This window comes from Leopardus geoffroyi, chromosome D4 (assembly GCF_018350155.1).
Source record: "Leopardus geoffroyi isolate Oge1 chromosome D4, O.geoffroyi_Oge1_pat1.0, whole genome shotgun sequence".
NCBI classification, from domain to species: Eukaryota; Metazoa; Chordata; class Mammalia; order Carnivora; family Felidae; genus Leopardus; species Leopardus geoffroyi.
In genome coordinates this window covers 38,296,343-38,440,521 of record NC_059342.1, presented here as the reverse complement: position 1 = coordinate 38,440,521, position 144,179 = coordinate 38,296,343, and the positions used below count along the sequence as shown (strand labels likewise).

Sequence of the window (144,179 nt, the reverse complement as noted above, 5' to 3'; positions counted from 1 at the left end):
GGCAATGGGATTTGACCCAGGCTTAAAGAGTTAGGTCTGAATGGGCCTAGACAGTAGGAATATATTCCAGGTGAGAAACATGTTTGGAAGAGGAACAGAGCATGTTGTGGAAGCAGGAAGGATATTTGTCATTTCACCAGGAGGCAATCCCATGAAGATTTACTGGGTGTTGTGTTAATTTTATTCCTTTCAAATTGCAAACAATGGAGACATACCCAGACAAGTCTCCTGTAATGGGGTTTGTTTTTGTTTTAAGCAAGTTGTTCTGCTGTAGAATTCCTTTGGTGTCACTGTTCTCTCTCTACATATTTATCTCTGTCTCTGCTCTTATTGTCTCCTCCATCCATGCCCATCTTGGAAGGCGGGGATGAGGGTGGCTGAGGGCGCAGCAGAGAGATAGATAAAATATTGATGACGTGTGTCTATGACCTTGAGGAGTTGACAGTCTCCTAGGAAGGAAAGATGCAGAAAACCCACTTTGATATATGCTAAAATGGAAAAACAGCAGAGGGTGCTATGGGATCAACAAGAAGGGCCCATGGCTCAGTCTGAAGAGTTTAGGGAGGGTTCATGGGTAGCTTTCTGGAGGAGTTATCAATGAACCAAGTCTTAAGTATGGGGCAGCAAGGTCAAGGTTTGTAAGATTGAAGGTAGAGGACATATCATGGGCAGCAGCATGCTTGATCCATCATGAGGTGCACTGAAGAACTATAGTAATCTGGTATTTCTAGATTATAAACTAAAAGATGGAGAAGATAAACAGCAACCAAATAATAGTTGAGCTTGTGTGCCCTGCAATGGATTTGTACTTGTCTCACAGGCGATGTGTTTCCACTGGAAGATTTTCAGCAACAGAAAGAAAATAGAATTGCATTTAGAATTATATTTTTGGCTTGGGGGAGGCTGTGTATGAGATAGGGAAAGATGAAGGACTGAGTAAAGTAAACCACCATGAAATATTTCTTAATACTGCAGAGTTTATACTATTTTTCCTTGTATAGCCTATGTCCTTGTAATCATTTGCCAGCACTGAGGAAATAGAGTGAAGAAAAGTATTGTCAGAGAAAAGAGCAAGATAAAGCTATGGGACAGAGAAAAATCTGTTTTCTCTTGACCCCTGGGTGATGCACTACAGAGTGAGCTAGGTATCTTTCGGTGACAGGCTTATGTATCAGATTAGTTTTTCAGCACAGTGTCCCCACTCCTGAAGAAAGCTAGAGTCAACGCCCCTACATTATGGAAAAGGATGAGCTTCCTGTGTACCTGGTGCAAAATGCACAATTTAGTTTCACTTGTATGTCGTGGCATGTATCATCACAGAATACCAAACTCAGCAATACCACCTAGATCTCAATGCTAACATCTTGTCATATGCTGCAGTCGAAGATAGACAAATACCCAATGATTATCCCAGACAAATTGTGTAAAAATCCCCTTTACAATTGCTCAATTGAGTTGCAGCATTTTAGAGGAGTTGCAGCATTTTGCCTCCACTAGGCAAATGCTAATAAAAGAATCTTTAGCAATCCTGGAAGGGTTTGCGAAATCTCACATTTCCTGTGTACTATTTCTCACCTTGCTTGCAACCATTTTAAGGAGGTTGAACTTGTTTGGGTTTACGAATTAGAAGAATGTAAGAGTAGGCCATTCATTAAAATAACTCCAAAATGACTTTACCAACACAGGAAAACAGACTCTAGTAAATTTTAGTCTTCATAATAGAAATACAACTCAACACAATTGCATTTTGATATACTCTGATCATGATACAAGAGATGTGAGGATAATATAATCAAATCACGTGATAATGAGAGAGAAGAGTGGTGATGGAATTTATTTTTATTTGAATTATTCAGGTGGTTCATTTTCTTTTTTTTTAAGTTTATTTATTTCGAGAGATAGAGCATGCCCAAGCAGGGGAGGGGCAGAGAGAGAGAGAGAGAGAGAGAGAGAATCCCAAGTAGGTTCTGCACTGTCAGAGCAGAGCCTGATGCTGGGCTCGATCTCATGAACCATAAGATTTTGACCTGAGCCAAGATCAAGAGTCAGATGCTTAACTGACTGAGCCACCCAGAAGCCCTTTGTGTTGTTTGTTTTCTTAAAATGAATTTATTAGATAACTTTGGAACATTCCACTCAACTTTGCTTTTCACTGGTTACTTAAGATAGTGCAGTAAATGCCATAGGCTTTCAAATATCATTAGACAAAAATGAAGAAAAGGATTATCTAATTACTAGTGCAGACAGACATAGGAGGACAGTCAGTAATGCTGATTCAAGACACCGGTTTTGATCCCCTAAACAGGATGCTAATGCACATTCCTTAAGGCTGCATATTAGAATGTTTTTATTATCTGTATCTTTTCCAAGGAGAAAGCTGAGATTATTCTATGAGAGGATGTCTCCTTTGCCAGCATTTACTATTCCACAGAGAAAGTGTGGGCTGACATTGTATAAAACTCCACAAGCTTCCACTCCAGCTCTGGTATCATTTCCATATTGAACTCCAAACAGCTACTTCCTGAGTGCAGCTGATGATACTACGAGAGGCTTTGCAAAACTGCAGGGTGAAGGACCAGAGTGTGGGATTTGGAGAAATGGAGCCCTTCACCTCGTCGCAAACAGTGATGCATTCCAGTTCATAGCACTAATTAGAGTTGATGTATTATTTTCATGTCAAAGTAGCAGCAGACTGGGTCTCCATGAAGAGAAAGAGGCCAAATCAATAGTATTTGCCTTGCTTCTGTTTTGAGTTTTTTTCTTTTCAACCATACATTTAGATCAACCAGAGGACTCACACTCTCATTATCTGGGTCACTTTTAGTAGAATTCTCCACATTCTTTTCTCTGCTTCATTGCACAAAGAATACCTTCCTCAGAAATCTGTATTTGGCCTCTGAATCTTAAACATCAAAAGTCATAGTGAATTAAGACATCGCTTTTAGAACATGTGTTTTTCACCCTTGGTCCCATTTGTTACTTTTTTTCATTAAAAATTTTAAATGTTCATTCATATTTGAGGGAGCGAGAGAGACAGTGTGTGAGTGGGGGAGGGGCAGAGAGAGAGAGAGAGACAGAGACAGAATCTGAAGCAGGCTGTAGGCTCAGAGCTGTCCTCACAGAGCCTGACGTGGGGCTCAAACTCAGGAGCTGTGAGATCATGACCTTAGCTGAAGTCAGATACTCAACCGCCTCCCAGGTGCCCTGATTGGTTACATTTTTTTTTTGTACTTAAAACAATGCATATCACACTCACATACATTGATGTGTATTGCACATATGTGTATATAAATATATATTGACACTTATAATTCTTTCCAGCACATGTCTGAAACATAATAGATGCTGAATAATTAATCATTTGGTTAATAAGACAGGAAACATTTAAAGAGATTATCACTATAACGAAAACTAAATAATCTTTCTTTGAATCTTACATGTAATTTGCTTAAGTTTTTTAGTGTGTATCCGATCCACACATATGTTTCTGAAAAAATAAATATATTTTTGTGCTTATTAAGCTTTACAAAAGGGAATGCTTCTTTTCTTGAAAACTTAAATGCTTACAGTGACTCTTGGAGAATAATACTGAAAGAAAACATATATTATTAAAAAAGAAACTTTAGTTTTTTTCTGGTTTAACATTCTCATTTTTTAGCAGGAGCTTTGTCTTAATCTTTTATGCTTGCCTGCATTGTTTACTTAAGCACACATGGTTTGCCTGGAGTAGATTTATTTTGGTTTGGGTCATTGAATGGGTGGGGTTTAAAATATTCATAGGGAAGGAAATAAGGGATGGTAATATTACAATAAGGAACAAAAGTGCCAGATTTCATTTTTAATAGTCACAGATGTGTGGCCACTTGGTAAAAATGATCCCCAAAGTTTTATTAGAGGACTGTTATCATGTGCTTTTTTTTTTTTCTCTGTATTTTCACACACAAGGGGGAAAAAAGGCCACCAAAATCTTCTGGATTGATCTGTTTCTTCTTGGCTGCGGAAACTGACATTAAATATTATCAACAGGCAGCCAAATACCAAAAAGCTATTACCTTTCAGGACTTGGTTCAGGGTTTCAGGGTGGTTCTGCTGCCGGCAAGATTTCTCCAAGTCTAGTTACCATTTGCAGATTTTATGCAACTTTTATCACATTGTTTCAATAAAAACAAGATGATCATGTTAGTGAACGTGTGCAAGAGAAGGGCAGCCTCAGAAAATTCAGCCGCAATCCTTCTAGATACAGTCTCCAGCTGGGCCTGACTCACGTACCCTATCAGGAGGGAAGATAGCAGTTGCACTTAGGATGGTTTTGTTCGAGTCAAACGATCAGGCTTCTCCTGTTTTATCTTAAACTTGCAGAGACGGTTTATGTTTCTGATGAGGGCAGCCAAATAATGCACTGGTAACCCAAGCCTATTTATCCCCTGGCTATGGGGTATGTTACATTATACTTTACCTTTCAACCCAGGAGATGATCTAAGTTAGAAGGTGTTATGTGCGTTCCCTGAGCAGAGGTCCATCTTTCAGATTAACATTGGAAACCTCACTTCTGAAATCAGTCTTCCACATAGTGTCGGGAGGAGGTGAGTTTGCGGTAGGGTTCAGTGAGTTATCATAGACACTTTCCTTGTCCTTCTGTTGTTTTGGTTTCATTTTTGTTTTTCATTGTTTTAGTGCATAGTATCGACACTATTGAGCTCATTATATTCCTCTTCAAGCATGTTACCCCTTCTGTAGGCTATATCTTGGTGCCATGAATTTCCATTAACTTATCAAAACTGGGAACCATTGATTCTTCCCACACACTAAGAGTTTCAAACTCTACGTTCATTTTTCTTCTCTGACTCTGTTCCTATCAATTGTTTCCATTAGTTTGTTCAATATAAAATTTATGAGAAGAGAATTAAGATTTCTCTGAAAGAAGAGAAGATTTCTATAAGCTATTTCCCATATAAAAGAAGAAAAAAATTAAAAGAAAAGGGAAAGGGACCTCAAATCTTCCCAAGCATTTGTCTAATAAGTTACAACATTGCAAAAATTACATCTTTTTCAAGATGATTAAAAAAGGATATTTTAAAACCATGAGTTATAGTTCAGTATGTTTTTTCTAATTTTTTTTAATTTTTTTTTAACATTTATTTATTTTTGAGACAGAGAGAGACAGAGAATGAACGGGGGAGGGGCAGAGAGAGAGGGAGACACAGAATCGGAAGCAGGCTCCAGGCTCTGGGCCATCAGCCCAGAGCCTGACGCGGGGCTCGAACTCACGGACTGCAACATCGTGATCTGAGCCGAAGTTGGACACTCAACCGACTGAGCCACCCAGGTGCCCCTCTAATTTTTTTTTTTTTTTGATTTATAATACACACTTCCTTCCTTTACCAAAAAAAAAAAAAAAAAATGCCGTATATTGTAATGGCAGTGCATTCATTATAGGCAATTCTAAAAAAGACCAAAAATAAATAATTTTAAAGAAAATACAGAAACCAGGGAAGGAACTTAATTTTTTACCTTTTTTCAAAAGGCTAACTTATTTATTTATTTTTAAAGTTTATCTTTTTAATTTTTTTTTGAAAGAGAGAGCAAGTATGAGCAAGGGGGGTACAGAGAAGAGGGAGAGAGAGAATCCCAAGCAGGCTCTACAATGACAGTGTGGATCCTGATGCAGGGCTCAAACCCACGGACCATGAGATCATGCCCAGAGCCGAAATCAACAAGCAGACACTTAACCAACTACATCACTCAAGCACCCCTAATTTTACCTTTAATCTGATGTAAAAAAAAAAAACAGACACAATTAAAAAGTAGATTATATTGAGTTTCCTGGTAGCAAAAAGATGACAGAAAGAAGGGTATCATTTTTCAAAAAATATATTCTTAGATCTATTCTTGTAACTTATCACAGGTAGACAAGCCTCAGAGATTTAAGAAAGACTCTCCTAAATTCTTTGTGGTTGTGGAATCTGAAACCCTTTATTTTTCTGAAACACCTCTCTCCCATGGTTCTACCCCTTCCCTGAATCACATAGTTAAGCGATCCTGCAGTTAAACTCTTGAATCCTTCTAAAAATTCATCAGAATGATGACATTGAATTTATTTGTTGACCACTTTTTTTCTGGAGCTTAAAAACCTTTTCTAGCTATGAGTTCTTTTAGAAATCGTAGTAACTCCCTCAGGAAACTAAGGCACAATTAACTAAATTAATATATTTGTGTAGCAAATGAGATAATGGAATAAAAGTGATACCAATGATCATCAGAGACTTAGCATAACCATCTGACTATGAAATTAAATAGCATTAGCTATGGAGATTTTAAGTTACAGAATTTTTAGGTTTTAAATTTAAAACATTATAAATGAGTTTCCACTATGGCAGGGAAAATTCACATAAGCATCTCTAACAGGAAATGTCTGATCCTGCAAAAAGGGAAATCAAAATTGTGGAAAACAAGGGTAAGAAAGTTTGTCCTTCTTCATTCTTGACTTACACATTTCCTCTACAGCCTGACTTGTGATCTAGTTCAGATAACTACTGTATTCCCTTAACAGTTAAAATCTTAGCAATTTATTTTACACTGAGCCCTTTCGGTGGCTTGGCACACAGTTCTTTGAGGCTTATCCTTTAATTGAGCCAGTGATAAGCAAAGAAAAACATACACTTTTTTGCTCCAGTATTTCTGAAAAAATGTGGCACTCCCTATCCAGATCAGCAGTTAGGGCTGAGATTACCCTGAAAGAAATCAATTGGCCATTCTATAAAGAAACACAGAATGTATATGTCGACCAGCCTCGTCTTTCCCAGCCTTCAAAATCTCTGTGAACAGATTCTTTAGGACAGGGAATATCTCGACCTTGTAGGTGAATGGGACACAAATATACAGGCTGCAAAAGAACATAAGTGGGCCAAAGTTCACAACAGTTAGATGAATATACAAAGGTCACAAAAGCTGGAAATACAGGCAATCTTATCAGGCTTCGTATTTCTGCTGAGTCAAGTCTAACAAAGACAAAGGTTAGGTGTCAGTAACCAAACATGGTGTTCTTTTTTGTTTTTTCTTTAGTTGTTGCTGTTTGGGTTTAATGTAAGTCAACTATATATCGTGAAAGGTACCTTTTGTGATGGCATCTGTGATTCAGTGAATACCAAAGATTGCAACCAAAGAGAGAAAAATAATGCTTTAGCTCACTTCCATTTGGTGACATTCAATTTAACTGAGTCTCCCGGCACCTGAGTGGCTCAGTGGGTTGAGGGTGTGACTTTGGCTCCGGTCATCATCTTGCAGTTTCTGAGTTTGAGCCCCACGTTGGGCTAGCTGCTGTCAGCCTGTCAGCCAGTCAGTGCAAAGCCCGCTTGAGGTCCTCTGTCCTTCTCTTGCTGCCCCTCCCTCCCCCACTTGCACTCTCCCCAAAATAAATAAATCTAAAAAAAAATTAACTGAGTCTCTGTGCTAGATACAGAGACAAGCAAGGGGTTAAGAATATAGTTGGAGGATATAGTGTAATTCACTTATATGTAGAATATTAACTCAAATGTGACCCGTATTGTAAGATAGAAAAAAAAATGCTGTGAAAAAGGAACAGCGATTAATTTTGCTTGACAAAGTCAAATACATGGCCTGGAATTTAACGGATGGGAACAATTTTCACATGCATTGATCTATACAGTTGATGCACAATTAGCAACGTCTTTTGTTGTTGCTTTTCAGTCCTTACATTTAGTTGGGATTGCAGCGAAGATGGCATTAATTCTGGCTAAGTCTCTACTATGTTTCTTAACTCGGAGCTTAGAATTTTGTAATGTTTCACAGTCTGATTTAGCACATGTTCTCTCTTACCCCCCGACCTGTGTCCTACACTCCAGATCTTCTGAACATTTTACAAATTCCCTAATTAGCCAGATTTGTTCATGTGCTGCTTCCTCTACCTCGAGTGTTCTTCTTGTACTCTGTATGTATCATTCCTTTAAAACTCCATATACAAGACTATATGTATATGTATATGGAGTATATGGTTTTACAAGAGGTGCCAGTTGCTTTAATCTTGGTGTACCCATAGCCACTTATATTTGCTTCTTTTTCCATCTATCCCATTATATGTGGTCTGGCTACTGATTAGACTGTGAACCTACGTTCACCTCCTTTGGTGGTGCGAGTAATTCCTAAATGTATCTGATGCGTGAATAAATGAAGGCCAATATCATGCATATAGTCTTTCCCAACTATTTCTCTCAGTAATGAGGCTACCTTCTTTGAATCACTGGTGAACTTCTAGCTTTATAGAGTTCTGAAAATCAGCCTTGCAGATGAATTCTAAAAGATTCGCTAGCCTGTAACATTTAGAAAATTTTAATAGATTTGTCCTTTACAAATGCTTAAATGCATTTATTCAACAAGTATTTGTTAAATGTCTTCTGTGCTTAAATCCTGCACTTTATGAGGTAATACGAGAGACACAGAGAATATTCTCAGAGTGTTCAATCAATAGTTATAAAATGACTATAAATGGGTTTATCTGTCATTCTAACTTTAGGCCTTTTTTTTTTCTAGTTAATTGAAGTGTAAAGTTAGGTTGTTCAAGAGATATCTTTTTAACAGACAGATGTGTGATGCTGTGAGTTTCCCTCTTAGTAATCTTGTGGCATGCCATAAGTTTGGTATGCTGTGTTTTATTTGATTTGTCTCAAGATAATTTCTAAATTTTATTTTTATTTCTTCTTTGACACATCCTAATTTTCACATTGATTTCTACTTTTGACCCATGGACCCAAGAGTATGTTTTTAATTTTCACATAATTGTGAATTTTCCAGTTATTTTTTTCTACTGTTGATTTCTAGTTTCATTCCATTCTGGTTGGAAAAGATATTTGGTAGGATTTCAATCTTCTCATATGTGGTATGACTTATTTTGTGACCTAACACGTAAACTATCCTGGAGAATATTTCATGTGCCTTGAGAAGAATGTGTGTTTTGTTGCTTCTGGGTAGAATGTTCTGTACATGCCCGTTAGATACATTTAATCTGTACTGTTTCCTAATTGATCTGTTCTCTATTATTCAAAGTAGAGTATTGAAATCTCCTGCTACTATTGTGTTGCTTTCTACTTTTCACTTCTGTCAATGTTTGCTTCATATATTTATGTGCTTTGATGGTGGGTGCATATATATTTATCACTGCAACATCCTCCTGATGAATTGATCATTTTTTTCATTATATAACTTTTTCCCTTGTCTTGTGACAATTTTTGATATAAAGTTTATCTTGTCTGATATAGCCCGATATATATAGTCTAATGTAAGTTATGGCCACTTCTGCCCTGTTTTAGTTACTAATTGCATGCAATATCTTTTCTTGTCTTTTCACTTTCAGCCTATATCTGTCTTTAAATCAAAAGCGAGTCTTTTGTAGAGAGCATATAGTTGGATGTTGGTTTTTGTGGGTTGTGTTTTGGTGTTTGTTTTTATTTTTATTTTATTTTTAATTTTTTTTAATGTTTATTTATTTTTGACAGAGAGAGAGAGAGAGACAGAGCATGAGTGGGGGAGGGGCAGAGAGAGAGGGAGACCCAGAATCCAAAGCAGGCTCCAGGCTCTGAGCTGTCAGCACAGAGCCCGATGTGGGGCTCGAACTTATGGACCTTGAGATCATGACCTGAGCGGCTTAACCGACTGAGCCACCCAGGTGCAACCCCCCCTTTTTTTTTTTAATTTTTTAAAATTAATTAATTATTATTTTTTTTAAAGGTGTTTGTTTTTAATTATATTCAGTCATTCTGTATCTTTTGTTTGGGGAGTTTAATCAACTTAAACTTAATTACTGATTTAAAAGGACTTATTATGCCATTGTGTTGACTATTTTGTGTCTTCTAGTTCTTTCATTTATCTTTTCTTCTCACTGTCTTCCTTTGGGTTTCCCTGGTTTTGTTTGTTTTAGGGATATGTTTTGATTCCTTCCTCATTTTCTTTTGTGTATCTTCTATGGATTTTTTTGTGTGATAACCATGGGGCTCACATAACACACTTTATAGTTATAATCACCTATTTTAAGATGATAACTACTTAACTTCAGTCCCATACATAGGTTTTATTTATTTATTTTTTTTTAAAGACTTTTGTCTTTTGACTTGTATAACTGAATTAAAAGTGACCTATGCACCACCAGTACAGTATTATGGGTTTCTGGCTTCGTCAGAATGCATTAATACATTTCCCTGTACTGTATATATTTACCAATATATTGACTATATTATTAAGTATATACTAAATATGCTAAATATATTTATATGTCACAATATGTACAAAACATAGTATTACCTGAAAACTTAGTGCTTTCATATACATTATGCTGCTGCTTAGTGTTTTTTGTTTGTTTTTGTTTGCTTGTTTGTTTCAACTTGAAGGACTCCCTTTAGCAGTTCATGTAGGGCAGATCTTGTTGTGATAAACTTCCTTCACTTTTAGTAATCTGAGAAAGTCCAGTTCTCCTTCATTTTTGAAGGAGAGTTTTGTTGCATATAGTACTGATAGTTGGCAGTTTTTTTTTTTTAACTTCAGCAACTTCAAGTATATCATCTCAGTATCTCTTTAGCTGAAAAGTTACTGCTGAGAAATACATTGATAAGCTTATGCGGCCCCTTAGTATGTGCTGCTCCCTCGCTGCTTTTTTTTTTTAAATTTTTTAATGTTTATTTATTTTTGACAGAGAGAGAGCATGAGTGGGGGAGGGGCAGAGAGAGAGGGAGGCAGAAGCAGGTTCCAGAATCCAAAGCAGGCTCCAGGCTCTGAGCTGTCAACACAGCCTGACGCAGGGCTCGAACTCACTGACTGTGAGATCATGACCTGAGCTGAAGCCGGATGCTCAACCGACTGAGCCACCCAGGTGCCCCTCTCTTGCTGCTTTTATAATTCTCTTTGTCTTTAATTTCTGACAAATTGATAATAATGTGCCTTGATGTAGATTTCCTTGGGATCAGCCCATTTGAGATTTGTTGGGGTACTCATGTCTGTATGTCCATATCCTTCTTTAGATTTGGGAAGTTTTTAGCCACTATTTCTGTAAATAAGATTTCTGCCCCTTTCTCTCTCTTTTCTCTTTCTGAGACTCCAGATGGTCCATATGATAGCATCCCATTACTCTCTTAGCCTTTCTTCACTCTTTGGCATTCTTTTTATTGTCCTCCTCTTACTAGATAATTTCAAATGACTTATCTTCAAGTTAACTGATTTGTTTTTCTGCTCGATCCTGTCTACCGTTGATCAGTTTTTCAGTTCATATATTGTATTCTTTCAACTTCGAATTTTCTGTTTGATTCTTAAAAAGCATATTTTCTCTTTCTTTGTTGAAATTCTCATTTTGTCCATGCATCATTTCCCAGAGCTCACTGAACACATTTGTGACAATGACGTTTGTGACAGTTATTTTTAATTCCTTCCACGGTGATTCATATACCTCAATTCCTTTGGTTGGTTTCTGGAGATTTATTTTGTGCCTTTGATTGAGCTATTTTTACTTGGTGTTGTGTGTGTGTGTGTGTGTGTTCCTTGTCATTTGGGATTGGTATCCACACATGTGATAAAAACAGTCACCTCTCTCTGTCTTTATGGACAGGCTTCATACAAGGTAAAAAACATTATGCCCACCTGTTGAATCTAGGACCTCTCAAACCTTTTCTTTTTTTAAAATTTTTTTTTTTTCAACGTTTATTTATTTTTGGGACAGAGAGAGACAGAGCATGAACGGGGGAGGGGCAGAGAGAGAGAGGGAGACACAGAATCGGAAACAGGCTCCAGGCTCTGAGCCATCAGCCCAGAGCCTGACGCGGGGCTCGAACTCACGGACCGCGAGATCGTGACCTGGCTGAAGTCGGACGCCTAACCGACTGCGCCACCCAGGCGCCCCTCAAACCTTTTCTATGGATATGTCTTTTCTGCACAGGTGCAGGTAGATTCCCACTTAGAGGGATTTTCCGGTTTTGGGGGGCGTGTGTGTGTTTCCAGGATCTTAAAATCCTTTGTTCCCTCAGTGTCTGCCTGCTGTACTTGTACCAGCCAGTTCTTTTGTGTTCTCAGTGTGTCCCAACGCATCTAGAATCCCGTCAGCACTCCAGTACTGGTGTCCTAAAAAGCCAGAACCTTGGGCACATGCTCCGTTGTCTCCTCTTTCCTCCAGAAGGACAGGCTGCTGAGCAATGCACGTCCAATGCAAGCAAGAGCTTGCCACTCAGCTCTTTTTTTTTGTCCTCAGCAGCCCAGAGGCATTGGGAGTATGCAGGGCTCCAGCAGCACTCTGAGGCAGGTGGGTCAGAAACCAGTCTCTCTGGTAGCCCTTTCTGAATCGCCAGAATGTTGGAAGGACTATCGAGTTTTTCTTTCCTTCCCCAGGAGGAAGGTGCGAGCTGGCACTGTGCCAGGGGCTGGAGGGAGCCATGTGAGAACATGTCCTAAAATTTCCTATTGGCTCTGAGGTGCCTGAGTTTCTACTTGCCTAGGATACCAGAGCTTCTTAACTGGTTTCTGGGCTTTTCGTAAAGAGAACCGGTTCGTGTCTTGTTGTTGAACTGGCATCTCCATGGGAGGAAGGAGGATCCGGGGTTTCTTATTCTACCATGTTGCTTAGGTCATTTGGAGCAACATCAATCTTTTCAATGAGTTTTGGATTCAGGAAAAAAAACTTTGAACTGTGAAATCATTTTATCATTGTTACTCATCAGTTTATAAGCAAGTGACTTATCTTTCCCGAGTTTCAGTGTGTTCTTCTTTGTAAAATGGAGATAACGTCAAGTCGCTCCAAGAACTGTTGTGAGGAAAGTCCTTTTAAAAATCCTTCTCCATAAATAAATGTCTAGAAGGATATAGGTCAAAATATTAAAGAAATCTCTAACTCTGAATGAGTTATATAGATCGCTGTATATGACTCTATATTTCTTTCTATCTTATCTTCCTACAGTGACAACATATTGTATGTGTTATGAGAAATTTTCACGTGTTTCCTGATGTTTAGGTGCCTTTCTGATTTGTAACTTCCTTTCTGGTCTTCTCCAACCCATGCACCGATTCCCCTCAATTACTTTACATGCATTTCTAAAGTGAATGGAAACCAAGAGGTCTTCTCAGAATCAAAGGGTAAAGGGTAAACTCTACAGTAAAGGACTTCTGGCTCTTGTGTCTCATTTTCATCATTGATAAAGACAATAGGCATTTTTATTTTTAGCAGTAAGTAAATTACCAAGGCACATCAATATCAACATTTCACTGAGCGATCGTATCAGAGGCTGTTTGGAACAGGTCACATTGAAAAGAACATTGATTTTAGCCCCAGAACGTAAAGTACATCAGAGCTACTATATAGCTGACAGCCACAGAATAACTAATCCTATTTATTTTTGTCACCCTGATACTATTTCATGTTGTGCATATTTTTATATTTATAAATATCTTTTACGCTAATTGTTACACAAAGCCAGTTTTCTGCTAGCCTGGATCTTTGTCCAGGTGGTTTTAGCTATCACAGAATCCTTCTCTGTCCCCTAATGTGTCTGGACCTTTCTAGTATATGGAGCTTTTCTTTATCCTATTGGTTCCTGCTGTAAACCAGTAAGGTACTCAGGACTATGAATGACCCAATTTGGGGAGTGAAGAAATATTATAATTATACAGTAGTTCACAATTAAATGTAGTAGGAATGGGATCTAGTCATTTTATTCCCATAGATTCCAAATCTGGTGTTCCTTATCAATGTCCATATGATCATCCTGTCCATTTACCGTGGTTCTATCACGTCAATAATCATCACCTGGGGAGGAGGGGCACCTGGGTGGCTCAGTCGGTTAAGCGTCCGACTTTAGCTCAGGTCATGATCTCACAGTCTGTGAGTTCGAGCCCCACGTTGGGCTCTGTGCTGACAGCTCAAAGCCTGGAGCCTGCTTCGGATTCTGTGTCTCCCTCTCTCTCTGCCCCTCCCTTGCTTGTGCTCTGTCTTCCTCTGTCTCAAAAATAAAAACATTTAAAAAATTAAAAAAAATCATCACCCAGGGGCACCTGGGTGGCTCAGTTGGTTGAGCATCTGACTCTTGATTTCAGATCAGGTTATGATCTCATGGTTCATGGAATCAAGCCCCACATCGGGCTCTGTGCTCTCTCCTTCTCTCTCTGCCCCTTCCCTGCTCATGTGCACACATGTGCTCTCTCTCTCCCTCTCAAAATAAATAAATAAACATTAAAAAAATAATCATCACTCTCACAAAATCAAATCATGGAATCCAGGCCCATATCCTACCTGTCCATATACCTGGTCCTTACTGTATAGACTCATACAGATTCTATTTCACCCCTTACCCAAAGAGATCATCAGCTGGGACATAGCTTATAGGAAGGAATGAAAAAAATGTGTTCTATCAGTATCTGGCATTCATATAAACATAGTCCCCATATTTACTTCCTTTTTACCTTATTCTTTTCTTCAAAGGCTATCATTGAGGTTCAAATTAGACTGGCTTAACCTGGCAGGAGAACAGAACTTAGAGACAGAACATTATTATTCCTGCATAAACTCAATTTAGTATTGCTCTGCATGGAACAGAGCAACACTCCCAGGTCTTGGGAGACCATCCAGTCTGTGAAAGATCCAGAAGTTTCCCAGATCTCTGGTATCTTATCAGGATAGAAGGGAACCTAAGTTCTAAGAGTACTCCCACAACCACGTTTTTGTCCTTTTTACCCAATTCAACATATTAGGAATATTTTTATGATAGTTGTCTAGAGCAACTTTTTTTTTCCATAATTGCTCTGACTTTATCTCCTTTGGAAACTGAAGTTATGGACCTGTATTTTTATATGGAATGTAAATTAAGAGTGAAGTCTCTTTGAAAAGTATAATAGTATTTTTATCATGACAGTATTATTGTATTAAATTATAGTAATAGTGTATACTTACTAAGCACCAATTTGGCTTACCACGACTTATTTTTTATATTATTACCCGCCACTAAAAAATGAGAAAACTTTTCTTGAAAAATGGTGTCTCAAATGTGAACATTCATTATGACAAAGCACTTTTACATACACTATCTCATTTACTCACATGATATAAGCCACACTCCATTGGCCAGGACTTCCTCACTGGCCCCACGTACCTGTGAGGAACAGGGAAATGTTGTCTAGCTGTGTACCATGCAGAAAAGGACGTGATTCATGGATCACACATCACCGTGACTGCCACAGCATTGTGCTTTGTGCTAAAGAAATAATTTCAATATCTGAGAATATAAAGACAGAAATATCCTTTTCTCCCTATTCATCTTTTAAAGCTAGCATACCAAACATCAATGCCAAAACACGCAAGGAGAGTATGAGTAAGAAAAAGTTCATGACAAATTTTCTAATAAACATAAAGGTAAAACGCATAAATGAAATATTAACAAACTGAAGCCAGCATTGTAGAATGAAGGTAATAATACTTTATGACAAAGTTGTATTTTCCCTGAGTACAAAATTTATTGGGATGCCTGGGTGGCTCAGTGGATTGGGCATCTGACTCTTGGTTTCAGCTCAGGTCATGATCCCAGGGTCATGGGATCAAGCTCCACATCGGGCTCAGTGCTGAGCATGGGGCCTGCTTAAGATTCTCTCTCTCTCTCTCTCTCTCTCTCTCTCTCTCAAAAAATACAAAATGTATTTAAAATTAAGAAATAAAAATAGATTAAATATAAAAATATGTAAGATATTATGTTAACATAAGCCCCTCAAAGTCTTTCATATACAGTTCAATGTGTATTCATAGGCAAACTTTATATTCAATAGTACCAAAACCCTTCTTTTTAGGACCCGAAAAAGACGAAGATGCCTTTACCACTATTTCTATTTAATATCGCACTGGAGGTCTGAGCCAGTTCTATAAGGCAAGGGAAAAAAATAAGAGGTGTTGGGGCCCCTGGGTGGCGCAGTCGGTTAAGCGTCCGACTTCAGCCAGGTCATGATCTCGCGGTCCGTGAGTTCGAGCCCCGCGTCGGGCTCTGGGCTGATGGCTCAGAGCCTGGAGCCTGTTTCCGATTCTGTGTCTCCCTCTCTCTCTGCCCCTCCCCCGTTCATGCTCTGTCTCTCTCTGTCCCAAAAATAAATAAACCTTGAAAAAAAAAAAAATAAGAGGTGTAAACATTTTACAAAGAAGAAACAGGGGCAGCTGGGTGGCTCAGTGGGTTAAACTTCCGACTTCAGCTCAGGTCATGATTTCCCAGTTTGTGAGTTCAAGCCCACATCAGGCTCTGTGCTAACAGCTCGGAGCCTGGAGCCTGCTTTGGATTCTGTGTCTCCCTCTCTCTTTGCCCCTCCCCTGCTTGTGCTCTGTCTCTTTCTGTCACAAATGAATAAATGTAAAAAATTTTTTTTTAATTAAAAAAAAAGAAGAAACAGAGTTATCATTAATTGCCGAAGAAACATAAACCCCCCCACAGAATAAGTTGTTAGAGATAAATGTTCACATGTATAGATAGAAAATCAATGTACAGTAATCTGTTTTACTTCTTTAAAAAAAAATTTTTTTTCAACGTTTATTTATTTTGGGGACAGAGAGAGACAGAGCATGAACGGGGGAGGGGCAGAGAGAGAGAGGGAGACATAGAATCGGAAACAGGCTCCAGGCTCTGAGCCATCAGCCCAGAGCCCGACGCGGGGCTCGAACTCACGGACCGCGAGATCGTGACCTGGCTGAAGTCGGACGCTTAACCGACTGCGCCACCCAGGTGCCCCATGTTTTACTTCTGATATAGTAGCAAGAGAGTAAAAGTGAGTATTTTTCAAAAGATACTAGGGGCCCCATGTTTTACTTCTGATATAGTAGCAAGAGAGTAAAAGTGAGTATTTTTCAAAAGATACTAGGGGCCCCATGTTTTACTTCTGATTTAGTAGCAAGAGAGTAAAAGTGAGTATTTTTCAAAAGATACTAGGGGCGCCTGGGTGGCGCAGTCGGTTAAGCGTCCGACGTCAGCCAGGTCACGATCTCGCGGTCCGTGAGTTCGAGCCCCGCGTCGGGCTCTGGGCTGATGGCTCAGAGCCTGGAGCCTGTTTCCGATTCTATGTCTCCCTCTCTCTCTCTGCCCCTCCCCCGTTCATGCTCTGTCTCTCTCTGTCCCAAAAAAAAAAAAAAAAAAAAAAAAAAAAGATACTATTTATAGTAGCATGAAAGCATAAACTTCCTGGAAATAAATCTAACAAAAACATTTCTAAGTTCTGTGTGGAAAGCCTTGCAGCACTCCACCGAAATACAGTTTTAGAAAATAAATAGATATATAATGCTCATGGCATGGGAGACCCAGCATTGTGTCAGTTTTCTCCTAATCGTTCTATAGAGCCAATGCATTTAAAATTTTTTATCCTTTTCATGGGATCTGGCAAAATAAACGAAACACTTGTACAGAACTGCAAAGGGCGGAAGCCATCAGGAGACTCTTGAATAGCAAGTTGGAAAACTGAGTCCCGCAGACACAAGGACTTAAAAAAAGCTCTAGTAATTAGGACAGGGCGTGTTGGTGCAGGGATATAAAAATTGTCAAACGCACACAAATTGCACCCAGTGCAAGTCAGATGCCAAAGAGACATTTGGAGCTTCACTGAGCAGGTATTACAGATCAGTGGAGAAAATCTGGACTTTTCAATAAGCGGAACGGGGACCATCGGTTATATGCATAGGAAAAAATGTAATTAGATCCCTGCCTTACAAAAAATACATTCCAGGTGACTTTCCATAATAAATGTGAAAAGCAAAAGTAAATATTTTAGAAGTTATTAGAGCAGGATATTTTTATATCCTCATGATTTCTGAAACAAAATCCGGAGACTATAAAGGAAAGACCAATATATTTAATTACATTAACATTAAGAATTTCTCTTCACCAGAGAAGCCATAAAGAAACTGGAAATAGGAGTCACAGAGTAAGAGTAATGCAGACGTATATAATTAACAGATTGAATTATTGAAACATAGAGAAGAACTTGTATAAAGAGATAAGAAGCAGGCAAACAGCCCAACAGAAAATCAATCAAAAGATAGAGTCAAGTACTTTGCCAAAGTTAATGGCTAGTAAACTAAGGAAATGGCATTCACTTCAGTTACTAATCAGGGAAACGCAAATCAAAATCACTATAGTGTACAACTACTTACCATAGAGCTGGCAAAATTTAAACGTCCAGTAACTGCCATCAGATAAAGCATGGCCTTGTGGTTTAGATCAAAGGTTTGCGTCGTTATTCTGACAGTAAGGGCATCCATTGAAGACTTGAAAGCAAGGATGTGATCCAACTAAAGTTCTGAAAAGATTCGCTAACTGCAGTATGCAGCCAAATAATAGTTGACCATATCTAATATTGTCATCCACTGCAGCGCCGATTTGGAAAAGTGGTTTGGCATTTTCCAGCATATTCGAAGATGTGCATTCCTTATGATCTTGGAATTCCATTCTTGATCCACACTTTAGAGGAATTCTTATTCACATTTATCTGGAAACTTAGGCAGAAATTTTCAGAGCAACTCCAATACAATAGCCTTAAACAGAATCAACCCAGATGTTCATCTAATATAGGTTGGATGAATAAATCATGGTGTATACATATTTTATGATGTTGTATCACAAGGAAAATGAAGGAATTACAACTACACACATCAACTTAGAAGAATTCTATCAACATAATGTTGAGTGAGATAAGTAGACACAGAATATACACAAAGTGATTCTACTTTAAGTTCCAAACAGGCAAAACTGAACAATGTGTTATTTAAATATACATGCATAGAAGGAAGGAAAGGAAACAGCACCAGAGATAGGATTCCGATTGCTCCTATAGGAGGGAAGGAAATTCAGTTGTGCACAAAGGAGGCTTCTAATATACTAGCAGTGTTCTGTTACTTAAGCTTGACGATGGCCATGGGGTGATTTCTTTATTTTTATTCTGCAAACTTATATATTCTTTTTTTTTAATGTTTATTTATTTTGGAGAGAAACAGAGACAGAAATCAAGTGGGTTAGGGGCAGAGCGAGGGAGACACAGAATCTGAAGCAGGCTCCAGGCTCTGAGCTGTCAGCGCAGAGCCTGACACGGGGCTCGAACTCACAAACTGTGAGATCATGACACAAGCTGAAGTCAGACGCTCAACTGACTGAGTCACCCAGGCGCCCCTGCAAACTTATATATTCTTATATATACTTCCATGTGTATGGTATATTTTACAAGGAAATAAAAGGAAGACTTGTAGGTCTATTTTTTTTGATGGATTATATCCAATATTTTCTTTTTTTACTGTCTGAAATAAAAAAAAATAAGATTCTGTTATCTAGATTTAGTTATATTCTCATTGAAAATTTAAAACCATGAAACATATAATGTAAAATACAGAAATGACTAATGCATGAGTTGTGAGTTATTTATATTTTTATACAAACTAACACATATGCGTCCATATGAATGTTTCTGTTATAATTTTGAGATTATTTGTGCCAGAATAGAATAGTTTTTTGTTGGTACTATTCATAAGACTGGGTCCCACAAGAATATAATAATTAAATAAATATTTATCTGCATGTAAGGTAATTATAGCAGTTTAAAAAAAGTCTCCCCATCACTACCCCGGAAGATTGATTTAAGTGAACTTTTTAAATTTGATCCTTGTAATTTGTTTTTTAAACTATCATACAGCAAATGATAACAAAACCAATCGTCCACTTGAATGTTGCTAAGAGAGTACGTCTTAAACGTTCCCACCACAAAAAAATAAGTGGAGTCTATGTGATAGGATGAAGGTGATAGCTAATGCCATGGTAGTAATTATGTTGCAATTCATAAATGTATCAAATCAATGCATTGCACACCTTAAACTTACACAATGTTATATGTCAAGTATATCTCAATAAAGCCAAGGAGAAAGAGAAATTAAGTAACTTCCCTAAGATACCTAAGAACCAATACTTTCAGGGAGTTTGAAACTCTTTTTAGGCTGTCTGAAACCAGAACCCATTCTTTTATTAATGCAGGGGCTGCAGAGTATTATGTTGGAACGGTCAGAGACTTATGTGTGTGTGTGTGTTTTTTTTTTCCTCTGGCACAGTCTTAGCAATTTTTTTAGAAGTGAAATGAAACACTTTTGTGAGTGTACTTGCTCATCCCAAATCCAACAGAGCCCCCCCCCCTCCCATCTTGATAATCAATTTCAGTGACCTCCCAAATGCCCCCAAATGTTAGCATTTTCCTCTCCTACACCAGCTTTTTTTCTCTTAACAGCTGATCTTTGGAATGATTCTCTAAGGTAGGAAAAAAACACCCAAATTTCCCAGGTGGGGAAACCAATTTTCAATGATGTTATGTGGGCAGAGTAAAAAAATATATATATACACATTTTTCAATTGAAATTGCTTTATTTTTAAATGCAAAAAATACTCAAATTATAGGGAAATCCAATCAAAAAAACAATCTGACCCCCCCACCTCTAAGAATTAGAATTAATTTATCAGATTTCTTTATCTGCTCAAGGAGAAAATAAATGAATAAACTTCACTGCTGTCACAGGCATCCTGCCTTTGCTTTGTTATTAATTAGTGGATCTTTTGCCCTCTCTGGAAAAAGAAACTTAACACCATCCCAAAGGAAGGGATTTTTCCTCTCTAGATTTCCTGATGTGAAATCCATTCCTCTAATGTTTTCCATCACTGTAAGGGCGTGACACGTCTATATAACTTTTGTTCTCCCACCACTCAAACAAAGAAAAAAGGATGACTTTTATCTTAGATCACTGAGAACGATGACTTTATTACTATTAATTTTTATCTCAGATAATGGAAACAAAATATTCCCCTGTCTGCAAAGGATCTATAATGATTTTCTGTGTGCTTTTGAGAAAGGGGGTGGGTGGGAGGAGGGACTGAGTGGCAAGGAAAGAAGGTTTAGTTGAGAAAAGTGATGGAAAAAGCAAAGTATCAAAGCATAAAATTCTAAAGGATAAAGCATAAAGAGCCTCGCATAATTTTAGGGAAAACATTGAGACATTCTCTGTTCCTCTAACCTGTAGATCATGATTTCAGCTTTTAAGCTTTATGTAAGACATAAAAATATCCAGTGCTGGCACAAAGCTCTGCCTAGCTGCACAAACATAAGGTTTCTCTGTGCTTAGAAAACTAAGAAGTGCAACCCTCAGCAAGATCAAAGAACTGCTCTCCTATCAGCCTGAGAAAATGCAGGAAAAAATTACTGATAGGTCATTTTCCCAGGGGACTCATTTGAAAACACTTGGCAAACTTACAAAGAAACTGGAAACAGCATATGAAGGCAAACATGCTAAGCAGGTGCCATCGAGTATTTTAATATTAACAGTGTCTCTTAGAATAGCCAAATGACTGATTCAAACTGATTTAGCCGCAGTTAATTATTATGAACCAGGTCCTGGATTTCAGTTTGAACCAGTGGCTTAGAGGAGCTAATACGGATTTACAGGCCGGTGAAACCAAATACTTCCTTTAAGAGAATGACATTTTCTTGCAATTAGATTCACACAAGTACCAGAAGTTCATCACAGTATGGTAACAATTTTCATCAAGGCAGCTTGCCAACTTTCGTGGTTATGGAAGGGTTCCGCTTCACTGAATTTTCCCAAAGAAACTTCTAAGAGAAAAGAGCTGAGATGCTTTTAAAAGTGTATCGAACAGAGGGTTGCAGGGGTGGGTGGGTGGCTAACTGGGTGATGGGCTTTAAGGAGGGCACTTGTCGGGATGAGCACTGGGTGCTGTTTGTAAGCAATGAATCACTGGGTTCTACTCCTGACACCAATACTACACTGTGTGGTAACTCACTTGAATTTAAATAAACTAAACTAAAAAAAAAAAAAAAAAAAAAAAAAAAAAAAAAGTGTATCGAGTCACCAACATCAATAAGGCAGAAAAGGACTTATTTATTTATTTGAGTCACTCTAGTCTTTCCTAACGTGCCTTCATGGCAAGCTGGCTGATAAATGCAAACTTTACAAGGCACTATGTTGGGAATACAGACGGATATGCTGAGCTCACCCCGCAATCTTCCAAATGGCATGCTATTTATTCTGAAGGGGGTGGGTTACCCTCTGGTTCTGATTGCGATATTTTGTCTTACATTCAATATATTGGATTCATGTATAGGTTTTTGAAACATCTCCAAATGTTATGCTTTTGGAATGGCTTCTATAAGACACCAAAAATACTAATCCCAAATTTAAGGTAATGGTTTCGATCACGTGCGTTTCAAACTTCAAAACCAAAGACCCACAGGCAAAACTTGAAGTCAAACAGCAGAGGTGAGTCAAGACTACATAAATTCATATAACGGATAAGGTATCGCAGCCGGAGTTCAGACTGATGAACAAAAAGAAGTCCGGCAGTAGGTAAAAAGATCAAAGGATATGGGCGGCCACTTGACAGAAGAGGAAACTAAGTGGTCAATAGACGTGTGAAGTGATACTCAGCTTGGCTGGTAGTGACAGGCACACAAATAAAATAATGGAAGATAATTTCTGACTCCTTAGTTTTATGAAACTTTATAAGAAACACAGAAATCCCAGGTATTGGAGAAGGCGTGAAGAACTGTATCTCTCTCATCCTGATAGAAGTATAAATGGGTACAGACACTTTGGAGAGCAATTTGGCTTTATTTACTGTGCACATCCAAGAGAAATCAGTTAACGCTGACACGCACGTCGATGATGACAAATATAAAGAATGTTCCGTGTACAGCTAATAGCAGTAGCAAACATAATGAAATAATTTAAAGTTCCATCACTAGGGGGATGGATAAATTGTGGGGAAATCATATAATGAACCTTAGACAAGTATCCCTTTAAAAGGCCGTCTGTTCTGATCCATTGGTCTATTTGTTTATATCCATAGGTGTAATTTACATACTTCCTCCGAACTCGTCCTCCAAACTTTCTTACATTTTTGGTTTCTGTACTCTTCCAAATGATTTCAAGGTTAACTTTTTACATTCTGTGAACGATTCTATTGAGAAGGTGATTGGTATTGTTTTAAATTTGGACTAATTAAATTCATAGAATAATAACATCATTAATATTTTCTAGTGCCTTGGCACTTCCATAGGTCCTCTTTTGCACGCTTTGGTAAAATCTAACAACTTTTGGGGGCGCCTGGGTGGCTCAGTCGGTTGGGCACCAACTGCAGCTCAGGTCATGATCTCACGGGTTCGGGAGTTCGAGCCGCATGTTGGGCTCTGTGCTGACAGCTCGGACCCTGGAGCCTGCTTAGGTTTCTGTGTCTCCCCCTCTCTCTGCCCCTCCCATGCTAGCATTATGTCCCTCTCTTTCTCTCTCTCTCAAAAATGAATACATGTTAAAAAAAATTAAATTTTTTTACAACTTTCTACATATCTTCCACTCACGATACCTTCCACTCATTTTTCTTGCGATATCCCTAAGTAGTTTAATTTTAAAATTTAAAATTTCATATAAAATATGTATTTAATTGCTTTTCCGATTGGTTCTTGCTGGCGTATAGAACCACACACACAGAAACATGGAGTGTTTTTATTTATTAAGTGAATGTTTTGGATTGTGTATGTGGCTTAGCATATTGCCTGCAAATAAAGACAAATGTTTTGTTTTTGTTTTTCAATGTTTGAGCTTCTTCATACTTTTAATTTTCGTGTTATTCTACTTAGAGTCTCTAAATGATAAAACAGAATTGAGAGTTCTTATTTTGATCCTGACTTCACATTCTTTGAATGGGTCTGCTCTTTTACAATTAAGACTGTAAGCCAGTGACTCTCAGTGCACGGTCAGTGTTGTGGACCACTGATCAACATCACCTGGGCACTTGTTAGAAACTCAAATTCTTTTTCTTTAAATTGATTTACCAATTTTGAGAGAGAGAGAGAGAGAGAGAGAGGGAGGAGTGGGGAGGGGGAAGAGAGAGAGGGAGACAGAATCCCAAGCAGGCTCCACATTGATTGCACAGAGCCCGGCGTGGGGCTCTGTCTCACGAAACTTGAGATCGTGACCTGACAGCCAAAATCCAGAGTCTGATGTTTAACCTACTGAGCCACTCAGTCACCCTGGAAATTCAGATTATTGAGCCCCACCCCAGACCTACTGAATCAGAAACTCTGAGGGAAAGAGGATGATCCCAGAAATCTGTGTTTCAATAATGTCCCCCAGATTATTCATTCGTAGGCAAACTAAAGTTTGAGAACTACTATTCTAGGTATGCCTTTCATTAGGATAAGAGAAGTCATTTATTGAAATGTAGCTGAGTTTATATTACAAAAGGATCATATATTTTATAGGGGCACCAGGGTGGCTCAAGTCAGTTGGGCATCCGACTTCAGCTTGGGTCATGATCTCACAGTTTGTGAGTTTGAGCCTCGTGTTGGGCTGTGCTGACAACTCAGAGCCTGGAGCCTGCTTCGGATTCTGTGACTCCCTCTGTCTCTACCCCTCTCCCACTCACACTCTGTCTCTTTCAAAAATAAACAAACATTAAAAAAAATTAGAAAAAGAGATGATATATTTTATGGATTCTTTTCTGAGTCTATTAAGACCATATGCTGTTTTGTTTTTAAACATCAATATGATGGATTATATTGATGACTTTTTACAAATAATTTAAAAATATCATCCTATTTACGAGACAGTCTCTACTCATTTGTGACACACCTTTTGTGGTTGTGAACAATGTTAATTATCTTTAAAAAGTTAATATGCAAATTGGAAAACTACAAGGACTGGGCATCTGAAGTTGTAACAAAGTGTCTCTCAGCACCTTATTTGCCTTTGTCAAATTGCCAGTCTGCAATTATTTGTTTATTGCAGTCTGTTTTGCTCTTAGTATTTGCGTGACAAGGGCACTTAGCACTTCTGACATTCCTACCTTGGTCTGATTGCCCTTGTGTCAACACAGTGCCTCACAGAAAGCTAGTACTTAGCAACTGTGCTGGGGGAATGAACTCTCTCAAATGGTCTGCGCTAGGAGGCAGGCCCCATACCTGCTGGATTCTCCTCTGGTTTTACGGCAGATTCTCTAAACTCTGTACCTTATCCCGATAAGTTCCCTTCCTTAAGAAGAACAAGTCCGTATTCTATCCACGTAGACTCAACATTGTGCGATGTCTGAGCAGGGCTTAGGTTCCTGTATTTTCAGTGCATGTCTATTTTGATGAGCCACAAAACCTGTCCCAAGAATATTCTGAAATCGCGTGTGGTGAGAGGTGGTTGCTTGAGAGGAGACACAACTGATTTCAGAAACATACTGGCTGGGTCCCTTTGGGCAAGTGACTTCATGCTTCACCTCGTGGAGCACTGTGTCCTCATTTGTGGAGTGGGACAACAATACCTACCTTGTAAGATACTATGATATATGTAGAGACTACATGAAAAATTAAATGGCCAATATTTATTGAGTGCTTATTCAATCAACATAGTGTTTAGAACTTTGTATGTATAGCCTCATTTAATCAGTAAGTTCATGTGAATGTGGTGCCTAATACACACACACACAAAAAAAAAACTAATAAATAAGAGTAGATTTTTTAAAAAGTTGGTCAATAAGAAAATAGGCTGTAGGGGCACCTGGGGGGCTCAGTCGGTTAACTTTGTGGCTTCCACTCAGGTTATGATCTTGCGGTTCCTGAGTTCGAGCCCGGCGACAGGCTCTGTGCTGACAGCTCAGAGCCTGGAACCTGTTTCAGATTCTGTGTCTCCCTTTCTCTCTGCTCCTCCCTCGCTCATACTCTGTCTCTCTCTCTTGCAAAAGTAAATAAACATTTAAAAAAATTTTAAAAAGAAAGTGGGCTGTAGATAGGAAATGAATGGGCATCAGGCACATTAAAAATGAATATAAATAATTCACAGATGTCTAAGATGTAGTTCATGTCTTTAGGAGCAGCCAGTACATGTAAAAACAACCTATTTGTTAATAGGTTAATTTATTAATGACTTATTCATTACATAAATGATTAAAATATATTATGATTTGTATACAGATCTTACTGTGAAAGGAATACCAGTTAACAAAATAAATATTTTAAATTATATTGTGTTCACTTAGAAAGAGGAAGATTAGCTAGTTAAAACAAGGAATTCTTATTTGGATGTTTATAAAGTCTGAAAGCAAACAATAATTGAAATCGGGTTCAAGGGGTGCCTGGGTGGCTGAGTCGGTTAAGCATCCGACTTTGGTTCAGGTCATGATCTCACAGTTCGTGCACAGCTCGTAGGTTCGAGCCCTGCTTCTGGCTCTGTACTGACAGCTCAGGGCCTGGAGGCTTCAGATTCTGTGTCTTCCTCTCTCTCTGGCCCTCCCCTACTCATGCTCTGTCTCTGTCTCTCAAAAATAAATAAATGTTGGGGCGCCTGGGTGGCTCAGACGGTTAAGCGTCCGACTTCGACTCAGGTCACTATCTCGCGGTCCCTGAGTTGGAGCCCCTGAGTCAGGCTCTGGGCTGATGGCTCGGAGCCTGGAGCCTGCTTCCGATTCTGTGTCTCCCTCTCTTTCTGCCCCTCCCCCGTTCATGCTCTGTCTCTCTCTGTCTCAAAAACAAATAAACGTTACAAAAATAATAAATGTTAAAAAAAATTAAAATCGGGTTCTATTTTTTTTTCTTTCAATTGTAAAGACTGAAGTCACTCAGAAAATGCATGCTGTGGGTGAGGCAATTCCTTAGTGGAGACAATGGAAACACAGAAAAGAAAAGGGGGCAAGCCTTTGTGTTAAGCCTTAAGTTTCTGTCCAAGGGAAACAATTCAGCAGAGTGATTTAAGAATTATGCAATACCAACACTCTCTGTCTTGGGTCAGTGGTCAGTGTATGTTAGACTGAAAGAAAATAAAAGAAAAACATTTCTATCGGAGCCTTAACCACTCACAAGCAATGCACGATGCGGTTTACTCAAAGGTAAATGGATTTACTGTGAGTGAGCTGGTTTATATGAAGGATGACCCATTACTTAGACTTGCAGTGCATCTATGCAGGTGATACAACTTTTGACATTGTAGACTTCCTTAATGTATGGGCTGTGAAAAACCTGCTGGACCCTGAAGACTGTGTTCTGAACAGGAATGATTCAAGCTGTTGCAGACCTTAGTACTTGACTAATGGTAACTTTCACACTATTTCTTGAATTTATTTCTACCCGTACTTGTTAGTGACTACAACCTGCTCACTGTTTGAAGGTTTGCTTCTAACATGATCCTTTGGGCTTTGGGCTTTTTAAACTAACTGAGAACACATCCTTCAATTATTCACTCATCCAGTACATATTTACTGAGCATCTACTATGTGCCTGGGACTATCCTAGGTGGGAAGGTACAACAGGGAACAAAAGAAAAGCAAAGGTTCTCTGCTCTGGCATTTTGGCCTCATGTTATTTGCATGTAACTTTGCTATACTGGCCATGTACCTGAATTGAGAGAGAGAGAGAGGGGAGTGGGGAGGGGCAGAGGAAGAAGGAGAGAGAATCTTTTTTTTAAGTTTATTTTGAGAGAGAGAGTGAGAGAAAGAGAGAGAGAGAGCACACATGTTCATGCAGGAGTGGGGGCAGAGCACAGAGAGAGAGGGAGAGAGAGAGAGCACACATGTTCATGCAGGAGTGGGGGCAGGACAGAGAGAGAGAGAGAGAGAGAGAATCCCAAGCAGGCTCCAGGCACTCAGCTTGGAGCCTGACATGGGGCTCGACCCCACAAACCACGAGATCATGACCTGAGCTAAATCAAGAGTTGGTTGCTTAACTAACTGAGCCACTCAGGTGCCCTGGGAGAGAGAGAATCTTAAGCAAGTTCCACACTCGATGCAGAGCTCGAAGGGGGGGGGGGGGGCTCGATCTCACAACCCTGAGATCACGACCTGATCTGAAATCAAGAGTTAATTGCTTAACTGACTGTGTCACCCAGGTGCCCCATGAAATGCTTCCTTAATTCCTTCACTTCATGCTTGACTAACCCCTATTCATTTAACTTAAATGCTACTTGTTTAGGAAGGGTCCAATTTCCCTCCCTCATACTAGATTGGGCTTCTAATATGTAAATTTTTGTAACTCATTATATATTCTTCGAAGCACTTACAACAATTTGAATTGGGTAGTTACTTGCATAAGTAGCCTATCTTTGGACTGGCACTATGATCTGTCTTATTTACCACCAAATTCCCAGAATCTGTAACAGTCCTGGGCACAAAAGAAAATCCTATAATATAATCCAGTTTTTTGGAAAAATTTGCATGAGATAGATTCATGTCAGGTTGGGTATTTGACATTTTAATGTACCAGCCTTATGTAATATAAAAACACTTTAACGTTTTGTCTGTTTTACCCCCTCCCCTGTACTCTTTCTGGTCACTGATTGCATCATATTATAGATGCCCCAGGTCTCGTTCTTTGACAGATGAAGTATTGAAACCTTCTGCCCCCTCCCCCTTTTACACATACACCTGTACTTGTCCAGCTTCAGTGTTCACATTTATTCCCCTTCTTGCTTTTGTGTACTGGTTTACAATTTTCTCTATGCCATGGGCTCTAGAAAAACTGGGAGGGTGTCACGGATAAACTTCCCATCCCGCACCATTCAATATTGTGTCACGTGTCCACCAAATCCACCTGCATTGTAAAATCCATTTCGGGGCGCCTGGGTGGCTCAGTCGGTTGGACGTCCGACTTCGGCTCAGGTCATGATCTCGCGGTCTGTGAGTTCGAGCCCCGCGTCGTCGGCTCTGTGCCGACAGCTCAGAGCCTGGAGCCTGTTTCGGATTCTGTGTCTCCCTCTCTCTCTGACCTTCCCCCGTTCATGCTCTGTCTCTGTCTGTCTCAAAAATGAATAAATGTTAAAAAAAAATTTAAAAAAATCCATTTCATTTCCAGTTTCTTTATTCTTTTAATTTTTTTAAAATTGTTTTTTAATGTTTATTTATTTTTGAGAGAGAGAGGGAGAGAGAGAGGCAGAGCGTGAGTGGGGGAGGGGCAGAGAGAAACGGAGACAGCAGAGTCCTAAGCAGGCTCCAGGCTCTGAGCTGACAGTTCAGACAGGGGTGAAATCATGACCTGAGCTGAAGCCAGCCAGGTGCTCCCAATCTCTTTATTCTTAACTAGAGCAAAATAATTTTTTATGTCTCTTTCTTTCCATTCCAACTTTTCTGCTTTATCTCTCTGCCCCAGGACCAGCTGAATCACTTGTACATATTTGCACAAAGCACCTGGCTTAGTGCAAATGAAAGCGGGAACCCTTTGTTACAGAATTAAAAATGTTAAGACACCTGACAGCAGGGCATTAAACCCAACTTGGAATCTTTCGAAGTGCAAGGCCTGGCCACTGTACAATGCTCAAGTCCAGGGATCTAGCCTTGTCCCTCTTTAATTTTATTCTGCCCCTTCTTTTCCTCAGTCTCCTTCTATCTATCTACCCCTATTTCTTTCTCTCCCTTGACAGACATGACCAAGTCTCTTTCCTTCCCCCATGAATATTTCCATTTCCTGTGTTAGGCAAATTGGGATCAATCACTGAAAGTTAAAAATGCAAATGAAAACGTTTGTGGGCGGAAAAAAAAAGAGAAGAGAGAGCCAAGCCATATGAGACTCTTAAAAACAGAATAAACCGAGGTTTGATGGGGGAGGTGGGAGGGAGGGGAGAGTGGGTGAGGGGCGTTGAGGAGGGCACCTGTTGGGATGAGCACCGGGTGTTGTGTGGAAACCAATTTGACAATAAATTTCATATTAAAAGAAAAAAAAAAGTTTGTGGTCTTGTCTGATTTTGTGGGTAAAATCAACATCAATTTCACTGAATACTTGCTATTCATTTTTAAAACTGTATTTTGAATGAACTTCCAAGTTTTAATGACCAGCCTAACACCATTTGCAGTTGCTAGGTTTATTTATTTATTTATTTTTTATTTTTTTTTTCAACGTTTATTTATTTTTGGGACAGAGAGAGACAGAGCATGAACGGGGGAGGGGCAGAGAGAGAGGGAGACACAGAATCAGAAACAGGCTCCAGGCTCTGAGCCATCAGCCCAGAGCCTGACGCGGGGCTCGAACTCACGGACCGTGAGATCGTGACCTGGCTGAAGTCGGACGCTTAACCGACTGCGCCACCCAGGCGCCCCGCTAGGTTTATTTTTTAAAATAAATTGCAGCTGGAAATTCTTCGAGGATGGCTACTGTACATTTCTGGCTTTGCTCTACAAACCTGGCAGATAATAATGTAATGGGGAGCAGAAAAGGAATACATGTGTGGAAAAGCCCTTGAAAGTATACTGTTATCCCCACCATGTGAAGTGAAAATGATCGCTACCTGGGTATTCCAGCTCCAAAATCAGGGCCTGAAAGTCTTCTTTCAGGACCAGTTTAAATGTCTTACCATGGTTCCTCCAGAAGCAGAGCTTGAGGCCAAGTGCTGTGTGCTCCTATTTTCCATTAGGCGATGCAATTCCGGGGAGCAGGAATAAAGAAAAAAGGTAGTGAGGCAGGTTAAACCAATATAAAGTTTGCAGCTTGGTCTTGTGGAAACATTCGCCAAGATGGCTTAGGCATTACATTATAGGACCGTTAATCATGTGGGAGAAAAGGGAAAGAATCTAGCCACCAGTGACTCCTTCCCACAGGTCCATAGTTTGTCGACAGGATATGAACTCCCTTGCACGTGTGTGAGCGTGACCAGGGCCTGCGGTGAGCCAGGCCTCTTGCAGAAGGCAAAAGGCGCTGTATCGACACGAAGAAAATTGTGTTAACTTGAGCATAAGAGAATCGGATAGAAATTAGGCAAAGCAGGCCATGAGAGCAGAGCAGAATTAGAAAAAAAGGCAGCGTTAAGAGGCGAATCTGATTTCAAGCACGGTATGAAGTAAACTGATACGTTGTGTCATTGAAGACTAACAGTTCCATGGGTCTATCATATATATTTCATGTCATGGTTTCATTCACGCGCCCTGATCCAGTGAAACATTTCCCGACTATTAGATTAGTAGGTTATTTCCATTGTATTATTAATATATTGTCACATGAAGTACTCCAGCTTAGTTTGGATGCCTTATTAGTCCTCTCTTCATATTTAACTCAGGCTTAACTCTGGGATCTTGGCTTCAAGGACCCTTGCAAGCGGGCTGTTTTCCCGTGATGTTGGTCTGTGGCTGACATAGAAAAGTCCAAAATTCCGTTCAAACTGGATTTTATCTTTCTAAATGGTGTCACTGTCTAACGGGAGAGCCGGGCAGGCTCCCCTCTTTCCATATGATGCTTCATTTGGAGTCCATTTGTCCTTTCTTTGTTGAGGTCTTCCTGTGTTTGGCCAGAGGCTGGAGATACAAAACTAAACGAGACACCACGGTCCCTCACAAAGCACTCCTAGTTCAGTGCCGAAACCAGCTGCCACAGACAGCAATAGACTTCTTAACATTTCCTGTGTACATAATAACTAGGAAACATAATAGCTAGGAAAATGGGACGGTGTATTTGCAACTCAAGTAGTGGCAGAGCCCATAACAAGGATTCTGGTTCTACAAAATCCAGGCCAGGTAGGAAGATAACACAGTTTTTGTGACAAATGTTTCTCCGAGTTTGGGAAGATCGGATCCAATGTGATCTCCCGGCAGTAATAACACCACACAGGAGAAAGATAAAATGTTACTGTTGATACATCTCCTTTTACCATCATTTCACTGGAAATTAATTCTCTGTGCCAGAATAGAGTGGGGTCACTTCTCCTTTATGTTGTCCTGGAGTGAGGTTGTTGGGATGCAGGGAAGGAAATTGGCTTCTTTGCACTGGACATTCAAATATTTACACATGGTCCTTGAGGTAACCCTGAAACGCCTAGGAGCTGAAAAACGGGTATTTTATACCTCAGTGGTGACAGTGACAGAATTTTAGGGTGAAAGATGTGGGTAAAATGCAATCTGAGTTAACTAACCCAATTTGAATCTGCATGACCGCCAAAGCACATATTAAACACTGTTCATTTTGCGGTTTAGCACCTTAATGCTCTCTGGCACACGGCAGTGCTGGTCATAATCATCAAAATAACAAACGAACTCTCTTTAGTGGATGCTTTTCATAAAGTAGTCGCAGTCTCTACTCCAAAATCCTGATGGAGATCTCACAGGAATTAGGAGAGTCTGTGTATTTAGAAAATCACAAAGCACTTTTATTGTACTTCTTCCCCTAAGGTGATTAAAGTCATAAAATCTTATAAAATGGGACAGAGTAAAGGGAGAAGCAGCCAAATTAATATTGGTTGTGGGACTTCTCATAGCAATAATGCAAGATTTTCAGTATCCCTTTCCATACTCCCTCCCTTCCTTCCTTCCTTTCTTCCTTCTTCCCTTCCTTGCTTTCTTTCTTCTTCCCTTCCTTCCTCCCTTCCTTCCTCCCTTCCTTCCTTCCTTCCTTCCTTCCTTCCTTCCTTCCTTCCTCCCTTCCCCCTTTCCCTCCCTTCCCTTTTCCCTATCTTCTTCTCCTTTCAAGGTATTGTAATACTGTGATATTTTTCTCCCACTGGTAAAATTTCAGGTATTTCTTTCAAGTTCACCTGACTGCCATCCATTTCCCATCTTCTAAATGGTGTTACAACAAAGAGAATACTTTGCTTAAAAATGTCTGATAATTTTGGAATCACAGGAAAGAAGATGATTTTCTTAACTTTATCCTGTTGCTCATGTGACATAAGAATTTTAATCCATTAGAATACGTTTGCTTTAAATATGCTCTGGTATGTTTAAAGAGTACATACAAAACCAAGCTTTTTCAGTAGGATTACTCTTCCGTACCGATGACGGACAACATCTTTCTCAATGTTCTGCCTTTAACAATAGATGTTATAGAAATGGGAAAAAAAAGTTCAAGAGGATAATCTTTCTAATTTCTCTTTTCTGTACTATATGTCTTGTCAATATCTCCCGCCACTAATTAAATTCATCTCTGACTTTGTTCTTCTCTGTTAAGTCTTAGTTTTCCTCTACTGCCCAAATACCTTCTTGTCTTTTTGGTCCCATAAGGAAATCTTCTGAAGTTTAACATCAGATAATCTGGGACTGATGGAATTGTGTGTTCTCTCTCCAGGTTGCTTTGTGAGAAAGCTCTACTGAAAAAGCCTTGTGTGCATTTCTAAGTCAATGGCATCTGTCCAGCAATATGTCCAATTTGCAAGAAGGTCTGATTGAAGCCCTTCATGATCATACATTGACAAAATAATTTGCCTGAAGGGGAAACGGCTCATTAATAAGAGGAATGAATTGCACATTGTTTTTGCCTAATAATCACACAGCTTCCTTGTAACACACATTCCTGGCATTTGCTTCAAATTGTCTACCTGCTTAGTGAGCCTGTGTATGAGAGTTGAAGCAACAGCCTTGAAGAGCTCCACATTGTACATGCCAAAGTTACCTCTGAATCACAGAGTAGATCAGAACGTCTTCTGTGTGTTCTCCTAAAGGGACTAATTATTACAAAATATATCTATCTAGGCTCATAGGCAGATTCTAGATCTGGATTCAAATTAAGGCCAAAGGTAGTACTGAGAGTGCAGGTATGTATTTCAAGAAACAAAAGGCTCATTTTAGAAAAGACAGCTAGAGTGGCTCAGTGGTTTGAGTCTTGGACTCTTGATTTTGGCTTAGGTCATGATCTCATGGTTCACAAGTTCGAGTCCAGCATTGGGCTCTGCGCTGACAGCATGGGGCCAGTTGGGATTCTCTCTCCTTCTCTTTCTTTCCCTCCCCTGCATGCTCTCTCTCTCAAAATAAATACATAAACTTAAAAAAAGACAGCTTATAGTTAAATATATTTAAGAAATATATTTAACTATATATATATGTATATGTGTGTGTGTGTGTGTGTGTGTGTATTTATATATATAAAATGGCCTTCGTATAGAAAACCATTTCCCATCCTTTTCTAAAGGGGCTGCTTCCCAGCATCTACGTTTGTTTTGACTCCTTGTAAGGACCATGAAGAGGTTGAGGCAACCTCTCTCCCTCTCTTGAAAACTGAGGATACAGAACAAGAAACAATAAATTTAATTCTGCACGAACTCAGGAGAGTGGAGCATCCATATTCTCCCATGTGCATTTTGAAGCCGAAAGAGCCAGTTTTCACAGAGACATGTATGTAAAGAAAGTTGGGAATTCCCTCAAGGGTCTTGATATATTTCCTGTCCCTTGAGGATTGCCCGAATTCCTTTTTCTTTTTTCCTTTACTTGAACTAGACCGAATACTTGCCAATTATTTGCAGTCAATGATTGTGGACTAATACAAATACATAAGTAAATACAGGTAGATGCTTTCTTCTGTTCCCATTTAGAAATCGGAATTGATTTACAATTGTACACAGAAAACAGCCAGAGGCAAAGCATTATACTTGAATAATATGCAGCAGACGAAACACAATAATTAAGAATTGACAAATCCCTTAAATTGTGCACAGGTTTATGCAACAATCAAAGCACTAGAGAACAGAGACATAGCAAAAACTCAAGTTTCTAAGGAGCACACATCAATGGCAGCTTTAGTGGGAGTAACTCAGGATAAGTTGGGCTGGAACAAATATTTACATAGAAGAGAATTCAGTAATGCGATGTTATGGCAATCGTTATTTGTGAAAACAGATGTATCACTACAGATCATAGTCTCTGGAGGGATAATTTATAACCAAAGCTATTTTAATTGCTTTGCACCACCCTCCTTTATGATTGTTTTACTGGGAAAAGACGTTAAAAACAAAGTATCTGAAAACAAAAGGCTGTGGATTCCTTTTTTTAAATCAAGAAATAATTTATGTAACTAAAATGTGAATACCCAAGACTTTAAAAAATGCATTCCTGGTGTTTTGTTTTTGTTCTTTGTTTTCTGCTGTGGAGACTCTTCATTCTTAAGGGAAAGGCAAATGGTGTCTATGAGTCATCACAATAATGAATAGAACATTTCAGGCCACTGGAAATTACTCTTTAAATTTTCTCATCTCTTATCAAGCAATTATACTCCGATCATATATTTCAAAGGTAATTTTTGTTAATCGTCTAGGGGAAGTATGACTTCGTTTCTCCTGAAAAATGAAAGCATATTTCTTTATTAAAAAAATTACTCAATACTTGATAATCGCAACATACATTTATTCAGCATTTCCACCATGGTCAGGAGTAATGTTAGCCTAAAATTAGGAAAGAAATGTGATAACATCAATTTACCTAGACAACAGTTGATTTTCATATCCATTTCATATCCATTTCTATTTGTTGAACAAATTTCTATTCTTAAAGTTGGAAACGCAGATACAAATAAATCGTGAAATCTGTCCACACTTCCAACGGCAGGCTAATTGAGGAGAAGGCACTAGGCATGCGTCCGTTACCTGGCCAGCAGACCGGGATACCGGGGGCAGTCAGGGAGATGAAGACCTATCGTACTGAAAGGTAAGCTATATTCAGCACTAAATTCCATGTGTCCTACTAGGGACGTGGAACTAGGTATGGAAAAGTGCTGGCAGGAAATCTGAATTATGCAATTATAATCCGAAAGGCTCAACTACTGTAGGGCCTTGGCTGGAATAGGAACTATCAAAATGACAGCATACAGGAACCAAATTAGGACTCTAGACTTAGTGACCCGGATACGTAGGAGCTGGTGGATTGAAAACTCGGTGGTGTTGGAAAGTGTATATATGAAACTGCTCTCAGGCCTGGAAGGAGGAAATACCGAAGTTGTTTCAACCATGTTTGCTCTACTTCCCAGTGGTTTAGGGATATTGGGATGATACTGATTTTGCCCGCAGGTCATAGGGAAAGCAAAGGATTAATCCAAGTTTTTTACTCACATAAAACACTATTGTCTTGGGCGTCCCTGGGTGGCTCAGTCGGTTAAGTGTCTGACTCAGTTTCGGCTCGGGTCATGATCTCATGGTTTTGTGAGTCCCGCACGGACAGCACAGAGCCTGCTTGGGATTCTCTCTCTCTCCCTCTTTCTCTGCCCCTGCCCCCATTCATGCTATCTCTGTCTCTCTCAAAAATAAATAAACTTAAAAAAAAAAGAAAGAAAAGAAATAAAACTCCATTAGTTACTCCTATTGTAAGCAATTTGCTTAGGGTTCAGGGGCTTCTCTTGCCTGTAACGTTTCAGCTTAATTTCCCTTTTTTTTTAAAAAAAGTTTCTTTCTTTTTTTAAATTTATAATAAATATAATTTATTGTCAAATTGGTTTCCATACAACACCCAGTGCTCATCCCAACGGGTGCCCTCCTCAGTGCCCATCACCCACTTTCCCCTCTTCCCCACCCCCCATCAACCTTCAGTTTGTTCTCAGTATTTAAGAGTCTCTTATGGTTTGCCTCCCTCCCCCTCTGTAACTTTTCTTTTCCCCCTTCCGCTCCCCCATGGTCTTCTGTTAAGTTTCTCAGGATTCACATGTGAGTGAAAACATATGGTATCTTTCTCTGCCTGACTTATTTCACTTAGCATAATACCCTCCAATTGCCTTCATATACTCATCAATATAGCCAAACTTGTCTGTTTTGTCTTCCCTTTGGGCCATGCAGTTGTGTATCTTTGGAAATTCCTTTCATCCTGTCTTTCTTGGTGTTAATTCTATCTGTTCTTCAAATCCTAGTTCGATTCTTATTTTCTATTTCTCCAGAGTTGGAAAAAACATTAGGGATTCTGAATTGCTTTTAAAAACACTTATTACTATAAAAGATATCACATTAGATATAAAAGTACAGAAAACAATTAATTTGAAAGACTCATCACTGTAACCACAACCCAGGTAAGGAAAAAAGGTAGTATTAACCTCCCAGAAGCCCTTAATGTGATTTACCTCTTGATCATTTCCTGTTTGTTCTTCTTTGGAGGTAATCACTGTCTTGACCTTGCAATAATCATGTCTTTCCTTGTACTTGTTCATTTGGGCTTTCACTGTTCACGCATATCTCCAAGTAACATTTTGCTTAACTTTGCATAATGGCATTGTACTGTATGCATTTTGTACTTCTTTTGCTCAATATTAAATTTATTAAATTTATGCTAATAAATTTTATCTATTTCACTGCATGTAACCACAGTTCATTTACATTTTTGCCTAAGATTCCCTTTTCTAAATATTCCACAATTTATTTATTCATTGTACTGTGTGCATATAGGATGAGTTCTTTAACTATTTAACTGTGTATTTGTATTTAACTTTATGAGCTAATGTTTGTCGCATATTTTCAAATTTTATCACAAAAACAATTCAATTGTAGTATAGTATTCTAGCTTGTGTTTGTAGCAAAGTGAATATAACTGTTATTCTTTTTAGGATTTTGTGATTATTCCAAATTTATTTCTATTATAAATAGCACTATCAGGAATACCTCCAGAAATATATTTTCTCCCTACATTATTTGTACAAAAAAATTCATCTATAAGGATTCCTTAGTCAAAGAGAATGAATAAAGATTCTCAATTTAAAAGAGAAAAATGACTTGCCAATGTTGTTGCACACATTTATTATTTTTTTTTATTTTATTTTTTTTTCAACGTTTATTTATTTTTGGGACAGAGAGAGACAGAGCATGAACGGGGGAGGGGCAGAGAGAGAGGGAGACACAGAATCGGAAACAGGCTCCAGGCTCTGAGCCATCAGCCCAGAGCCCGACGCGGGGCTCGAACTCACTGACCGCGAGATCGTGACCTGGCTGAAGTCGGACGCCCAACCGACTGCGCCACCCAGGCGCCCCCTGGCAGGCTATTCTTGATATTGTCACAACTAGATTTCTGTTGGGAGGTAGTAAGAACATTAGATTGATTTTAAATGGTAGCAATCTAGTAATTTAATGATCTTGGTGAGAAAAAAAATGCGTTAGAATACATATGTATGGCAATTGTTTGTTAAACAATTAAATATACTTTATTTTCAGTACTATCTCCAAACCAGGATTTTTGCTACAGATTGGTACACATGCACACAATTCTATATAAAGAAAAGAAATGGGCAAATGCTTTATTAATGGGAAGGTGAAGTCAGTTTGTCCTTTTCACCAACTCATTACGTTCTTCCCAAATCAGTTTGCCTGAGGCTGACTGACCGTGACTCTCCTTGTTTACTCCCTCAGTGACTGAAATCAGTGGTTGCAATATGTGGAAATAAAAGGTGATGAATGACACTGCTTGTTCCCCCAAATTGGACAATTGCGGGTATCATGAATCAGTGCAATTTGTGGAAAGGGGCAATGAAAACAATGACCATAAAATGAACTGCTGAGTCCACTCATAATAAGGTAACTGGGGGAGTTCAGTAGTCAGCCTTTAGCTGTTCTGTAGGATTCATACAAGAAGAGGCTATTTATTTTGTTTTTGCTTCCCGATGAAAACGTGTCCTACTCTCTGTATAAGTCTGTAACTCTGTCTTTTGCTTGTTATAGAAAAGGGACAAAGGTGTGTACATGTGTATGCACTTTGGTATAGTTTTAGTATAGTTTTCTATATGAATGTATATTAATATATACTAATATGTTTAAAATTTATATATATGATCAATATATTAATTTGATTATATATTTACTATTAATATTTAAATCTAAATATTTTCATATTTATATATACTTTTGTCTAAAAATCTTGTTGTATAATAAATATTAATACTTATAAATATTAAATGTTACTATTAAATTATATGTTAAATATTAATATAATAAGTTACCTGTGCATATATTTACATATGCTTTTGTATTAATTATTTATATATTTATATATACTTTTGTCTATCTAAAAGCATAGAGATATATATGTGTATGTACATATGTATCCACACTTAAAAAAGTTTTTTGTAAATGTTTATTTATTTTGAGACAGAGAGAGAGAGACAGAGAATGAGTGGTGGAAGGGCAGAGAGAGAGGGAGACACAGAATCTGAAGCAGGCTTCAGGTGCTGAGCTGTCAGCACAGAGCTCGATGTGGGGCTCAAACCCACAAACCACAAGGTCATGACCTGAGCTGCAGTTGGACTCTCAACTGACTGAACCACCCAGGCGCCCCAACACTTTTTAGTAATACAGGTAAGATTTCATTTTTTTAAATTTGGAAAAGTGCTTTTTGTGAATTTTAACCACAGCATCATGCATAATACCTTCTAAGACTCATAAATTAACGTTAAAAATACAGGTTCCACATTTTTAGTGCTAGTCTTCTTGAAATGGATTCCTTATCTCTTTTTTGATCACTGAAACCATTTTTATTAATGTTCTTTTTTTTCTTTTCAAATTTTTTATTTAAATTCTAGTTAACATACGGTGAAATAGTAGTTTTCAGAATAGAATTCAATGATTCATCGCTTATATACAACAGTCAGTGCTCATCACAGGTGCCCTCCTTAATACCCATTACCCATCTAGCCCATTCCCCTGCCCACCTTCCCCCCTTAGTCCTCTGTTCTCTGTCGTTAAGTGTCCCTTATGGTTTGTTTGCCTTCTCTCTCTCTTTCCCCCTCTCCTGTATGTTAATCTGTTTTATTTCTTAAATTCCACATAGGAGTGAAATTGTATGGTATTTGTCTTTCTCTGACTGACTCGTTTCGCTTAGCATAGTAACACTCTAGTTCCATACACATCGTGGCAAATGCCTATATATATATATATATATATATATATATCATACATTATATATATCATATATTATATATATGTATAATATATATGTATATGATGTATGCATATATTATATATAAGTTATATAATTATATTTTATATATATACCACCTCTTCTTTATCCATTTATCATTCGATGGGCACTTGGGCCATTTCCATGATTTGGCTATTGTAGATAATGCTGCTACAAACATCAGGGTGCATGTACCCCTTTGAATCTTGTTTTTCTATCCTTTGGATAAATTCCTAGTAGTGCAATTGCTGAATCACAGGGTAGTTCTATTTCTAACTTTTTGAGGAGCCTCCATACTCTTTTCCAGAGTGGCTGCACCCGTTTACATTCCCACCAACAATGCAAGAGGGTTCCCCTTTCTCCACATCCTTGCCAACACCTGTTTCTTATGTTGTTAATTTTAGCTATTCTGACAGGTGCAAGGTGGTATCTCATTTTGGTTTTGATTTGTATTTCCCTGATGATGAGTGATGTTGAACATCTTTACATGTGTCTGTTAGACAACTGGATGTATTCTTTGGAAAAGTGTCTCTTCATGTCTTCTGCCCATTTCTTAACTGGGTTATTTGTTTTTTGGTTGTTAAGTTCTCTAAGTTGTTTATGTATTTTGGATACTAACCCTTTATCAGATATGTCATTTGCAAGTATCTTCTCCCATTCCAGTGGCTTCCTTTTAGTATTTTTTAAAATTTTTTTTAACGTTTAATTATTTTTGAGACAGAGAGAGACAGAGCATGAACGGGGGAGGGTCAGAGAGAGGGAGACACAGAATCTGAAACAGGCTCCAGGCTCTGAGCTGTCAACACAGAGCCCGACGCGGGTTTCGAACTCACGGACCGCAAAATCATGACCTGAGCTGAAGTCAGCCGCTTAACTGACAGAGCCATCCAGGCACCCCTGCCTTTTAGTTTTAACAAATGAAATATCCAATCTTATATCTGGAGCACTTCACTTCTCGTGCAACTGCTAGGGCTCTTTTCTGTGAAGAATATAGCTTGCTTACTTCCATAGAGGCTTCTTGGAGTTCCTGGGAGGTAAGGGACTCAGGACTGCAGATAGGATTTCTAAGTTGTAAAAACAGGATCATCATCTTGATACTAATCTCATCCCAGTAGAGGCTATGAATGACTTGTTTAGTTTTCTCCTTTATTCTTCTCCAGACATCATCTAGATTCTCTTCTAACAGTTTTAATCCTTATCTCATCTGAGGACAAGAATCAAAGGAATTAGAGGGAATTCAATAAAGATATTACATGTATTTAAAGCCACTTTGTAGATGAAAAAAACCACTGAAGTAGCATGTTAAATATGGATTAACTCTTTGATTCTTCAAATACCCCCTTTAATATTCCCCATAAATTGTTAGCAGTGGCATTTTAAGCTAAAGATTGTGTCATTCTCTTCACTTCATCATGTAAGCCAATCTTGAAATTGTATGGAAGATGAGATTCTAAAATTGTTTTACTATTTTATTTTTTAAATATCTCAAATTCTTAATGGTCATGGACCCCCATTAGGCTGTAAACGTTTCATAATCTGGTCCCATCTAAATTCTTCAGCCTCCCACCACTTATACCTCAAGGTAGTACCTAAACATATTGAATGCCTCCCATTTCACTAAAAATGACATATAATTCTGTTCAAATTCATTCTGACAGACCCTATCATCCATTCTTACTCATGCAAAAACAAAAGTTTTATCACCCATTTGCAATCATGGAATAATCATTTCTGGGGTATTCTCCCCTTTAAGTGTATCCCTAATATTCTTCACTATCTCTTTAATGTCATCCCACATCCCTTGTGCTTGTTGTAAGCATAGCACATACAATATAATTATCACAGTGTATTTGGCACTCTATCCTTTTTACTTGTTGCTTAAATACTACACTAGATTGAAGAATCTCTGACATTTCAGAATAGGTTTTGATATCATAAAATAAGTAAATGAATGAAAGTAGCCAGGGACACCTGGATGGCTCAGTCAGTTGAGCGTCTGACTTCAGCTCAGGTCATGATCTCATGGTTCAAGGGTTCGAACCCCGCGTCAGGCTCTGTGCTGGCAGCTCAGAGCCCAGAGCCTGCCTCAGATTCTGTGTGTGTGTGTGTGTGTGTGTGTCTCTATGCCCCTACTCGCTCATACTCTGTCTCTCAAAAATAAATAAAAATGTTAAAAAAGTGTTAAATAAATAAATAAATAAATAAATAAATAAATAAATAAAAGTAGCCAGTCACAATATAATAGAAAATACAGCTCTAACCTCACAATTTATGGAATAGGGCCAGATGTTTTGATAATAAAGAATCAATACTTTTGTTTGCCTGTTTATAAGTAAGTAAACTCTCCAAAATCCAATTACTAAATAATATGGATTCAATGTGAGTTGTCTATATAGCTACTTCTAAACCTGGGCTGATTCTTTCAAGTTTTAAAATGGAATGGAGTGGTCTTGTTTAGGGAGATTAAAATGAATCTTATACATAATCTTTGAGGGAAACACTAAATCTGTTCCATTCCATTGTGTTGAATCAGACTAAGCATATTGCATTCAGTGCCTAAAGTCAGCTAGCAAAACTAAGAGTTTATTACCACTATGTCACCATGTACATAAAGAAGATTCTCATATCTTTTAATGTAGAGTACTGATCCTTTTTCTTTTTTGGAAAATAGGAGACTGGAATGCAAAATCCAAACTTCTGTGGTTTTTTCCCATACTCATTCTTGGAACAGAGATGAATAAAAATATACATATGGGCATTCAGATAATCAAAACTAAGGAGAGATTTCAGCCTTGAGGGCAATTATGCTTTTACTCCCATATGATTTAAGATTTTAGTGAAATTTGACAAATAAAAGTAGTTTCAAATCTACTTGGATTATCTCTAAAGGAATAACTAAAACTACTTGAACGACATCATTATAAATGAAATGTAAAAACACATCTAGAATCTAACTGTTGGTTAAGACTGTGGTTCTTATTATTTCTCTGTGTCACAAACCTCCCGGAGAATCTAAAAAAAATGATGGTCTTTCTCCTCCTAATGTTGTTACACACAATTTTAACCAGTTAAAAAAAAAACTGCCAAGTTAGAAACACTCTATGCCTCATATTAAAAATATATATATATACAGGGACCAAAGCAGAACCTGATCCTGAAAGAGATTGCTGCGCAAAGTAATCTTTTTCTACTAATTTAATTGAATGCATTCCTCAGATCATGTGAAGGTCAAATGGCAGAAAGCTGATGTATAAAAATTTAGATTTCCAAAGATGGAAACTAAGACTGGCTGAGAAGCTAAAACTGTAGGGGAGACTTCCTAGAAAATTGTATACAGAGAAAATGAGTCCCAAAATCTGGCATAAATTCTGCCCAAATCCTTGGCTGCATGCTAAATTATGCAGACCCAGGAGAAAATGCCAGGAAACTAAAAAAGAAAAACAACACAGATATTGAAGTAGATATGTCAACAACTGTACACAACAGAAGAGATACAGTTTACAGTTTGAGTTGAGACAAATTAACAGCATATTCAAACAAAGGGAAGGTGAACAACACTCAAAAGAGTGCAGAAGAATCCAAAGTTGCTACAAAGAATTTTATATAATGTCTGATTTTCAACTAAATATCATTGGACATACAAATAAAGAGGAGACTGTGACACAAACTCAGGAAAACGAAAAATCAGTAATATAAATTGACTCACAATAGGTAGAGATATTGTATATAGCAGAAGGAAATTTCAAAGCAGCTACTAAAAAACATATCCAAAAATTTAAAGAAAATACATTGGATCAGATGGACTTGACAGATATATTTAGAACTCTGCATCCCAAAGCAACAGAATATACTTTCTTCTTGAGTGCACATGGAACATTCTCCAAGATAGATCACATACTGGGCCACAAAACAGCCCTTAATAAATATAAAAGAATTGAGATCATACCATGCACACTTTCAGACCATAATGCTCTAAAACTTGAAATGACCCACAGGAAAAAGTCTGGAAAACCTCCTAAAGCATGAAGGTTAAAGAACCCCTTACTAAAGAATGAATGGGTCAACCAGGCGATTAGAGAAGAAATTAAAAAATATATGGAAACAAATGAAAATGAAAATACAATAATCCAAATGCTTTGGGATGCAGCGAAGGCAGTCCTGAGGGGAAAATACATTGCAATCCAGGCCTATCTCCAGAAACAAGAAAAATCCCAAATACAAAATCTAACAGCACACCTGAAGGAAATAGAAGGAGAACAGGAAAGACACCCCAAACCCAGCAGAAAAAGATAAATAATAAAGATCAGAGCAGATATTGACAATATAGAATCTAAAAAAAAAAACAGTAGAGTGGATCAATGAAACCAAGAGTTGGTTTTTTGAAAAAATAAACAGAATTGATAAAACTCTAGCCAGGCTTCTCAAAAAGAAAAGGGGGATGGCCCAAATAGATAAAATCATGAATGAAAATGGAATTATCACAACCAATCCCTCAGAAATACAAGCAATTATCAGAAAATAGTATCAAAAAATTATATGCCAACAAACTGGACAACCTGGAAGAAACAGACAAATTCCTAAGCACCCACCCACTTCCAAAACTCAAACAGGAAGAAATAGAAAATTTGAACAGACCCATAACCAGCAAAGAAATGGAATCAGTTATCAAAAATCTCCCAACAAATAAGAGTCCAGGACCAGATGGCTTCCCTGGGGAATTCTACCAGACATTTAAAGCAGAGATAATACCTATCCTTCTCAAGATGTCCCAAAAAATAGACAGGGAAGGAAAACTTCCAGACTCGTTCTATGAAGCCAGTATTACTTTGATTCCTAAAGCAGACAGAGACCCAGCAAAAAAAAAAAAAAAGAGAGAGAACCACAGGCCAATATCCTTGATGAATATGGATGCAAAAATTCTCAACAAGATACTAGCAAATCGAATTCAACAGCATATAAAAAGAATTATTCACCATGATCAAGTGGGATTCATTCATGGGCTGCAGGTCTGGTTCAATATTCGCAAATCAATGTGATACATCACATTAATAAAAGAAAAGATAAGAACCATACGATCCTATCAATCTATGCAAAAAAGAATTTGACAAAATTCAGCATCCTTTCTTAGTAAAAATCCTCAAGAAAGTCGGGCTAGAAGGAACATACTTCAACATCATAAAAGCCATTTATGAAAAGCCCACAGCCAATATCATCCTCAATGGGGAAAAACTGAGAGCTTTCCCCCTGAGATCAGGAACACAACAGGGATATCCACTCTCACCACTGTTGTTTAACATAGTGTTGGAAGTTCTAGCATCAGCAATCAGACAACAAAAGGAAATCAAACCATCAAAATGGGCAAAGATGAAGTCAAGCTTTCACTTTTTGCAGACGACATGATATTATACATGGAAAACCCGATAAACTTCACCAAAAGTCTGCTAGAACTGATTCATGAATTCAGCAAAGTCGCAGGATACAAAATTAATGTACAGAAATCAGTTGCATTCTTATACACTAAAAATGAAGCAACAGAAAGACAAATAAAGAAACTGATCCCATTCACAATTGCACCAAGAATCATCAAATACCTAGGAATAAACCTAACCAAAGATGTAAAAGATCTGGATGCTGCAAACTATAGAAAGCTTATGAAGGAAATTGAAGAAGATACAAAGAAATGGAAAAACATTCCATGCTCACGGATTAGAAGAATAAATATTGTTAAAATGTCAATACTACCCAAAGCAATCTACACATTCAATGCAATCTCAATCAAAATTGTACCAGCATTCTTCCTGAAGCTAGAACAAGCAACCCTAAAATTTTTATGGAACCACAAAAGACCCTGAATAGCCAAAGTAATATTGAAGAAGAAGACCAAAAAGAGGCATCACAATCCCAGACTTTAGCTTCTGCTACAAAGCTGTAATCATGAAGACACCATGGTATTGTCACAAAAACAGACACATAGACCAATGGAATAGGATAGAGATTCCAGAATTGGACCCACAAAAGTATGGCCAACTAATCTTTGACAAAGCAGGAAAGAGTATCCAGTGGAAAAAAGACAGTCTCTTCAGCAAATTGTGCTGGGAGAACTGGACAGCAACATGCAGAAGAATGAAACTAGACCACTTTCTTACACCATTCACAAAAATAAACTCAAAATGGATGAAGGACCTGAACGTGAGACAGGAAACCATCAAAACACTAGAAGAGAAAGCAGGAAAAACTCTCTGACCTCACCCACAGCAATTTCTCACTTGATACATCTCCAAAGGCAAGGGAATTAAAAGCAAAAGTGAATTAATGGGACCTCATGAAGATAAAAAGCTTCTGCACAGAAAAGGAAACAATCAACAAAACTAAAAGGCAACCAATGGAATGGGAAAAGATATTTGCAAATGACATATTGGACAAAGGGCTAGTATCCAAAATCTATAAAGAACTCACCAAACTCCACATCTGAAAAACAAATAATCCAGTGAAGAAATGGGCAGAAGACATGAATAGACACTTCTCTAAAGAAGACATCCGGATGGCCAACAGGCACATGAAAAGATGCTCAACGTCACTCCTCATCAAGGAAATACAAATCAAAACCACATTGAAATATCACCTCATGCCAGTCAGAGTGGCTAAAATGAACAAATCAGGAGACTATAGATGCTGGAGAGGATGTGGAGAAACGGGAACCCTCTTACACTGTTGGTGGGAATGCAAACTGGTGCAGCCACTCTGGAAAACAGTGTGGAGGTTCCTCAGAAAATTAAAAATAGATCTACCCTATGACCCAGCAATAGCACTGCTAGGAATTTACCCAAGGGATACAGGAGTACTGATGCATAGGGACACTTGTTCCCCAATGTTTATAGCAGCACTCTCAACCATAGCCACATTATGGAAAGAGCCTAAATGTCCATCAACTGAGGAATGGATAAAGAAATTGTGGTTTATATACACAATGGAGTACTATGTGGCAATGAGAAAGAGTGAAATATGGCCTTTTGTAGCAACATGGATGGAACTGGAGACTGTTATGCTAAGTGAAATAAATCATACAGGGAAAGACAGATACCATATGTTTTCACTCTTATGTGGTTCCTGAGAAACAACAGGGAGGGGAAGGGGAAAAAAAAGTTACAGAGAGGGAAGGAGGCAAACCATAAAAGGATCTTAAAAACTGAGAATAAACTGAGGCTTGATGATGGGTGGGAGGGAGGGGAAAGTGGGTGATGGGCATTGAGGAGGGCAGCTGTTGGGATGAGCACTGGGTGTTGTCTGGAAACCAATTTGACCATAAATTTCATGTTAAAACAATAAATAAAAAATAAAAGTATAATCGTTATTTTATTTACTATAATTTTTTAGTTTCTTTCATGGTATTCTTATGCATTTTAATATTCTTTTTTTGATCATATCTGTAACAAATAAGAACTTTCGTAACATTTTTCTTTCTTCCAACATCCATTCTTCACCAGTACAATGGTATTTTACTTATTATATATTTTTTAGTTTCTCTGATGTTATTCTTATTCATTTTAGTATTCTTCTTTTGATGTTAATTTTGAGAGAGAGAGAGAGAGAGAGAGGAGGAGAGGCATTAAGAGAGGGAGAGAGAGAAAATCCCAAGCAGGCTCCATACTGTCAGTGCAGAGCCCCATATGGGGCTCAATCTTATAAACCAGGAGATCATGACCTGAGCTGAAATCTAGAGTCGGATGTTTCACTGACTGAGCCATCCATGTCCCCTGCATTTTAATATTCTTACACCCTTATTACTTTGTTTTAGTCTTAAGTAATTCCGTGCCCCTATATGTGTGTGTGTGTGTGTGTGTGTGTGTGTGTGTATTATGTCAACTAAAGTTCCAAACAAACCTGGCACTACAATAGATAACAACAAAAAATGGATAAAAATGTTTAAGCGATATGAATAACTGAATAGAAAATAAACACAGGCAAATTTTAGAGGTAAGTCAACATTTGGAAGAAGGAAATGGTATATGGAGATTCTGCCATTTGTGTGACTGTTAGAATCCCAAGCAGGCTGAAGTTGCTGATTTATGGAGTGGTTAAAACTCTAATAAGAATCCTGCAGGCTTCCAGGCCTGAAGAACCAAAATACTGAGTTTAAGGCAACCAAAGTCACTAAAAGTGAGGGAGGGTTCTCAAAAGGAGAGTGTGAGGGAGGATTCCCAAATGGCATATAAAACCATGCCCACATCTTTGAACCAGGCACAGAACAAAATCCTGATAAGGATACAAGGCCGGCATGAGATTGGAGCAGATGAATGGACAAAGTTTGCTTTTTCAGTCCAACCAAATTAATTAATTGCTAAAACTAACAAGCCAATGGATTCTTCAGAAGAATATAACGGAATCCAGAGTCTTTACAATGTAACATTGACAAAGCCCAACATAAAATTCAAAGGTAAGTGACACACAAATCACTTTAAAATTCTTCAAAAAACGAAATAAAATGGAACAAAATGATGGAGACCAAGTCTGAGGTAAAAGAGGTGTTGGAATTCCCAAGGATTTTAAAGCAGCTATTCCTTTGGTGTTTAAAGATATACAGGACTGGGGCGCCTGGGTGGCTCAGTAGAGTTAAGCGTCTGACTTCAGCTCAGGTCATGATCTCATGGTGCGTGAGTTCGAGCCCTGCGTCAGGCTCTGTGCTGACAGCTCAGACGCTGGAGCTGTTTCAGATTCTGCCTCTCCCTCTCTCTGTCCCTCCCCTGCTTGCATTTTGTCTCTCTCTCTCTCTCTCAAAAATAAATAAAAACATTTAAAAAAAAATAAAGATATAAAGGATAATATGTTCACCGTTAATGAAAAGATGGAAAATGTTAGCAGAGAAACAGAAAATACAAAGAGAAACCAACTAGAAATTCTAATAATGTGATTTCAGAATGGTAAAAAGGAACAGGGAGAATTTTACTATCTTTACTTTTTAACATTTTATTGTGAAAAATCTAAAAAATTCAAAAGATAAAAACTATACCAAATGAGCACCTGTGTAATACTGGTAACTCAATTTCAAAAAAACACAACATGAAATGATTATTTTATTTTATTTTATTCTCTGCCTCCTACGTTTTTGACTAGATATTTTTTTTTTAATTTTTTTTTCCAACGTGTATTTATTTTTGGGACAGAGAGAGACAGAGCATGAACGGGGGAGGGGCAGAGAGAGAGGGAGACACAGAATCGGAAACAGGCTCCAGGCTCCGAGCCATCAGCCCAGAGCCCGACGCGGGGCTCGAACTCACGGACCGCGAGATCGTGACCTGGCTGAAGTCGGACGTTTAACCGACTGCGCCACCCAGGCGCCCCATTGACTAGATATTTTAAAGCAAATTGTAGTTGTCACATCATTTCATCCATACGTATGCAGCTCTGATAAAGAATTTGAAAAATGTATCTATGTTTCCATCTACGAGAAATATCATTATTTCTTTAGTTTTCTAATATCAATGATATGGTCAAATTTTAATTTTCCCAAGGAAAGCTTTATATCTAGCCAGTTTGTTTCAATTTAGCTTCAACAAGGTCCACATATTATATTTGTCTGCTAGGTATCTTAAATCTTTTGTTTAAATTTTTCACTAAAATTTCCTCTTCCGTCCCTTGTCTGGAGAAACCTGGTCTTTTGTGTTATAGAATGGCCATATCCTGATTTTGGGTGATTGCTTTTTCATGTACTTAACTTGCTTGTCTATCTCTAGTATGTTTTTATTCTCCGGTCATTAAATCTAGAAGTTCAATTAGAATACAATGGTTCCTGTTTTCAGGTATTAAAATTTAGATGATGTTAATCACTTCGTATTACATGACATCATTAGGTCCATAATGTCTGATGTTTCTAATTTTTTCCATTTATTTAAAAAAAAATTAATGTTTTTATTTTTGACAGAGAGAGAGAGAGAGAGACAGAGCGTGAGTTGGGGAGGGACAGAGAGGGAGAGAGACACAGAATCCGGAGCAGGCTCCAGGCTCTGAGCTGTCAGCACAGAGCCCGATGTGGGGCTCGAACTCACAGACCACGAGATCATGACCTGAGCTGAAGTCAGCCACTCAATCGACTGAGCCATCCAGGCGCCCCTCCATTTATTTTAAATTGAGAACTCATCAGCCTTCCTTTGAATATGTTCTCTTTCTCTTGACAACTTTTTTAAAACTTTTTTTAATGTTTATTCATTTTTGAGAGAGAAAGACAGAGCAAGACACAGAGTCCGAAGCAGGCTCCAGGCTCTGAGCTGTCAGCACAGAGCCTGATGAGGGGCTCAAACTCACAAACTGTGAGATTGGGACCTGAGCCAAGGTCAGATGCTTAACTGACTGAGCCACCCAGGCGCACAGGTAGCATCACATTTCAATTGATAAAACCCCACATAGCTCAGCTTCTGAGTTTCTTATATACGTAAATAAACATATTTTCCTCTTCACAAATTCAAGGAATTCTACTAGGTTCTGGGGATTAAAGTGAGGTTTTCAATTCTTTTGCGAGAATTTGATTCAGACTCGATCCCACCCTACACTAGAAACTAAAATAGCGGTTAACTTGGGAAGTTAAGGGAAGAAAGAAAGCAGGCATAAACAGTGGGATATAGATACTCTCAACTGAGTGCTATTTCAGTGAGAACCATTTACCTAGTTTAATTAAGAAACCCAGCAGGGCCACACATGAATAATGTACAAATCAAAAAGGTAATTGTGCCAGGCTAAGAAGTAAAGCACATAATTATAAAATCGAATTATACCAAATCAAATTAGAAACTTTTTTTGAAACTAACTAAACAACATTAAAAGTCTTTCTGGAAAATGACTAGTGGGTGAGATATTTTTTCTGGTATTAATCATATCATACGTACTTACTGAGTGTCTATAATGCATTTGACACTACATGAAACAGATTCATTAATTCTTAGTTCTGATAGAAAACAGTCCTAAGTGCTGATAGCTTTGACTAGTTGTTTAAAAGTCTTTTCGTGGGTGGGGGTCAGATATTCCTTTGTGAAAATCTCAGCGTGAAACCAACACCTTAGGTTTCAGTAATAGCTGGTTACCTTATCTAGTTTTCATGAACCTGTAGTATTTGCAAGAAAATCTTGATTTTTAGAATATTTCATACAGAAGACTTTCAAACAAATCATGGACATCGCAATCAGCAAACAATAAATGATTGATAAGGGCTTCCTCTGAGAGCCGCCTTTTATGGAATAGTGCAGAACCATGTCAGAAGTAAAGCAGGAGGTGTGTTCTCTAAATTTTGCGAAGGATTTTCAGTTAGATACTGCTGTCTGATTTACTTCTCACGCAGTTTTCAAAGAGAACTTTTCCACAGAATGCCCGAGGAAACGGTTTTGCAAAGGATCATGTAGTTTCTCAGTGGAATCTTCACCTTGAAACCAGTTCAGTTGACTATGACCCTGAAGTACTTCGCAGTAGAGCACGGGAACCTCACGCTTACAATGGCGTGAACTTGACATTTCCGAAAATAAACAATTTAACGCTTAATCCATAGAAATCTAACCTATAAAAATAAAATTAAATAATGTATGTGAAAATGCTTTACAAACTATAAAACAATGGAGACACTCATTTCTATACATGAATCCGTGATCAAGATATCAACATATGACACTAAGAATCTAACAGTCTTCATAATTAAAATAGCCTTTTAGAATAGACATTGCAAGGGCACTGGGGTGGCTCAGTCAGTGGAGTGTCCAACTCTTGACTTCGGTTCAGGTTATGATCCCAGGGTCATTGGATTGAGCCTTATGTGGGCTCTGCATGCAGCCTGCTTCAGATTCTGTCTTTCCCTCTGCCCCTCTCCCTCACTCGTGCTCTCTCTCTCTCTCTCTCCCACTCTCTCTTTAAAATACAGTAGATATTGCAAGTTATTTTTACCATTAGTATAGAAAATCATCTACTTAACCATAAACGAAATACCAATAAAAATGGGCAAAAAGTAAACAGTCTAGTCATAGAAGAAAAAATAAATGCCAGTTAGGATGAACAGATGCTCCACCACACTAAATATTGGGGAAACAGAAAAAAATAACAGTTGAAAATATTTTTTAAACTAAATAAGTGAAGTTTAAAAAGTAATGTAATATCTAAAAATAGTGAAGGTGTTGAAAAATGGACTCGTTGGGGTGCCTGTGTGGCTCAGTCAGTTAAGTGCATCTGACTCTTGGTCTTGGCTCAGGTCTTCATCTCAGGGTTGTGAGTTCAAGTCCCACACTGGGCTCTGTGCTGGGCTTGAATTCTACTTAAAAAAAATTTTTTTTAAGGACTCTTAAATGAATATTAATTAGTTGGTATACCTTAGTTTATCTTTATTTAAAAAAATGTTTATTTTTGAGAGAGAGAGAGATAAAGAGAGAGAGAGAGAGAGAGAGAGAGACAGAATGTGAGTGGGAAAGGGGCAGAAAGAGAGGAAGACAGAACCTGAAGCAGGCTCCAGGCTCTGAGATGTCAGTGCAGAGCCCAACACGGGGCTCGAACTCGCGAGTCGTGAGATCATGACCTGAGCCTAAGTCAAGAGCTGGACACTTAACTGACTGAGCCACCCAGGCGCCCCTGCCTTAGTTTATGTTTAATTTAAAAAATGTAACTGCCATGTTAAAGTGTTTCATAGTAAAAATGGGAAAAAATACCACAAAAATGAATAAGATAAATTTCAGATACGCACATATTCCTTTAGAAAGTTGCAATCATTCTTCATAAAAAGTTCGAGTATTTGTCACTTTATATTTCATGAAATATTTTATTTTACTGTGTAAGCTTCAAATTGTTGTTATTAATAGTTCTATTAATGATGTATCAATATCATTTCCAGTGCATACAATATTAGCATTTTCCCAATTGCTAGGTATTTAAATTATTTCTACCTCACTAGTTTAACTAATGTCTTGATAAACATTTGTGTATTTATGGCTTTTTCCTCCTTTGGGATTACCTCTTATATGTTTTGCTCTCAAAACTTTTAAATTTAAATACTTTCAAATTGTAAAGAATAATACAACCTTACTTGTATATAAGCAATTTATGTATACCAATATATTTTTGAAGGTTTGGGGAATTCAAGAAGCAAAATAAAACCTTATTTTTGGTCATTATTTAATAAGTACTGAAATTACTTTCTATTTTGTTAACTGAGTTCCTCTTTTTTGAAATTTTTATGTCATTTATTTATTAGAGCACTGATGATTTTCTTTCTAATTTTATTCTTTTTAATCATTCTATTTGCAGCAATTATTTTTGTCAATCTATTTTTTCTGAATTTCAGAACTTTTAAGTGTTACACATAAAATTTTTCATTGTTTTAAGATCTGATTTTCATCTCAATATGTTTAAATTTTAAGACATTTTCTTCTCTAGCTCTCATGGTTATTTCAAAAATCAGCACTCTAATACACATGGGATTTATTTTGGTTTATAGCATGAGCTGTAGGTCTGAAACAGATTTTTGTCTTAAAATTCCCAACATGTTACCTCAGTGTCATTGATTAAATAAACTATTTCCCTATTGTTTTCATAGGTTTCTTTTATAAATATTAAATCTTTATGTATAATTTCATCTATTCTATTCCAGGAGACCTTTTTTTTCTTACATCAGCAACACATTGTCTTAATTATTATAGTTCTAAAAAAATAATTGTGTGGTAGGGATTGTTTTTCCTTTTATTCTTCCTTTACTGAATATATTCATCCATATTTTTCCCAGTCTTCTCCCTAGATGAAAATTAGAGTGGATTCTTTTTTTTTTTTTTCCTCTACAGCCACCTATATTACTATCTTATTTAGCTCCATAAACTAACTGGAAAAATTTATGCATTTAAAATATCTATTTTCCCAAGTTTTATATCATATCTTTCTGAAAGGTTCATAGTTTCTTGGGCTTTGTTTTGTCCAGGTAGATCAAGTCATTTCTCATGAATATAATTCTTAACTATTTTATATATTTTTCCTTATTGTGAATGGTATCTCTTGCCCCATCTCTCAGATGATATTATTTTAAAACATTGAATTATTCATTTTACTAACTCTTATTAATTTAAAAATTTTAATATGGCAATTTTGGCTTCTCTTTGAGAGAGAGAGTGAGTGAGAAAGGGAGGGGCAGAGAGAGGGAGGCAGAAAATCCCAAGCAGGCTCTGTGTTGTCAACTCGAGTCCAATGCTAGGCTCAATCTTAGGAACTGTGAGATCATGACCTGAGCCAAAATCAAGAGTTGGGTGCCCAACCAACTGGGAAACTAACTGGCCACCCAACCATTCTAATATGTTGATGGTACAAATGGTAATGGTAATGATAATACGCTGATGGTATGAACACTTCCTTCTAATGATTTTAATGGCTGAGAAATTACTTTTATTTATTTGTCAGGGCTTAAAAACAAAGTCAACTAATTTACTTCTAGAACTATCTGTTGAACACCTACTGAGAATGAATATTATAAATTATATAACCTTATAGGCAATCAGGAGCTGAATGTTTGTGACTCCATCTTCAAAATGCTTATACAAACATACACTCACGTACACATATACTCACATTGTATAGCAAATTCTTAAGTAACAAGACATGTAGTATGTTCAGTGCATACTACTGGTTTATGGAAAAGCTGACTGCCACCTGGAAAAGATAGATCTTCAAAGATAAATGGAAGAATTAGGGTGTCTGTTTGGCTCAGTAGGTAGACCATACAGTTCTTGATCTTGGGGTTGTCAGTTTGAGCCCCAGGTCGGGGGTACGCATTACTGAAAAAATAAAAATAAATAAAAAAATAAACAAAGATGAATGAATTTGGATGGATAAAGCACAGAAGGAAAGGAATTCTTGAGCACAAAGAAGAAAAGGCAAAGGCATGAATAGAGTACTCTCAAGGCATATTCTGAAAATAGGCAGATCCATGTTCAAGGAGAGAACAGGTGGTTTGTTTGACTTTCCGTGGCTCATATATCTAGCTTGACTCACTCATGACCCATGCCTTTGCTGGTCTCTAGAACTGCCTAATCTCTTGGATAGTGGGTGAGAGTTTACCCATTTGAACCCACACCTCTCTCCCTGGTTTCCTTTGTCAAAAGGTCGCATACTTTTAGCTTGGTATCTTGATTAACTCTCTAATGTGGCCTCTTTCTGTTTATCTCCCTGGCCTCTGGACCTTGGCTGTTGGGCCTGATTTGTAGTAACTTTTGGCAATTTTTTATCATTGACTTTACTTTTGAATTTTATTGTTAAGAAAATCTTCAGTGAAGATTTTATCATGTGGTTTATTCTTAGATCTTTATGACGTTTTTTAGTCTTTTTGCTCCTCCTATTGGGAAGAAAGAATGCCCTTACATTGTAAAGCTAATACTGGGCAGATAAAGCTGTAGGTTTGAATTATAAAATGAGGACACAATTTGCAATAGAAGGCTCTTTTTTTTTCAACGTTTATTTATTTTTGGGACAGAGAGAGACAGAGCATGAACGGGGGAGGGGCAGAGAGAGAGGGAGACACAGAATCGGAAACAGGCTCCAGGCTCTGAGCCATCAGCCCAGAGCCCGACGCGGGGCTCGAACTCACGGACCGCGAGATCGTGACCTGGCCGAAGTCGGACGCTTAACCGACTGCACCACCCAGGCGCCCCAATAGAAGGCTCTTAAAGGGAGTATGTTAGAGTACAGAACTACAGAATAACTATGATGAAAGGGAAGTGTTTTTTTCTTAAAGTTTACATTTGCTTTGAGAGACAGAGCATGATCAGGGAAGGGGCAAAGAGAGAGATGGGGAGAGAAAGAGAGAGAGACAGACAGACATACAGAGAGAATCCCAAGCAGGCTCCGTGCTGTTAGTGTGGAGCCCAATGCAGTGAACCGTGAGATCATGACCTGAGCCGAAGTCAAGAGTCGGACACTTCACTGACTGAGCCTACCAGGTGCCCCACAAGGGAAGTTTTAAGTAAAACATGTTTTATAGTTATTTGTTCAAAATTAAGCTGTGTGAAATATGAAATTGGGTAGACTTTTATAGTTAGGAGCTCAAGCCTCTGCAAGAATATGGAAGTATTGGCTTCATTAAAGAAAGAAGGGATCACAGTATTTATTTAAAAGTAAAGTGTTTAACTTAAAGCAAACCTAATAATTCCCAGTTGCCAAATCACAACGACACCAGCAATGAATAATTTAGATTTCATTGTAGCATTCTTAAGATATAATCTTGTGGAGAAAAGTCCATATGATTTGTTTTTCTTTTCCAAGTTTGTGAGCAAAACCTTGAAAGTGAATTCTTAAGGCTTTCAAAACCTCTGAGTTCATACATGTTACTCATCAAACCTAATAACCTCAAATAAAAAATGAAGGACTTTTTTTATGGTGATATTTTCATTTTTTTCCAAAATAGCATTCAGCAGGCCCAACCTGCCTAACTTTGTAAGTTCTTTGAGAGACCTGGGGTTTTATGTTTCTGCATTAGTCTGCCATCTTAGAATGCACTAGATGAGATTTCAGCCATTTTTATAGACCTGTCAGTGTTTTGGAATTTGGGTGTATTTGCATTGTGACTCTCATTAACTCAAGAGGAAGCCTCTAGTCATCAAGGTGATAAGGACTTTCACTCTAACGGCAGGCAAATGGATTTTTTTAAACAACAATTTGTCCTGCTAGCAAATACTTTTAACCTAACATCATGCCAGAGAAACTCCACAAGAATTTGAATGTTCCAAAGTTCTACAAGTGGCAACAATTTGGAAGAGGGTAGAGTCTTGATAAAGTTTTGATAAATCACTTGGTAAACTTCTACTGACCTAAAATGATCTCTTTGTTAAATGGCATCTCGGACTATAAATGATATCGCCAGCCATCATTTTTCACCTATTATCTTCTCACTGATTTCACAAACCTAGTAGGAAAAGTAGGTCAGGTTTGGTTACATTTTTAACTCTACTCTTATTTATATTGGCTGTGTTTTTCAGTCTGTAAGAAATCTACCAAAGTAAGTCATCATTTATCTGGTATTATATCTGTAAGGGACCTAAAAGAAGAAAGAGACATACTACATAAATACTTCCCCCCTCATTATTTTAAACATAGCTCCAAGTGAAATTTGTGACAGTAAATTAACAAGGCTTTTAGAAAATCTTGACATCTGAAGAATTCTTTATGAACCTTCGTTGGTTTCCAGAAGCTAAATTTGAGGAGACCGAATCTGAATTTAGCGCCTTCTCATTATTCTGAAAATTTGACTGTTACTCTAAAGCATGTACCATATAAAGCCAAACACTTGTTTTCCTTTTTAAAAGATCCCCAGATTTATTAGCTACATTATGTTGACCCTGCGGACAGAAGAAAAACAACTGTGTTTAGTTTCCTTAATTCACTTCTGGCACTGTGTGTTAATGGTCCTAAAATACAAGTTGTAATTTTAATGCGTTTTCTTGCAAAAGTTTCACAATGGCCATAGGAAATGAGGATGTACGAAGCTCAAAATATTCTGAGTTCAAGAATGGTTTATATAAACAGTTTGGAGTCAGCAAAAGCTTTTCCAGAAACCCCTGTCAACTTTCTACTTACAGCTTATTGACCAAAATTTTGTTTCCTAGCCATGACTACCACAAGGGTGGTGGCGACAAGTATAACTATTTAACCTCCGCAGCCTCTTTGGAGGAGGTAGTCAATAGAGAAGTTGGTTAGAAACTGCTATTGGATTGGTCTTTCAATGCTATGTATACCTAAATTATTTGCAAGATGATGGGCCAGTCTTCATTTCTTTCTTCTTATATATAAAATAGATTCCCTGGGGCGCCTGGGTGGCGCAGTCGGTTAAGCGTCCGACTTCAGCCAGGTCACGATCTCGCGGTCCGCGAGTTCGAGCCCCGCGTCGGGCTCTGGGCTGATGGCTCAGAGCCTGGAGCCTGTTTCCGATTCTGTGTCTCCCTCTCTCTCTGACCCTCCCCCGTTCATGCTCTGTCTCTCTCTGTCCCAAAAATAAATAAACGTTGAAAAAAAAAATTTAAAATAGATTCCCTTACTTCATTACTTATTGTAATAATAGTGACGCTATTTATTAAGCATTTCCCTGTACTAGGTAGTATATCAAGCACTTTCCAAATGTGAGCTAGTTCTCCAACAATTCTGTGAGTCAGGTTCCATTATGCCCATTTTACAAATGAGAAAACTGAGATACCAAGAAGCAAAGTTACTTATTTCAAGTGTGCGCATCTCCTGATTGGCAGAACAGAGGCACTCTGTGACAGGGGACTTCACACTTTAAACCACCCCTTAATTATAGGTTAATTACAATGACATTTCACTCCTTAAATGTCTTTTTCCTTTTTACGTTACATTATTTATATTTCATTTTATTTTTTTAAGTTTATTTATTTGATTTGAGAGAGAGGGAGAGAGCGTAAGTGAGGGAGAGAGAAGGAGAGAGAATCCCAAGTAAGCTCCGTGCTGTCAGCACAGAGCCTGACACAGGGCTTGGACAAATGAACCATGAGATTATGACCTGAACCGAAATCAACAGTCTAACGCTCACGTATAACTGTATGTATATACATATTTTATGTAAAATATTTTAAATATTTTAAAAATATTTTATTTACTTTTGAGAGAGAGGGAGAGAGAAAGAAAGAGAGAGAGCACAAGCAGGGGAGGGGAAGAGAGAGAGGGAGACACAGAATCTGAAGCAGGCTCCAGGCTCTGAGCTGTCAGCACAGAGCCTGATGCAGGCTCGAAGTCCTGAACTGTGAGATCATGACCTGAGCTGAAGTCAGCTGCTGCTGATGGAGTACCCAAGCACCCCCTACATTATTTATATTTTAAATGGAATTCATTATTTTTGTTTGTTTTGGATCAAAAACTTTGATCCACTCACTCTCTGTGCCAAGTGTGCATCAGGTCATTTTCTGAAACATAATTTAAAAAGACAACTTGGCCATGTTGTCTACCATATGGTACAAGTTGCCCAAGAATGTCTCATTTTCCTTATTTGAAGATGAGGGATTATTTTACATGTCCTTCAGCAGATCTTGGAAAATTAATACCATATAATCACTGAATTTTTTAATGTTTATTTATTTTTGAGAGAGAGAGAGAGAGAGAGAAAGAGAGAGAGCAGGGGAGAGGAAGAGAGAGAAGGAGACGAAGAATCCTAAGTAGGCTCCAGGCTCCAAGCTGTCAGCACAGAACCCCACGCGGGGTTCAAACTCATGAACCTCAAGATCATGACCTGAGCGGAAGTTGGATGCTTAACTGACTGAACACCCAGGCACCCCCATATAATCTCTGCATTCAAAAAAAAAATTAGGTCTTTTAGGGCCCAGTGCAGTTCAATTTTTATGGTGGACAAAATTTTCTGATTGCTCAAGAGAGTCATTGCTAATAAGTTTGCAAAGAATCTTCAGTAAAAAATGTGAAGATAATGCTTTGAGGACAAGGCAAAGTGACAAGAAGCTAGAATCCATCAACACTAAAAGGAGTGAAAGATGTGATGACTTTTCACATATATTCTTTTGCATGAAAGGGAAAAATGCAGTGGACCACTAGAGCTGTCTTTGATTTGTAGGTGGATTTGGGTGATGTAAAAATAATTGCAGTAAATTACTCTGAGGAGAATCTAAAATCATCAAGAATGCAGCATTTATCGGTACATGATCCCTCATTAGTAAAGAATGAAATAATGCAGGCTCTGACAATTCTTTCTCCCACATTGGACAAACGGGCCCTGTGCATGATGTTAATGACTTGAAAGAATGCCAACTTCGGGCAATGTTTGGAATTTAACTAGCACTCATAAATACAAGTAGATGTGATATGATCCCAGCACTGCCTCTGGTTTGACTTGGCCAGACCTTAGGTTAAGCATGCTACACAACAATCATTCAGAATGATAGGTGAGGAGATTTGAAAGAGTGTTGCTTAGTGTTTAATGGGAATGCTTTCCTAAACATTTAGGCAATGATAACAGTGATTACATAGGCATCGTGTAAGATTGATGCGTTAGTCAATAAAATCCAAATAGAAACTATGTCCTGCTGGGCAGGGAATTCAAACGTTGTGCAAAACCAATTCTACTTTCTTCTCTCTCCTTCTATCACGCCCCTACTGCATTTCCACACTTACCCAGAGAAATCCTTCTTCTTCTTGGCAAAACTGGACTCAAAAAGCACGATATTGGACCATTGCAAAACTATGTTGGCTGTAAGTATGACTATGCTGACAAACTTTCTCTTGGTTCATCTCAGGTCAGGAAAAGCCACTTTGAGTTAAGTAAAATATTTTCGTGCTATAATCTACATGCTGTAAGAATTGGAGTCTGTAAAGCTTAAGTTAGTGTCTGAAATCTGACCATTACTATTTGAATGAACTTGAGTCATTTATGTGGAGATTTACTAGGATTGAGATAGCATGGGTTTGCTACCATATTCAAGGTCATCAGACTCCTCCAGCAGAATAGTGTTCTCAATTACATCTAATGCAGCTCCTGGTATTCAGTATCTGGTATTAATCACCGAAATAGGTATTTTCATTCACTTTTGTATTTATGTTGGCTGTGTTCAATAACTCTATCCTTTGGAATAGGTAACATATAAGTGCTATGTTAGCAAGGAATCTATTAACAAACTCTAAGTCATCAGTTTATTAGCATTATCTTTTTTAAATGTTTATTTATTTTTGAGAGAGAGAGAGAGAGAGAGGGCACGGGTGGAAGATGGGCAGTGTGAGGAAGACAGAGGATCTGAAACAGGTTCTGTACTGACAGCTGAGAGGCTGCGGTGGGGCTCAAACTTACAAACAGTGAGATCATGACCTGAGCTGAAGTTGGACGCTTTACCAGGTGAGCCACCCAGGTGCACCTAGCATTGTCTTAAATGGTTCTCTTGGAAAATTGTCCAGGACGAGAACATAAGTTAATCTTGGTAAGGTTTATGCAGAGATAATTTTATTAAAGTATCTCTCTTAATAATTAATAAAAGAAACCTAAGATATGATTTTAACATTTCCCAAATATATAGTTTACTGATTGTTAGAAGGTGAGGGGGACAGTAAAGTATCCCACAACCTGAGAAGGCAAGTTGAGACCAGAAAACAAAGCAGGTGACTCCATGCAATTTTCAGTCTTATTTAGTAACTTATTGGTGCAGGTGGGTGGGGGGTGGTGCAGATCGGGTGGAAGATGATCCACGGCAACTGAATGGTTGTTGTCCTCAAAGTCCAGAGCTTAGTCTACAGATTTTCTAGAGCAAGGGAACACACAGAAGGGCATTACCGTGAGATCAAAGTGTTTACATGCACCTCAGAGGGTCTGCATGCTCTTAATTGACAGCTCACCTATAATTAGACCTTGTGGGGCACCACTTCTGTGTCAGGAAGCAGAAAGATTATGTTATCCCTAATAGATTCGTGGGAAGCCAAAATAGGCTTCCCTCCATCCTAGTGGGCATCCCTTGGTGGACATTTCTAAGGTGTGGATATTAATCTCCAAGCGGCCTGGAAACATGCATCCCTAAGAGAAGTCTTGAGGGAGCACAAAGAAGATGGAGGGCCAGGAATGGAGTCAGTATTGTCAGCACTCCTACGGTGATTTTGCAATAATTCAGTGATGCCTCTTTCCCTATTAGACCATGCTTTTTATTTTTTTCTTAAAAAAAAAAAAAAGGTTTTATTTATTTATTTTGAGAGAGAGAAGGGGGAAGGGCAGAGACAGCGGAAGAGAGAGAGAATTCCAAGCAAGCTCCATACTGTCAGCACAGAGCCTGATGTGGGGCTTGAACTCATGAACAGTGAGATCATGATCTCAGCCAAAACCAAGAGCCTGTTGCTCAACCAACTGAGCCACCCAGGCACCCTGACCATGCTTCTTATTTGACAACTATCATATTGTATTATAGTTATCTTCATTCTTCCTTAATTATATGTTCCATATGGGCAAGAAATACGACTTTTCAACATTAATGACTAAAAATATTTTACAAAATGTTGGATTCCTTGCCTGTGGTTCAGGGGGTATTTAAAATATAGAGAAAAAGAGGCGCTGTTACTGGTTACAAATGCACTTTATTGAAACTAATAAGTATAAGTACTTTTTAAATATCCATTTTGACAATACAGAAAGTGTATATGAAGCTCAAAGGCTCCTCAAACAAATGACCATCAAGTGGTAAACACTTCACGATGATTGATAACTCTGAAGGAGCCATAAGAATCATTGGAGAAATAAACAAGTGACAATTACAATCTTGTAGAAATTAAAATATGTAGTTTTACAAGATGGCTGATCTCCCAGTTGCTCGGTGTACCGGAGAGGAGATTATAATGCATACAACTGATCAGTCCATGCAATATGATTCAACTCACCCTCCTAAGTGTTTTTGTGCTTCTCAGGAAGAGAGGACTTTCAGAGATTCCTCCTAGAGTGGAGATTGATAGTGGTGTAACTTTAGCTGTTAGAAGCGCAGGCATATTTACAGTAGACATCAGGTTTACTTACAAAGTCAGAAGAAATGGGAGTTTTGGGCCACATAAATTGTCTTAAGACATGATTTGTGAAAAATGTGGCCAGGTGGTCAAATCTTAATGTATTCACTTTCTTATCTTTTAGCCCAGAACTCCTCCTTGTCCAGATTTCTACTTTGTTCTCTGGTAGTAAAAAAAAAAAAAAAAAGCACAGAACTAGAGCAGAGAAAGGCTTAGCTAGAGGCAGTGTATTATTGAGGTAACAAAAGGTAACATAGTCATAGGTTTAAAGATTAAGAGGGATCTTTGATTAGGATGACTCTCTTGGGGAAGAGGGTATTGCACTGCATACCAAAGTTGACTCTGGCCCCCCATAATGGACGTCCATCTTATGTGCAAACTACGTTCAGCCCATCCAACATTTGCAAATGCCTCAACTCTTACAGCATCAACTTTGAGTCCAAATTCTCTTTTAAATCTCATCACCTCCAAAGTCCCCCATTTCCTTACCTAAATCATCTAAATCAGGTAAGGGTGAGGCTCTGGGGATAATCTCTCCTAAGGCACAATTCCTCTCCATGTTGAAGCCTGTGAAACTCAAGAAACAAGTTATCTGTTCCCCAAATGCAGTGGTGGGACAGGCGGAGGAAACCGGAGCAGGCATTTCAGTTCACAAAAGGAGAAAAGGGAAGGAAGGGTACCAGTCCTAGGGAATTTAAAAATGCAGTTGAGACGCTAACATTGGCCCTAAGAATAACCCTCTGTAGTTTTCAGCTCTGCCCTTTGGGCTTATGACTCATTCTGCTGAGGTTGCACCTCCACCCTTGGAGTCACCCCCCACCCCCCTCTTTTTTTCAATATCAAAGATAGCATGTATTTGTAGCTGAAGAGTTTTACCAGCCTGTCTTCTGCCTATGGAATTATGGGAACTCTACAGCCTTTTTTCATTTGGACCTCTCTGTTGCCTTCAGTCCAAACTGGCAGTATTTCTGCTGGCATGAAGTTACTATGAACTTCATGAGTCTCCTATGTAGGTCACAAGGATTCACTCCATTAGAAAAGAAGCCCCTTCCACGGGCCTTTCTTAGATAACCTCATCTCTAGTTTTGGCTTCCGCTGAAATGGTGGAGGTGGATCCATGAGTCACAGGCCTAATCTCTTCGAGGAAGACGTCTCTTTGTGACTGAATATGTTGACCTTTTGTCCCTTCTGAGGCACTAGAAGATGGTTGTCCAGTCACACTCTTGGCCATCTTTCCAGAACGCTCTTGACAGTGAATCTTGCGGTTTTAGAGTCTTCTGCAATCTGGATAGCTGAGAATTTCCCATTTCATCAAGTCCTGGTTCCTTTTTTATTTGTTTATTCCCCCTTCCCCCTTCTCTTCCCTCCTGCAATTTATTATAAGAAGCAAGAAGAAACCAAGCCCTATTTTCAACACTGAGAATTTCCTCGGAAAAACCCAAGTCCATCACTTACAAATTCTGCTTTCCATGTAACTGTAGGACACAGTTCCACTCAACTTTCTGCCACTATATAACAAGAATTCTCTCTCTTCCAACTTCCAATATGTTTTTCATTTCCTTTTGAGCCCTTACCGGCAGGGCATTTACTATCCTTACTACCGTTAGTCAGCTTAATGATGATTTAAGTATTCTCTAAGACAGTATAGATTTTCTCTCCTATGCTCCTCATTTCCTTCTGAGTCTTTATTAGCAGAGTCGTTAAAATTCATCTTTTTACTAACAGTCTGTTCAAAGCAGGCATGGCTTTTCTAACATGCTCCCCAGAGTGGTCCAGTTCCTACCCTTTCCTCAATTCCAAGGCCACTTCCACTTTTTTAGGCATTTGTTACAGTAACATTTCATTCCACTTCCAATTACCAAGATTTGCAGTAATTTGCTGCTGTAATAAATTACCGTAAATTTAGTGGCTTAAAATCCTAATTTATTATCTTACAGTTCTGGACATCAGACATTCAAAATGGGTCTTACTTGTCGAAAATCAAGATGTCAACAGGGCTCTAAGGGCATATCTATTCTTTGGTCTTTTTCAGCTTCTAGAAGCTTCTTGCACTTTTTTTCTCATGACCCTTCTACTCTCACAGCCAGAAGTTTAATGTCCTCATACTTTTCCCTCTGACACTTCCACCTTACTCTTATAAGGACCCTTATAATTACATGGGGTCCACTCAGATAATCTAGGGTCATCTTTCCATCTCAAGATGCTTCACTTAATTACATCTGCAATGTCCCTTTTCCCATGTAAGGCGTTCACAGGTTCCAGGGATTAGGCCATGGACGTCTCGGAGGGTGGGGCATTACATTTCCTTCCAGAGAAACATACTATAAAAATGAGTTCCTTGAAAGCAGAATTCATACCTTCCTCCTTTCTGTATCATCAGAACCTAGTACAATCATGTTCCGGCACCTAGAAGGCACCCAGCAAATGTTTTTAATTGCTTTAATCAAGAAAAATATGTATTTGGTATCTGCTATGTGACAGACACTCTTTTAGGTGGTTGGGAGAAATAGTGAACAAAACACAGTTCTTATTCTTACAGGCCTTATATTCTAGTGTGGAGAAGCAGAAAGTACATGCCAAAACTATGTATTAAGTGATGATGTGAAGAAAAACAAACCAGGATAAGGACAGAATGTGCTAGTGTGTATGTAAGAAGTCCTCTCAGAAAGGATGCCATTTGACTAGAGACCAAAAAGAACTGGAGAAACAAGATTTATAAGTATTTGGGAGAAGGATATTTAAAAAAAATAATGTTTTATATTATTTTTGAGAGAGAGAGAGAGAGAGAGAGAGAGAGAGAGAGAATGAGCACGGGAGGGGCAGAGAGAGACACACAAAGAACTTGAAGCAGGCTCCAGGCTCTGAGCTGTCAGCACAGAGCCCCATCCGGGGCTCAAACCCACTAACTGTGAGATCATGACCTGAGCCAAAGTCAGATGCTTAACTGACTGAGCCACTCAGGTGTCCCGGGGAAAATATTTTAGAAAGATGGAAGATAGGTGCAAAGATTCTGATTGAGGAACGTGGCTTGGATTTTGAGTGTTTAAGGATAGTAAGAATACAAATGAGGGTCACAATGAGAGAGGGAGAGAATGGTATCAGATGAAGTCAGACAGGTAGAAAGGTGACAGAATGCATAGGATTTTGTAGTCTGTGGTAAAGATTTGGATTATACACAAGGAGAGAAATGGAGGTACATTACAGGGTTGGAACAGAGGCTAGTAAATATCTGACTTGTACCTGAAAAGATTAATCTGGTTGCTGTGTTGAATACCAACTGTGGAAAGGTTAACGGTGGAAGCAAGGGAACAAGACAGGGCTATTGGAATAGACCCAGGAAGAAGTGATGGTGATTTGGATTAGTTTGGTAATAGTAGTAGGGGTAAGAATTTGTAGTCCATTCTGGACACATTTTTAAGGTGGGGCTTGTATGATTTGCGTGATGGATTGGATGTGGTGTGAGAGAAAGAATGCAATTATCTTTCTTGGATTTGGCTGAGCATTTGATGAGTGGAGACACCATTTTCTGAACTGGAGAAGATTAGAAAATAAGAACAAAATCCCAGTTTTGTATATGTTTAGACTAATGCTTATCAGAGATGAAATCAAATTCTTATAGAGGCAGAGAGACATGGGAGACTTGAGTTCAGGAGAGAAACTGGGGCAAGAGATATTCTTTTGGGAATCTCAGTACACGGATGCCATTTAAAGCTCTGGAACTGGGTGAAATTCCCAAGGGAGACATTTCAGAATAGAAGTGATACCAAGATTGAGAAAAGGGGCATTCGTGTGTTTGGAAGTCAGGAATATGAAAAGAAAACAGCAACAGAGTGTGCCAACAAGAAGGCAAGTGGGGGATGATGGGACCCAAGGGAGAGTGATGTCCTGGAAGCCAAATGAAGAAAGTCTTTCTAGAAATGCATAATCTAATGTGTCATCTGCTGCTAAGGTATAAGATAAGGACCTCAAAACAACTATTTTTTGACAGAATGGAGGTAATTGTGTTTTGCTGGAGTTGGCGATACATTAAATGCCTGATTGAAGTTGTTCGTGGAGCTTCAAATGCCTTGATAATTTACCCAACAGCAAAGAATCCTTATTGCATTTCTAAGTGTTGACAAATACTTAACACATTATGTTATGCAACTTGGGGCTGACTGGTAGTATAATTATTGGAGGTTTTTGAAGTTTAATTAAGGCTTCTAAGTTGGTCAGAACGCCTGGGCTTGCTCAGCCTATAAAGCACGTGACTTGATCTTGGGGTCGTGAGTTCCAGCCCCATGTTGTATGTAGAGATTACTTAAAAAAAATCAAAAAGTCTTCTAACTGGGTCATCTAGCATTTCTTTATTTGCAATACCCTTAAAATGTATTCTAAATTTTCAAAGTTCCTTACCTCCAATTATCTCCTTCTCATTATAAGGCAGATGGGTCTATTAAAATGGAGAGATTTCTAGAACCAAGGACAGTTTCCATTTCTCTGGGAGAAGGCAGCTCAGTGCAGGCAGAATAGTTCACAAGGCATTTTTGCTTTAACTTTTTACCCCATTTTCTCATGATGCTGACATAGATCAAATATCAGATGCTCCAGGTCAGAGATTAGTTACGGGGATTCTTTAGTTAAAAATACATTCATTCTTTTGAAACAAATAATTATGTTAGTAATTAGTGTTGTTTGACTGTATATTTTCCTCCACTTAGTAAAATCAACAATCAAAACATTGTTGGCTTCATATGACTCTAATATTTAAATCATAGACTTTATGATTGATATATTTTGCAAAAAAAATCAATAGGAACACATACAAACAGTATGTAAAGCACATACAGTAGTGAAACTCATAGAGCCAAAAAAATTCTCGAGTATTCTGCCAGCGTTCATGACAGTTTCCCTTAAAATACAATGGATCAATGAAAACTATTCCACACACTTTTCCCATATTATACTCTTTTGCTTTTATAATATCCTTTCCACAGATGGGACACATACAGAGAGCATGGGATTGGCAAATAGCAGGGGAAACTGATTAGGAAGAGGAGGATGTGAAAGAAATTTGCCACATTTGATTTACAATCTACAGGTATGATCGGAGGACAGAAATCACTGTTCATGTACCTGGCTTGTCCTAGGCAAATGCTGGGTTGTGATGGGGTGAGAATTTTCCCTTGATGCCTCTTATACCCTTGCTGTCTGCTTCCTTCCCTCTTACTGAGGATGTTCTTGCAGTGCTAGACATCTGGTTACATATTTCATTACACTCTGCTTGAACGCATCAGTCTTGGTTCTAAGGATGTTTCTCTGGTAGGTCATAATGAACATTCTCAGATTTTAATTGGGTAAATAATCTGTGCTGAAAACGGCTTGGTTTAATTCTAGGTTAAAACTGAACAGAATAGGCAATCAGCCAGCCTTTGCTAAATTGAAAGTAAAAATAAGCAGGAAGGGGAAAATACATTAGTAATCGTTGGCATGTCAAATCCCCAATTCACCTGTAGGAACAAAACTGACTCCAGACATGTTAATTCAGGAAAGGGCTTAGAAAGCTTAGTATTGGGAAATGTGGGTTCTCACTGATTGGAAAGAAAATATTGGTCTTTTTTTTTTTTTTTTTTTTTGGTAATGGGCTTATATTTGTTTTTTTATCCATACTTTATTATTTAACTTCAATAGGTATCAAAGGGGCCATTGTTATTGTTATGGCTAAGAGAGACTCAAGTTCAAATCCTAGTCTTGACACTTACTGGTGATTTGATCCAGTTACCTACCTTCCATGTGCCTCAGTTTCCTCAAATATAGAAAAGAGACAATTTTCACATCATGAGATTGTTGCGATGTGGATTATATCAAGTAATTTATGAAAAAAAGACTGGTGTAAAATATAGACCCTATAGATTTTAATTGGAAATGGAATAACATATGTTCTGGAAGCAAACAATACATTTGACAAGAGTGTAATAGTTATATATCAACAAAGGAAATTTGGGGAAACCATTTCTCAAGTATGGACATTTTTCAATTATAAATAGGAAGCCTTTTTGATTCATACTGTAAGGTGTTTAGTACAGAAACATATTTACAAAGAACAGTTTGAAATCTCAATAATTCACTCATGAGGAATCATTAAGGTAAAAGAATGTGGAAGATTCATAATAACACACCAAAATGAAATGTTTGTTTACTACATGAGTTATATTTTTGGATGTCATTTCAGAAAACTAAGAGATTTTTTACTCCAGGATGACAGATATATTAGACTTCAAAAATGGTGATTCTAATTCCCACTCCATCCATCCATCCATCCATCCATCCATATATGTGATTTATGTGTTTGTATATCACATCAGAATCACAAAACACCTATAAACAAATGTCAACAAAATCTCAAAATACAAGTTAGAACCTCTCTAATCACCTTCATGTATCTAACCTCAATTATTCTTTGAAATCTGGGAGAATCCTATATATTATCACACAACTAAGCTTATATAGTTTGAGTTAGAGTCACTAAAGACAAAAGTACGATCCAAAGTATGAACTCAAAGTTGAAGTGAGCAGATTTCACAGAGTTGTGGCTTCCGAATAATTGCCACGTGGAAGTATGTGACTAGCTGTATTGTTTATTTTATACTAGGAAGTTTTTGCCTACAAATAATGCCTACGTTCGTTGCAACTCTTTTGTCCAACCTACGATACAAATCCTAATGAACTTCAGTATGTTCTGGAAAATGAAACTTTGAATTATTTAAGCATACAAAGAACAAAATAAACTGTTGTCAGACTTTGGTTTATTGTAAAATTTAGCAAAGATTTATTTTTTGGTAATCCCTGACCCCTTGCTCTGAAAACAAAAGCAAAAACATAATTATTGCTTATTCTTTTTCCCCCTACTTTACTTGTGCCACTGTAAAGAAGGGAGAAAAATCATTGTAATAAATAAAAATAGAGATGTACGAGAGAAAGATCAATCAGTCCAGATGAGAAATATTAGGAGCAACAGAATTATCATCAAGCAGTTTCAAAATAAGCTTCTTTTAAAAAGGTTGTCATATATATATATATATATTAAAAAAATCACACCAAAAAGATAGCAGCGGAGAAGAAGGATAAATACAAGTTAATTGCACACCAATCCCATGCAAAAAACTGGGTCATTAGCCAAAGCAGTAGTATTCAGAATCCAGTTTGGGGTGCTTGTGCAGTGCTTGTGAGTCCTCTATTATGGAGCTGTCACTGAATTGGTCCAAGTCTGATGGGGTCTGATGGCCTGGGACATCATCTGCCAGAGTGTCCAGAAAGCTCCCCACGGAGATGCCATCCAGCCCATCACTGCCATCATGCAGGCTATTATAGCTGCCACGTAAGGAGGTGCTCTGACTCTCCAATAAACTGCACAGGCTGCCACTGAGACTGCTTCCTCGGCTGGTAATGGTGGCCTTCTCTTCAATCATCCACTTGATGGACTCAATGCTCTCGTTGATAACAAGCAACTGGCGCATGAGCCTCACATCTGTGGCTCTGAGGTTAACCTATGGGGAAGAGGGGGGAGACGAAAGACACGCCAGTTATTCTACCTGTTTTTCAAACGTGTATTTATTATTGAGAGACAGAGAGAGACAGAGCATGAGCATAGGAGGGGCAGAGGGAGGGGGAGACACAGATTCCGAAACAGGCTCCAGGCTCTGAGCTGTCAGCACAGAGCCCGACGTGGGGCGTGAACCCACGAACCGTGAGATCATGACCTGAGCCGAAGCCGGACACTCAACCGACTGAGCCACCCAGGCGCCCCATGTACATTTTTGAAAGACTCAAAATTCATTTGAATCCTGTCTTCTGCAGTCTATAACTTGCAATGCACAGAACAGAATACAAATTCATTCCATCTCAGGATCTTTGGAAATCTCCTGACCGATGGCAAAAGTCATAAACAACTCACTTCCTGCCAGATGCATCGGGTCCAAAGGGGAGTGTAAAACTCCCACTGCATCCCTGGCCCTAACCAAGTTGCCTGGGAATACCATTTTGAATGTCAGGTTTTCTGCTCAGAAACACATCCTCTCTCTGGCCAGACTAATCACTTATCCATATTTACCTGGGGATATATATATATATATATATATATATATATATATATGTAGATGGTGTGAGGTGGGGAGAAGAGAAATGTGTAGAAATTAAGGAATCACTTGTAGCAGCTCCTGGTTTTTGCGTGATAATGTACCAGACATCATTATGCAAGGTCTAACCTTCATTAATAGCAACCCGTTACCATAGATTATTATTTTTATCCCCATTATACAGATGAAGAAGCTGAAATCTACAGAAAAGAGTTAAGAGTACAGAAAAGGTCTGCACTCTTTATAGCTATATTGACAAATATATAGTACTAAATAATGCTTTTATTTTTAAGAACAAATTGCTTTAATATTCCTTGAATCCAAAAGGATGCCAACCAATACTGTTCCACTTTACAAGATGAAGCATACAGCTGTCTTCTATAGACCTGGTTACTTGCCTCAGACATGTCAGGGGAAGTCCCACTCCAAATTGGTATATGAAAATCTGAGAAAGTTCTAGAACTTCCCTAGGTGACTTCTAGGTGTGTAGTCCTAAACGACTTCAAAGAAATCTGTCTCACAGCACAAAGTAGAATTTCTTTATAGGTCCTACAGTTAAATGGGGGACATTCACTAATATCAAAAGTGTGGTGGTTCTGTAGAATATGGAAAGAGGTAGGCTGCACACGAACTCTCATGATTGCCCCTATTCTAGTTGGAAGTGAAGAGACATAGCTCCCATAAAGATTCCAGTGCCTAGACTAGGAGCCAGGAATACATTTGGCCACCAGAGGTCCTGGTCACATTCATTATGGTTTGAAATGGAATTTCTGGTTTTGTTTTGTTTTGTTTGTTTGTTTGTTTGTTTGTTTCCATTTGGGGTCATTAATCCAAAAGGCTGGGCCTTGCTAATTCTTTCTTTTTATTTTTTTTATTTTTTTTAATGTTTATTTATTTTTGGGGTCATTAATCTAAAAGGTTGGGCTTTGCTAATTCTTTCTTTTTTTTAATTTTTTTTAATGTTTATTTATTTTTGACAGAGAGAGAGAGACAGAGCATGAGCAGGGGAGGGGCAGAGAGAGGGGGAGACACAGAATCCGAAGCAGGCTCCAGGCTCTGAGCTGTCAGCACAGAGCCCAATGTGGGGCTCAAACTCACAGACTGCGAGATCATGACCTGAGCCGAAGTGGGACGCTTAACTGACTGAGCCACCCAGGCGCCCCGCTGATTCTTTCTTTAAGATACAAGGCTAATTCAGACTTGTGGGTTTCTAGAATTATTAAAGGCATTCAGTCATGAGTGACTCAAGCCTTAAGGGAGAAAGGAGCCTATTGTCTTCAAATGTATGCATTCATATTATAAAAGTACTTCCTGGTTAGGAGTTAATCCATAACCGAAGGTGAACTTTGGATTGAGTGATTGTAGTGAACAAACATTAGGAGAGATAGAATGTCTATCAATGACTTCGAAGATGTGAGGTTACCAGTTATGTATGTATAAATAGCAAAAAAGCATAAAGTATGATTTTAAGCCCTTCATTTTGTGAGGATATTACATATAGTAACCAGGGTAACTTCCTTATCTTCTCTGAGAAAAGACCAAAACCAACTGTGTAGAAGGTAACAGTGACAATCATTCATCTCTGAGGTGTCCATGAACAGAATGGTAACTGAGTACGTTTTGAGAGGCTTTCCTGTCTGTCTTAGTGTCTCAGTGACACTGCTGGCTCAGTGACCTTGCAGTGGTGTTGTGTTGAGGAAGGAGGCTTTCTGGCAGTCTTCATGCTCATAATCACCCACACACCCCATGGGCCATCAAGATACTGTTCAGGTTACACGTGATACAACAGATATTTGTCAAGCAACAAATTGTCTAGGTCCGCTGAAGAGCCTAGAAACCCCATATGAGCCAAAGTCTTACAAAATTCTTCTGTTAAGCATCTGTAGCTGATGAAACACGCTGTGCCCGCTGTAGGCATGGTGCGACATAAATGGGACCGTTTCCCGTCAGCTCTCCAAATGAGCCACAGCTGCATTTGTTCGCAGCCCCGCCCTGTCGCGTGAAAATGTTCTGGTCTTTTCCAGCTGCGGGTGTGTTCTCTGTTAGTCCCCTCTCTTGAACTGCTTCTTCTCTTCCTCTTTAAATCCTCCCCATTCCTGAAGTCCTCTTCTTCTATCAAGCACTAAAGCTGAGTCCAGCCTCCTCTGCTGGCCCATGTAAGAAATGTCTTACAATTTTTCCATATCTTAACGTCTGACCTGAGCACTGATTTTTTTTTTTTTTTTTTTTTTTTTTTTAGAAATAGGCATAATGTTTTTAGAAGTAGGCCCCTGGGTGATGCAGTCAGTTATGCGCCCGACTCTTGATTTTGGCTCAGGTCCTGATCTCAAGGTTCATGGGATCGAGACCCGAGTCGAGCTCTTGTGCTGATAGCATGCGGAGCCTGGCTGGGATTCCCTCTCTTCCTCTTCCTTTGTCCCTCCCCGCCCCCCCCCCCCAAATAAATAAACTTCAAAAAGAAAAAAGAAATAGGCATAATTTTAGATGTGTGAAAGTTCGGCTCTTAAGGCGGTAATAATGCACATTCCCAACAAATGTGTCACTCTGGGGTTTTAGCATACTCAGGACAATTTTTTTCCAGCAGTTTTGGTCTGAGTCACACAGTGACTGCATCAGATACAAATTTTTCAATTTCATTGAGCAACGCAAATCAGAGAGGAGTAGACTGTGAAGTCACAAAAGCTTCCTTTGACCATTTTTTTTTTTTAATCTTTTTCTACTGAAGGTAAACATTCACAGGCCATTGAACCACGGCTGGGGGAAACATGACGAAAGCAAGTCAGTTAGAACGCGTTGATCTGGCTGATAGTGATTACAGATTTAACTTCCACCTCTGTCCTCCTGGGGAGAGAGTAAACAGCTGTCTGCTGTAGGAGTGCCGGGCCGGCCAGTTCACATGGCTGCCTGTCCATTACCTGGAGCTAGAGGCTGCTTCCTACCGCTTTCTCCTGGAACGGAGGTGTGGTTTTGCTATCGCCAATGAACCTTGAAAGTCTGAGCAATCTGTCACAGAACTAAATCACAATGATGCTTCTGTCTCCAGTAGCTACCCCGCCTTTCCTCCCTGTTTCTCATGTCCGTCTTTAGAATGTCTGGCCATCTATCAAGGAGACAGTAGCCTGGCCCGTTGGTAGGGAACTTCCAGTTCTTTCATCTGAGATCTTATAAGGTCCAGTAACTTTAAGGATATAGAGAGTTGGGAGGCCCTGGACACGGTCTGGGTTTACATTCCCTTTCTTGGAGAACACTTTCCTGATCTATCATGGTATCCAATGTCCATGCTGAGTTCAACACTACTCTTCTATGGTTTTTGGGTTCCCTTCACAATATTTACAGCTAGTTGAAATCATCCTGCTTATTACATTTATGTTCTGTTTTCCCCATGAGCATGTAAGCACCACAGAGTGCAGGGAATTTGGTCCATTCTGGTCACCACTCTGTGCCCAAGTCCTGCAAGAGTGCTGGGCACGTAGCAGGTGCCTGATTGGTATTCATTCAAGGGCGGAATTACTGCCTCAGATTGGACCATCTGTCAAGAACACGCCTCCCTTGGGTTTTGCGGTGGGTCAGTGATATGGGACTTGAGAGGGAGGACAGAGGCAGCTTCTGGAAAGAGCATTTCCGTACTGAAGCATTCCCAGCGTGCAATCCCATCTGGATTCATTCACAGGATGCAAACACTGAGTACCTGGCACAAGGAAACTGGCATTCCTAGCTTAAATGTACAGATTCTGAGATAGTGTCTCTGAAAGGACGTGGACTTCAAGGTGTGACTCACATTCCAAACACCATTCTGTTTGTTCTGATGTGATAACCGGTACTAGCACAGCACACGCACAGGTATTCTGTAAACACTTGATGAAATGAGTTAAACAAAGGGCACAAACAGGGCATTTACAAAAAGAAAAAGAAAAAAAAGAAAAGAAAAAGAAAGGAAAAAGAAAAGGAAAAAGAGAAAGAAAGAAAAAGAAAAAGAAAGGAAAAAGAAAAGGAAAAAGAAAAAGAGAGAAAAAGAAAGGAAGAAAGAAAAAGAAAAAAGAAAAAGAAAAAGAAAGAAAAAAGAAAAGAAAAAGAAAAAGAAAAGAAAGAAAGAAAGAAAAAGAAAAAGGTGTGTACTGATTGATTCAAAGAGATGTGAATGTCACTCCCTCTTTTCTTCCTCCCCCTTCCCCCACTTTGGTCCTTGTAGTTATCGCAATGTAATTCACCTTCAGGCTTAACCGAAGTCTCTCACGCTTCAGGATTGTAACATAGTAGGTCTCTAGATGGGGTGAATGCTGAAATTTCATATCATTTTTGGACAAGTAGTGAGCTGGGTGTACAGCAGAACTTGAAATGAGAGATCCGGAAAGAGGAAATCGCCTTTATTTTTTTTTTTAACATTTATTTATTTTTGAGAGAGAGAGAGAGGGAGAGAGAGCACGAGTGGGGGAGGGGCAGAGAGAGAGGGAGACACAGAATTTAAAGCAGGCTCCAGGCTCCGAGCTGTCAACGCAGAGCCTGATGCAGGGCTTGAACTCACAAACCATGAGATCATGACCTGAGCTAAAGTCGGTCACTTAACTGACTGAGCCACCCAAGCACCCCAAATAGTCTTTTTAAAAAAATAAATTAAAAAAAAAAAAAAATATATATATATATATATATATATATATATTTTGAGAGAGAGAGAGACAGAGAGACAGAGAGACAGAGAGAGAGCATGCCTGAGCAGGAGAGGGGCTGAGAGAGGGAGACAGAATCCCAAGAAGGCTGTGCGCTGTTAGCACAGAGCCCAACTTAGGGCTCAAACTCACGAACTTGAGATCAGGACCTGAGCTAAAACCACGTGTCGGGCTCTTAACCGACTGAGCCACCCAGAAGCCCCAACAGCGAAATATTCTTAATAATAAGCTTTTCCAGATCTGTGTTTTCTTCTAGGCCATCATTCTAACACTGAAAGACTACAAAGGTTATGAATTAGCATAATGAATCCATGAAGGCAGGAATGTGGTCAAATTTGCAGTGAACCAAGGAGATGCTAAACAAGTCAACTTCTTTTGTGCTGCTATGTGAGGAACGCAGCACAAGGTTCCAGTCACTGTCACTGTCAACCTGGGTGAGCTTTGGGCAAAGTGGCTGGGCACACGGGACCTCGGCCTCTGCGTTCATGAGGAACAATGATGAGGCTGTATTCTCCGCTCCAGTGAGTCACCTGCTTCGGTGGAGGTGATAAAGCAGTTTGTGAACAAAGGTCATTTCTGCCGGGGTTGAAAATTTAACTCAACTCAGGAACCACCTAGCACTTGTCTGCTTTTCACATTGAGGTTTTTTTTTTGTTTTTTTGTTTTGTTTTGTTTTGTTTTGTTTTTTTAATGATGTTATTTGATCCAAAGGATCTGCAGATCGGATCATGTCAGGATTTCCCTCCATTTTGACATCCCGGATCCTTTGGTCATTCCTGTGGCCATTTGATTACTAGGTTGTTTCTGCTAGGAGAAAAGTACGTGGGCTCTGGAGGAGAGGGAGCCATCAGTTTTGCTAGTCAACAGCTCCAGCCAAAGTTTTAGCTAGTAAGAACTCCTGGCCTGAGCCAGCAGTTTGAGCTCTCCGTGAATTTTAATCTCCTTATCAGAAATTGGGAGATGAGAGTAATTTTAGCTCTTTCTGTTTGGCTTCTTGTTTGTGTTCTGCCCCAGGATAAACATACACATCATCTTCCATATGCCTATTTATGTTCATAAATGTGTACATGGGCTGTGGAATGTGTCTTCCAAATACGGGCAGTGTTGGCTCGGTCTTGTCATACTGGAGGCGTGGACAGCACTCCAGCCCTTTTGTTTACAAGGATTGACTAGTCAGATAAAAGCAGGCCATCTCCTAGGTATGTACTTCTAACGTAAAATCTGCACTATCCATGACCTAAATCCCAAATGTCCAGCAAGCTGCAGTATGAATTAGAAGGGAGACAGATGACTTTATAAGTCCATAATCACATACACGAAGAAAGGAAAACAGATCAGATTTGCCTTTTAATGTGATGCTCTAATCCTAGTTCCTAATTCAGAGGAACATATTTTTCAAATTTGAAATTGGTAGAAGGCCTTTTTTTTTTTAATTTTTTTTCAACGTTTATTTATTTTTGGGGGGACAGAGAGAGACAGAGCATGAACGGGGGAGGGGCAGAGAGAGGGAGACACAGAATCGGAAACAGGCTCCAGGCTCTGAGCCATCAGCCCAGAGCCCGACACGGGGCTCGATCTCACGGACCGCGAGATCGTGACCTGGCTGAAGTCGGACGCTTAACCGACTGCGCCACCCAGGCGCCCCATAGAAGGCCTTTTTTTTCTAGCTGTATTTATTTCCAAATATACAAAAAAAAAAAAAAAAAAAAAGTTAAAGCCATCTTTTTCTACCTTATTGAAAGGCTGCTATAACAATGTTTGGAATATTGTTTTCCCAGTTTATCCCAGTTTATTTGTGTGTTCCCTTGCCTAATTTAATCGAGTCCAAATTTGCTCCCTCTCCAAATTCACCACATCCTCAATTTGATGATCACAGAAGATTTTCTGCCTACCCATCCTTAAAATTTCTGGCGGTTTTATTAATAGCTGTATTTATAAACCACTTCTCTAACTGTATTCTCAGAGGATCCATAAGGATATTATTGTCTCTTTGCAGTCCGAGAAGGCACTGTACAACATTTCCATCCACAGCTTTTGGTTTCAAATGCTTCAGGAGAAAAGCCTGCGGCCTTTTACAAGTGTTATTTGCCAGAAATTCCCTCTGCCTTCTCAGGCAGTTTGAAATTTACAACAAAATTTCTTTCTAATTGGGCAGCGGAGGATTCCATTTTTATATCAGCTTTGTCTTCCTCCATTTGTGGTGTTTTTCTGTGGAACTGAACAATAACTAAAACAGTTCTCTCTTTTCCCAAAACCTTATAGAAGAGTAATTTCCCCCGAGACTAAATTACGTACATAAAACCACTGTCATCTGCACAGCTAACTGATTAATGTTTTGATAAATTAGGAAGCTGCATCTGGTTTATTTGAAAGGGGGCACATGTGACTCTCCCGAATGTCAAATATAAATTCCTGCCACCAGGCCTGTTCACGAGTGCCACACAGTTCCCTGCTGGCGAATCCTCTGATCACCAAAATAAGACCAGGGAGCTTTTCAGTCCTCTTCTGTCCGGTGCTGGAATCCAATCAGCACTTAGAGCCTGCGATGTCAATTTCTTTTCCATACTCTGATACAGCGAATATTGTTTCTCCTGAGTGCTTTCAATATGTATATGCAAAATGTCGTTTGGGGCAACGAGAGAGAATATAAATCACCTGAGCAGAAATTCATTTGGAATGCGTTAAGAAAAACACGGACTTGAGACATCTGTAGCAGAGAACCGCACGTGAATAGAACAAGGACCAGACCAGAAGTGTCCCCACTAAGTCGTAACAAATATTCTTTCTGCCTGTGCATTTTTCCCGATTAGAACTTAAAACGGCATTTTTACGTGGCAGATGAGGCTATGACGATGTGCTCCTGTGATACGGAGTGGCCCCGCTCACACTGGGAAGGAAGGAGGAGGCAGGGTGGCGTGGCAAATGTCCAACAACTGACTCCCTGGGAAAACCACACTCACGCGCCACCAGAATCGTGCTGATATAACAGATGTGTAGCATCTGTTACAAATGCTACTAAATGTTACAAATAATACTAAAATATACATTACCTTTCATTATACTTGTGTATAGTTTTTTGTGTGTGTAACTAGCTGATTCTCAGAAAATGCTTTCTGTACATTTTTTGCTGAATTCTTATATGTACGGCAACCTATCGTTACAGTTCAACCATAATTTAACAAGGAGTTGACACCAATCACTCTTTTTTCAATCGTTTTGTCATTAATCTATGTGATCTACTTGTTTAAAGTTTGGTTTGTTTGTTTGTTTGTTTGTTTGTTTATAGGCAGGGAGAGGGCAGCAAGAGGGAAAGGGAGAGAATCCCAAGCAGGCTCTGCACTGTCAGTGTGGAGCCCGATGTGGGGCTTGAACTCATGAACCGTGAGATCATGACGTGAGTCAAAATCAAGAGTCGGATGCTTAGCTGACTGAGCCGCCCAGACGCCCCTATGTGATCCACTTTTAAACAATTTCTCACCCTGGCACAAATTATATTCATTAAAGGGAAGCCTGTTTCTGCTTCAGCCTAGTTACGTGGTTCAGCACTAGTCAGGTCAGAACTTTACAGGTTTATTAGTGATCTTTAGTGACTTGGACAAGAGTTTTTTAATATCTCCCAACTTTATATGCTGTCAAAAATGTAATAACTAAGGACATGACACACTTCTAAATTTAATCTGCCATATTAACATTGTCTCCATCACTGTCTTAAAGACAGTCAACAAAATAAAACTCAAGTTCTGATTGATAGCGTTTTCTAATTTCTGTGCTGTCAATACTCCAACCATGGCTAATTGCAAGCTCCCAATGTGACGCCGCTAAACACGAAGCTGAGAAAAGGTGCTCAGTAGCCCAGCATTAGGTAATATTTTCTCCCTGTGGGTACAGTAAATATTTTAAATAACCTCAAGAAAATTATTAATAGTGAAACATTAAAAAGTGATGGTTTTGAACATTTATAACCTTTGTTTTTCATATGGCGTCTTAGTTTGTAGGCTTCAATGCATAATTTAAGGTTTTTTGAGATACAACTGACATATAACATTGTGTCACCTTTAGGTGTATGCACACCTAATGATGATGATTTGGTGTATGTACATACTGTGAAATAACTACCACAATAAATTATCTTTTGTCACCTTGCATACTTAACAATTATTTTTTATTTTTCTTATGATAAGAATTTTTAAGATCTACTCTCTTAGCAACTTCCAGATACACGATGCAGTATTGTCAACTTTGGTCACCATGCGGTACATGACCTCCCCAGAACGTATTTTATCTTGTAACTGGAAGTTTGTCATCCACCTCTGGCTACCACCAAGCTGTTCTCTGACTCTGTGAGTTCAGTTTGTTTAGATTCTACATACAAGTGAGATCAAACACTATTTGTCTTTCTCTGTTTCACTCAGTGTAATGTCCTGAGTCCATCCACGTTGTCACGAATGGCAGAATTTCCTTCTCTTTATGGCTGAGTAATATTCCTGTGTGTGTGTGTGTGTGTGCGTGCGCGCGCGCGTGTGTGTGTGTGTGCATATGTGTATCACATTTTCTCACATTTTCTTTATCCATTCATTCAGTGATGGGCACCTGGTTGCTTCCATGACTTGGCTATTGTAACTAATGCTGTACTGAAAATAAGGAGTGCAGATATCTTTTAGAGATAGTGATTTTGTCTCCTTCAGATAAATACCCAGAAGCGACATAATTTTTAATTTTTTTAAGACACCTCCATATTGTTTTCCATAGTGGCTTCAACAATTTACATTCCTACCAACAGTAGTTGATTCCTACCAACAGGGTTCCTTTTTCTCTACATCTTTGTCAACACTTAATATTTATTTTCTTTTTGATAACAGCCATCTTACCAGGTGTAAAGTAATATCTCATTATGCTTTTGATTTGTATTTCTCTGATGATTAGTGGTATTGAGCACCTTTTCATATACCTGTTGACCATCTGTATATCTTCTTTGGAAAACTGGCTATATTCCTCTGCCCACTTTTATTTTATTTTATTTTATTTTAGTTTATTTTATTTTTTAAATTAAATTTTAGTTAACATACACTGCAACATTGGTTTCAAAAGTAAAATTCAGGGGTGCCAGCCTGGCTCAATTGGTTGAGCGTTTGACTTCGGCTCAGGTCACGATCTCATGTTCTGTGAGTTCGAGCCCCGTGTCTGGCTCTGTGCTGACAGCTCAGAGCCTGGAGCCTGTTTTGGAGTCTGTGTCTCCCTCTCGCTCTCTGCCCCTCCCCCACCTCCCTTGTGCTCTGTCTCTAAAAAATAAAATAAAATTTAAAAAATTAAAAAAAAAGTAAAACTCAGGGATTCATATTGTTTTTTTTGCTATTGAATTAAAGGTACAGGAAGAGTAAAGGCTTTGCCTAACCCAGTGCATTTTATGATAAGTAGATTAGAGAATTAGAGACTTTCATTTCTCCCCTAAGGGCTTTTATTTTTCTATTCAGGATTAAAAATTTAATGTAATTTTATCCTTTCCACTAAACATAATTTGAGGAAAATTTAAATATTTATCCCAAAGTTATTAGTGTTTTCTATGGAAAGATTTCAAATATTGAATATAGATTATTATTTAAGCATTATTGAGACATGAAATATACTTGGAAAGGGACTAGAGATATCTAAAAATAATGTAAGCATTTGCATTTTATATTATAATTTTAATGGATATATTTCCAAAATATGCTGCACACTTCCCTATCTTGATAAAAAGAACCATGTAGAACTGAGCTGAATCAATTAGTAATGGGCCACCATTATAAATAGCATTTTTAATGCAGAGTTATTTAGCAATGCACTTAAGAGGTTCTGAGGAAACAGTACTATAGACTTCTTTTTTAAAAAAATTTTTTTAATGTTTATTTATTTTTGAGACGGAGAGAGACAGAGCATGAACGGGGGAGGGTCAGAGAGAGGGAAACACAGGATTTGAAGCAGGCTCCAGGCTCCGAGATGTCGTCAGCACAGAGCCTGATGCGGGGCTCCAACCCACGTGCTGTGAGATGGTGACCAGAGCCAAAGTCGGACACCCAACAGAATGAGCCACCCAGGCGCCCCTAGACTTCTTGATGCTGGTATTCAATCTGTTCAACATAATCCTCATGCCCCACTTCTTCCCCAGTCTCCCGATTCTCTTTCTTTTAATGTTTATTTATTTTTGAGAGAGAGTGACAGAGGTGAGTGGGGGAGGAGCAGAGAGAGAGGGAGGCACAGAATCCCAAGCAGGCTCCAGGCTCCGAGCTGTCAGCACAGAACCTGATGCGGGGATCAAACTCACGAACCGTGAGATCATGACCTGAGCTGAAGTTGGACGTTTACCGACTGAGCCACCCAGGCGCCCTCGGATTCTCTTTCTAATCTGTCTTCAGCACAGTAGTATTTCCATAACCTTCCCTTTTTTTTTTCTTTTTGTGGGCAGGGGAGAACTGAGTCGTGAGGAAAACTGACTTTGCACTCCTTGGAAAGTAACATCAACTGGTAAGTAACATTAAGCTGAGAAGCAAGCCTCTGTGACAGAATAAAGGGCATGTGCCTTGCTCCCTAGAGGAGTGCTTTTCAACCTTTACATGCATGTGGGTCACCTGAGAGTCTTGTTAAAATTCAGATCCCGTTCACTAGTTCCACAATCATGCATTTCTAACACATCCCAGGCCGATGCCAGGAAATCCTTGGGGGCCTCTCAGAGGACTCCCGGTAACCCCCTTCTGGTATCCACACTCCCATTAGTTCCCTGCCCTGGAGTGTGGACTGGGCCTATTACCTTGTTTCTAAGGAACAGATTATAGTGAAAATGATGGGATGTCTCTCCTGAGAAAAGGTTACAAAAAGACCGGTTTCCATCTCAGGTATACTCTGTTGCTTGCTCTGAGGCGAACCATCTGCCAGGCGATGAACTGTCCTATTGTGAGATCTACATGATAAGGAACTGATATCACTGGACAGCAGTTAGCAAGGCCTAGGCCCGCCAACTACTACTGGCTATATGAGTGAGGCTGGAAGCAGAGCCTCCTGAGTTGAGCCTTGAGATGACTGCAGCCCTAGCCAACATGTTGACTGAAGACTTGTGAACAGACCCTGAGCCAGACACACTCAGTTAATCTGTGCTCAGGCTTCTGACTCACAGAAGCCATGACATAGAACATGTCTGTTGTTTACATTGCTAAGTTTGGAGGTATTAGTTACTCAGCATGAACAACTAATAACCAGTGCTCTTGGTATATGGACACGTTGAGTAGCAAGAGCCTAGAGATCTTTCTACCTGTGGATAATGTTGGGTGATGGATGCTGGACCACAGTGCCCATGGAATGCTACTCTGCTGATTCACTGTTGTATAGTTTGGATAAAAGTTAACAAATAGAGTAGTTAAATCTTTATTGATGGAGACAGAAAATGTTCAAGGAAGTTAAGCTCTTCAAGAGGGGGCCATATGCATCTCCCACAGGATCACCATTTTCCCCATAAGAAATGGTAATTTATTACCTAAAGGAGAAACAACAGATGATTCCTCTGGTATCTGACACAGGATGCTTTCAATGAAGGTCACTTATAAATATATTCTCTAGGGGAACCTGGGTTGCTTAGTTGGTAAAGCATCCAACTTCAGCTCGGGTCATGATCTCGTGGTTCGTGAGTTTGAGCCCCGTGTTGGGCTCTGTGCTGACCGCTTGGAGCCTGGAGCCTACTTCAGATTCTGTGTCCCTCCCTGACTCATGGGGAGAGAGAGAGATGTGAATGGGGAGGGGCAGAGAGAGAGAAGGGGAGAGAGAGAGAAAATCCCAAGCAGGCTCTGCACTGTCAGCACAGAGCCTGATGTGGGACTTGAACTCACAAACCATGAGAACATGACTCAAGTTGAAATCGCGAGCTGGATGCTTAACCAACTGAGCCATGTGAGAACCCCTATATGCCATATACTTTAAGGGCCATAGAAAGTAGGGTATGCAATGATAAGATAATCAACTAAACTTAGACAATAACATTCAGATATAATTTTAAGAGTTTAGAATATAGTAAGAGATTAATGAAGCTGGCATCACTGAATTTTCAATACTGAGGAATCTATCAAATTGTAAGCTTGCTTTTCATAATTCCCCATTTAATCCCCTTCAGTCTGGCCTCACTAGAGAAAAGGGAGAATGAGATTAAGATAGGGATAAAAGTTGCATTTATTTAGTGCCTCCCATAAGCCAGATTTGTTTTTCACACGTTAACCCATTTCCTTTATGAAGGGCCTTTTATAGAATGGTCCTTTCACACAGGAAACATAACTGAGGCACTGGCATTGTGTTACAATCATTCATGTTTACCCAATGTTGATAATTTGGTAATATTTGAAATGTTTCACTTCATGATGCTGAAGATCAATTTTGTTTTGTATATGATGTCTAAACACTGACCATTTTCATTTGGGAAACTTTGGGTGGGACTTTCCAGATGATATTAGTTAGAGCAGTGATCTCACACCCTGAAGAGTGGCCAATGACAAACACCTGCCACATTGCAACATTTGCTGATAAAGCATTGACTATCATGTCTAGTGATGTATTTTGTCTCATTTGTCTTGTTTCATTAGCTTTAAGAATATTACTAAAAACATCTGTCATTTATTGAATGCTTTCTATGTGCCATGGCCTTACATAAAATTTATCTAATAAATTTAATGTCATTATTACAACAAATAAGTAATAAAGCTGATTGTTATTCTCATTGGATTCCAGTCTGACATGTAAAGTGCATGGCAATTATCATTCCTATCTTTCTTTTTTAATTTTTTTTTCAATTTGAGAGAGAGAAAGAAAGCAAGCAGGGAAGGAGGAGCAGAGAGAGAGAGAGAGAGAGAGAGACAGAGACAGAGACAAGAGACAGAGACAGAGAGAGAATCCCAAGCAGGCTCCATGCTCAGCAGGAAGCCCAATGCAGGTCATGACCCCAAGGCTTTGGGGTCATGACCTGAGCCTAAATCAAGAGTGGGATGCTCAACCAACTGAACCACCTCAGCTTTGTTTTTATTGTGAAGACAGGAGTGATGGGGCTCCTGGGTGGCTCAGTCGGTTGAGCCTCCAACTCTTGATTTTGGCTCAGGTCATGATCCTAGGGTTGTGGGATTGAGTCCCCCCTAGGGCTGCTCACTGAGCATGGAGCCTTCTTGGGATTCTCTCTCTCTCTCTCTCTCTCTCTCTCTCTCTAACTGCCCCCTCCCTGTCTTGTGCATGTGTGCCTCTGTGCATGTATGCTCTCTCTCTCTCTCTCAAAAACAAAAACAAAAACAAAAAACAACAACAGCAAAAAAACAGAGTTTAACTGGAAATCAACAACTCTTCTTAAATTCATCAGAGAACTGAGGTCACAGGGCAAACCACTGCCCCTGGGAGATAACCAAGTAGATACAGAAATGCATTGCTTTCTAAGAGCATAAGGCCAGAAGCAGAAGTCTCCAGGTAGAGCTGGTATCAGTAGAAACACTTTAAACTCTAACTGAAGAATTGCTGGAGGTTCAGGGTAGATTGAGAGTTAAAAACTCCAAGAGGCCCAATTTCAGGGAGACCCCCACATGTTCATGAGTGTCATCTCCAGGAGCCCCACCAGGTTCTCACTATCCCCTATGCTTCTGGTAGGGGGAGGGGACAAGTTTTCATTCTGAAATATTCTCAGAGCCCTCTGTTCTCCTTAACATTGTCTGTCCTCAAGGGAAACTATTTTACCAGAGCCTAACTTACTGGGCTGTTGCCAGAGCTTACCCAACACGGGGGAAGGGAAACATCCAATTCAGGATCACTAATTCTGAGACCTAATCATTCACTACACAAGGGTTCTCCTTCCCTACAACCTACCACCAGGTCAACAAGGCTCCTGGGTACCAACAGGGGATTTCGGCTAAAAGTATCCCAGGCCTCAGACTCTATTTCAGAGTCTCCAGGACAACCCAAAGATAACAGAATAGACAAAAACAAAGACACTAGAGGCAATTTTAATCTCTGACACCTACTCTACAGCAAACAATAAACAGTCTTACGCCTAATCAGACAAATACAAAACCTCACACTTCAGGCCTATCTATTCCTGTTCGTTTACATCATATCCAGCTTTCAACAAAGAATTACAAGGTGTGCTAAAAAGCAAAACCAAAGTCTGAAGAGACAAAGAAAGTATCAGGACCTGACTCAGATATTATACAGATTTGGGGATTACCAGACTAGGGATTTAAAATAACTATGATTAATATGATAATGGATCTACTGAAAAACAGTGGCCAACATGCAAGAACAGAAGGGTGATGTAAGCACAGAGATGAAAATTTGAAGAAGGAAAATGGTGTAAATCAACAAAACTGTAATATAGGTAAAAAATGACGTTGATGAATTTATTGGTAGACTGGAGATAGCCAAGGAAAGAGCCTGTAAACTTGAAGATATATAAATGGTTTTAATGTCTCCTCAAAGATATTTTAACTCATGGCCAAATCATTATTTAATTATCTAGGGGGGTATATCTTTGTGTGACCTGCTATTTACTACTACTTTGGCCCAGAGTTATAAAGTTATTAGCTAATTTGTAGATTCGTGTCTGGAGAACATGAAAATGAATTGTCTCCAGTTGAAAAAAAGTTCAAAGATTATAGTTTTATTGTCTTACTGGACATTGAACAATTTTGTCTCTAACTGAAGAAAATTATTTCATATATTTTCTGAGAAAATAGAGAGACCATTTCTATATTTCTTTTGAGCCAGTTAATATCATCTTGCTGGTTCTCTCATTAAATGAACTAAATAAATCTTCAACATGTGCTCCATGTTTACATTACAATAATGTTTACAATTTCATGAAAATTATACTTTGATGGATTTGGAGCTTTCCCTTGAGATTCCCAGTGGCTCACGTGCTAGAGCTAGGTAAACCAAGTTGCCCAGGAAGTGGCTTCTGGAGTTAGTCACAAAGACCATTAGAACTTTATCTTTCCTGACTCTGTTTTCTTTTTCTGATTTGGTACCTTTTGTTCTGTTTGTTTGTTTGTTTGTTTGTTTTTCCTTTGTTGTTGTTCCAGATTCTTGGTCAATAGTTACATGTTTTGTTTACTCATTGTTTAAGTTGTGTCAATTCCACAATTGCATACTGAATCCTCATGTATAAAACGTATGCAAATAGTCAACTCCAGGGACCCATGGGTACTGAACCACTAGGTTAGTCAAGGTCACATAATCTATTAATTCTTCCCCATTTGGGGTGACGATATTTGGCAATCTGGTATCATGATGGGATCACTAAATGATCTCTATTAGGAAGATGTGAATCTATTCTCTGTTGGGTGAGACTGAGAGACAACACAGAATATGGTTAGCTGGTCTATACCATTCACCTACTGGTGTGCTCAAATCCATGTAGCAGGTATTGCATTTCCACTGAGTAGAAAGATAACCTTTTGAGAACATGTGTTCTGTGTTTTCTAAAAAGTGCCTGAGGTGGCAGAATTGAAATTTCATGTCCTGTTGAAGTCTGTGCGTTAAACTGGGAAAAACCTTTTACGGCTCATGGATAAGAAAATGAAATATTTTCCTATTTATAGAGTCTATTGATGTTATAAAGTCCCTTAAGAAAAAGGAGACTTTTCTAAATATAGAGGCTAATAAATATTCCCAGAATTTCAGGGAAATGAAGAAACTGAACTCCAATACACTGAATGTCCTGACCTTTTTCAGGGAAAGAGAAAAATAAAAAATCAAAACATTCCTCATGGATAATGCTAACTCAGAAGCATGTTTATGGCAGAATCCAAGTGAATCTTTAGCCATCCCCTGGTTTGGAAATTTTAGGCTATAAATAACTAAATATCTTTTCCTTGCTTTTGTCAGTATTGAGAATAAACATATATATGTGACCCCTGAACAGTGTGGGGGTTTGGGGTGCAGAATGCTGCACAGTTGAAAATTCACGTATAAATTCTGACTTCTCATGGCCTCCGATCAAGCAGAAGCCTTACTGATAACATAGATAATCAACACATATTTTGTATATGTATCATATACTGTAACCTTGCAATAAAATCAGCTAGAGAAAAGAAAATGTTATTAAGAAAATCATAAGGAAGACAAAATATATTTATAATGCGGCACTGTACAAAATTCCCATATCAAAAAAATGTTTAATTTCAGAGACAACATGAGCAGGAGAGGGGCTGGAGGACATGAAAATGAATTCTCTCCAGTTAAAAAAAATTTCAAAGATTATGGTTTTAGTGTCCTACTGGTACAGGTGGGGGGAGGACAGAGGATCTGAAGTGGGCTCTCCACTGACAACAGATAGCCCACGTGGGGCTCAAACCTACAAAAGGTGACATTGTGACCTGAGCTGAAGTCAGAGGCTTAACTGACTGAGCCACCCAGGTGCCCCCAAAATCCGCATGTTAAGTGGACCTGTGCAGCTCAAACCTGTGTTGTTCAAGGTCAACTGTAATTTCATTTTATTTAATTTTATTTTTTTAATATTTATTTTATGTTTTGAGAGACAGAGACAAAGCGTGAGCAGGGAAAAGATAGAGAGAGAGGGAGACACAGAATCTGAAGCAGGCTCCAGGCTCTGAGCAATCAGCACAGAGCCGGATGCAGGGCTCAAACCCACGAACCGCGAGATCATGACCTGAAGTTGGCTGCTGAACCGACTGAGCCACCCAGGCGCCCCTAATTTTATTTTTAAAGATTTCAATTATCTTCTAATGAGAGAGACTAGGTTAATGTTAACTTCCTAAATCTGTTGTATTGGTTTATTGATAAGAGAAGCTAAAGTTTCTTCCCTATATTGTTTAAGATTAAGAAAATATACAATACTTTCTACACTGAATTAAAATTCTCAATATTTTTAATCCAACTGTAATTATGATCCTTCTGTGACAGCTTGAACACAATCTGCAAGATATTTATTAATTTTAGAACTTAGACTCACCTTAAATCAAATTAATAAAAATCTTGAGATCCGTATGATTTCTAAAGAAGACAGAATAGTGACACACAGTTTACCAGTTGTCATGGATATCTTTGCTTTTTACTTTAACAGTAATAACGTGGCTATATTTTTGGGTCATTTTAATGAACATGAATTTTATCATCTACAAAGGTGAAAGGTATGTTTTTCGCTGTGGAGATTTTATAATGTAATTGTGTAAGCTTTGCTGGTCTGCCAGCATAGGGACAGGAAATGATCACTCTCCAGTTTTCCTCTGAAAGACTAGTAACTTTAATTAAAAATTTTGGCCTATATGTATGGTTGAGACCAGACTAGGAATAATCATGACAAAGAACTGTACCTAAGATATGGTTTTATCAAAGAGAGGAGTATTTTTGTTGTCAACATCATTTGTTCCAGAATGTGAAAGAAAGTAGTGAAGGATAGAACTTACCTCAATATAGAAAACTGATATAAACAAACAAATACCCCCTTTATTGTCCTTGAATTGTGTCATTCACAAAGAATGATTCTGAAAAGTAGTAAAATATGTAAAAAATTTGGGAAACTTTTCTCAGTTTTGAATGGACTTATTAGGAGATACATTTTTAAAAGAGCTTGTGAATAAATTACTGCTAAATATATTCATTCAAATCTAGAACTAGTTTTTTTTTTCTTCTGTTGGAATGAAAAATTAGTATGGGAGCATTACCAAGAAATAATAAAGTTATTTTCCTGTGTAATCTGTCCGGATAGTAGAGATTCCATATCTAACCTGAAAAATTTCCGTGCTCTGTCTTGACTTTGCCATGCCCTTGATCCAAAAAAAGATGGCAGGCAGGGCTGGGGGGGTGGGGGTGGGGGCAATTTACTTATCAAAATTGTATTGTATTCTTCTTACTCCAAACAATAATCATTTATTGTTTCTAGGCACATATGATAATGCTTTAATGAAACAGCTTAATCTATTCTAATAAAACTTTACCCTTTTTAGTTTGGCCTTCCTAAAATACAAACATAAATTCAAGGGAAGAAATTTAAGATGTCTTTTATACCAAAGCTATTCTTGGGAGTCTGCAGGGGCCCCCGGGCAACCCTTACACGAAGATTGCTGGACAGCAGCCATTGTAAGTGAGCGGGTATGCCTGTGTTCCAATAAAACTTCTACAGAAACAGGCAAGCTGGATTTAGGCAGTGGGTTGTTGGGGTCCCAGTCTTACAGCTACTAAAACAAAAAAGACACTTCCTGGGGAATTTAACTCAGCACACCTTTCCTCATGGACTATTTTCCGCTCCTCTGTTTCTTCCTTTCTCCACTGTTCTCTCCTCATTAAAGAGTTAAATAAACCTTTGCTTTGTGCTTGTTTTATATTTGTATGAGTCATGTTTTTGACTTTTTTCCTGAAAAATGTACTTGGAAAGAATCAAATAACAGAGCCACAGGGAGAAATCTTATTAGAACTGGCATAAACGCAGACCGGCCTGGAACAGTATAGATAATGCCGATGATGCAAAGGGACTTACTAATGTGACTTTCCTGTGACAAAAGTTTCTGTTAAACATGCATCCTTAGGTCTTCACCTCCTTTTTACTTTTACCTAATCACTTCTTATCTCCCATTTATTAGGGGAAAAGTTGCCTGTATTGCATGAGAGGACACTCATACCCTGACTTCTTCAAATTAGACTAAACGATTTTTGTCTTTTGAGTGTGAATTGCATGAGTGAATTGCATGAGGCAGGAATGGATTTCCTCTTTAATTTCCAATGAATTTATCTCTCTGATTCTCTTTGATTCAGCTTATACCAAGTATCGTGATGATTCAGTGCTCATGATCTTACGGAGCTGTTTACATTTTATTTCCCACAGTTAGTTTAATGATATCTCTGGCACAGCAGATTACTAGTAACTAAATGCATGTGCTTCTAACTTTAGTCTTTTAGAAACTAGAGGATGTAAACTGTCCCTTTGCAGGATCTCATTCTGAAAAACTATTTCATTCATTTTAAATGAAATTAATGTTGAAACGTTGCCTGAAATACCATGTCCATTTTTCCAATACAGTTTTCTCCTAGAATTTTATGCTAATTAATGTAGATGATTTCACCTGGAAATGTGAGTTTGTTCTCCTTCAAATGTGATGTATGTAATTTGTCATGTTTATATCTACACTGTTCCATTTACAGCAGGATATACAAAAAAATTTAAAACAGAGGTGATGGCTGATTTGCTATTTATTTACATCTATGATACCCTCTGACCCAACTACCCACTGATGGTGTAGGGTTAGTGAGAATGGCAAGGATACCGACACCTTGGTTCTGTTAATAACTAACCTGTGACTTGTAACAAGTCACCTAACCTTCCCCTGTTTCCATTTTCCTGTTGGATGAGAATATTGGAAGCTATCTTTAAAATTCCGTCTAGCCCCCAAATCTGATTAATAGCACATTAACAGTGTATGTATGATGACTGTACATTATCATTTGAGCCTGCAATGGGGGAAAAGAAAGAAAGATCTAGAGATGTAAAAGTTCATTTCATGCTCCGGATGTGGCAAGCCAATCAGAAGGGCTGAAGGTCTCAAATACAGTGGGAGGTGAATGTGGAGAGGTCATTTGTTGGATATCATGCCTGGAATGTTGAGCAAGGATAAGTCTGGAAAGGCGGTGGACAGTTGATTCCATAGAAAAGCTCACCAGACTGTCTGAAACAGAAGCTCTTGATGGGACTTCCCTCACTGCTGTGCTGTCGGTTACTGACTTTGAGCTGCCTTCCAAACACCTTCAAAGGGTTTCATTAGAATCTTAGGCCTGTTCTTTAGTGTGGGCAAAATGTTACTAATTGCAACAGAAAAGGATATCAAAGACAAAATAACTTGGCTGTGGATGACGTTAGATACGGACTAGAGCTTTTCTGACACCAGCTACCTCTATGCACAGCTCTTTCTGGAATGGATTGATTTTCTAAACTGTAAGTAACGCCTATTTCATTCTCTTGAATCCAAAGTGATACAGTCAGTTTTAGGTGGAATAGGGCCAAGAATTCAAAACAGAGTTCATTTGTATATGTGAAGCAAGGCTACTTTGCCTTTTTTTTTTCAATCAGAAGCAAAAATGGGGGTGAACGGCTTCAAGTATGTGCTTTTCAAGTATATGACATAGAAAGGCCCAGAGGTCTTGACTCCAAATTCTTATTCTGATCTCTCATTTCCACCCATAAACCCAGTCTTATTGTTCTTAAAATTCTCATGACAAATATGCTTTTCCTCTTGAGTTTTGACTTGTTCGCCCTATCTGAGGACATACTTAAGTTTTTCTGAAGTCTATGTTTATTCTCCTTTTTTTTTTTTTAATTAGGCACAAAGGAAATTTGTTACATGCCTTTCCAATGCAATAACATTAATTGTTCCTAACTTAATTACTGAACACATTTAGTTTTCAATGAGTCCGTTTAAAAAATGTTCTTAAAGCAGGATTTCCTTTTTAAATTATATCCTTATAGCATTTTAATGAAGTTAATATGGTAAAAATTTCTTAAAATGATAGATGATTTGAGAATTTCATGTTTCCTTTTAGGGAAAAAAAAAATAGCCTGGTGCTCCATTCAAAGGAACAAGAATACAGATTTCTAAGAAATACTTCCAGTAATTCCTAATTTACTACATCAGAAGCAAGGTTTCTTTTAATTTTTTCAATGTTTATTTTATTTTTGAGACAGAGAGAGACAGAGCATGAGTAGGGGAGGGGCAGAGAGAGGGATTCCCAGAATCCAAAGCAGGCTCCAGGCTCTGAGCTGTCAGCGCAGAGCCTGACGTGGGGCTCGAACATGCCAATCGCAAGATCACGACCTACGCTTAAGTCGGACACTCAACTGACGGAGCCATCCCAGGCACCCCAGCAAATTTTTTTAAACAGCTTTAGCCATCATTAATATACTTAACCCCCTTTAAAATAATATCCTGATGTTACTTCAGGGAGACGTAGCTAGACTCAACTAGTTATAGCCTACGGAATGATTAGATGTTCTTGAATGAAAGATATTATTAAAGGCAAGGTGCAATGTGGAACTACAATGTGATTATCATAATTAGGACGTCACATCTCAGCTTGTGCAACTTGTTGGGAGAATCGTTTTGCACCAAGGATAAGAATTTTATTCTCATCATTATGTAAAAATGGTAAGTATTTTCAGTTGCTTTTACAATTAAGTTTCACAATTTACAATTTACAATTAAGTTTCACAATTAATTTTACGCCTTGTCTAAATTAAAATAAGAGGTACCAGTTTCTGTTTTATCTTGTCAAGGAGGACTCTACGCAGACACTATCTCTTTTCCATTGTAAAAACTACAAAGAATCAGCCATTCAGATGATCTTAACAGAGTGCTGCTCACACGTTGATTATATCACTTAGGGAAAGATTTTACCTAAGTGCTTTCTCTAAAACCAACTAATGAACAATAGATTTTGCTTTATTTTGTATGTTTTTTTCCTTTGGGCATTTGAGTGTTTTCTTGCTATATCCTTATGAAGGTCCAAAGGAAACACTGTAGGAAAATTGTTTCCCAGGCAGACTGGTACCCTAGAAGGAACAGGGGTTTGATCTTGAAAGACAAAGGATAAAGTGTAATTCTTCCCCTAATTAGCTCCTTATTTTGATCAATTGGACATGTAACTTAGTATTTTCTCTATGTCAATTTTCTTTTTTTTTTTTTTAATTTTTTTTTTCAACGTTTATTTATTTTTGGGACAGAGAGAGACAGAGTATGAACGGGGGAGGAGCAGAGAGAGAGGGAGACACAGAATCGGAAACAGGCTCCAGGCTCTGAGCCATCAGCCCAGAGCCTGACGCGGGGCTCGAACTCACGGACGGCAAGATCGTGACCTGGCTGAAGTCGGACGCTTAACCGACTGCGCCACCCAGGCGCCCCTCTATGTCAATTTTCTAATCCATAAAATAGTGTTTATTTTCTACTCAATTAGTAGGTTAGTATGATTGGAAGAACTATATGAGATAAGGTACACTCATGGCATGAATCCTGGCCCAATGGTACTCCATAAAATTTAGTTTACCCCTAAAGTTTAGAGTAGTAAAACACCTACATCAGAAAAGGAAAAAAAAAATATTTCAAACAAACAACCTAACTTCACACATCAAGGAACGAGAAACAGAAAAACAAATCAACGTTAACAGAAAGGAGATCTGAAAAAATATTAGAACAGAAATAAATGAAATAGAGGATAGAAAATAATCAATGAGACTAACAGTTGTTGTTTTTTTTTTTTTTTTTGAAAAGATAAAAAAAATGACAAACCCTTAGCTAGACTAAGAAAAAAAGAAAAAAAACCTGAAATAACAAAAATCAGAAATTAAAGAGGAGATATTATAACTGATGCCACTAAAATAAAAAGGATTCTGAGATTACTGTGAATAATTATATGCCAACAAATTGGATAACCTAGATGAAATGGGTATATTTCTAGAAACACAAAACCTACCAAGTCTGGATCATAAAGAAATAAAAAATGTGAACAGACCTATGATGGCATTTAGGAAAGAGTGCCCCCCAAAATGGTACCTTGCTGTATTGATTTTTTTTTTATGTTTATTTATTTTGAGACAGAGATATAGTGAGTGAGTGGGGCGGGGCAGAGAAGGGGAGAGAGAGAATCCCAAGCAGGGCTTAAACTCATGAACTGTGAGTTCATGACCTGAGCTGAAATCAAGAGTTGGAAGCTTAACTGACTGAGCCACCCAGGTGCCCTGGTACATTGAACTTAAAAAAAAAAAATTATGTTTATTTATTTTTGAGAGAGAGAGAGAGACAGAGACAGAGAGAGACAGAGTGCAAGTGGGGGTGGGGCAGAGAGAGAGAGAGAGAGGGAGACACAGAATCTGAAACAGGCTCCAGGCTCTGAGCTGTCAGCACAGAGCCTGATGCAGGGCTCGAATTCACAAGCTACAAGAGCATGACCCGAGCCCAAGTCGGACGCTCAACTGACTGAGCTACCCAGGCGCCCCGGTGCATTGAACTTTTTAAACTGAAAGAGTTTGAGAAAACAGCAGAAGCAGGAAGGTCACTCTGATCACTTGCTTTCATTCTTCTCTTGAAACAGGTCATAAAAGTTTCATGTGAGAGGTGCTCTCCCTAAGCCCAGAGGAAAGCATTCTTTTCTCCAAAGAGAAGTGGATGCTGAGAAGAATCTGAACAAACAGGCCTTGTTAAGATTCCCCAGAGTTACAGTTAGGCATACTCTTTGATTTCTCCATGACTGTCCACCCTGCACCAAACCTAACATAAAAATACTCAGGGTTAGTCATTTCTGCAGCTTTTCCCATTTGTTTATGTAGGCTCCCATGTCATGCAAAGCTTATATTAAATAAATTTGTACGCTTTACTTCTGTTAATATGTTTTTGTCAATATAATTTTCAGACATAGCTGGGGATCCTGTAGGGGTTAGGAAAACTTTTTCATCCCGTATAACTAGTAGGAAAATTAAATAAGCAACCCAAAACCTCCCCCAAACAAAAGAGCCCAGGATTAAATGGCTTCACTGAAGAATTATACCAAACATTTAAAAAAGAATTAACACCAATCCTTCTCAAACTCTTCCAAAAAATTGACGAGGAGGGAACACTTCCAAAGTCACTTTATGAGGCAGCATTACCCGAATACCAAAATCAAAGATACTATAGGAAATTAAAACTATAAACCAATAACTGATTACTGATGCAAAAACCCTCAACTAAATACTACCAGATATAATTCAAAAATACATTTGAAAGGATTATACACATGACCAGGCAGGAAATATTCCCAGAATTCAAGGATGGTTCAACATAGGACAACTCATCAAATACACCAAATTAACAGAGTGAAGGTCAAAAACCCCATTATCATCTCAATTGATGTAGAAAAAGCATTTGACAAAATTCAACACCCTTTAATGATAAAACCACTCAACAAACTAGGAAGAGAAGAACATTACTTCACTGTAATAAAGGCTATAAATGAAAAACCCACACCTAACTTCATACACAGCAGTAAAAAGCTGAAAGCTTTCCCATCCAGATTAAGAACAAGGTGAAGACGCCTTCTGGATCACCATTTCTATTCAGCAGGACACTGAAGGTTCTAGCCCGAGAAATTAAAAAAATAATAATAATAAAAGGCATCCAAATTGGAAAAGAAGAAGTAAAGTATCTCTGTTCACAGATGATATAATGTTACAAGTTGAAAACCCTAAAAATTCTACAAAAATAAAACCCTGTTAGAACTACTAAATAAATTCAGCAAAGTTGAAGAATATCAAGTCAGCATGCAAAATTCAGTTGCATTTTTATATGGTAACAATGAACAATCTGAAAGGAAATTAAGAAAACAACTTCATTTATAATAGCATCAAGAAGAATAAAATACTTATTAGGAATACACTTAAACAAGGAGGTAAAAGACTTGTATACTGAAAACTACAAAATGTTGAAAAAATTGAAGAAAAAACAAATAAGCGGAAAGACATTGTGTGTTTCTGGATTGCAAGCCTTACTAGTGTTAAAATATCCATAATTTTAAATATAGAAAATCCTAAAGACTCAACTAAAAAGCTGTTAAATCTAGTCAATGAATTCAGAAAATTGTAGGATACAAAATTAACATAAAAAAATCAGTAGCATTTCAATACACTAACAACAAATTTTCTGAAAAAAACAGAAATTGATCCCATTTACAATAGCATTAAAATAATAAAATACTTAAGAATATATTTAATAAAGGAGGTGAACAATCACTACACTGAAAACTGTAAGACACGGGCAAAAGAAATCAAAGAAGAAACAAATAAACAGAAAGATATCCTGTGTTTATGGAACAAAAGAATTAATAGTTAAAATACCAGTATTACCAAAAGCCATCTATAGATTCAATGCAATCCTTATCAAGATTTCAAGGGCATTTTTTTTTATAGAAATAGAAAAAACACTACTAAAATTTGTATGGAACCACAAAAGACCCCAAAGTGCCAAAGAAATCCCAAGAAAGCAGAACAAAGCAGGAGGTACCACATTTCCTGATTTCAAACTATATTATAAAACTGTAGTAATCAAATAGTGTAGCACTGGCATAAAAACAGACAAATAGATCAATGGAACAAAACTGAGGGCCCAGAAATAAATCCGAGCATATAGAGTCAACAAATATTTGACAAGGGAGCCAAGAATACTCATGGAGAAAAGACAGCCTCTTCAGTAAATGGTTCTGGGAAAATTGGATATTCACATGTAAAGAATGAAACTGGACCTATATCTCTTAAACCACTCATGGAAATTAACTTGAAATGGATTAAAAACTTAAATGTAAGACTTGAAACCATGAAACTCCTAGAAGAAAACAAAGGAACAAAGCTCCTTGACATGGGTCTTGGTAATGATTTCTTGGCTATGACACCTAAAGCACAAGCAATAAAATAAAAAAGACAGTGGGACTACATGAAACTGAAAAGCTTCGGCACAGCAAAAGAAGCCATCGACGCTACAGAACGGGAAAAAATATTTGCCAACTGTAATAATCTGATAAGGTGTTAATATCCAAAAAATATAAAGTACTCATGCAACTCATTAGGAAATAAAATGACACAATTTAAAAAATGGACAAAGGATCTGAATAGGCATTTTTCCAAAAATGATATATGAAAGTTCAACAGGTACATGAAAAGATGATAAACATCACTAGTCATTACAGAAAGGAAAATTAAAACCACAATGAGATATCACTTCACACCTGTTAGAATGGCCATTATCAAAAAGTCAAAATGTAACAAATGTTGGCTTGGATATGGAGAAAAGGGAGCCCTTGTGCATTTAAAAAAAATAACATTTATTCATTTTTGAGAGACAGAGAGAGACAGAGCGCAAACAGGGATGGGGCAGAGAGAGAGGGAGACACAGAATCCGAAGCAGGCTCCAGGCTCTGAGCTGTCAGCACAGAGCCCGACGTAGGGCTCGAACTCATAAACTGTGAGATCATAACCTGAGCAGAAGTCAGACCCTTAACTGACTGAGCCACACATTCAGGCGCCCCAAATATGCACAAGGGTGCATTATTGGTGGGAATGCAAATTAATACAGCCACTATGGAAAATAGCATAGAGGATCCTTGAAAAATTAAAAGTAGAACTACCATATGATCCAGCAACTCCAATTTTGTAAACACATCCAAAAATAACAAATATACTAACTCAACGATATCTTACCTCCCCTTCATGGCAGCATTGTATACAATAGTCAAGACTTGGAAACAACCCAAGTGTCCACTGATGGATGAATGGATTAAGAGGTTGTAGTATATGCATATAAAATAGAACATTATTCAGCCATAAAAAACAACAACAACAACAACAACAAAGAAATCCTGCCATTTGCAACAACATGGATGGACCTTGAAGGTATTATGCCAAGTGAAATAAATCAGAGAAATATGAATACTGTATTATCTTCCATTGTTGTGGAGCCTTAAACAAACAAAAAAATAAAACTCCCAAACTCACAGAAAAAGGGATCAGCGTTATGGTTACCAGAGTTGGGAGTGGTAGGAGGGAGAACTGGAGGAAGGTGATCAAAGGTGGTACAAACTTCCAATCACTAGAGGTGTAGTTTATAAGCTGATGACCATAGTGAACACTGGTGTATAATATATAGGAAGTTGTCAGCATAAATCCTAAGAGTTATTACAAGAAGAAAGTATTTATCCTTTTTTCTTGCCTGTCTTTTTTTTTTATTATACCCCTATCAGAAGATGGATATTAGCTGAACCTACTGTGGTAATCATTTCACAATATATGTGAATCAAATCATCATATCATACCCCTTAAACTTATACAGTGATGTACGTCAATTATTTCTCAACAACGAAAATATAAAGTAAAAATAAATAAATAAATAAATAAATAAATAAATAATCTAAACTAAAAAAAAAAAAAAAAAAAGCCTGCCACATCCAATGATTCTGAAATTCAATGTACATAAGCAGGTCAATGAAACTGAATGAACTGGTTTCTAACAAATCTGGTTGTTCAAAAATATTATTTATATGTTGGATTCTGCTTAGGAAACCTGCACAATACACATTAGTTAAGTCATTTTTATTTTCATCTGTTAAAGACAATGTTATTTTAGTCTAAATACCTAGTGTGTTTTGTATTCAGAATTAAATGTATACATGAAAAACTAGACTGATGAATTCATATATGATGAATTCCATGCAATCCAAAAGTATATACCCTAAAGACAGGCATAAGCATCTCGGATCGTTAGTGCTAAAGATACCATAGTTAATAATCAAGTCAGGTGACCATTCTATCAGATACTCAGGATTGATGAATTTTGCCCCAAATTTATCACTACTTACTGGAAGACACAGGATTGGCAGCTTGATTGTCTGATTTCAGTTCACTGGTATTTCCACAACACTAAAGGATTGAGAATATTACACTGTGATCTGATAAGTGTGGTTTTAGCCTTTAATATTACCTTACCGCCCTCTGATGATAGTTGAGCTCTGGATAAAAATGAATCATCTTTAAAAAAAAAAAAAAAAAGAAAGAAAAAAAGAAAGAAAGAATTCTGTAACTTGGATTAAACAGGCACTGACCTGAATAAGCAATAAACTTCCATGAGCAATTCTAACCTATTATATTTGATGTCGTATTTACTTTGATGTAAATGCAATACATATTTTATAATCAAGGATCTCTTCTCATATTTTCCTGTTAAAGAAATGGAGCTTTAGGGGTATCCAATTACCTAAAAGTTATACACCTATTCAAAAAAGGTAGCTGGGAATAAATATACATTGCTGATTTCTATTTTTATCTTCTTGCATTTGCTTACATCTGAAAATCAGTGCCGCCAGATTAAATGGTTTGCAAATAAGCTGTTCTCTTGTAATAAAAATTAGCATAAACTCAAAGTTAATTCATCACTTCCAGCATTGAAAGACCCAAATGAGGGTGATAAAAGCAGATGCCTGGCATATGGCAACAGATGGGTCACAACACTTAAAAAGAGCTACTGGGAATACGATGATTCACTCTTCTCAATTCTTATCACATAAGGTAAAAAGGTTGGAGAACGAAACAGTCAAAACAATATAGACCTAATTAGGTCCTAATTTTCTGATAGTTTTTAAGTGCCTATTAAATTACAGGACTTGCAATTTGCTAGTAAGTTTCAGGTCCTTGTACTGTCTATAAAAATCATGTAGAAAATTCCATAATAGAAAGAGTCAAGCAAATACAGTAGGAACCTACAATACCCACTGGCAAAATATGGCTGCTAGTGGCAAGAATTATTGGAACAGATGGTACATGATGAATTCATCAGGATATGTCCCGACACCCAGTTTCATAATCATACCAGGTTTTTTCCTACTATTTTTGCTCACATGACACCTTATCCTAACATTACACTAAAAATGTCATCTGTGAATCATTTACAAGTTTTGTAATGATGCATGATTTTCATCATAAATTAGAAATAGTAATAATGATGCTTATGATAAAAGTTTGATATTCTTTTATCCATTTGGAGTTGGTTTCATAAATACAATTCACAAACTCTGATAGAAAAAAAGGTGTATTCATGCAGGTTACACTAAACAGATGGATTTTAGTGGATATAGCTGTTTGCCACATAAGTAGGAAAGATGATGTCAAGTCATATTTTCCTTTGAGTGTGAGTTTTCTCAATAAGACTGTGTTTGGATCGATTTGACATCTATTGAGGAAAATATATAGTTCTTACTCAACTAAAATCCCTAAAAATTTCCTGAAATTAACATAAAAACTCAAAACCTTATCTTAAATTGTAATACAGGAAAAAAAAAAAAGACAAGGTCACCACAATAAAAGCTTAAACTCACTTAAACTATCATTAGAATTTGAGATTATTCTCTACTAACTAAAATCCTGGTGAATGCAGCTTAAAAAAATATAATCTATGTTGTATGTAGGCTCCTCTAAAAGTAGTGGGGGAAAAAAGAGCCTGTTTTCCTTCCCCACTGTCTATCTCCTCATTGAGAAATGGAATTTTTGCAATCAGCTGAAACTTGGCGTGGGTCCCTTGGAGCCCTCCGTATGTGCTGCTTTTATAAATTAATCAGGGTGTGACTCCCATTGCCACTTCTCAGTAGTAGCAATGGCAACTTTTTAAGCTGGTTTTGCAATGACCAGAATTCACTGCTCAGGAGGTAGGGTAAAGAACAGGTAGAGGTGCTATACGGAATTCTGGAAAATAAGCATAGTACCCATCAGTAAAGCCTTCCGGTTGGAAGCAGAAACGGGCAGAGCCCTGGTAGCAGTGCCATTTCAAGGCAGTGTGGGGTTTTGTTGTTGGCCATGCATGTGCTGTTTTGCTTTTTTTTTTTTCTTACCGTTTTTGTAACCCCACATGGAAATTTAAACCCATTGACTTGTTAACTTCCATGGTGACAGCAAAGAATACCAACCATAGCAGAAATGACCAGAGCCGGCCTTTAATAAAACACTAGTTCCAGATACCATGAGAAGTACCCTATAGGTGTTTTTTTGCACCTAATCTTCATAAAAGTTCTAAATGGTAAATACTATTATCTTCAAATTGCAATGCAGAGAGGATCTGTAACTTGCCAACGTTACACGATTAGGAAATGATAGAGCTAGGATTCACACTTCGATCTCTCTGCCCCTGAAGCCCACGTGCTTACCTGCTTCCTTTCCCCTCCACAAGAACTCAAAAACACAGCAATCACGCACCCCTTTAAAGAAAACAAACTAGGGGCACCTAGGTGGCTCAGTCAGTTAAGCATGGACTCTTGGTTTCGGCTCAGGTCATGATCTCACAGTTTGTGGGTTCGAGCCCCGTCTGGGGCTCGGCACCGAAAAGCACGGAACCTGCTTGGGACTTCTCTCTCCCTCTCTCTCTCTGCTCCTCCCCGACTTGCTCTCTCTCTCTCTCTCTCAAAACATAAATAAATGTTTAAAAAACCTAATGAATCTACCCAAATATTTAGTCTGACAAAAGAAAAAGATTTCAAGGGTTGGAAAATCATGTTGCAAAAGGAAAGACACGTATTCCTCCAACTTAGAAATTATTAAGGAAACAACCTGAAATATTATAACATCACAACAAAAGTATAAGAAACAAGCTATCCAGCACTAGGGGAATGTGCGTAAAAGGGACTATTTCTCATACAATACAAATTACGTTTAGGAAAATCATACAGGAAAAGGTTTATGATACAATGTCAAGCAAAAAATACCACAAAAAGTAAGATATAAGGTATATATTCTAGCCTCAACAATGCAAAGGAAAAATTACAGAAGAAAAATACTTCAATAAAATAAGACTATAGTGTTATAATAACAGCCTCAGAGTAACGTAATCATATTTTTGTCTCCCTTCCTTATATATTTTTTTTTAAATTTTTTTTTCAACGTTTATTTATTTTTGGGACAGAGAGAGACAGAGCATGAACGGGGGAGGGGCAGAGAAAGAGGGAGACACAGAATCGGAAACAGGCTCCAGGCTCTGAGCCATCAGCCCAGAGCCCGACGCGGGGCTCGAACTCACGGACCGCGAGATCGTGACCTGGCTGAAGTCAGACGCTTAACCGACTGCGCCACCCAGGCGCCCCTCCCTTCCTTATATTTTATGTACTTTCATTCAAGAGTGCTATCATTTAAGAGTATACATGGCATTTTAATCAGAAAAATCTTTAATTACAAAATAATTCAGTCATAAACAGAATTATATAAATAACTAATCATGGATAAATGTCATTTGGATGATTAAAACATTTAATTATTTTATTTAGAAAATGTCGCCATACTAATAAAGCCTACTTAAATTTATTGAGGGCATATTTTGTAATCAATAAAATCTGTGTAAATATGGAACTATATGTGATAGGAAGAAAACAAACATTTTTGAAATATGCATATCCTGTGCAAGCATAATCCCTCTTTCCTTGTTCCAAAAATATTTTTATCATTTTTTATTTTGTTGCAGACTTTCATTCCTAGGCAATCAGTGAACTTTCAGTGAGCTTTCTTGTTTATAAGTATTTCAAAAGTACAACATACTTTAAGGACCCCATAATATAAAACACATGGAAACTATTTAGTTGTCATGAAGAGGATTGTTAGAAAAACAAAACAGAACAAAAAACTATCGTAAGTATACAATATAGCAGCTTTTATTTCTTAAAATAATAACTAGAATGGGTCCTATGGCCTATGAAACCATACTCAAATTTCTCAGCCTAGCATTCCCATTAACTGGGATCATTTTACCTTTTCGATCTTCTTTTCATTAACTTTATTAGAGTTATTCATTCACAGTATCCATGAATTTTCAGTACGGTATCCCCAAATTTGCTCAAGCTATTACCTTTACCTGTTGTTAACCCCTCTCTAATCATGCCTTTGGAGGTCACTTCCTAAGTAGCTTTGTTAATGTATTCTTTGAATACTGAGCTCTTACACTCTGCTAAATTCTGGACATGGTTCTACCTATGAAAGAACATATAGTCTAGCGAGGGATATCAACGTAAACAAAATAAAAAATGAAAACAAAATACTACGCCATCAGTGGGACAGAAGGGTAGAAAGTTAGAGCTAAATGGGTATGTCACCCAGGGGTGGGAGAGGAAGAAAGATACAGGCAAAAAGAATACCATGTATGAATGTCAAAAGCCAGTGATAGATACAGGCACATCTGAGGAACTGAGATGGGGCTGGGTTCGCACATCAGGATGTAAATGGCCCGTTCCTAGGCACAGTATTAAGTGGTTGTAATATAATTTGTTTCTTATAGAAACTAATTTTTTTAAGGTTATGGATCTTTGGGATTAAGCCAGAACTCTCAGCACCATGGAGACGAAATATTGCTGTTTTAGTAGTAACCTCGTGCCTCGTTTACCTGATTAATTGGTCAATAACCTGAAATCCACGTCTTCAACTTCATGTGCATTTTTTCTGGAGCTTACACAGGAAGGGGGTATAGAAGAGTCTTAAAATTATGTGTCATTTTTACTTGATTCCTATGAAAGAAACATTTCTAGAAGCAGAGATGGCGAACACGTCCAGGGTGGATAGCTACATAGTCAAATGATATGTAGCTGAGAATTTCCATCTGTCTCTAAGGCCCAACAAGGATTAAAGATTTGGAAGTACTTATATTTATTCATCATCATTGTTTAATTCGAGCAACAAAGATTTTTGACCGGGGCAAAATTAATTGCATGTGTGTGGTCAAGAGATGGCAAGTAGATTCTTGTTGGACTCATTTTCAAGTGTGTGAATCAGTGTGACATTCTTAGCTTGTACTCATTTTATTTGTTCTCAAAAGAGTTATAACACTTGAGCAGCACCAAATTCTGCTTACAAAAAGGCACTGGGTTATTTTCATGTAGAGAATAAGTTTTTCAAGTTATATGATCCTACTGCACAAAATCAAGTCAATGTAAACAAAAAAAAAAAAAAAAAAAAGTGTTTTTCTCCTTAAAGAATTTTGGGTGAAATCCAAATAGAATCAATTTGTCTTAAGACTGAAAGCAAACAAGAACAACCTAACACTTAATGTTATGAAGTTGCTGAACATTCCCAGTAATCATGTCTGGGCTTTTGGAATTAAAGTTTAGCTGGAAATGCATTTCCTCTATTTATAGTGGCTGCTCCATGGTACTCTGGACAACCAGTTTGGAAAGTGGGAAATCTGCCCTTGTCTTTATCTAATATGAATCACTTGGTCTCTGTATCTCCACTTCCAACTCAGCAATGTGAGCATTTGATAGTGCTCCTAGGAGACCCAATTAATGGTTAGGTTTTGAATAAAACAGTATATAGGCTCTAATGATAATCGTTTCAACCCACTTGCTTGTGAATGCCAGTAAGATAAGATGGCTATGCTGTGATTATTTAAAAGGCTCCAACATAGAAAGCAGTATCCATTTATGAGCTCAGCCTTATTATTTATTTACTGACTTCTAATCACCATATTCTGAGCTTATTTCATTTATTAATTAAGTCAAAATATTTGGGCAGCTCCATTGTGTGCGGGCACCGCCCTTTAGAGCATGTTGGTTTTCCGTATGTTTCGTGCCAAGTAAAGATATGGTTCACTAAAACGATTGCTTTGTATCATGACTGGAAGGAACACTGTTGGAAGAAGCTTTTTCACTGTGTTGTTGAAACTGCTCTTTAAAGTCACAGTATGGGGGCGCCTGGGTGGCTCAGTCGGTTGAGCATCCGGCTTCAGCTCAGGTCATGATCTCCCAGTCTGTGAGTTTGAGCCCCACGTCGGGCTCTGGGCCGACGGCTCAGAGCCTGGAGCCTGCTTCGGATTCTGTGTCTCCCTGTCTCTCTGCCCCTCCCCCACTCATCCTCTGTCTCTCTCTGTCTCAGATATAAATAAACATTAAAGTCACAGTAAGGATCAGTAGACTACATGACAATCATTAAGATCTTCTCAAAATTCCTGATTTTATCATATAGGAATCCATGTAAGATTTCAAATTCAGCAGAGTAGAAGTAGTCAGTTGCTTCACTGAGTAAGTTTCCCATCTTCCATGAAATTAATCTCTTTAAATCCCACTTATAAATGTTAATTATAACATGGTTGGAGGAGGGCAATTAAAAAGTATGGTCATTGCGTAACCAAACAAGTCCGAAAACTGCTTAGCAGGACATAAAGGATGTTCATCAGTCTAACTCTCCTCCAAACTACAGATTAAGTTCCTGGACATCAAATATGTATGCTGATAAAAATCAATTTGATTAACTGACAACTCAAAGAAATCATACCCAAACTGATATCTAAGGAAACAGTTTCATTTTTATATTGAGCACACTGTGTGCAGAATCTAGATTTTATTTCTCCATGGCACTAGATTAACCTTCTAGCAGGATGTACGTTGGTAGACACAGTGGTAATTTATATAATTTCCTAGGCTATTAATGGATGGTGATTGGAAGGAGGGGATTCAGACAGAGTGGGGGAAATTCAACATCCGTTTCTAAGTCCTTAAATTTGTTCCCTATGAAAACAGCATGTAATCTGAATTCATCATCACGAGCCCAATGTCTACCAAAATAAACCTTGTCACACACTGGTTCATTCCCCCCCCCCCACCCCTGACAAAAACACAAATATAGAGAGGATCATTAATCTCTTAGTTACCCTGACTTTCTTCTCACGTATTTATTCTGGCATTTCCAAACTAATTTTTTAAATTTCCAAGTAAGGAATAATTGGAACCAGGACTACATTCAAAGAAAACACAAAAATAAATTTTAAAAATGAAGTAATAAACTCAAAGTTAAGAGGCAGAATACCAAAGTGAAAATTCTATTTCGTTTCACTGGGGTTGTCTGGGCCATTTCCTGGCAAACCCTGAATATAGCCAGATTAAAGGAAAACAAGTGGGTATTTTCAAGAGTTAACTCAACATATGGATTTTACTGTTAAATATAATCTCCAAAAAGAGTTCGTCTGAGTTTTTAAAACTAAATTTCATATGGGTCATGGTAATAGTATCGCTTGATTCATTACTTCTTTGACCAAGTAACTAGAATATGAGGCAGAAGGCTAGTATAATAGTCATATGTATTGGGTAAATACTATATCCTAGCAAATATTACTATAAACACTGTATTGAACCGTATATAGGATGCTATATTCATTGCGTTATTATTGTAGCTTCATAGCTCCAGGACTGAGGACGTTATAGCAAATGCTTTGTAAACAATGGTGTACAGTGCAAGGTAATGACTCTCAGGAGAAATATCTTATTAGACCAAAATGCCCAAATATGATTTTCCTTTTCCTGTGTCCTTTTCCTTCTTTTTCCTTACTTTAAAACAAAACAAAACAAAACAAAACAAAAAACTGGCTCTCAAATCCTTACTTCCATACAGTTTAAGTTGTAGAAGGTAATAGTGTTGTTACTGTATTCAATATTTAAAACGTGTTTACTGAATACCATGTAGAGTCCAAAATCTTCCACTTATTATTTGATATCTTCATCTGAATCAGGAGCTCTGGCTGACAGATGATTTTGTGAGGGCAGAATTTCTAGCATTAAGTCAATAAGAAACTGAGAAATTGAGGGCATGCTCTTCTAATTGCCCCTACTACCCTTCAGGTAGACCCAATTCTATTATTTAACTGAATGCTAGCCTCAGGCAGCTTTCTGATTGATGCTGAGTGGCCACTTACAGGGCTCTGTTGAAAAATATTCTTAGGACTTGTCTGAACTCAGCAGTAATGTAAGTCATTAATTATGACCGCAATGTACTCAGGAGGGAGGAAGGATACCACTTAGGTCTTGCTAACTGATCTTGATTTTGAGAAATGGTCACTGAAGTATTTAGAAGTAAAGTAATATCATGTCTGCAACTTTTAAGGTAAGGATGTTTAAGAATATGTGTGTAGAGAGAGAAGGGAGGGGAAGGGAAGAAGGAAAGGGAGGAAGAGAGTACATGAGAGGACACTGATACCATTCATCACCATCTCACAAAAAAATTAAGATATGGGGGGATCTGGGTGAGGGGTATATAGTGATTTTTGTAGCTTTTATGCAAAGTCTACAATTATTTTAAATTATAAAGTTTTTGGGGTACCTGGGTGGCTCAGTTGGTTAAGTATCCAACTTCTGCTCAGGTCATGATCTCACAGTTCGTGGGTTTGAGCCCCGTGTCCAGCTCCGTGCTGACAGCTCAAAGCCTATAGCCTGCTTTGGATTCTGTGTCTCCTTCTTTCTCTGCCCCTCCCCCACTTGTGCTCTGTCTCTCTCTCTCTCTCTCTCTCAAAAATAAATAAACACTTAAAAATAAATAAATAAAATTCAAAGTTCAAAAATAAATGCCTGCCCCATATTTGGAATTCCTTCTGTGGGAGATATAAATAAGAAAGACCAAGATTAAAAGCAGGAAAATCCCATTATAGCAAGAAGGTAGCCAAACTAATATTTTTGGGGAGAGGATGTTAAAAGTTCACATAGGGACAAAAAAAAAAAAAAAAAAAAAAAAACGGAAGGAAACCCATCCAATTGCTGCTTTAGAGGCAGTACAGGAATATTTGGTAGCCATTTTTTATCTTTTGATTCTAGTTCCAAAATAAAAACAGAAAAATGGGTTGATTCCTTGAAATTCCTCTCAATTCTAGAATCTTAGAAAAGCACTCAAGAAACTTAGTCTTCCTCATCCTGTTCCTGCAGCTTACCCACCTGGACGTGTATACCCATCTAGACAAGTATCGCAAACACCTCAGACATGAGTCACATTGTACTCATCAGTTTTCAAGTCTATACTGAGGGCTGTTTCAGGCATAGTCAGAGACTTCATGCCCTCGTGATTAATGCTACCCATGTACGGATTTAGGCTGCCAAATTAAATGATCATTATTTTCAACCAACGCCACAGAAACCATACCATACGTTAATATACTATGTGTGGAATACTAGACTATAATGTTACTAGAATGTTTTCCTTTTCTTTAAAGTTCTTTCTTCTCACTCCGAAACTTCAAAAGCTCACTCCAAGCAGGAAAAGAGGATGACAAAAATCTAAGATATGTACATTCTTTGTTTACTTATCAGAGAAGAAAAACAACTCTTTTCAGTTTTAGGTTCAGCTACGACTCCTGGGAATAATGTTTCCTGAGACCAACAATATCTAAGGATAGAGCAGGTCCTGCAACCAAGAGGAAATTTTGCTGTACCACCTCTAAGCAGGCAGAAACGTTCTTTTTCTCTCTGCCTTTCTTTCTCTCTCCCTTCTTTTCTTTCTCCCTCTCACTCTCTCCCTCTCGGTCTCTCTTTCTCTCTTCCCCTCTTCCCCCCCCCTTCCTCCTTCTCTCCTTTTCTCCCTCCTTCCTTCTTTCTCCTTTTCTTTTCTCTTGTTTCTTTCTTTCTTTCTTTCTTTCTTTCTTTCTTTCTTTCTTTCTTTTTTCTTTTCTTTTCTTTTCTTTTCTTTTCTTTTCTTTTCTTTTCTTTTCTTTTCTTTCATCACAATAACAGATTGGAGAAAAGTTATTTTATTCTTTTTTTAACCAAGGACCTACATTCCTTGTGACTGGGTTTGGCTGGTGGGATACAGAGGACGGACTGAAGTTCTATGTTCCAATCCAAAAAGGAAATGTTGCTAATGTGTTCCAAACACAAAAATTAGAAGCAGGCCTAAAGTGTACTTTAATTCACACATTTAACAAATGGGGGTCCCTAAATACTTGGCTGGCCATTAAGGAATACAAGGATTGATTAGTCACAGCCTCTGCTCACATGATTATAGTGAGGAGGGAAAAAGATAATGAGCAATATTATTAACAAAGCTGGAATATACAGCTTAATTTTAGGAAAATGACAAATGAAGTCACGTATACAGAATTTTGTCAAGACTTTCACTCTGTGGAAATCTTTAGCCCCAGAGACTTATAAATATACTTTATTTTTATAAACATATTTAACATTTTTTAAAATATTTATTTTTGAGAGGGAGAGAGAGAGAGAGAGAGAGAGAGAGAGACGGAGTGAAAGCGGGAGGAGGGACAGAGAGAGAGGGAGACACAGAATCTAAAGCAGGCTCCGGGCTCTGACGCAGAGCTTGAACTCACAAACTGTGAGTTCATCACCTGAGCCAAAGTCGGATGCTTAACCGACTGAGCCACCCAGGTCCCCCTATTTTCATAAACATATTTTAAATAATAACGTGCTTTCACTATGGGAAGATTTTTGTCAATGCACGATATTTAGTCTACCATTAAATCATTAAGTGTTATAGTGTGACCAAAATCACTGATCCATGTGATTAAATTAAGTTCTCCTTGGTGGCTCCTTGTATATTATTTCCTGACAATTTTGTCATCAGATTTAAAAATGGAAGAAGCCTAGGGGCGCCTGGGTGGCGCAGTCGGTTAAGCATCCAACTTCAACCAGGTCACGATCTCGCGGTCCGTGGGTTCGAGCCCCGCGTCAGGCTCTGGGCTGATGGCTCAGAGCCTGGAGTCTGCTTCCGATTCTGTGTCTCCCTCTCTCTCTGCCCCTCCCCCGTTCATGCTCTGTCTCTCTCTATCCCAAAAATAAATAAACGTTGAAAAAAAAAAATGGAAGAAGCCTAGAGTATGGTTTCAGATTCTCGCCTGTGGTTCTTGTGAAATCCTAAAAAGGTTTCTGTCTATAATCAATTATTTCTAATCCTTTTCTGCATTCTGGGCAAGAACTAATTTCCTCTCTATGTGAACATCCATCTGAGTGCTAATATATTCTACCCACCTATTTCTGGCAAGAGGCATAACGTTCCCATTAGCTCATATGGAGAGACTGTGGAATGCTTTGCAAGTATTTCTGAGAGTAGCTGTCAATTCCATTACCTTCTTAATGTGGACTTGTCCATGATTTGAATCAGCCACTACGACTAAAATCCTGAGGAGGCAGTTGGTTGTTAATTTACGTTGCTCTACAGAGGGGATGTTCCAGAGTTTGAAGTGGCCAGTTCTCCCTTGGGCACTAATCATTTCAGGTATCATTTCTGTGCAGGGACGCCTAATGCCAAATTTAGCAACTCAGATGTGGTACATGCAAGACAAGAAGTTATTTTATATATTGCCATGTCCCTTCTTCTATGAAATGGAAGAAAAGGAAGAAAGAGAAAGGTGAATAGCAGGAAAAATTCTAGTCTCATCCTTTCCTATAAGCATCAAGAGTTAAGTCATTGGTTAAGTTAAGACCAAAAGAGTTAAGTTTGGTCATTTGGAAGGACCAAAAAAAAAAAAAAAAAAAAAAAAATCAATGCTTAATAAGTGCCTACTATTTGGCAGGCAGAATCCCAGCTACTTTACATAATATTAAACTCATTGGGTGCTTAAAACCATAGCACTGGTTAAAGGAAGAGCTGTGATTCCTTGAATCAGCTCTACCTTATTCTAGAGCCCATACTCTTTGATTTTTATTTTTTTAAAAACTCTATCTACCTATAATTTTTTTCTTATCAAAATACAATATATACTTGGTGCGGAGAAACTGGATAAAACAAAAGAACTCGGGGCGCCTGGGTGGCTCAGTCGGTTAAGCGGCCGACTACGGCTCAGGTCATGATCTCACGGTCCGTGAGTTCGAGCCCCGCGTCGGGCTCTGTGCTGACAGCTCAGAGTCTGGAGCCTGTTTCAGATTCTGTGTCTCCCTCTCTCTGACCCTCCCCCGTTCATGCTCTGTCTCTCTCTGTCTCAAAAATAAATAAACGTTAAAAAAAATATATTTAAAACAAAAGAACTCAACAGAGAAACAAAAACAGACACCCATAAACCCACCATTTTATGATACCACGGTTAACACTGGATGGTATTTCATTTCAGCCTTTTACTCTATACATGAATATATCCATAACCACTTTCTCTCTTCCATAAACAATTCCGCAGCACAGTTTTAATAGCTACATAAAGTTCTATCACACACACATAAATAACCTACTGTCATTTATCATTCAGATTACTCCAGTTTTTTCAGTCACACAGAATACCAAACATATAAACTAAATTTTTGAACAAATTCATTATTGTTTCCTTGGGGTAAATTTCTATATTTCTCCTAAGTATCACTGGCATCAGAACTGCTATGTCAAGGAGATTCTCTTTTCTGCTTTTTCTTTTAGTACAGCGTCAAGGTTACCTCTCACGGTTTCTTCAGCGCACACTCCCAGCAGCAGTCCAGGATGGCAGCCATTTCTCTCCATCCTCAGCAATGCGCTGCACTGCTGTTCTCTTCTCATTTTGCAAGAAAGGCAAGAAAGTCCTTTATTTTAGCCACAGACACACAAACCTATGAGAAACTCACTGACCTTTTGTTGCACTTCGTACCTGAAAATGCTTTCATCTTAAATTATAAATCCACAGCTGGAGGCTCACACGCTGGAAAATTCCTCCCTGTGGTGAATGATCATAGAGGGTGCTTTTGATGAGCAACCGGAAGGGCTGATTAACAAATATAAATGGACGGAAGTGTCTGGAAATGGAATGGTCGGCCTTGGGAGCCAATGAAGGGCTCATCCCTGAGGTCGTTCAAGCAAAGAATGCATGATGACTGGTTAGGGTGATAGTATGGACTTGGTCTAGATGAACTCGGACGTTTCTTCCCACCCTAGGGTTTTATGATGCTCTATTCTACTTCTAGAGATTATTGACTCTGTTTCTTTACCTCATCAACTGCAATCTTTGTATACAAATAGAGTGACTCTTTCTAACTTCTGTCCTTGACAGTAATTTATCCAAAGTGGCCGCATTGTAAATTGTGCTTTGAAGCAAAGTGTGTATATAAACATCCGCACATCATATGTTATATATACACACATCAAATATACGTCATATATGATACAGACCAGAGTATTTGCTATATCTAGAAATCTACCTGCAACATGAGCTCCAAAGAGTCTCAATTTTAAAATTATACATACATACATCTTTCCAAATAGGTACCTATAATTATAGCTAAAGGTAAAAACAAAAAACAAAAAACTACAGGTATGCTTGCGTATGTTCAGAAAAATTTTAGGACACACAGAATATTATTCATAGTAGTTATCTCTAGGGAGTGAGAATTGGGAAAAGGGATGCGGGGAACTTATATTTTCCACTTCAGGTCCTATTATACACTTTGCATGTTTAGTATCATATTAATAAGTTTTACATTTTATGAAATTTAGAGAAAACCTGGAAACAGTTAATTTCATACCAATCAAAAGTCAATAGTAGCTATTTATGATTAAAATCTCAGCAAAGGAACTATAGGTAGATCTCTGAACTTAACAGCCTTGAAAATTGGACTTCATCAGCATGAGGACAGACATTTCCTTCTCAAGTTTGATCTCATGCTTTGTTTGGTTAACAATAAAACAACAATGATATAGACAACTTTTGCAAAAGAAAAAAAATCAGGGAACCTATTAGAATAATAGCCTATGCCAGCAATCAGAGTTGTAACCGACATAGCTCACTGTTTGGGATGCTGGTGTTACATTTTTGTGAATTTACTCATGGCGGGTATGAATACGACAACAATTTTATTCTGCCCATCGAATATACGGAAAGTCAAAGACTTAATTCTAGCTCACTTCAGGTGTCCTAATTTGAATACAAAGGAAAAAAGAGAACATTCCATAATTGTAATTAAAAATAGATAACGCTAATGATTTTGTAGCTCACACACATTATCTAGCGAATTTTTTTAAATTAAAAACTATTCTACAAAAGCAACACTATGCTGATAGTAGAGGGGTGGTGACATGCCTGTGAATGTGATGGAAGGGAAGTGATTATCCTATGAAAATCTGAAATCAATCATAAGACATCACAGGTCAGGTCGAGAACTCTCACCCCTAAAGACAGTCCAGTGTGGCTATCTCCAGATTGGCAGGATTAACAAACATTGTGAATAATAAAATGTATCAGAATTATAGGCTGAGCCGTAATGGCCATGCTGGCAGACCCAGTCAAAGAGGGTCCTGTCCTGAAATTGCCAAATGAAGCCCTGGGTCCAGCAGCCCATAATCAAATTCCTATTTCACTCATGCCCTGATTCCTTGCTTGCCCAGTCTTCTAGCTTTCCACTGCATAGACCTGCAGAGGTTTGCATAGACTTCTAGCTTTCCACTGCATAGACCTGCAGAGAGAGGGATTATTAGTCAGTGACATATTATAGTTTTAGTTTTAAACATCATCACTTGCTTGCAAGAGTCAATTTGAAAGATATGAATCATTTCTTTATTTGAGAACTCAAATATTCCGATTATGTCTAATCTCTTGGAATATCATGAACATTCCAATGTCTGACAAAAATCGAAGATGTTTTTTTGGGGGCGCCTGGGTGGCTCAGTCAGTTAAGCGTCCGACTTCAGCTCAGGTCACGATCTCGCGGTCCGTGAGTTCGAGCCCCGCGCCCGGCTCTGTGCTGACAGCTCGGAGCCCGGAGCCTGTTTCGGATTCTGTGTCTCCCTCTCTCTCTCTGACCCTCCCCCGTTCATGCTCTGTCTCTCTCTGTCTCAGAAATAAATAAACGTTAAAAAAAAAATTAAAAAAAAATCGAAGATGTTTTTGAGCCATTAAGACTGAAGGCACATGAAACCCGTGGGTTGCCCTTCTGCCTTCTCCATGTAGCATGGATCGCTTTATGACTGTTAGCCTTTAGATCCAAATTTTAGAGTTTGTATTTATATTATTAGCACCAGGAAAAAAACTCAATAAGAAGATTATGTTAACATGGTATGTGAGGGGCACCTGGGTGGCTCCATTGCTTAAGCAGCTCTTGATTTCAGCCCTGGTCATGATCTCACGATTTGTGAGATCAAGCCCCAAGTCGGGCTCTATGTTGAGAGCATGGGGCCTGCTTGGGATTCTCTCTCTCCCTCTCTGTCTCTGCCCCTCCCCAACTCATTCTCTCTCTCTCTCTCCCTCTCTCTCTCTCTCTCTCTCTCTCTCTCTCCAAATAGGTATTTTTTAAAAAAGCGGTATGTGATTGAAGATGAGTACATTCCAATTGGAAGACTTTGTTATTTCTTGAATCGAAGACTAGTCTAAGTCCGATTTCTAAGAGCAGAATTTACTTTGTAAAAGAACTGTTACGAGTTGGATAATCAGTTATTATGAAAAGTGAAGTAACTACTTTTCCTTCTGATTAGTAATTAATTAGGTTGCTTATAAAAGTGAAGGAATAAGATAAAGATTAACCAGGTAAACATTTCTTTTTTTTTTAATTCTTCATTTCTTTCTTTTGAGTGAGACAGAGTAAGCACAGGGGGAGGGACAGCGAGAGATGGACAGAGAGAATCACAAACAGGCTCCACTCTGTCAGCACGGAGCCCAATACGGGGCTCGATCTCATAACCGATCGTTAGATCCTGACTTAAGCCAAAATCAAAAGTCAGACACTTAACCTACTAAGTCGTCCAGGTGTCTCCTAGGTGAAAATTCCTTAAGATGTCAGGAATCTGTTTATATTACCTAACATCCCACAGTGCCTACCTCAAAAGTGGGTGAGGAGTGAGAAAGAAATACCATAATACATCAAACCTGTTTAGAATGCTAACTGGCATACCGTAACCCTCCAATAAATGTCAGGTAATCTAATAAAATATTATTATGTAAAATAAGGAAAACAAAATCCAATCCACACACACCAAATTTATGTAAGCATATATGTACCATTTATATGCTGGCAAAGATACAGAAAAAGACCGGAGAGGATTCACACCAAACTGTCAGCAGATGAGTGATTCCCTTGGGGTGTGGAGTAATAAGGAGGAGGTGTGGTGTCTGGGGGAAGGTAAAAGGGCACTTTTTTTTTTCTTTTTATAATATATTTCTGGAAGTCTTATAATGAGAAAACAGATGTTAACTTCTAAAAAGAAAGCAATAACATTTTGAAAGGAATACCAAAAGATCCATTGGTGGCTATGATGAAATTTCCCTAAAAATGTTCATTGGTAATAAACGGGCATTCTCCATGGTACACAGACACAGTAGGGTTTGGGAGTGAATTGGACCCAGCCTATAACCAGGCTCACAGAGGTTCTTGTTTGAATGGAAGGCTGGGAAACCACTTACAGTGACTTAGTGAAATGATTTCACCTCCCCCCACCCCAGCCCCAGAAACAATAGTTTTCCTCTCTGTAAAAGGAACATAATAATAGCTATGTATGAAAATCTAGCTCAATGTTTATTCCCTTTTAAAAAAACGAATTGGGGCGCCTGGGTGGTTGAGTCAGTAAAGCGTCCGACTTTGGCTCAGGTCATGATCTTGCAGACTGAGTTCGAGCTCCACGTTGGGTTCTGTGCTGACAGCTCAGAGCCTGGAGCCTGCTTCAGATTCTGTGTCTCTCTCTCTCTCTCTGCCCCTCTCTCTCTCTCTCTCTCTCTCTCTCAAGAATAAATAAAAAACATTTTAAAAATGAATTATTCAGGTTTTATTTTTAAGTCTTAGACTGAGGTGTTTGAAATGTATGTTTGAAAACATAACCTTGTTTCTTGTGAAATCTATCAATACAATTTACATTGGGCTCCATCTGGATCAGTGCGGTTCAGCCACCCAACGTGGGAAGCCCCAGCACAGTGCTGTGCAACTGGTACCACCACAGAAACATAGGATCACAGAGCTCCTGTCAGAAGAACGGCAATCCGAAGGTGCTGCTCAAATGGACACAAGATGGTGTCACAATTCCCGGTTTTCTGGTTCCTCCTAGTGGGTTACCTAAGATCCAACCTCATCCTGAACAGAATCTCTCAGAGAACCAAAATGCGACCAGTTGGAAGCATTTAAAATGTAGGTCATGAACACTGTTGAGTTCCACTCCTGAGCTCTGGTCTTGAACTGGTCCAGAGAATCTTTCCCTAGCAGCATTTGTGGAGTGGGAGAAGGTATTTATGAAGATATTGGTGACAGGAAGGGTACAGTTGCTGGGAACCAGGTGACTTTTGGATGTGTTCATCCAAGCCTTGGATCCAAGTCATCCAAGTCTGACACAGGGATGGTCTATGGATGTTACTCGTGAGAGGGAGCCCACAGTAAATAAACACATAGTTAAACATGTTTAAAGTTTTAAAAATCTGGAAGAGTATGTCATCTCGGGTGTCAACATGGGCATCAAGAAATTCTGAAGCATGAGAAGTAACAGCACAATCATGGTTTAAAGCTCAGATTCTGACCGTGACCTAGCTCGTCTCTTTACTGTGTAGGCGGTCTTGAGCATTGACAATTATCTGCAACGCTTTACCTACAACGTAGATATGAAAATTATATTTAGTTAAGATTATTATAAGGTTTCACTGGGATGATACATATAAAATGCATGGTGCTTTGCCCATTAGAAAGCTTTTGTTGTTAACAAACCAAATACTAGTCTCTGTTCTCAGACTTCCTAGGCTCACCCCAAAATTAGGTTCTTACAGCTCCTTAGCCTAGGCTACCCATACACTGCAGAGGGCTTAGTTCACAGCACGTGCTTCATAAACGTTGAGTCTGAAATCAAAATCAACATTTCAGTCGGACTGAAGCTAGGGAAAGGCCTCACGTATTTCTTTTTCACTTCTAGATAGAAATATAGTGTCTCCTTGGAACGTGTGACGCGGGAGGTGCTGTGATAGTCAAGCAGAGGAGATGCTTAAACTTTAATCAGTCCCCAAACCACACTGCCCATCTGCAGCTACTTGTAGAAGATCAACAGAACAGCCGTGTCATTGACATACTACCTCTTACTGCCATCGTCCTTACTGTTTTGAATGCCTATGTAATTGTTGACTTTCTTGTATTAGTTCACTGAATTCTTACACTGCCTACATAGAGATTTTTTTTTTTCCCTGTGTTAACAAGAAAGCGGAATCCTTGAGTGGTTATATAACTTTCTCAATGCCACGCACAAAGCCAAAACCAGAAAGAGAGCCACTGAGGGCTAGACAGGCCTTCCGTCTGGGAAGACGGGCTAAGAGTCTCCAGAGGGAGAAGGTACAGGGCCTTGGCAGCCGGCTGGGCTCTTCTGGTTTGTATCTCGACTTGCTCTAGACTTGGCCAGAATCCCAGCTTGTCTAGGTCCAAACCCATGAAGATTCCACCAAACCAGAAGCCTACCACTTGAGTAGTGAAGAATAACCTTTAAAGAAAAATAAAAGGAACATCCTTCAAAGAGAAAAAAAAAAGAAAAAAAAAAAAGACCACAAGAATGTAACACAAGTACTCAGGGACTCCAGAGACTCCAGCCATAAATCCCCATTTCAGAAGCAGTATTTAAAAAACCAGAAATCCGGCGCCTGGGTGGCTCAGCCGGTTAAGCATCTGAGTTTGAATCAGGTCACGATCTCATGTTTCATGAGATCAAGCCCTGCATCTGCCTCTGTGCTGACAGCTCAGAGCCTGGAGCCTGCTTCAGGTTCTGTGTCTCCCTCCCTCTCTCTCTCTCTATCTCTCTCTGCCCCTCCCCCGCTCAGACTCTGTCTCTCAAAAATAAGTAAACATTAAAAAAAAAGTGACAGGGGCGCCTGGGTGGCGCAGTCGGTTGAGCGTCCGACTTCAGCCAGGTCACGATCTCGCGGTCCGTGAGTTGGAGCCCCGCGTCAGGCTCTGGGCTGATGGCTCGGAGCCTGGAGCCTGTTTCCGATTCTGTGTCTCCCTCTCTCTGCCCCTCCCCCGTTCATGCTCTGTCTCTCTCTGTCCCAAAAATAAATAAACGTTGAAAAAAAAATTAAAAAAAAAAAAGTGACAAATTCTTTTAATTGTGACTTATTAACTACAAAATGGACAGCTAAATATATGGGTTTTGTGCTGTCACGGAAATGAACATAATATGTCTTAAAAAAAAAATCTCACAATATTTGTGGTCTCTCACAGTATCAGGGCAGTATGGTTGTGCAACTTGAATGCAATGGAAAGGAATTCTCTTTGGTCAGAAAGTGTTCTTCAAGTATGTGCCAGTAATTCAACATACATTCCTAGGTACAGGGCGGGGCTCCATCAGGTTTTGGAAATGTCACTGTTTTCAAGGTAGGTATAAATTCTCTAAATTGTGTCTATGTGTTTCCAGCAGAATGACACGAGTGCTTTTGTGTTCACTTCTGTCAATTTTCGAGCCACTGTGTAAGGAAACATGTTTCAACAAGATTTGTTTGTCAGGTTTAGGTAAGTATAATGACACTCCATGTGCATAATCGCAGAAGAAGCCACTGTTAGGAATCAGATTTCCTCATCTCCTTGATGTCTTTGTCCCTCATATTAAGCCCCTTACTTCGTAGCATTATCAGCAATTTCAATTCCTTGCCCGGGGCGCAGTCAGAAATCTCCTCACTTTACCTGATAGCCTGATCTCTGCTTATGGCATCGGGCACCTGCTGACATGGTAGTTTGCGATCTTTCTCTGGCCAAATGATACTCCCATTTTATCTTTTCCACTAACTTGTGACCTCATCCAGGAAGGAGCCTTCCACTGTACAGATGCTCAATTATATACATAAGGGTTTTTGCTTAAACGTTTGTCTAACTTTAAAAAATAGCTAAGTGATAAAATAGGAAAAATATTGTTGAAACTGTGAAGTTATGAAAGATGACTAAATTATAGAACAAGTGATCTATAGATCAACATGTATGGAACAAGAAATCTCCTAGCCTACTCTGAAGCATATCCAAAGCAACTGCCAAGTTAACAATGAATTTTTTTCGAGAGACTATAAGATAACTGTTTATTACAAAGTCAGCAAGCCATTGAACGGGGGGGGGGGGGGGGTGGGAGGGGTGGGGGAGGGGGGGGATTACAAAAGATCCATGAGGGAAAGTATCAAAAACCAAATATAAGTCTACCACTCTTAAAATCTTTGACATTTTGATTTATGTTCTGCTAATAATCATGTACGAATTTGTCTGAGTATACGTGTGTTTGTGTCTAGTCCTGGGTATTGCCTCGAAACTTTATTAAAGCAAGATTTGAGGAACTTGGTGGGGTACTTGAAGGTTTTAATAACAAGAAAGGATAAGTAACTAGCTTGAGATTGTTTGTTCTATTTGCTGTATTGCACAGCTGTTATGCAAACAAACCCCAAAAATATAGAAATTAGAACATAGTATTTCCATGGCAGTTTTCATGATGGCACTGTATCATGTGAAGATTAGCAGTCATCTTGACATAACCCAGAACTGACTGGAACCAGAATGTGGCAACATAGGTTTTGACAGAGATTATTTACATATATTGGAAAAACACTTTTTCTTTCTCTGAAAACAAATACATAAACATTAAAAAAAATAAACAAAACGCTCTGAACAGAAAAGTAGTGAACACATACTGGGCAGACTTTGTACAAGAGGCCTGACATCTCTTTCCAATCTCGTTATAAATTTCCGAGGTATATCTCTGTGTTTGTTTATTGTCTTGTTAAATTTCCTGATCTCTAAATTCAAAATAAAAATGCTTCACATACTGGGAAAATCTGTCTCAAATAAGAGAGAAGGAAATGATCCATGAAAGCATAAAAGGAGGTGAGAGAAGCTACATAAAATCATGCGTATGTAAAGAACTTTGTGTTCAGACCACCCCCCTTCAAGTCTATGCTATGTTGTGTCAATGGTATACACATCCATCTAACAGGAAAAGAAGGGAGGCTTAACTCCTGGAAGTCTCTAGAAAGGTTTGGGCATGGCTCAGGTGTTTCTTAGGGAGAGAGTTCCAAGGGCAGGCCCAACGCCTGGTAATTCCAGACAATCCAGAAGAACAATGTGTGAACCAAAAGTAATAAACATGAAATGTGGGGTCACGCTTAATACCAAGGAGGTTAACTCAGTGCACATAGGATAGGGCAGAAAAGCACAGAAGAAATCACAATTAGGAAGTCATATTCCACTCTGTCCCTAACTTCTCCACATGGGGATGTGGGGAGGAGACAGGCAGAACAGCAGAACACCTGCTCAGTGTTTACAACAAACCTGCCAAGTTGACACAAAAAACAAATCTGTTGCTTCCCAGATATGCTGAAGCTGGGGTTTTTACCACCCAAAAGAGTTATGTAAAATGGGGGAAAGGGGTCTCACTGGCAGGGGAATATACCTGTCCCAATCTTTTCTCTAAACTCCCAAGGCTAATGTTATTTTCTTTGTGGAGCACAAATTTGAACACAAAACATCTGTCTGGGGTAAATTCTGTGGATCCTGATGTTAAACATAGAAAATATAACAGATACTCAATGTAGCAATCTGCTGCTGAGAGCATTGTGGTTTCTGTTTGCTTTTTAAAAATGTATTTATTAATACACCCTGATCATACACAGCAAGTTCTGGTTTGGGGAAAACACAGTTTTACTGTACTTAGGGTATTTTCATTAAGAACAACAGATAAGTCTAGAAAGTGTCCTTGGTTGAAAATAACCAGATCCCCGCCCTCCCTGGAGTTCTTCAACACACTTGGCTTAATTTACTACAAATAATAAATGGCAAATGAGTGTAAGAGATTTGAGAGCCCTAAGTAGACAAGCTCTTTTATTTTCAGCACCCATTTACCCACAGTAAATGCTTAGTACTTTTTGAAGAAGTAAGATATATAAGCTGTGTGTTAGACAGTGAAACATGAACAGAATAATAATTTGCAATATACATGATGCATGAATATATATGCCTATACATGTATAGGTGTGTGTGTGTGTGTGTGTGTGTGTGTGTGTGTGTGTGTGTAATTTGCTTTCAACATCTGAACACTCCAAGTAGGAAGGAAATAGAACATAAAACTACATAAAACTACAGTTATTAGGTAGACCAACTTTAAAGATCTTAAGATAGGTTTTTAGAGTATATATCCTAGGACCTTTATGTAGAGAACACGGTGTGAAAATTCTGAACACAGGACATGATCTCTGAAGACTGGCTTTTTACCCTTATATATTCGCCAAGATTACTTTATGCTGTGGAATTCATTACCTCTTGAGTGTTCCAAATGCAGAAAGAGAGGAACCAGGGGAAACACCTCTGGTTACTTTTTAATGCAAGGCCCTAGGAGACAGGATCCTTTAGGTGGAAAATCCTTGCCACCCTCCTGGTTGACTGCGACCACTGTGGCAACTTCCCTCTGCTCCAAGCTGGTAGAAAATGCTGTTGCTTTGTCATTTTCTTCAAACGATTTAGGAAGGAATTATTTCCTCCAACCAGTTCACTGGATAAATAAACTGAGGTTCACAGAGGCCAAGTGTCTGGCCCCAGAGCTCAGGGCCACTAAAGTTTGTCCGTTTAAGAACATCCGGAATGACAAGTATTTTCAGACCCTGTACTAGTCTCATTGTCTTACTCTTAAGGTAATGTTTGCAAGCATCACAGAAAACAATTGCAGATTGAGGACTGGGGGTGGGGGGTGGGGGTAGGGGGAGAGGGTAGGAAGTGGTCGTTGGCAAATCCCTGGGCCTGGGGATCACCTGCTCCCTAGGATCAAAACAGTGAAACAAGCTATTCCTAAGGACATCAAGGACGAGTGGGCCATTGTTTTCAGAGCCAGCTGTGGAGAATCAGCTGAACGGTGGCCTTGGAACAGCTGCGGCTGCCGCACCACTGGGCGGGGGCGGTAGTGGGTGCAAGAGTGAGCCAGGAAGGAGCGCCGGCGGAGACCCTGCCTCGCCGCCTCTCGGCAAACCAGGAAGTCCCTTTTGCTGTGGGTGCAAAGGATGGAGCCACCTTTCGAACCGACAGTCTGAACGGCACGCAGCAGCCCCCAGACGGGCTTAGTAACTGCAAACCCTCGGCGGGCAGGGTGCCCGGGAGGCCGCGGACCGGCAGCTACACGGTCAGGGTCTGCAGCACGGAGTCGGCGCTATCAGAGTACACAGAGCAAAGCAGGCTCTGCCGTCTTAGCAAACCCTGGCCGAGCAAAGTCCGGGGTAAACAAGCCTCCAGACGCGCGCCCCCCGCGCGCTCCTCTGCCCCCCGGATTGCCCACGCGCCCTGCACTCAGCTCTGCAGCGTCCGCCGCCCTCTCCCCGTGCCCCCCTTCCTCCGATCGCCCCACCTTCCGGCGGGGCCCTCATTCCCACAGCTGGCGCGCCGCACTCACCATCTCTCGCCTGAGGAAGTGCAGCTTGGTTTCCAGCCTCTCCAGGGCGCTGCAGTGGCTACGACGTGGGGAGCCAGAGGTTGGAGAGGACGAGGAGGACGACGACAGGGAGGGGGGGAGGCTGCAGCTGCTGCTGCTGCTGCTACTGCAGCCGCCGCCGCCGCCGCTCCCCCCGCAGGGGTCCCTGTCCCTTTCCAGGGGAACCGGCTCCTCCCCACGGAGCGAGCGCACTAGGCTCTCGGGTACTTTGCGCCCTAGCTTCAGCTCGATGTCTCTGAGGTCTGGCAGCGGGCCGTCTTCCATGACTTTTCAAGAACGAGGATAATGGTAATGAAACGCAGCGGAGGAGAGGCAGCCGCGGCTTCCGAGGCTGCGGCGAAATGAACCGACCCCTCCCGGCGCCCGGGTCTCTATCCTCGGCGGATGGAGTGCACCGTCCGCTCCATAACCGCTTGCGCTGTTACCAACCCTGAAATCCGCACAGGACGAGGCGGGTCGCAGCCGCAGTTTCCCGGGTGCCGTGGCTCCCCCGACACTTACTAAGATTTTAGAGATCGCTTCATCCTCTTCCCTTTTGGCCACCCCACTGCAAAGCTGAGTCAATTGATATTACAGAGAGGAGAAAATCCGAGTATCATAAGCCCAAAGAAGTGAGAGGGAAAACGAAGTCTGGCTTTTGGCGTTATGGGGGGAAAATTCACATGATAAAACTGTCCGTTCACATCTCTGCCTCATTCACTGATTGACCATCTGGTACCACGCGACACAAAGTAAGATGTGGCCACACTCCGGGGTCGTTTCATTTTCCAGCCATATGTCTCCAAGCTTTCGGAATATCCTGGATTGGCAGAAATAATCCCTGGTCAGTGAAAGAGGAGGTCGGTCGTGTGCATGGCCGCGTGAAAGAGGTGGTTAGCTTAGCGGGAGTTTAACGGCTTTCTCCTTGCAGCAGAAATTCCCTTCTTCTCATTTAGGCAGTTTGGTCCCAGTCATTGTGTTCTTCTGAGCCTTGGAAACTTTAAACTCCGCTGGCAGGTGGACCAAACCACGGCCAACCCTTGTACCGTATATCCCAGGCAAGAAGAGCAATAGAAATGTTCCCAGCCCTGCTGTTAGTAGGAGTTCCAGCGAACTGCTTTAGCTCGAAGTACCTCATAGGGGTGTTAGGTCGCCTGATAGCCAGAACCTTTAAAACAGTTAACAGAAGTCGGAGGGAGAAGAATGAGTTGAAATGCACCGTCCTTCCCCGCCCCGGATCTTCCCATACAGCAAAAGTCTACCTTTAGAAAGAAGCCTTTTCTACTTGTACGCGAGTAAAAAGTGAAACTGTTTCACCATAAATTCAGTGAGAATGCCCGGCCAAAGTGAATTACCTTACCAAATGTTACAGTATTTCACTGCCGGAAGTGAAGACTTACGTAGCCAGAATAATTTAGATGAGTGCGGAGGTAGGGGTGAATTTTAAAAGGCTGAAGTTGCTGAGACACTTTTAATCGGGGAGAAAAAAAGTACTGAACAGAGCTAGTGAAACGTTGTGTTTGATAATTTAGCTATATTTTTCAACTACTCAGAAGATACCCGAAGCGTATAATCTATTCATAAGATACTACCCAGTAAATTGCCATGGGCTACGTGGATTATAGGTTGGACTCAATATCGAGTTTGTGTGAATGATCTTCAATTAGAGGATACTCTTTCCAATTCAGTAGGCTGATTGGGGGGTTCCTTTGGAATATTTGAAAATATGGGCTCCTCTATTCGGGGGGACAAATAATTACTTGTGTTCTTGGTCCTTCGTGGGCTCCATTCCCAAACAGCGCTCGGGTTTTATACTTGGCACGAAGGCAGATCCCATCTCAGAGTTTGTTCTTTGGTAGAGCCTCATCTAGGAGTGATAAGGATAGACAACACAGGCCTTCAGAATGAAATATTTCACGCCACGGAGAAAATTGCTAAAGTTCTCTTATCAGCATGCCAGAAATTGGTGTGTTAGTTCTCACTCTTAAAAATGAATGAAGAAAACAGTTGTAAATTTACTGGCCCATTTTAAAGTTGGAACAACCATTCACGGAATCAAAGGAGAACAATGCTAAATCTCAACTCACTGATAAAGCAACGTGCTTTGCCCTGAATTTGGAAAACCACAAACTCATCAGATAAGAACCGCACTGGGATGGACATACAATCCAGGAAGGTTTGCACTTCCCTCAAGAGCAGTTTGTGCCTTGTTGTTGCTGTTGTTGTTGTTTTCAAACCCTCACAAAGTTCAGCACAGGGTGGGCCCAGAGGAATAGCTTTACAAACCCAATAGTTTAGCTTCTACTTGGTCAATTAAAAAGTGTATTGTAGGGGCGCCTGGGTGGCGCAGTCGGTTAAGCGTCCGACTTCAGCCAGGTCACGATCTCGTGGTCCGTGAGTTCGAGCCCCGCGTCGGGCTCTGGGCTGATGGATCAGAGCCTGGAGCCTGTTTCCGATTCTGTGTCTCCCTCTCTCTCTGCCCCTCCCCCGTTCATGCTCTGTCTCTCTCTGTCCCAAAAATAAATAAACGTTGAAAAAAAAAATTAAAAAAAAAAAAGTGTATTGTCAAATTATCAGTGTAACTGTACAAAAAATAAACACCTCCTTTGCTGTGAGTCACGGGCAGTAAAACTGGTATTTGATACTGAGGTTGATAACTCAGAAATAGAAAACTTGTATGTATGTATGTACGTATGTATGTATGTTTTCATTTTGAATGTCTGCAGAGAAACCTTCTCTGAAAGTAAAAATAAGCCCTGTATGTGTCCAGCTTCAGCTTGTATGACTTCTTTAGATAGAAGATAACCTAGCATGCCCTTAAGGATCTGGGTAGTCAGCTTTTTGTTCTCAGTAGCTGTACCACCGGAGGGTGGGAGAAGAAATGAAAACACTAATTTGGAACGTTACTGCCAGATACTGGAGGAAACTAGAATTGAAAGTTTGGTAAGGTCTGATAAAATATGAACGACAGTAGGTCCAGTTTACAGCTAGATGAAAACCCTCCAAGGCAAAGAAGGACCAGAGTCTGATAACTCACAAAAGCATGCTATACTTTTCTTGTAATTTATGAAACATAAATGTTTCCTATAGTTTACGAAACATGAAATGTCTCTCTATAGTCACCCTCCTTTTTGGTTCTTGTTTACAAAATAAATCTGGCCTCGTTAAGAAAAAAACCTGTATGTAAAGTGATACTTTGTGCTAGTGGAATATACAACAAAGGTAAAAATTTTAAGAAAAGCTTAGTTATGTTGAGCCTTTCCAGCTTTCTCAGTTTAATGGTTTATAACATTTTAGTTTAAAATAGAGACATTCTGGGGGCGCCTAGGTGGCTCAGTCTGTTAAGCTTCAGACTCTTGATTTCCACTCTGGTCATGAATTCACCCTTTGTGAGTTTGAGCCCTGTGCCCCCAGGCTCTGCACTGACAGCGTGGAACCTGCTTGGGATTCTCTGTCTCCCTCTCTCTCTCTGCACCACCCCCCCTCATCCCCCAAGCGAGTACGTGCACTCCCTCCCCAAAACAAATAAATACTTTAAAAAGTAAAAAAATAAAATAGACACATTCGGAATGCCAAAATGCTAATTTTCAAAACATATTAGAATCCCAGGACCCTTACTAGGCTTCTTACAGGTTGTGTTAACTTTTATGTGGTCTGGTATGAGGACATTCCTTACCCAAAAAGTTCAAAAAAAAAAAAAAAAAAGGTCTTTAAAAACAAAACAAAACAAAACATACAAACAAAACCTTTGGGTCTTGAGAATGTTTTTTGTTTGCAAGATTCTCCTATCATTAAAAAAAAAAAAAAAAAAAAAAAAGCATGAGACATTGAACCACTTGCTAACCTTGTATGTTAGCCCCATGGATTCATTGCACATCTTGATCTGGGGAATCAGCTGTTGAGAACCGGCAGTGGTGGGTCTAAGATGGGAATCTGGACTGGGAGTGAGGTCATCACGAATAAGAGGAAGAACAGAGAGAAATGGGGGGGGGGGAACCTCTCTGGATAACCTTTTCCTATTTCCCCAGCTGTCACTCATAACAGCATGCCCTCCCTGCTATTTCCTGTCCATCTCCAACCAGCGCCTGGTTCCCTGAGCCTGATCTACTGAAAAGTAAAATTATAAAAATAGTTCTCATCCTATTTGTGATCTAACTTTTTTAGATTTTCATGCTTCTTTTTCTGACTGCCGTAAATGTGACCCGGATTGGCCTTTTTCTTTCTCTCTTTTTCTATTTAGAATGCCTAGGAAATCTGAGAATGAGGATTAAACTATGGAGGAGAAGAAGAGACTTTCCTTCCTAGTTGGATTGTGCTCATTGAAAAGGAAAGGGAGCCTCTCGTTTGTCATTGCAAACAGAACAAAACAAAGCCAACCAAAACAAAAAGAAACTTAGTGGCTAATTAAATAGGAACACTGTTGGACCCAGATGACAGGTTCTCAAAGAATGCCTCAGTCACAGAAGCAGAGTGATGTGATGCACGCTGAGAAGGCTTCCTGGTAGGGGACGCACTACTTTCAGCCCAAGTAGACTCAGCCAGCCCTTGCGTGGTGTGAGTAATGCCACTCCTTAATCTGCTGCTGGCATTGTGGTTAAAAGAAAAAAAAAGGGCCTCTCACCTCTCTGGCACTGATTGAAAGTTTGCAGCTTTCCCAACTCTTGCTGGCAGAGAGTTCAAGCGCTGGGGCACAGTCTCTAACCTGAGACTCCACTTCCCACAGTGCAGGATAATAGCTCCAGCTAACAGCCTCAAATTACGCTTAAGAATTTTAGGAAGTAGCTATTTCATGGGTAACAGATTCTTTGAATTTCTGCGTTAAATGTGGAGAGCTGCTGTTCCTATAAATGTTTTTGTTCGGCCGATGGACTGCTTAACAAGGAAGATGTCATCGCAAAACTAAAGAATGTTGAGCCTATCCACACACAGTGGAATTAGTTATCTGTTAAAGCTATGAAGACTTTACCCTGCCTGTTTATGGCCATTTAATTCACCTATAATTTTGTAGCTGGGTTGGGTCTGTTTTACTAAATAGAATCATCTAGTTTATTACCACCCTGAGCAGCTTACACATCTTATGCCGTGTATATTGCCCTATCTATCTATCTATCTATCTGCCTATCTAAAATGTCTCTCCCTCAGGAGCACAGATCCTTTAAATAGTACTCTGATTGGAATCTAATTAATATTTATAATCACAGCTAAACACTTCCCTGGAGATTTAGGAGACAATACTAAAAGTAGGTCACCAGCATCTAAGTCTGCCTTATCCCCTCTCGACAATCCCTGTCAAATCTCTCTGCCTTCATTATTTGTAATGGAGCCCTTTATTTGCTTTTACTTTCTTTCCATGCTTTTCTGAATTCCTACTGAAAGGTGCCAGGCAGGGCCCAGAAGAGTGATCTCTTCGATGAAGCGAGCCTTGGTCAGTTCCTCCGTAGCCATCCAGGTTGGCTTCTAGAGTGGACTTGTGGGTTGTGTCAAAGGCGTGCTGGTAAATGTTTATACCTTGCTCTCTGAAAATGTAAAAATAACCGATTTGTAGCTTTCGATAGTTCTCCTGGTGTAAGTACTCCCACTATGGCTGATTTCAAGCTTCCAGTGTGAGTTGAGAAAAGATGGGTCCCAGCACAGCATTATAATAGGATTTCTACCATACAGACGCATGAGACATAAATAGCCCCAAGAGCATAGATGGTAGTAAAATGCAGTCAAATAATTAGGAAGAGATGCATTTTGATTACTTATCCCCTTTGTTTTAGCATAAGTTACCTAACTTAAAGCTTACACAGTGTAATTTTTGAAATAATGGCTAAGTCTAGCAATCCGCTTGCAAAATTCCCCCAAATTTAACAATCTGCTCCTGAAAGGTGCTCCCAGTACACCTCCGGTTCATAAAATATTGGAGGATGATCATTAATTACAGTTAAGAAAGGAAATAGAGATTCAAAGTCAGAAAAAAGCAGTGCAGTTTGTGGGTTGAAGGTTGGGCAAAGTGATAATTGGGGAAATGTGTACCAAAGTCAAAAGCAGGATGATTCGGAAATTCATAAAACTGTGTGTGGCCATCTCCTAGGGGGCTGCTGTAACCAAATACCATAAACTGAGCGGCTTAACACAACAGAAATGTACTGTCTTGCAGTTCTGGAGACGAGAAGTCCAAAATCAAGATGTGGACAAGGCCTTGTTCTCTCTGAAGCCTTAGGGAACGGTCCTGCCTCACCTCTTCCGGCTTTTGTTGTCCAAGTATTGGCATGTGGCGACATAGTTCCAGGCTCTTCCTCCAACATCACATGGCTGTCTTCTCTCTGTGTCTGAGTCCAAATTTTTCTCTTCTTCTAAGGACACTAGTCATATCAGGTTAAGGGCCCGCCCTGCTCCAGTATATTTTAACTTAGCAAATTAAAACTACAAGAACCTTGGGGCATCTGGGTGACTCAGTTGGTTGAGTGTGTGGCTCTTGATTTTGGGTCAGGTCATGATCTCAGGGTCATGGGATCAAGCCCCGTGTCGGACTCCACGCTGAGCCTAGAGCCTGCTTAGGCTTCTCTCTCTCTCTCTCTCTCTCTCTCTCTGTGTCTATCCCGCATTTGTGTCCTCTCTCTCTAAAAAAAATAATGAATAAATAAATAAATAAATAAATAAATAAATAAACAGAAATAAAACTACAAGAACCTTATTCCTACATAAAGTCACATTCTGAGGTAGCATTGAGTTAGGATTTCAGCATATCTTTTTTTGGGGGGGGGTCATATTTCAACCCATAACACTGTGGAATGGCGTTTGATCTTGGGGGTTCATCTCAGACATGAGACCATGAATAATAAGGAAGAACTGGAATCCACAGCGAAACCCATAGGGAAGAAACAGACAACAGACTTTGCCTCCATCAGGCAACAAATATTAAAAATGATAGTCTAGGGGCGCCTGGGTGATTCAGTCAGTTAAGCATCCAACTTCAGCTCAGGTCATGATCTTATGGTTCATGGGTTCGAGCCTTGCGTAGGGCCCTGGGCGGACAGCTCAAAGTCTGGAGCCTGTTTCAGATTCCGTGTCCCCCTTCTCTCTCTTTGTCCTTCTCCTGCTTGTGCTGTCTCTCAAAAATAAATAAATATATTTTTTAAACGATAGTCTAGTTTACTCCTTTATTAATCATCTCCTGTGAGTTAGATAATGATAGCTGTTAGATATTTTTAATATGCTTTTATAGGCTAGAAAACTTTGATCAGAAACACCCTTATCCTGCAATACAGTGTCATAGTCACAGGCATAATTCCTATAATCAACATTTGACATCTTTTACCAAATATCTTGATGATATCTGACATTGAATTTGAGGTGGGCTCTTACAATATATAGTATAAATTTAAGACAAACATGAAAGGCCAAAAAAAAAAAAAAAGAATGCTGTTTCTAGGTCTTAGTTTAGAGGTAATCTTACGAATTTGCGTTGAAAATGACTCCACATCTCTCTCTGCCCCTCCCCAGCTCACACTCTGTTTCTATCTCTCTCAAAAATGAATAAGCATTTAAAAATAAATAAATAAAAAAAAATGACTCCACAGATATCATTTGGAAAATTGGTTTTTACACAGCATGGAAACCAAGCACATTGAATAAGAAGCCCAGTGAGGGTAGAGTAAAGCAATGTTGAACATTCACAGAGAAGATGGTATCTAAGAAGTTTAGAGAGAACTGTGAGTTTCCGCAAGGGTTTTAACCCACAGATGTGGCACATGGTGTAAAATACCCACTCGAATACCCCGACTTCATGATCAATGCCCATTTCTGACAATGCCTTCTGAATATATTATTCCTCGCCCATATCTAGGTATCTAGCTTCTCCTTAGTCTTGGTGTTACAAGTATAAATGAAAGGTAGAACTGCCTTTCAGTAGTCTTGGGAGAAAGAGAATGAGAAATACAAGTTTTTACATATATATGTTTTTTTAATTTTAAAAAGATCGCCAAGATTCTATGTAAAGAGACACATGAATTAACAGTATTTGGGTGTTAAAACTCAAGAACTCCCCATATTAGAATTGCGGATCTTAGTCTTACAATTGAAGAGCATTACTAGACAGTTGAAAGTTAGCCTTCTTAAGCTATTAACTAGCATTGCTACATTGGAGAGAGAATGAGAGAGAGAGATACTGAGAATGTGGTTTTCCTTCAGAAGGAGGTATGATTCAATGAGAATACTTCTGTGACCATAATGAGACACATTGCGTATGTGCGCCTTATATAAAAGATAAATACTATAATGATGTTCTCCAAATATTAAGGGGGATAGTTACTGGTTATTATATGCATTTGATGCATCAGCAAGAACGCTTTTGAAATAGAAAGCACTTTTAAATGAGAGCAGCACAACTCACGGTGATAAAAAAAGTAGGGGAAACTCAAAAAACACCGACTACCAGCGGAGCTGTCTTAAACATTATTGTATGATGAACTCCTTATAACGGCCCAGAAAAACAAATGTTGCCAATCCTGGTAACATTAAGATTAATTTGAAGCTCCAAGGGGTGAAACCCCTTGCCTGATGTTCTCCGCTGGCCTCAAGAAGGGAAGCTGGGATTGCCCCAAGTTATAATTTACCCCCAAAGCCTTGTTGTTTCCATACCTACTGATGGGCTGTTTAGGGTTTTCACTGTTGAACATATAGTTTTGATAAGGCCAACACTGAGTTACTGCTTCTGATGTTTTTGGGCAATTCAAGTGCAAGTGAGGTAGTGATAAAAATAAAATACAGTTGCAAAAAAAGAAGATAATGCATTCATGGAAATTTCATTTACAATAAATCATTAAGGGGCATTAGAATGTTGTAGAAGGCTGTTCCCATTCTCTGCCCTTGATTTCATATGAATTATCACTCCCTTCCAGCATGGGGCCGGTATTTCAGATTGAAGCTGGCACTTGGTGGAGCTTAGATCTGAAAAGAAGTAGAAGTTAATTCTTTGGTCTCAAGGTGATGGTCCTAAAAAACATAGTGGAAATGTGGGAACAAAGCAATCAGGCAAGGGTGCTGCATGAAAGCTTGTGCAATGATCAGGGCTGGGCAGAAAGGTTTATGACCTTCCCGCCAGTGAGACTGGTCCTTGCCAGTCTGATGAGGCAAATGCCAAGGGCATGATAAATTCACCGGGGGAAAAAAAAAAGCCCAACTCACGCTGCCATTCCAGAAGATAAAAGGCAGCCAAGAGTACAATTGTTCAGCCTCTTCTCTCTTTTGTGGCTTCCCTATACCTCACCATGCGTGAGGGCTGATTTTGTGGGACCTGACCCACAGTTCCACACTGACCTTTGGTTGTGGTAGTTCAAACGCTTCCAAGTGGGACTTAAGAACATTGCTAATTCTATTTAAATTTCATCATGTTCTATCAGAAGCACTTCCTGTTTGTTTTGAGCTTTTGAGTCCATGCTGGTTCATAGGGGGTCAGTTGCAAAGACGTGACCATAAATGTCTGAGGTGCTATCGAATACCCAAAGGGAGGGTCCCCCTGCCACAACAGCAACCAGTTTCGTGTGACAGCTGTGTAGAAATCTGGAACATAAACCCCTCTTATTCTCATTCTCATTCTCTCAGTCTGTTTTGGTTTCGTGCTAGAGATGATTTGGGGGAATAGTGGGGTCCTGAAAAGATGAACTTTGATGATTTGTACGCAGGTTGTTACAACTTCTTGGCAAGAAAAACAGAGAGCCAAATGTTGGTTTGTTTGCTAACTTACCTCAAATTTCAAAATACTTAAAGACAATTCAAAACACCCGATGTGACTGTATTGGGGGTGGGTTCAATATACTGTGGTATACTTGTGAATTGGTAACATTGTATTTCTCTTTCTTTCTTTCTTTCTTTCTTTCTTTCTTTCTTTCTTTCTTTCTATTTCTTTCTTTATTTGAAAAACGTTTATTTTGAGGGAGGGAGCGCACGGGCAGGTGTGAGGGGCAGAGGAAGAGAGAGAGAGAGAGAGAGAGGAAAGATACAGTCTGGCAATAAGGAATTACTTAAGTAAATTACGTGTAGCCATAACTTGGACAACACACTGCAACTAATAAAATGGAGTGCAGAACACTTAATGGAGAGGGTAGTATTGCCAACATATTGTTAACTGAAAAAAAAAAAGATAAAAAATGCAAGTAGCTATGTTTGCATATGCACACATATGTATATAGATGTACATACGTACGTATGTACACAGACAAATGTGCTACTTATAAAAATATATGTCTATTTATCAAATAACGAAGCTATACTGTGGGGTGAGATTATGAGTGGTTTTGATTTATGTCTGTGTTTTTCTACTTAACTTTAATTAATTATAAAAAGAACTCAGAATATCATTTTTTAAATGTCTTTTTAGTGCTTTCCATTTTATTTTTAAATGTTTAGGCAAACCTTCTATAACACGTAGGGTCTTTTTTAACCCTGAAGAAAGAAATTAGGTGGAATATTTTTGAAGGGGAACCTGGGTGTTTTAAGAAGTAAAAATGTCATTTACTGAATATATCTATATCTTAATTATAGGGAATTTTCTGAGTAGCCTTTGTCAGTACTAAATATTGAAACCCTAACTGTATACACACAGTGCCAAAAATATTATCATTGTCTGGCTATCTCATGGAAGATTTGTGTCTACCTCTCCCATAGTATGGGGTATGTGGCACAGTATATGATTCTGGAACAACTCCTTTAAATGGAGAGCAAAGAATAACTCTCGTAACTGGGCAGAATTACTGCCTGATGCAACATGGAATAAAATAATCAAAGCAAACCACACAAGGCTTTTATGAAATGAGCCCTCTATATTTTTCATAAATGATCTAACAAAACTATCTTCTCCACAGCACCACCACTGAACTTAAGAAAACAAAAAAACAAAACAAAAACCAAAAAACAAAAAAACTTTACCTTTCAATTTCAAATACGTTAACTAGAAAGGAATCCAATACATGAATGTTCTGGAACACCTTAGCCTGATTTGTTGTTATACCACGATGAGTAGCAAATAACTTGAGTAGGGGGTATTGAGATAAAAGGTAATATTATAGGAAAGGGTCAAAGCCAAAGCTAGAGTGTAGGGACTCAGTTGGAAGTCCCGTGTAGGGAGAGACAGATGAGTCTCTGGGTATGTGTATCTGGGTATGAGGAAGGGAGAGAAGTTGAAAGGTGATCGGTCATTAAATATAATTGCAGAGACTACATAATTTTTCCTGTGACCAACCCTCAATGTACATGTCTTACAAAGTTTTTACGTGTCGTTCAAAGTTTGAAAAAAATCTCTTGGTGACTAAATCTCTAAATCCCAGTCTATATGAATGATTTCCTTTTTTTCCCTAAAGTTTCCTTATTTATTTTGAAAGACAGAGGGAGAGAGCACAAGTGGGGGGAAGGCTGAGAGAGAGAGAGAGAGAAAGAAAGAGAGAGAGAGAGAATCCCAATCAGGCTCTGTGCTAACAGCATGTGGGGCTCCATTTCACCAACTGTGAGATCATGACTTAAGCTGAAATGAAGGGTCATTTACTTAACCCACTGAGCCACCCAGGCGCCCCAAGGATTTCTTAACTCACAAGGAAATTGCGTTAAGTCCTAACTCAGTGAATTTGCATCCCTTGTTAATATTCATTTCCTAAGCATAATATGAGCATCTTAAATTGAGTTATTTTTGGTCCTCGTGGAAGAACTGTAGTAATATATAACAGATACACTACAGAGTGAATTCATTTCTTCAACATGCCATCAACTCCAGACAGATTTTTCAGGCATTTGGGTGAGAGATTCAGTAAAAGAATGGTTTAGTTAATATACAACCTGGCATTACATCATTCTGAATTGTGTATGAATAGGGATTATAAAAAAAGTTTTGCTAGTTTGTTGGAATGCAGCCTCTGCTTTACAGGACTTCAGTTTCCTGGTGTAATGTAATATCTTTGCTTTGTATTATAGCACCATTCCTAATGATGCAAGTGTACTTTGTTTAAAACAGTGTATATAGGCCAAACCATATTTGACTAAGAAGGCGTATGTTGTGCATTATTTAAGCAACCATTTTTATATGGCTATAGAAATAAGAAGAAGAAGACACAGAGAAGGATTAGATAAAGTCATATTTCACTCTTTTATTCCATTCCCATATATCCAACACCAGGCACTTTCCTCCCTTACCCTTCTGCTCACCAACCTGGCTTTCCAATGAGCTTCCAATTAACATTTGTTTCCAGTTTCATTTGGAATTCTATTTGATTGTGTCCTGCCTCCATTTTGATGACAAAGGAACAATATATGGAAATTTCAGACTGTAAGTATTAATTTTAAGAATCCTTTCCTTGTTCCCTTTTACTGTCGCTGTTTGACTTTTTTTCTGTCACTTTTCTCCCTTATTCTCCCTCATTTTTGTCTCATTTCTCCTTCTTTACCTATCTTTGCTGCTGTCTCCTCTCTCCCTCCCTCCCTCCCTCCATCGCTCTCTCTCTCTCTCTCTCTCTCTCTCTTTCTCTGTACTAGAAATGAGTGCTGTCCTTGTGCTGACTAAAGAAGTTTTCCTGCTGTTTCCTTTTAATAATGTTAGCTAGTGCTCACTGGGTACTTACCCTGCGTGTCGTCATATCTTCACTCTAGGAGGTGGGTCCTCTTCTGGGCCTCATATTACAAGTTGGGGCTTAGCTGACTTCCGCAATTTTCCCATGGCCACATAGCTAGGAGTTGTGTTTTATCTCAAGATGAACTCTCTTCCGTCCGAGTCCAGATTCCATATGCCTACTCATTATCTAATGTTTTCTCCCCATTATTTATTTGGTAATATTTATTTATTTTGGGGAGAGCACAAGCTGGGGAGCCAGAGAGAGCAGGACAGAGGACCCAAAGCGGGTTTTGCGCTGACAGGCTCACAGCAGTAAGCCCGATGTGGGGCTTGAACTCATGAACCACGAGATCATGACCTGAGCCAAAGTCAAATGCTCAACCTACTGAGCCACCCAAGTGCCCCTGAATGTTTCTCCCCTTTAATTAAAGTCCCCTGTGATCAGGTATTTTCCTTCTACATGATTCTAGTTCTTTGCAGATCTGTTGTAATTCAGAGAGCCATATATCCTTGTCAAACTGCATCGCTTTCTCCCTCTACAACCTATTCAGAGTCCTCTTCTTGTGTTTGCTGAAGCTTGTAGAACAAATCAGTTAAATAAAAAAAAAAAGGATGTCTTGTTCTTATTTTATAGTGAGGAAAGCAGAGGTGCTTGGTTGACAGAAGAAAGCTCAGCCAACCCTATGGTTTGTTTTTCAGAAACAGAAATCCTGTGTTCTCTAGAGTTTGCTATCTTCCGTCCATTTGAAGGCGGATACAGGAGATCTTCCTCTAGTCTTTTGTAGGGCCCTAAAAAGAGGAGATAAACCACCTCTATGGGGATCAGGCAAGAATGTACACCTCTGCTCTGCTCTCTAATTTATAACTTAATATAAGATTAGACAATAGCCACAAGTTCTAACAACCATCATTTTATTGTATTCTCACAATGTGGTAATGAGAGCAGGAGTTTATGTGCCTTTTTGTATCTTAGGAAACATAATTACCTAAAGATGTTAAGTTACTTAATGAAAATAGTAATTCAACATCTTAAGCACCTTCTCCGTGCTCTGCACAGAGCTAGAGATTTGCATGTCTTATCTCTATTATATGGTTCTTTTTATGACCTCATGCTACATAGAACAATCATGTCCAAAATGAAATTTGTCATTTTCCTCAAACTACTTATTTTCATTTATGACACCACAATGTGTGAGGGCAACCTCTCTTTCTAGTTAGAAGTTTGGAAATATTTACTCTCTCTGTCTCTCTCTCTCTGTCTCTCTCTCTAAAAGTTCAGTTAATCATCAACCCAATGATTTAAAAAAAGGAAAATCCATTTTGGTGACATTGCTACATAGTTCCAGCTCATCATTCCATGATTACATTATCACAATTGTATCTAAACCAATTTTCCTTCCTTAATGTTTCTTTTCTCTTCCTCCTTGCAATGATGCTGTTTCGAAGTCACTTTCCTAAAAACGCTTTTCATCATCTTAAGAACCTGTAATGGCCCCAGTGCCTCCAGTGCCAATTCTGAATTATTCATTCTAACTTTCACATTATGACCCCCACAGCTTTCTTGTTCAGCATAATGTCCTGTACCGTCATAAAGCAGTTTTTGTTCAGTTAGAATAGCTTCCACATAGTTTCACACACACATATACATACTCACATGCTGCCAGTTTCAACCACTATTCTTTTGTTGATGATGTCCTTCTTGTCTAGAACTCCTCACTTTTTCATGTATCCGAGTCCATTCTTCAATACCTGGGGCCATCCTTTTCTCCTTTCAATTCACCTTCCCTTTCTACTTTCCTTCAAACATTGCTCTGTGTTAGGTATCCTGCTAGGACAGAAACACAGGATGCATGTGAAAAAGCCATAATTCTTATGCTTAAGGAACTCATAGTCAAGTACATCCAGAGTGTCTGCAACATAACGTCGTACCAATGTTGCCTGTGGTTGCTCCATTCTATGAATTCATATGCCACTAACAATTGTCATCATTTTAATGATCACCAGGAAAACAAATCAGTAGTGTATCCATTGTGCAAAACAAAGTGTCTGGCTTTGAAAACCTTCGAATCAATCATCTATGGTTCCTGAACAAGAGATGTATGATTTAGCTGGGAAAGCAGGTAATATATTAACAAATTTTGAAATTCAAACATCTATATGATAATTGATAAAACATGACTCAACCAGTAAACAAGGGAGGAAACTATGAACTAGAAAATTCAGGAAAGATTTCACAGACTAAATGGGGCTTTAGTTGTTTTTTTTTTTTTTTTTTTTTTTTTTTTTTTTTTTTGGGAAAAAAATGTGAGTAACAATAGTGGCTGGATGGGAGCAAGATGTTTTGCATCTTTTGAGTCTATATTGTCTTCTAGTGCATTTTAATTCCTTTCTGTCTGTGAATTCTGTCTCACTGACTTCCTGGTAGGCTCCTCCAGGATGGTATGTGTATCATGTGTTTGTTTATGTCTCGTAGGGCATACAGAATTGACTTGGGCCATATGGGATGACCGTAGATTGTGTATAAGCATTAAACTGTGCAGGCAATAATATTGTGAAGTTAAATTTGTCACCATCGAGTTACCCTTTCTACAGCTCACTCAAGTTGTACAATTTTGAATTAATCGTTGGGAAAACCAATACGTGCATGAATTAGATAATCTCATCAACTACCTTTCAGTAATATTAGAAGAATCCTCAGTGTGACCTAGAATCCAAACACTCACATCTTCCCATTTTCCATCAAGATTATTTATAGAGACCTGTGAAAGAAGATTATCATTTGGTTTTTAAATACATCTATCAGTTTTCAAAAGCATTCACTATTTTGTGTTTTGTCTTCTCTACACGCAGACCCGGTGGAAGCCGACGACAGGAGCACTATTCTTAGTTGTGCTGTTTGCCTTCATTAAATATTTCTTACGCAAAGATGTTCCCGAAATGTTATTTTCTGAGCAATCTTCATGAATACAGTAAAAGGCATGGAGAGGTCCAAATTGGGAAGAATTGAATAAGATTTCAGAGTAACTGGGCTTTAACCTAGGCTCTCTTGTTCTTAAAGTAAATTAAATTGTGGGTTTGTTACAAATTGCTTACTGTCTTGAATCCAATGTTCATTATTCATAAGATCAAGCTAATAATACCTACCTCATAGGATTGTGTGGAGGGTCAAATTGATTCCACTTAACAATCTTGGTGAAGAAAGGTGACCTCTTATTTTCATATCAGAATGTTTTTCTCCATGAAAGAAAATATGAGAACACATAAAAGCCCCTACTGTCCCCCTCTGAAATTAGGAATTCTGCAGTAATTAATTCAAAAAATGATGACAAACCCAGTCTCGCCATTACAGTTTTTCCACAGTATAAGGGACAATGAGAAGACCTTGCAGGTTCTCCTTGAGGGAGGTTTGGGAAATGGCTCGCCCTGAGCAAGGACTCATTTGCTCTGGCCTTATTTCTGTACACTTCGAAGCGCACAGAAAGAGTGAAACTCTCTTTAAATGGGCAAGGCACACAGTGTGAGGCCCACAGAGCTGCTAACATGATCGAAGGGAGCAGAGCAAATACTTCAAATTGAAGACAGTTGCCAGAGCTTCCTAGAAACCATGGCACGGACTGTGTTGTCATAGTAATCCAGCCATTGTTTGTGTTTTGTTTGACTTCAGTCGCGCAAAGCACCGTCTACTACGCTACGAGTTTCCGTGTGCGTGTGCCTGTTGTGTGTGCGTGCATCTGTGCATGTAAGACCGAGAGAAATGATATTGCGTTAAGCATTGTATTTCTGCCATTCGTGACATTGCATCAGAGGGATTCTGTCCCATTTCACTGCCACAAGCTCGGCAAGTTGAACAAAGGGAGATGGACCCCGAGGGTTCTCTACTATTACGCTTTAGTTCGTACCTGGTTTTGTTTCAGATCACACAGAGAGTGTTTGAGGGGTCAAATAAGAATATGAAAAGAAAAAAAAAAAGAATAATTTGTATTTGGGGAAATGAGTACAGGGGTATGATTTTGTCTTCTTTCTGAGTCACTCATCCTTGTTCTGTATATAGTTAGTGATTTCTGACTTAAAGAGGAGTAGGTAGAAAAGTTGGCATCCAAATACCTCTGCAAAGAAAAAGATTGTTAATTCCTGGAGAAATACTAGATACGGAGACGTATGTCAAATGTGTGCCCAACTGCAGCTACTCAGAAAAGACAGGCATGCGAGGTTATTTGCTTCCAGAATTTGCGTCAAGGAATGTTGTTCTCTCCATTTAGGGCTGGAAAAGAGTGTCCCAGTAGATGCTCCTTGAATCTTCAATGTGGCATAAATTGGAACTAGCTTGAAAAACGTACTGATAAAATCAAACATGATTTCTATACACATGGGCACATGTGTAATTTTTAAAAACTTCGATTTTAGTGACACTTCTACCGTGAGGCTCTTCCTTACACGATTACTACTGCCTTTTGATAACTCACTATGTGCCAGACATTTGCATACCTTATCTCAATTGTTCTTCAAATAGCTATTATAATTCCATTTTAAAAATGAAAACAGGGGTGCCTGGGTGGCTCAGTCGGTTAAGCGTCCGGCTTCCGCTCAGGTCGTGATCTCGCGGTTTGTGAGTTCCAGCCCCGCGTTGGGCTCTGTGCTGACAGCTCAGAGCCTGGAGCCTGCTTCGGATTCTGTGTCTGGCTCTGTCTCTGTCTCTTCCCTGCTCACGCTCTGTCTCTTTCTGTCTCAAAAATGAATAAAACATTAAAAATTTTTTTTTTTTAAATGAAAACAGCATGTCCCAGAGAGATAAAGTAACTTGCGCAAGGTCACCTAGAATCCACCCAGTTCTGTTTGAATCCAAAACCATCTCAGATTAGAAACCAACAGTTCCCCCAAATTCCTCTTTTACGGGTAGATCATATGGCTTAAAGGGTAAGACTGATTATACATATTTGCTTACATATTTTTCCTGCTTTTGTACACGTCGTGCCTTGGGCACAGTTTATTCCACTCTTTATTACTCTACAGAATACAAAACACAACGAAAACATGAAAAGTGTGTGTGTATGTACGTGTGTGTGTGCGAATGGGGGAGGGAGGTAGAGAGTCAGAGACAGAAGTTGTCCCCCAAATTATCCTCTGCTAATCCTTGTGATAGAAATGAAGAAAAAATAAATAAGTTTTAAAAAGTGGTGTTTTAGGGGCGCCTGGGTGGCGCAGTCGGTTAAGCGTCCGACTTCAGCCAGGTCACAATCTCGCGGTCCGTGAGTTCGAGCCCCATGTCAGGCTCTGGGCTGATGGCTCAGAGCCTGGAGCCTGTTTCCGATTCTGTGTCTCCCTCTCTCTCTGCCCCTCCCCCGTTCATGCTCTGTCTCTCTCTGTCCCAAAAATAAAAAAACGTTGAAAAAAAAAATTAAAAAAAAAAAAGTGGTGTTTTGGGGGCACTTGGAGGGCTTAGTCGGTTACGTGCCTGACTCTTGATCTCAGCTCAGGTCATGACCTCATGGTTGGGTTCATGGATCGAGCCTCACGGCAGGTTCAGATCGGGCTGCATGCACTGACAGTGTGGGGCCTGCTTGGGATTCTCTCTCTGTCTCTCCCTCTGCTCCTCCCCTGCTCTTGTGTGTATTCTCTCTCTCAAAGGAAATAAACTCTAAAAAAATAAATAAATAAAAATAAAAATAAAAATAAAAAGTGTTTTTTCAAACAACGAAGTTGGAGGTAAATGCAGTGTAAAGCCTGATTCTGGGGGAGGTAGTTGGGATTTATGACCTGAATGAATTTACCATGCACCCCTCACAGGAACAGGAAAAACAACGCCACAAACTTTTCCAGTGCATTTTTCAGTAAGGATCGGCATTTGTGCATTTTATGATAGAAATTATATGCAATGGCATAAATGCGGTGGCATTTATGAACTTGGGGATTTGTAAAAGCTGGAAAATATATCCTTCCCAACTGACAAGAGGGTACTAAAATGTTTCCCCAAATATGCTATGCAGCACACTGGCTCACAATGTTAATGGGTGTTAAGTGAAAAGAAGAGTTTAGTAGTCTAATCAATTTGGAGAAATTTTTGCCAAAAACAGATTTCTTTCCTGCGGAGCCACTCAGAGCCTTTTACATGGTTAAATACGTTTTAAATTTCCAAGGGGGATATAGTTTATAACTCTCCCTAAACTTGTATAGCCACGGGTTCCTTTCTTCTTAGAGCCCTTCGTAAGACTATTGTTCTATGTAAAACACTCTATGAGCCACTTGTCTACAGTTTAAGTAAAAATGTATACAACTCATATGTAATCAGTTATAATGGCTACATGTGGGTGAAATGCATCTTTTCTGTGTACTTGTAGGACCACTCATATGACTGAAGAATAGGAAATGTTTTACAAATCGTTGCAGAACATTATTACATTATCATCACACACAGCTTGTGAAGAGTTTCTGTGCATTCAGTTTGAGTAGTGACATCAGAGATACAGTCTAAGGAAACATAATAAATCTTGTGTCACTCATTTCTCTCTCTGATTTTATGAGTATCTGGAAGCTTAGAAATACGTGGGCAATGAAATGTCCAAATGATGCCTGTTAGACACTCATACAGAACCCCTCCTCAATTAAACAAGACACAATACTGTTTCACTTTCAATTCTGTATAGTAGCAGAAGGGATTTTTTAGGGGTGCCTTTGCTTCATACTAGTTCCTCTTTTCAAGTGTCACATGCTAGAAAATCTTGAATTAAGATAAAGGAGCAGTAGCCTGTTTGCACAAGCTTATTTAAATGTGAATGCTCCCTTGAAGGAGCATGACTTTAGCAGTTCAGGGTGTTATCATGGATCCTAATAATCCCCCACGCCCACCCCCTTATGCAAGAGAGCGGCAAGCCTGAGGATCTGAGAATTCTGCTCAGTTACATAGCTTGAACCAAGTGCTGAGAAGACAAAAAGAGGAACTGAAAGCTGAGGCGAGGGAAGAAGCAGGCCACCGAGGTCGCGTCTTCTACTTACACGCTGATTTAGGGTGAATCTATTTCTAGCGTTCAGAGGAGGGTGGGTTCTTCATCTCTAGTGTGCGTGAAGAATAATATAGCTCACTCCTTGGAAAAGGTGAAAGACTATCCATTTAGGTGCTGAAGTCATTTTCCTCTGACGAACTAGATTTTAGAAAGCAAGATTAAAGCGTAGTCAGATAATAGTCACTATTGCCAGGAGACGGATAGGTAATAGATTAAACCGTAGTTCCAACCATTGGATTTCAGCAGATAACACAGATCAAAAGTAAAAGGATAAAGATGCATTTCAAACACGGGGCCAGGAGAGAAATGTCTGATATTTTTTGGATATTTCTTTTTTTTTTAATTAATTTAATCCTTTTTAAAAAGTTCATTTATTTATTTTGAAAGAGAGAGAAAGAGAGAGAGAGGCCAAGTGAGGAAGGGGCAGACAGGGAGAGAGAGAAAATCCCAAGCAGGCTCCATACCACCAGCGCAGAGCCCAATGTGGGGCTCAAACTCTCCAACTGTGAGATCCTGACCTGAGCTAAAGTCAGTCGCTTAACCAACTGAGCCAGCCAAGCTCCCCTGGCTTAGATATTTCTATAGTGAGAAAAGCAAAAGGGAAACATTGAATACATCCCTAAGAGGCAGAGAGGGTGGAATTGAGTGGGAGCCCATGATGTACAGATATAAGAGTTTGGGTGACTTTGTCCAACAGCCTCAGTAAAGCTAAAGCTGAGTGAAGAACAAGGATGCTTAGTTTGATGTTTTGCCAGGTTGGTAGGATTACATTTTAAAAATAAGTAAAGAAGTTGAGAATATTGGCAAAAGTACCTGCTGTAGGTCCTAGTTTGGCAAGAGAAGACTGAAAATAGGTAAAGTTCCCAAACCACAGAATCAGAGATTTTCAGGTCTTCCAGAAGAGAAAATGAAAACTTAGAAAAGTAACTTGTCAAAAGCTACATGGACAGTTCGAGTCAGGAAAAAAAAGTCTCTTTGTGTTCCTGCCTCCATCCTATGTTGCCTCTGATAGAAGATGCTTAATACTCTTTGGATTCCTGGTGGTGCAAAGTTGATTATTCTACAGAGCACTCATCCAAAGATATGAAAGAAGGAAAGAAAGAAAGAAAGAAAGAAAGAAAGAAAGAAAGAAAGAAAGTTCATAAGCATTTACACTCACAAAAAATTCCTAAAATTTCATCAGATTCATAGGCTCTGAAGCTTATCAGTGACGCTTTTAGTCTTTCCAAGAACCAGGTCCTGACAGCCAACTCATTCATGGGCAGCGTGCAGTAGAGTGGGAAACTCAAGCCTTGACTTTCTAGGCAGAAGACCCGAAAGGAAGGCCTCTGAGTGCTGGAGAGTGGTGAAGACATTGAATGGAGGAGACAGCCTGAGAAGACAATCCCATAAAATACATATGAACTCTTGGGCTCATTCCTAAACCAGAGGTAGATGTGCTGCTAAACAGCATATCAAATACTTTGAGAACTGAATTTACAGGGTAGATCACAGCCCAGGTCCCAGACTGGCTGCTAGGTGATGGTGACACAGCAAAGGGCACGGTAAAGGCTTTGGATAGTGACCTGGTGTTGGAACTGTAGTTCCAACCATTGGATTTCAGCAGATAACGTAGGTCAAAAGTAAAAGGATAAAGATGCATTTCAAACACCAAAGGGAAAAAAAAAAGCTGGAGGGATATATTTACATCCAACAAAATAGGCTTCAGAGCAAGGAAAGTTGCTAAGAATAAAGAGGAGTATAATGTAATGATAAAATGGTCAGTTCACCAAAAAAACCTAACAATTCTAAATGTGTGCGGTCTTAATAAAATGTATAAATACAAGAATCAAAAACTGATAGAACTGAAACAAGAAATAGACAAATCTATAAATAGAGCTGTGAATATTTCAATACTGCTTTGTGTTTGATGAGACAAGTTAACAGTAAATCAGCAAGTATAAAGAATTGAACAACACATCATCCAGTTGGATCTACTCGATATTCACAGGGCATTCTACCCAACAATACAATATGCATTCTATTTTGAGTGTCCAGGAAACATTCATCAAGACCGACCAAAGTAGGACCGCTGGGTGGCTCAGTCAGTTGAACTTCTGACTTCCACTCAGGTCATGATCTTGCAGTCTGTGAGTTCGAGCTCCGCATTGGGTTCTGTGCTGACAGCTCAGAGCCTGGAGCCTGCTTCTGATTCTGTGTCTCCCTCTCTCTATGCCCCTCCCCTGCTCGTGCTCTGTCTCTCAAAAATGAATAAACATTAAAAAATTTTAAAAAATAGACCAAAGCCCATCTCATAAAACAAACCTTAGCAAACGTAAAAGAATTGAATTCTACAAAGTATATTCTCTGACAATAGTAGGATTAAACTAGAAATCAATAATACAATTCTGAAAAATCCTCAAATAAAAACATTCTTATAAATAATTTGTGAGATAACAAATGAAGGATTAAGGGAAATTAGAAAATATTTTGACCTGAACTAAAATGTAAATACAGGAATGAAGCTATATCAAGGCTTTGAAGGAAGTTTATAGCACTAAATGCTTACATTAGAAATGAAGAAATGTCTCTACTACACAATTTAAGTTTTCACATTAAAAACCGAGAAATTGAGGAGCAGTATTAGCCCAAAGAGATCATTAAAAAATAAATAACAAAGGTAAGATCATAAATAAGTAGAAAACAAAACAACATAAAGAAAGAAAACCAAAGAAATCCAAAGCCGTTTCTTAAAAATGATTAATAAAGTTGTTAAACCTCTATCTGAAATGGCCCAGGAAGCAAGCAAAGAGACAAAATTATCACTGTCAGCAACAAAAGAGGACGTTATTACAGACATTAAAATGGTAATAAGGAAATAACAAGAACATACATTCAACAGTGTAGACGAAGTGGATCAATTCCTTGAAAGCCAGAAAATACTAAAACTCACCAAAGTAGATAACATGAGTAAACCTATTTCTATTAGAGAAATCGAACTTACAGTACATAATTTTCCAAAAAGGAAATCACCGGTCCCAGATGGTTTCAGTGGTGAATTCTACCAAACTTTTGAAGAAAGAACAGCACCAAATTCACAACATTTTCCAGGAAACTAAAGGAGAAAATACTTTTGAACTTATTTTATGAGAGCGGAATTCCCCTAATGCCAAAAGATGGTACAAGGAAACTG

The 144,179-nt window shown here is 38.9% G+C and overlaps 1 protein-coding gene across 1 annotated transcript; it reads right to left on the bottom strand.

Moving 5' to 3' along the window:
* Positions 1 to 67,965: 67,965 nt before the first annotated feature.
* Positions 67,966 to 122,810, bottom strand: LURAP1L (leucine rich adaptor protein 1 like). Its single transcript, XM_045467655.1, has 3 exons — positions 122,692 to 122,810; positions 121,412 to 122,597; positions 67,966 to 69,619 (listed from the first exon to the last, which is right to left on the bottom strand). Exons 2-3 carry the CDS (start codon positions 121,712 to 121,714, stop codon positions 69,245 to 69,247), a joined length of 678 nt encoding a protein of 225 aa, XP_045323611.1. The 5' UTR covers positions 121,715 to 122,597; positions 122,692 to 122,810; the 3' UTR covers positions 67,966 to 69,244.
* Between the last annotated feature and the right edge of the window lie 21,369 nt (positions 122,811 to 144,179).

Coding starts and splice junctions, on each gene's coding strand:
- LURAP1L (XM_045467655.1), bottom strand. CDS start 121,714: ATGGAAGACGGCCCGCTGCCAGACCTCAGAGACATCGAGCTGAAGCTA. Junction 69,620..121,411: donor ACTTCCTCAGGCGAGAGATG/GTGAGTGCGGCG, acceptor TCTTCCCCATAG/GTTAACCTCAGAGCCACAGA.